Below are 144,179 nucleotides of genomic sequence, written 5' to 3' on the forward strand. Positions count from 1 at the left end.
AGGGAACCTCCTTTGTCCCACCATTCCCCTTCCCTCCCCCCCCCCCCCCCCCCGGCTTCTTCCCCCACAGGCACGCATCTCGCAAACCCTAAAGGACCCCACAAGGCTTGCACCAGGGGAGCAATGGGAAGCAGCAGCTCGTCCCAGGCTAACCCCTGAACCTGACCCCAAGGCTCCCTTTTCTCTGACTCCCCGAGAGTTAGGGCGGCCCAGCCCAGCTCCTGTTGCTTCTTCTAAGCCAAGTCCTGTCTTGTTTTATGACTCCAGCTTGAGCAAGTATTCCCTCATCGTCATCTGAGCGCGTGTTGTGAAATTTTCCTGCAGGAGGTCAAGAACCCACACACCACCGGCCGCCCGAGGCAGACCTGCCAAGGGCCAGGTCCCCTTCCTGTAACACCGTGACTGCATCCCTCCTGCCTGAACCCATGTCTTGGTGTCTGACTTACTGGCAGTCCTGATCCCCTGAGCCGGAGCTGGCTGTGTGGGGTTCCCTGTGGCGAAGGCCATTGTCTGGCTGACTCGTGAGCATAGATTGCTCTCCATTTTCCATTGCTGTGTCCTCCCTTTCCAAGTGGGCTCCGGCAGCAGCTCTCAGTGGCTGCAGGTCTGTGCTGCTTCTGCCAGGCCTCATTTATTAAGTAACTTATTTATTTTACACTCAATATCATTTTGTTTTAGTTTCAGCTCTTGACTCCATCATGCCTTCTGCCATTACCCTGGTCCACCCAGTCCAACCACAGTTGTCCGGCCCCACCTCACCGAGTCAGGTGTATCTTTTGCAGCCTTTCCATTGGCCGTGTGCCTGGTAAACCTATTTAGAGCTAAATGCTACGCGCTCCATTTAGAGTCAAAATCTAACCCCAGGTCAGTAAGGCCCCAGGAAAGAAGGCCATGGAGAGCAAGATCCCTTTGGGGACCTAGCAGTGACGGACACCGAGGACGAGGGCCCCACGGAGCACATTTATAACAGGGAGCAAGGTTGGTTCAGAAAGGAGTGAGAGAAAAGTGAGTTCACTTATAAGGGACTTGAGGTGGCCTGAGGGTCACTATAGAATTTGGGAAGGGAGGAGATTCTTATCAGGTCTGGTGGCTGTTTCTCTGAGACTCCTGGCAAAGACAGGAAATGTAAGCCTAACATGGAAAAGGCCAGAAGAAAAGCAAGGATGGATTAGCTCATTGCCATTGGCGAATGGGTTTGCAGGTTTCCATTCACCCGTGCTTGGGATTCCTGACTTGCAACTCTTCTAAGGAGCTCTTCCTATGAGCCCTGAGCAGGCCGGCCCTCCAGTGCATCCTCTCTGCCCACAGCCTGCCCAGAGAGAAACCTTTATGTATTCAGAAACCTACACAGCTCTGCAGTACAATAGGTGCCTGACTAATCTTCTTTTGGTGGGCTCTGAAAGTAGAAATCCATCTAATAAAAGAGTAATATGCAAATTGACTGTCACTCTAACAAACAAGTTGGCTGTCCCCATGTGGGCAGAGATCCTGCCCCCATGTGAACTCAAGATGGCTGCCACAAGATGGCCAGCAGGGGAGGGCAGTTTGTAGGGACCAGGCCTGCAAGGGAGGGCAGTTGTGGGTTATCAGGCCAGCAGGGAAGGGCAATTGGAGGGGCAAGGCCTGCAGGGGAGGGCAGTTAGGGGTGACCAGGCCAGCAGGGGAAGACAGGGGCAATCAGGCTGGCAGAGGAGCAGTTAGACATCAATCAGGCTGGCATGGGGTGATCAGGCTGGCAGGCAGAAGCGGTTAGGGGCAATCAGGAAGGCAGGCAGGTGAGCAGTTGGGAGCCAGCAGTCCTGGATTGTGAGAAGGACATCCCTCGAGGGGTCCCAGATTGGAGAGGGTGCAGGCTGGGCTAAGGGACCCCTCCCCCCCCACCTCCCCATGCACGAATTTCGTGCAGTGGGCCTCTAGTAACATATAAAAATAAAAATTGGAGTCCACATGGAAAACAGGAAATATTAAACAGTGCTAATATAATCTCATAGCATTTCTTTCCTCTGCTTAAGAGAAGAAATTTCTGAGGCGAGAGCTCCATCTTCGTTGCACTGAATTTTTTCAATTGCTCCTGGAAAGAACCTGCTCCACAGGAGCACTCCCATCCTCCCGGAGCTTTCCCTGGTGGTTCACCTGCACTGCTGCTCACCGTTAATGGTTGTGATCCGCCACACCACCGGCAGCTTTACGTCATTCTCCAGGGAGAACACGTAGGGGCCAGTGTCTCTCCCGCTGTCCTGCGCTCTTGCAGAGACAGCCACAGAAGGTGACGAGCTGCAGATCCTTTCCTGGGCCAGGACCGTTGTCGGGCAATTTTCGTTAAAAGCAGGCACTTCAACGTAGATGGTGCCCGTAGATGTCTTCCCTGTTTTTTCTGTAAGAACAGCATGTTAGAGTTAAAAAGATATTCTGAACAAGCAAGCTAGAAGAGTCAATATGGGGAGCGAGGGGACATATGCAATACTTTCAACAATAAAGATGAAAAATATATAAACACACAAAAATGAACCTTGTAAGTGTTTCCTGCATGAAGCCAAGTTAGTGTGTCTTCTCATAAGAGATTATATTTGTTATTCTTACAGTAAAAATGACCTACAATCTCTGTATCTTGTAAAAAGATATTTAACTTGGCTGGTATCTGATTTATAGCATTGGCTATTAATTTAATACGCTTGGGACCAAGACCTGTAAGGGGATGAACTCACTAACTACTGATGAAATCAACATAAAAATAATAGTTTTCTTCAGTGTATTCATTTCATGATCCTAGCACTGTGTGAAAGATTTTTACTTCGAAAATTTGGGCCGAAGTATTTGAAATAAGAATTGATTTATTTTTGTTATCTAAGATATAAAATACAATTGAAAAAAATTTAATATGTCAACAATCAAAAACATTAAACGAAATCTAGCAGTGGTGGGCTTGAATCTTTCTGTATTTTTCCCCTCTGTGCTTTTTGCTATTTTCTCAGATGATGTGAATTTGGTGTTTATTCTTCCATTTTAACTTTATGTTTGCTTATTGCCTTGAGCATAAGCTAACTTTATACTTGTGGACACACACATACATAGTCCATGAATAATATTTTTAAAACATTTCAGAAGATTTTATTGCTTAATGACATAAGCAATGAGGTTATGTCATTAATCTATAAATTATTTGGAACTCATTGTATGAGTAATTCATAAAGGCACCTCCCATCGGAGCTGAGCTTCCCTTGTAGGCATTCAGCATCCATCTTTATCCATCCTTCTCAAAACCGGAAATTCTGGTGGGTCTAAAAATCCCTGTCCCAACCATAAGCAAACCACAGGACGGAACACAGAATTCACTGGTGCTACAAAGGCCACTGAGATGTTGGAATGCTAGCCTTCTAACTTCAGCTGCTTCGGACCTGAGACCCAAGAACCTACAATCATTGATCTAATGTTCTATTTGTAACTAAATGCAATTGGAGGAACATTTCTCTAAATAAGAGTGAAATATTTTTCTTACCATCGATGGCTAGAACCTCTGCTATGATTGTCCTGTTACCTATGAAAGTAGAAGAATCCCGAGCCATGGTTTTGGCAAATCTGATTTCAGCCGTTTTTGAGTCAATAATTAGAAAACCACCATCATTCCGTCCGAGAGCATATCTGTTTTAAAATAGAAAAAGGTAATAGTTTCCTTTCAAATATGGAATGTTACCTACTTAATGAAAATGACCCATTTATATTTAACGTGTTTGTTTTGAATATAAGACATTGAAATATGCTTTTCTGAAAAACTGCAGAAAGTTACAAAACAGCATGGATGAACAGTATTTTATAACCCTTAAGATGTGTTCCCCTGGGTTTTTCTAATTTATGCTCTGTGCACTAACCCGTGTCCTTACTCTTTACACTACAGTAACGAGTTTTGCACGTGCTCTTGGATTTTAGGCATATGTGTCTGTCTTTGTAGACACTGTTCCGTCTTATTGCACCACAGCCTTCTGGTGAACTTCTGCTCTTTAAGACTCAATTGAAAGTTTCTGCAAACCATTGTCCTGACCTCTCTAGGCAGGCTGAAGCACTTTTATTTTAGTTTCCACTTTAACTTATATTATCTTTGCTCATAATACAATATTGTCTAATGATTCCACTACTTATCTCTCCTCCAGTTAGCAGCTCATTGAGTTGGCCACCTTTGTATATCGCTGTATTCTCGCCATGTAATAGTTTGGGTGTTACTTATTCATTTTAACACTGGGGATGGAGTCCGAAACCAGGGCATGTGCCCTGAATGGGAATTGAACCGTGACCTCGTGGTTCATAGGTTGACGCTCAACCACTGAGACACACTGGCTGGTTATAATAATTTATAGATCAATACGAAGTCAAGGAATAATAAGATGTCATTGAAGTAATCGTACCTGACATTTGAAGCAATTTTGTTAGCTTCTTCATCAAAGGCTGCATACGTTCCCAGGATATAATTGATCAACCTTTTCCTACTTATGCCTTTCTGGACAGTAAACGTCTTGGAAGCAGGGCGGAATGCAATTCCCTCTTGCACGTTTATAACTTGAACCTTGACTTGGGTTGACTGGATTCGATATTGAGAGATTACAGATCGGTGAAATTCAGCTTTGTTTTTGACAGCGATACTAAAGTGTGCATTTTGTAGTTGTTCATAATCTAGGGGCTGGAATAAATATAAAATTAGAAGAAAAGTGTCAAAGAAATACGGTTTGGCAAACCCAGAAGAGGACAAGAGAACTCTAATGGAGATTCTGATTTCTATGAATAGAAACCGATGTAGCAAAATGATTTCAGAGATCATTGTAAGGTTGATATAGAGAGACCTTTGGGATTCTTAACTCATGTAAGCTCAGTGCAAACTCACAGAGCGATACTAGCAAATGTCATTTTAGGTGACGTGGTGCAGAGGACAGAACCCACCCATGTTGTGACAGCCTGGTTTGAATCCCGGTTCTGTACTTACAATCTGTGTGACTCAGGGGACAGTATTTCATATCTCTGATCCTCAACTTCCCACTTCTGGAAGAAAAACCTGCCCTAGCCAGATTGGCTCAGTGGAAAGAACATCTGCCTGCAGACCAAAAGGTCCTGGGTTCGATCCCAGTGTAGGGCACGTACCTTCGTTGCAGGCTCCTCGGGCCTTGGCCCTGATCGGAGGCAACCAAACTGTGTGTCGATGTGTTTCTCTCATGTCATGTTTCTCTCTGTGTTTCCCCCTCTAAGGCCCGTAACACATTGCTCTAAATGGCAGCCCTGGCCACTCACAGAACAGCCGCTGGATTCATGTGCAATGGTGTCTCTTCTGATTTTAAACTTCGTAGGTGGCAAAGGCAGACTGTCTTTGTAAACGGGGCTGGCAAAGAGGCCTCGTAGAGCAGTGTGTGGGTGGCTTTTCATAGACCTATTTGCGGATGGTCTTGCATGAGAACGATTTGACCTGCTGTGGGGTTGGCCCAGACCAAGGCCTGCGGAACCCTAGCATAGCCTTCCTAGTAAATTTCATGAGGGGGATGAGATAAGGACATGCTCCTTTGGGTTACATCTGTGCATTCCTGAAAATAATTATAGGAAGAGATCTGGATTGAATTTTAACTTTGCAATGACTGCCAAACATGTTAAATGGATGCTTTGCTCACCCATTTTCCATCTTGCAGCATTAGTTATACTTGCCCATTTTCTAGAGAAACTTGCCTCTTTTCCTCTTTGACTGGCTAGTCCAATTACAATAAATTGACAGATTCAAAAACCACAATTCCATGTGTTTGTATCTCTTGCTAACTTCAATTGGAGAGGGGAAATGAGATTAAGTCAAGAAATGTGTTTTACTTGGCTTGTGCTTAAATCAAGCGTATGTGTGTGTGTTTTTTTGTGTTTTTCTACAGACAGTATATTACTTTGTAAGGAAATAAATCAACATGTTAAAAAGGCTGTCTTTAGGTAATGGGGCTATGTGTGTGTCTTTAAAAAATTTGACCTACTTTTATGTGTTTTCTAGAAAGAAGTGGCATGATTAATACGTGCATAAAGTTTACTTGTAGAAATGATAGTTTGGCTAATAGAGAATATGTTAGCCACCAAAGGGAATCAAGACCTTACCTTAACCACCTTCAGGATGCCTTCGTTAGTCCTGGCATCAGTTTGTATCTCAAACCAATTCCCCTCGTTGCCAGAGGTAAAGAAATACTCCGCCAGCCAATTGTCTGTGAACTCTTCGTCCAAATCTATTACTTGAAATCGAAGTAATTCAGAACTCAAAGAGTTTTCCTTAATACTCGCTGAATACTACGAAGGAGAGAAGCAGAATTTAAGATTCAGTGTCAGGTTCCATCGAAGGGGATTATGTTTATTCTGACTGGCCTTCATCATTAATTCTCAGATTATGTATTGCCTCCTTGCCAGTTACTGAATTCCTATATTTTGCAAAAGCTATTTTTTTTTTTAGAGAAAAGTGCGGAGAACCTAACTAGAAGCCAGCAAGCAGACACATGCTGAATTAGGGTGGCGACATATATAATAATAATAATAAAAAAAATATATATATGTAAAGATGATTCTTGAGGCGTGGAGGGTCTACCTGAGATTCCTTGAACATTGGGAAGTTGTCATTGACATCCTTCACTTTGATGCTGCTCTGACACTGGCTTGCTAACCCCTCTCCGTCTCGGTCTGCGCCGCTCACGATCAGATGATAGCTGCTCACTTGCTGCGTTTGGAGTCAGGAAAGGAAATGGATTAACTCTAGTGCCAAGGATACGAAGGACAACTACCTGCTTCCCGCGAGTGAGGAGGGCAGGCATTCCAGCTCATGCTTTCGTGGAGCACGTGCACCGTCTACGGACCATCATTGAGAGTGTGAGAGGCTCTCTAAGAGGCGAGGACAGATTTTCTCTTTTGGGAACTGCGTAGGGCAAGAAAGGACACTGGGAACAAACATGGCAGTGGTGGTGGTGGACGCTTATGTGAGGGGAGCTCACTTGCAGAGTTTTTTCCTGGTGGTCTATTCAGAAAACCATGCGCACAACAGTGATAGGGACTGTGTGGGGCAGCGTGTGGTGGTGGCCGGTGGTGGCAGGATGACGGGGAGAGAGAAGGAGAGTCTTTAGTGTTCTGGGAGTGGGGTAACAAGAAAAGGAGTCCGGAGAAGAAGTGTGCCATCTGAGAAGGCTCTTCTGAGAGACATTTTTTGCTTTTCCTCCATCGCATGAGGGATGAACCACAGTTGGCCTGCCCTTGTAGGCACACCTTCCTCACCCTGTCCGGAGCGGCCATGGTGGCCTCCGGCTGTTTGCTGGAGGATTGACTGCGCAGGTGCCAGGCACCCCCTACCCCCCACCCCACCCCCGGAATCACATTGGGGTGCAGGCAGTTTCCCTAGATTGGCCCAGTGAGTCCTGGGGACCTCTCTTCCTCTCTCTTCTCATTCTCTGCTAAGACGGAATCCCTTCCTTTCGGCTTTCTTAAACAAAGCGCTTGCTTCAGTGGCTCCCGAGGCCCCGCTTTACCTCCCGATCCAGAGAGCTGGTCAGAGTGCGGACCTCGCCGCTGTGTCTGCTCATGAGGAACATGGGGGCGCCCGCGGGCTCCTGGGAGACGATCTTGAAGGCGATTCTCGAGTTCAGGTTGTTGGGCTCATCGGCGTCCGTGGCGTTCAGGACCATCACCAGCGAGTCTGGAAGGGAGGGGTTCATTAAAGAATGCGGAGCCGTTGATGTTCTGTTCACATTATTCACGCCACTCAATTTCAAACCAATGCTTGCTTTTTAAGGTCTTGTACCTATGTTATGCTAAAAATATGACACGCCTCTGGCTCTGTCTTCATCAGCAGAACCGCGCTACCTCCCCTCCAGCCCAGCTCCCGGCAGCCGTGGCTGTGTGGGCAGAGGCTCTCTGTCTTCCCTGGATGGACTGCTCTCTGATTCTCTCTTTGCCCCGAACGATTCAAGTGAGGTGAGAGTGGCCCGTGCCCTATAACCTCAGAAAGCCCTGCCGGTGCTGCCGGCGACCTAAGGCCCTCCTTAGCTTTGTGGCTACTGGGCACTCACGTAACTTGTATGTGAGAATAAGATACTCCTGGCCTCATTACAGAGCCACACCTGGAAGCACAATGGCCGTGAGGCATTAGCTCAATTACACATATCAGCAAGAAAATTTAGGCTATCTTCATCAGTTTTTCTGGAAAACTAATGAAACTAAGAATAAATTAGCTTATAAAAATGATGTGCTATCGGGATACTTGTATTTGAAAATTAAAAAAAACAAGCAGTGGTAGGTACTGTAAAAAGACTTACTTGCAGGGCTGTTTTCTTCAATTTCGCCCATGAATATATCTTGTGAAAACACCGGAGGGTTGTCATTGATGTCTATAATTTTGACCATTAATTCAAGTGGCTTCTCTACATCTTGTCCATGGGCATTTAGCGCATGACATGTGATCTAGAAAAAAAGGGAAAATGTTCATTCTCACCCAACAAGCTTAATTTGCACACTAGCCGCCTGCGCTGGCATGGATAGAACTTTCATGCCCAGGAGAAAAGCATTTCCTCACGGAGTAGACAAAGCAGGAGAAGGGACCCGTCTGGGCAGACCCGTTGGGCTAGTTGCCCCTTTCTCCAGACTCATGCTGGCTCCTGGCAGCAAAGCTCTTGGCAGGCTGCATCTGGAGTCTGGCAGGCATGCCCCTCCTGGCATAGCCTTCAGGGGCATGACCATGAGTGGAGGCTCTTTGTCGAGAGACTAATGTTATTTGTTGGTGGATTGATTTGTGCACTGATAACTCCTCTCAGTTAACCAATACAAGAGTATCATCTTCTAGCTATGATGCCTGAGGGGACAAGGGCGCCCAATGGTGAAGACACTACTTACGTGGAAATGTGGGGTTTTCTCACGATCAACTATGGACGTTATGTTAATATCCCCAGTAGTTCTGTCAACCACAAAGATTCCCAGAGGGGGCTGATCAACTCCGATTCCAGTAATGCGGTAGGAAATTTTCTGATTTACGTGGAAATCTGAACTAATCTGCAGCAAAAAATACCAAAATGTTAAGATGATCATTACTCAGTCTTTCCCCCCCCCCCCCTTTCTCCACAGCTATAGTCTTAAGTCATCTGTCCATTTATTCACCCTTTCTGACACTGTGCTATTTACTTTTTACCTAGAAATATGACATAAATGATTGCTTCTGTTGACCGGTATGGACCAATATGCATTAATCATTTTGGCTTTAGAACATTTGCTTAGATTGTGGCCACCATGGTGATGTTAAAAGATTGAGAGAAAGTCAGAGAGGCTACTTCTGAATGCTCCCTTTCTTAACAGTTAACATTTATTTCAGTTTAAATAGGGAGAGCTGGAGAGAAAAAAGGGAAAGGTTTATATAGTAAGCATTAAAATGTATTGCTCTTTAGTCTAATTTTATAGCTTTTTGTGTGGAAAAGTCCAGAGAGATATAGAGTTAGAATAGTGTAATGAACCTGATATATTTTATCATCCAGTTCCAGTGATTAAGAATACATGGTCAATTCAGTGTTGGCTCCCAGCCATTTTTATAATTGTCTTATCCACATATTTTTTTCTGTTGGCTAGAATCTGGATCTAAATAAGGCTTATCCATTGAAATTGGTCCAAGTCTTTTAATTATTCTTTTATTACTCTACAGACCATAGTTCCTACATCTTTGTCTATTATTATTATTATGATTTCTTTTTGGTTGTAGACATCAGGTTACTTGTTCTGTGGGCTCCGTCTGCATCTTGCTAACTGGAGCTGACATATTATTTTAATTTACATAGAACCCATTTGTTCGGAAAACTCTCACTGCTCTGGTGACTTACTTGGGCAATGGGGTTCCTTTTGGAGTTGTCTTCCTCTTCTCTGCAGGGTTTTGCAAATTTCACCCATTCCCGTTTATGTCTCCTCTTGCCGTGGACCGCTGTCCCATTTCCTCCGGGCTGCCCCTTCGTCTATGGAAAAAGGGGTTCCGTTTTAGCATGAACATGTGGGACATTGTTGCTTTGGGAATTGATTATAGACACACAGGTTGAGGAGCCCCCTATGTTTCAGGATATCTAAGACTGTTAGATGTCTACATTGCTCTATCTCAGACTTGGTCAAAGAAGAAACATTAATAACTAAAAGAATTACAGAGTTTTTTGCAATGTGATTTTTAAGACAGCATTTAATCATATTTTATATTCTCTCCACATATTCTACAATCTCTTAACTATTATCTTAACAAAATAGGCCCTGTCTCATTAAAACCTGTTGGTTTAACATAAGAAGAAACAATGCCTGAGATAAATTACATTAATAACACACATTGCTGGTATTTAAGTATTATTGGATTAGTTGTTAGAATTTTCACATTTTAATTGTTAAATAATTTAAAACATTTAATATTTGTTTTCCTGAACACAGTTTTAATTTTTTTAATGGAACTATTATTTTAGTTACAAAAAGCTTTTCATACTTTACCTCTATTCTCATTTCTCCATGAACCAATAGGACCACCTGTGGATATTTAAATAAAGTAAAATTAAATGTGAATTTTTCAAATAAGTACTAACTACTTAAGATAATAATCCCAATATTTACATTCTGCTGTTCATAATATAGTTTGTTTCTATTTTTGAAAAAAAGATTTTGATTCAAAGAATAAAAATCTCAAGAAAAAGAAAATGTTCTACATATAAACCAATTCTTCCAGTTCTGTACTCTGACTGCAGAATTGTAAAGATATTCAGAGGAATCTATTGTATTTTGAAATCTCTTTTTTAACAGCTGGTATAGTAACCAGACATTCCAAATCTGGCTCTTCTGCAAATACTTCCCAGGAGATATGGAAATTGTTGCTTTGCAAACAATGGCAATCATCATTGTAATAAACTCGTCAGGTTCATGGGCGGTTATTGAAAGCCATGATCTACCCAGCTGACTGGTACCTGTATTAGTGAGGCAGTTCTGTATCAGTGAGCTACAGAGTGAGGCATTTTTTTTTTTTTTTTAGTTGTTCAAGAGTGGACATAACGAATGGAACTAGTCTGGTTTAGAGAATGGAACATAGGAGATGGGGTTAGGCTATTCCAATGGTTGGCAAACTGAGGCTCGCGAGCTACATGCAGCTCGTTGGCCCCTTGAGTGTGGCTCTTCCACAAAATACCACGGCCTGGGCGAGTCTATTTTGAAGAAGTGGCGTTAGAAGAAGTTTAAGTTTAAAAAATTTGGCTCTCAAAAGAAGTTTCAATCTTTGTGCTGTTGATATTTGGCTCTGTTGACTAATGAGTTTGCCGACCACACAAGAACTGCTAGCTGGGGCACACAGAGCTGCTCATCTCTGCCCTGCTCCATGTAAAGATTGAGCTTAATTTTCTTACTCATCTGAAATACATGACGATAAATGCGAAGGCAGGCAGGCGAGGGTCTCTACTTTCTCTAGAGCACAGGGGACCTTCAGCTCTGTCTTTTTCCATCTTCGGTTCTGCCTAGAATGCATCCCTTTCCCCCTTCCACCCTGTAAGTATTACTCACCCTTTAAGAACAATTCAAATTCTAACAATGTCCATGAAGCTGTTTTTATTGAGGCCTCCTTTTCTAAGCGTGTGCAACCCTTATTCTGAACTACTATGCAATTTAGCCCAGAATGGTTTGCCTTGATTTATTATTTCTTAATCGTTTTATGTACATTGTGGTGCTAACCCAAGAGAACTGTAAATTTGCCTGATCATTGCTTCTATGTTATTATTATTACTTGCAACCCTTACAATATCTGTTCCTCCGTTGATGTTTCACAACTATTTGTTAATCCACTGATCACGTGATCTGAAGGATATCCGGTAGGGGAAAGATTGTGCAAAATAAATAAGAAGAAAAAGTGAAAGTAATAGTAGTAGCTAAGATTGTGCAAAATAAATAAGAAGAAAAAGTGAAAGTAATAGTAGTAGCTAGTATTTATTATGGTTTCATGTCAGATGCTATGCATAGAGCTTTGTATTTATTATCTTAATACTTAGATAGCCGTCGAAATGAGCTTGTTGTTGTAATCCCTTTTTTTGTGGATGAAGAGATGGAGACACAGAGAGGGTGCACTTGGCTCCAGCTAACAGACCTCCTACAGCCAGGATTTGAACCTTTGCAGCTGACTCCAAAGTGTGTACATCACCACCACAGGGGATTCTAGCTAAGGAAGGCATAAGTAATAAATAAAAGCCATGGGTAGAGAGAAAGTTTTATCATAGTCAATTCAGATTGTCTTCTTGGCAAAGAATGAGGTTACTCCTGAAATGATACAGATTTATTTGTTTATTTGGGGAGATTATCAGAAAGAGGTAAGTCCGAGTCTGAACCAAAGGAGTAACTCTATCAGACATGGGATGCCAGGACCTTTCCATTCCACATATCTCATCGAACTCTTTATTTCCAAGGTGTGTGTCCACATGGCCACGGGAAGAACCAGTGCATACTGGGACGGCAGGCACAGCTCTGCTGCTCTTCACTGAGCGCTCTCAGGTATGATGGGGGAGAGCAGGCCAGAGCACTGTGGGAACTGCACTGCCCCGTCTCAGGGAGGAAGGCCACACACACTCCCTTTACCGGAAGACTGAGAAGAGTCATCCAGCAAATATGGACATGTTTGCACTAGCCCCACCGAGCATGGTGCTTCTAATAGTCACCAAAGTACAAGTCCTGTGTTCTTGGACCGCATAGGAAGGACAGACCCTGAACTACGGAGAATGTACGTTAGTCAATCTTTCACAGAATGAGAGTCCTTAGAGAAGTTACTTAGACTAAACCTTGACTCTTGTGCATCCTCTCTTTTAAATCAAGAGCGTTCCCTAATTCTAGGTGGTATTGTGAAACTGTGATTATTTTTGCTCTTCTAGGAATAAGGGGTAGCTAATAAGAAACACTTCTAAGTTTTGAAAATGCTCTTTAGACATTTGGAAATATAATTGTAGCCTTACATTATTTAGAATTGTGTTTTAAAAAACTTAATTATTTTAGTTACTACATCTCTGTGGCTACTTGATTATTTTAGTTAATTTGCTAATCTATTTATTGTCAACATTTAGTTACTATTTCAGTAGTTTCCTGACAACATAAACCAGCTAAGTTGTCTCTCTTGGACCTGAACTGGACATATCAGTGTGGAGAAAGCACTTCTTAGCTTGGGAGTCCCTACACTTTTCCTCCTTCCTCTTGGTTCCTGGTTATTTTGATAATTTTGATTAGGTGGTTTTTGAAACATTGACATGGCAGAAATACTTTGGTATAGCTAAGAATTAGAAATATTTTATTAACATCAAATCAAAGTATTAAATTAATAAAATATGAAATAAACTGATTTGATATCTATACCCCCCATTTGATAATTAAAATGTATGTAGTTATACTAGAGGCCTGGTGAGTGAAATTCATGTGCTTGGATCACGGAGGGTGCAAGCCAGGCAGAGGGACCCCATGATCAGGGCTGGGGAGGGATGTGGGAAGTTGGTCAGCCTGGGATGGACTGTGGGAGGGCTCCAGGGGACGGACTGTGGGAGGGTTCCAGGGCATGTCTGACCCCAGCAGCAAGCTAACCTACCAGTGGAGCATCTGTTCCCTCTTGGTCAGTGCACATCATAGTGAGTGGTTGAGCAACCTTAGCATATCATTAGCATACTATGCTTTGATTGGTTGAATGGCTGACCAGATGGCCGGACACTTAGTGTATTAGGATCACATTAGCATATTTATATATAGGATCATAAAGGTTTGTATGTATAAGGTAGATACACAATGAATACATTTTGAGGGTATTTTAATAACTGCTACTTTACTTGGTTTGGCTATCATTTCATTTGGAGTTACTTCAAGCTTTTGTGTGGGAGGGATAGACATTTGGACTATGCATTGGATTCATGGAGCTGCTCCCAGCTGGCCTGGGGCATAGCAACCTTTCTCTTCTCTAGAATGGGTATAAGAAAGGGCCTCACCCACTCCCCTCTGGGAAATTTGAAGCTGAATTAGGTAATTCAAAGAAATCATTTCAATTTTTAAACATGTTGGCATTTAATTATTTGTGGGAATAAAGTCATTGTATATATGTTGGCGATTTCACTTCTATAATTAGTCAGATGCAGTGATTATTAATGTGTCAGGCCATAGAGGTCATCAGTAATGTTTGATGAATAAATTGCATATGTAAATTCAGAAGACATGAATGATTTATCTTTCATCATCTCCTATCTATCTATCTATTCTTTTTAAAATGGAAATTTAACCCCCCTTAAAAATTCTAATAAACTCTGTATTCATCAAGTCAAATTTCTTACTTTAACAAAAATGGCATGTTTATTTCCTTGGAAATTCTTATTTAATTTTGGACCTTTAAATTTCAATAACTGAGTTTTAGAGTACACTCAATTAATTTAGAAAGTCAAACCTTGTATCATGAGAGAGATGCTAATTAAAACAAATACCTGTGGATATTCTCAGATGCTCACTTTAATTGCTGCCTAAGTTGCAGTCAAGTGTAGTAATAAAAAAAATTGGACCCTGGATCCTGAATCCCTGAGTTAAATCCCAGTCTCAGTGGACCAGCTGTATAACTTGGAAACATTACTTAATTTTTCAGTTTCCTCATCTGTAAAATAGGGACAGCATTTCTCCTCACTTCGTAGGTTTCTTGTGAGGATTCAGTGAATTCACAAGTGTAGAGCGCATAGATGAACCCTAGTCTACTAGGACTTACGTGCTTAGCACGTGTTAATCACTTGTGTCCCCAAACTTAAACAAAAAGGTATAAAAGAGCCTCTTGGATATGAAGTGCCCTCTTATCATTGCTACCCACACCAAGGCACAGAAGAACGTCCCCCTTTTTGAGCGTTAGAAAGCAACAGGAGCCAGTGCTCTGTCCAGTTGTGTAGCTCGTTCCTTGCCCAGCTGCAGGGGACCTGCTGACATTGGAGCTGAAGTGAATGCACCTCCTGGAACCGTGCCCCGCACAGCCCGGCCAGCTGCGCAGCTGCCATGCGGGACAGCGGGCTCCTTAGACAGGTTCAGTTACTCACAGTGTTCTCAGCGATAGTAACCAAGCACCTGTACCCAGGGCGCCCCCCAAAGTGGACACACACACTTTGAGCAATTGTGAAGGCAGTGTTTATTAAAATGCACTTCACTTCCCAAATCTGAGCCATCAGCTGGTACAGTGCACACCTTCTGGGGACACCCTGTGCTTCCCTTGTGAGGACTCCGCACAGCGATCCTCACCTGAGGCCCTCGGGCAACTCCTGACGGACAGGAAGAGGCTGGAGGGTGGGGGAGCTGCTGGGAACTGAGGGTTGGGTCCCAAAGGAAGAGGAGCTTCAGGGTTAGGTCAGCGGGAGTGGAGATTGACAGAAGCAACCACACCTCTCCCGCCTTCGCTCACGTCGGGCGGGGTTGCCAGCACTGCCTGGCAGGGTCATTCTGACTTCGGCTCTTAACCGGAAGAGAGGACTGGGGAAAGCTAATTTCCATACATGTATTAGCATTGGAAAGCAGATTGTCTCATCAGTCACGAGGAGAAGCGATAGCTCAAAGATTTTCCTTCTGTTAAAGATTGGGGCCATTTAGCTTACAGTTTTTTCCCAAAAGTTGACTCTGGATATTCTGTAGAGGAAGGTGGTTGGAGGTCATTTCTCTGTGTTGGACCGTATTCTCTCAGAACTTGATGTTTAAATGACTCCTCTCTGCTTTTCTCCAGCCTACCACCACTTGCTTTACACAAGGTGCTCTGGAGATATTTGTGTTTCAGACATCTCAATTAGTTTTGTGATGAGTAAACTTTATGTAATATAGAAGCATAAAATTGAAGCACTCATTGTCCAGATGGTAACAGGGGTGTTATATTTGTGGACTATAAAGCACCGAGCAATGTGCCCCTTGAAGACCAATGTTTTCAGAATGTGAAGTCTCTGAAGAAAAGCATTTTTCAATCTCAGAGGCTTTCCCCAAATGCATATTTTGCATTGTACAAATGGACCAGACAAGCGCAGGAAACTGGTAAATAGCAAGGCAGAATAGTAAGCCGCTATCAGAGTCATCTAATTACTGAAGTGTTGCAGCTGAGAGGCACTCGGTCCTAGAAAGCACTTGGCATTCTCGGAGCTCCGTCTCCCTCGCTCCGGCCCTGATGGCGGAGGCCCAGGCCGGGCTCGGTCCCTCCTGTGTGCCGGCGGCACCAGGGCTCATGAGTCAGCAGAGCAGGCGCACAGGGCTGTGCCTCGCTGCTCTCCAGGCAGCCCCGGTGTGGTCACAGGATGGGAATTAGTGCGGAACCTCAAACACGTTTCCCCACTTCCAGACCCACCCTTCCGCAACAGAATGCGCGTCCCCGGAGACAATGCTTGGGAAAACACTGCCTTTTTCCCAGCACCGCGCTGTTTCGAAACTGGGTGGCGCCCACTTCTGTGCGGGTTCCATTAGTCTTCACGGAACGTACTTTTCAGCGTGACCCTCACCTGCTCTTCCGACTCATGTCCACACTCCCCAGCGCACTGTCATGCCGGCCCAACCAGCGTGCCCGTTGTCCCCAGGCACATGTCAGGCTGCACCTGCCTTTGCTCACGTTGGTTTGACAAAGAAAGATCCCCTCCCTTGTCCGCCTGTGAAATCTCACCTGGGCCCTGGAGCCTCGTCTGCCGACCTCTCTCCTGGCGGACACTGCCTTCCACTGACTGCATCACAGGCCAGCATTGTCCAGTGGAATGCAATGAGAGCCCAGGAGACATTTTAAATGTCCTCATAGTTACATTCGAAAGGACTTGGGAAGGTAATATTAGTTTTAACATACGTCTTTTCTGATATATCCAAAATACTACCATGTCAATATGTAAGCAATATAAACATTATTAATGATGTTTTCCATTCCCCTTTTCTTTCTTTTTTTTTTTTTTTTTTTAAATTTTATTGATTTTTCACAGAGAGGAAGGGAGAGGGATAGAGAGTTAGAAACATCGATGAGAGAGAATCATCCATCAGCTGCCTCTTGCACACCCCCTACTGGGGATGTGCCCGCAACCAAGGTACATGCCCTTGACTGGAATCGAACCCGGGACCTTTCAATCCCAGGCCGACGCTCTATCCATTGAGCCAAACCGGTCCCGGCTCCCCTTTTCTTAATAAATCCTTAAAATATGCTGCATATTTTATACCTCAGGCCAGTCTCATTTCGAGTGATTAGTAGGCACCTGTGGCACAGAGCAGTTCTAGACCGCTCAGTTTAACAGTTATGTATAAAGTTATATCACTGTTTAAATAGCTTTGTGTGTGGGTTTAACATATTCTTGAGAGGAGAGAAACGTTTTAACATTTCATAGTGTATTTTAGAGGCTGTGTGTGTGTGAAGTTATAGTTTAGAGAGGCCTTATTCGGTTATTCATTCACCCATTCTTCAAACAATTGAGTGCCCACTGTAAGATAGATATTATGGGTAGACATTGGAGATAAGACAAGGAATGAAACAGCCTTCCGGAAGAGGTTCTCACAGACACCAGAAGAACAGAGGGATGAGAGAGGACATACCTCAAAGCAGGAAAGAGCTCCCTAAGCTTGTGGGGGCCCAGTTCTGTCTCCCATAGGGACTGGGCCTAAACTGACAGCCAGACATCCCCCAAGGGACCCCGGATTGCGAGAGGGTGCAGACTGGGCTGAGGGACACCTCCACTCCCCACACACGAATTTCGTGCACCAGGCCTCTAGCTCTCTACAATATTCTTAGGTCAAATAAATATATTAGATAACCAAAACAATTACAGTTCACCTCTGAACCGCATGGGAATTCTTTTCAATAAATACTGCTAATGTATTTTCTCTTCCTTATAATTTCCCATAAAAATGTGGTGTATTATATATACATGTCATATGAAATATGTGTTAATTGACTGTTTATGTTATTGGTAGGGGGAGTCAAAAGTTATACAAAGATTTTTGACTGCATGGGGTCAGTGTCCCCCTAACCCATGACCATGCTATTCAAGGGTCAACTGTAGCTACTTTGTCATAATAGAAACGACTCTCACAAAAAACATAACGCCAGTTTTCTGGAGCTGCCTCATGAGAGCCAGGGCTGGGGATCCCCTGGCTCCCACAGCAGCTGTTCTAATTTTGGACACATTTACAGTCCAGAAAGTTCCTCCTGAAATCTGTCTCCTGCCACTCTTAAAGTCCAGTGACCTCAACCTCATAGACGAAGAGGCAAGTGCAGCTGAAGCCCGGACTGGCCCAGTTTGTTATCGGTAAAGTGGAGAATTAGCATTCGGGATTTTAAAAAATTTCCACTGTGATATATTTCACTATTGTGTTGTCTTCATGTAACTGATAATATTGTGCCTCTCTCCTTCGCTGGAATCGCCCTGCCAGGACAGCTGGTCTGCTCCATCCCGGCCAGCACTTTGCTCTGCGGAGCCCAATTCCCTCTGGGTTAGAAAGAGGCCCACCCAGCGGAGATCGCCGTCTCCGATGCGTGTGATAAAATAATGCAGGTGTTGCCACCAAAGGCAGGGCCTGTTTTGCGCAGAATGACTAAGCAGACACACTGTTTTCTCAATAACCCTCGCAGCTGCTCTCGAATCAAACGTTGCTTTGATTTTAATTCAACGGTCCTTGACTGTTGGAAAAACATGTCAGGTAGCAAGACCAGGCATGATTCAGAGCATACGCTCCACAGATATGTAACCTTGGGAAACAGGCCTGCTTCTCTTTACTGTGCTGCAGCTTGTGCATCAAAAAGACGAATAAAAACATTACTTTGAAGAAAGTGACAGTGTTGTGGAAAACACATCTGAGGTCAGGGTTATTTGATCCATTAACTAAAGAAATGCTAAACGGCGACTTTCAAATTAATTTCTCACTGGCTTAGTTTAAAAATAAATTATCGATTTTTTTCAGAGAGGAAGGGAGAGGGATAGAGAGTTAGAAATACCGATGAGAGAGAAACATCGATCAGCTGCCTCCTGCACACCTCCCACTGGGGATGTGCCCGCAACCAAGGTACATGCCCTTGACCGGAATCGAACCTGGGACCCTTCAATCCGCAGGCCGGCGCTCTATCCACTGAGCCAAACCAGTTAAGGCTCCGTGGTTTAGTTTTCTATCTAAAATACACGAAACAAAACAAAACAAACCCACAGCGAATGGGAGAAAAGAGTAATCACTGCCATTGCATATTAAAACGTCACTTCAACTGTGCTCTTCTAGACTTTCTAAGAGGGATTTGCAATTTCATTTTAAAATGTTTGTTCCCACTGTGCCCTCTTAGACTTTGTAGTGGGGATTCGGCAATCAAATACGATAGTCCCTTAGAGGAGGGGGAGAAACGGGAAAGCTGCGATCATTAGGATTGTCAGGAGGAGGAGTGGGACTTACCAGTAAGATGGCGAGAGGCCCCAGGGCCCCGAAGCAGAGCCCAGCCATGGCGCGGAGTCCCTGGCGAGCCGATCCCTGGCGAGCCGAGCCGGAGTGTGCCTCAGTCTGCCCGCCTGTCCATCCGCAGGGGCTGTGCCTGCCCAGGAGCCGCCACGGCCTGTTATGCGGTCCCTCCCCACCCAGCCCGAGGATTGGTCTCCCAGAAACGCCTGAATCACTTTTCTCCAGGTGAAAACCCAGACACACCCCGATTCCTGAAGCACTGAGATCCTTTGTTGGAAGCTGAAAGCGAGGCGCAGAGGCCAAATGGGAAGGGACCAGATGAACAAGAAGTTAATCACCGTGTGGGGCGCAGAGCGAGCCCTGACTGCGCCCGGAAGAATCCAGCTGGCTCTCCGCTGGCAAACAGCACACAGTCCCCCAAAGCTGCGCTCCTCAGGCTGAGTCCGGGGAGAGACCCAACGCTGAGCAAAATGTAGGTGTGACGTAATAGTGGATCTTACTGAAAATAACCACAAATCTGAAGAAGAAACCGCCACGTACATAGCTGTTAATGCACGTTTTGAAGGAAAACAACTAGAAATAAAATTGGAGTCAGCAGTTCCATGGGGCCGTGGACATTTGCGCTTTATAAATAAAGCATTTAAAGGCAGATCTCTGACAGTGCTCCGATGGCATCTTTCCCGCTTATTTCATTTAGTGTGTAACTGTTCTAAAAGGTCAGCAGCTGGTCAGGAAGATTATATTTGAGAGCAGCCCGCTCACTGCTGTAGGTCGTGGGTTCTAAACATCTGGTCTCCAACCGAGTTCCGGACAGTGAAAGCTGCTGACACCACTTCAGGTTGCTTATAACGTTAGAATTAAACCCTCCCCCTTTTTTATCCTCACCTGAGGAGTGAGGATTTTCCCCCCTGATTTTTAGAGAGAGTGGAAGGTATAAAGAGGCAGATAAGAAAGAGAGAGAGAGAGGGAGAGAGAAACATCGATGTGAGAGAGACACATTAATTGGTTGCCTCCTGCACACACCCCAACTGGGGCGGCATTGAATCTGCAACCCAGGTACGTGCCCTTTACTGGTAGTTGAACCCGGAATGCTCCGGTGTGCAGGCTGATGTTCTAACCACTGAGCTTGCTGGCCAGGACTAAAACCACTTTTAAATATTCCAGGATATTTAAAGAAAGGTTTGGTAGAAGAAACATTCTATCTTTATAAGTATTTATGCACCAGGTTTGGGAAGCTTTTTAGTTTCAGGGGAGCCATTTGATCACAGATGATTTTAGGCAGAAAGAATTTTGTGTACCAGTTGGAAAAGAACTTCGTGTAGGCAGTCTTGTGTTATTTTTTTTGTTGTTGTTGGTTTGTTTTTCATTGTGGTAAAATGTACATAACAAAATTTACTATTTTTAGTGTACAGCTGAGTGCATTAAGTACCTTCACATTGTTGTGCAACCATCACCATCATCTGTCTCCAGAAAACTCCACTTTTGTAGAAAGGTTTTTATAAATAAAGTTTTATTGGAACACAGACATGCCATTTGTTTATATATGATGTGAATGGCTGCTTTGGTGGGGCAAGGGAAAGTTGAGCCGAGCTGAGTAGTGGGACAGAGACTGGATGGTCACACAGCCCAAAATATTTACTACCAACTTACAGGAAACGTTTGCTTTATTTATTTACTTTCAGAAAATGTTTGCCGACCCCTGCTTGACATCATATACCTTTACAGTATGTGGGACAAATCTGATGGGGATTGACTGCAGCAGAGGAATAGCTGGTAAATATTTTCAATCTGCTCTCACTTGGGAAGGAAGCTTCTGAAAGACCAGGTTTATTTTCTTTATAGAATTCCCTCTAAGTTCCATAATGCGCATCTTATGCACTTAAAAATATATATATATCTTATTGATTTTTTACAGAGAGGAAGGGAGCGGGAGAGAGAGTTAGAAACATCCATGAGAGAGAAACATCAATCAGCTGCCTCCTGCACACTCCGCACTGGGGATGTGCCCGCCACCAAGGTACATGCCCTTGACTGGAATTGAACCTGGGACCTTCAGTCCACAGGCTGACATTCTATCCACTGAGCAAAACCAGCCAGAACAACATTTTATGCATTTTTTATTTTATTTTATTAGAATCAGAAAGTGAACAACTGCTGAATCCCTTTCAGTATGGAAAGACTGAGCAGGGAAAAGTCTTCTCTGAGTGAGGAAGTGGTTTCTCCGGGGCTGGACCAGGCAGAAAAGATGAGGGATTGAAGCTGGCTGAGCATTTTTGCATTTTTAGTGACTTGTGTGTGGGTTACTTCCTGAAGTTAGTTTTTGAATTTGTTTAACAGTGGTAAGAGTTTTTGGGTTTATAAGCTTATATATTGGGTCTTTTTTCTATCACGGAGTGACAGGACACTCCTATGCATAGGTGAAGGCTGGAAGGAACCACCATCATGTAGTAGGACTTGTTTTTGTGAGTGAGTGATGGTAGGTGTAAGGGAACTCCTTTAGAGATGCAGTATGGCTTCAGCAGCAAAGGCATCTGGGAAATGATCATCTCTCTGTGACTAGTACTTACTCTGTCACTGTTTGGCTCTCTGTACCCTGGTGCTTGGCTGACTCCACAGAAAGTCAGAATGCCACCCAAAGACGCCCAGCAGGCCCAGCAGGGACACTGGTGGATGCATAGAGTGTGCTGAGTGCCTGATGCTGTTAACGGAGGAACACGTGGTTCTCTCCGGCGGTCTGCGTGGCACCCACCATGTGGTTACAGTTACCCACCTGTGAGCAGAGACCTGTCCCGGGTGGGTGTGGATTCTTCCCTGCCCACCATGCACTGCTTTGCCGTGGATGTAGGTTTCTCCTGGTAGAGTCCTTATGAACTTGAACAAGGCTGCATGTCAGTTCTTTGGAATTGATCCTGAACTTAGACTTTCGGGGCTCTCCCCCACCACATCTACTTAATTTATCTTCTCCATGAGGCCTGTGCATGTTTTCTGACTTTTTTCTGTAATGAGAATGTATTCGTTTTATAATTAAAAAGTTATTTAAAAATTAATGTGCCCTGGCCGGTGTGGCCTAGTTGGTTGGAGGGTCACCCCATGCATTGGAAGATTGCCGGTTCAGCTCCCGGTCAGGGCGCATACTTGGGCTGTGGGTTTGATACCTGTGGGGGTCACACGGGAGGCAACCAATGGATGTTTTTCTCATACTTTGATCTCTCTCTCTCTCTCTCTCTCTCTCTCTCTCTCTCTCTCTCTCTCTCTCTTTCTCTCTCTCTTCCTCTCTCCCTATCTCTAAAAAAATCAGTAGGAAACATATTCTTGGGTGAGGATCAGGGAAGAAGAGAAAAATGTAATGCACTTTCAGTTTTCCTCCATTATTTAAAATCTTGTAATTCTTCAAAGTTGTATTGTGCTAAAGACAAAAGAGATTTTAAAAATGCTAGCAGTGAATTAAGATATTCCTAGGCATAACCATACGTTGCATTGTGGACTCAATTCTAGATATGGCTTACTTTGTTCTGATTTGCCCTCTCTGATTCTTTAGTTCTTTGACAATTTTAATTACTAGGGATTCAAACTGCTAATTATCAGTTTCCTCTTTCCTTACCGGAACACGGGTTAGGTATTTTGAAATACCTCTAAGAGTTCTTGCTGGGGCACTGTATGAAGGATAGGGCACCCCTGCAGAGAACAACACCCCATTCATGGTGGGACGCAGGCTGGCTTCATCCACTGTCCCAGTCTGGGAGGACTGAGAGAGCGATGAAGGATGCCATTGTGGGCTCTCTCTCTACTTTTCTGTGAGACCTTGACAGTGCTTTAGGCCAGCACGTCCTTTTCTTTGGAGGATTGGAGCTTGGTGAGGTAATAAAGCGTTGTGGTGCTGAGGCCACTTTTACCTGTGCTAGGAAGGTCATCTGCAAAGGGCCTTCCGCACTGAGCAGTGTCTTCACTTGCTGTTTTGTTTGTCTGTGGAAGGAGAGAAAGGAGGACTTTCCAGTGGTTTCTGTTGGCTGACTAATTTATTATGCTCAGGATAATGGCTTTGGAACTCAAGCCCAACTTGAAACTGGCTCTTACTCAAGAGGCTGCAAGAAAAATGAGGATCCAACAATAATAATGATAATCATTAACAGGGAGCTTCATCGTATGTGTATATTGTGCTTTGCCTGCTGCACCGCATTGAAAGTATAGAAGTTGGACAGTAGACACAGCCATCAAAAAAAGCCAAAGGAATCTGAACCCGGGGCACGGGGGGAAGCAGGAGGAATGCCTGTCTGTCCCAGAGGTCCGTGATGTTTCTAACGCCATTATCCACAGCTGTGCTCTTCATCACGTGGGGAGTGCTGATGAGACTCGTTTCCACCAACAAGCCTTCACTGGTCTTAGCTTGCTTTGACTGGAAGCACACATTTAATATGTTTTCTATGCCAGCCATTATTACTTTTGGTACCTAACTGTTTTTGAATGTCTACACATTGCTGAGCTAAGATAGTGGTCTCACACATACGCATTAACAGAAATATACACATACCCTGCCCTGCTCAGAGCGTGTGGCCACTGCTTTCTTATTCACGGGAATGGTAACCTACATCTCTTCCATTAGGGTCATCCCTGAAGACTCAGAAACGTCAGGGACTATCCAGTTGTGCATCCGAAGGGCACAGTCTGAGGGCTGGTGACCAAGGTCCCAGAGAGGAAGGTGTGCTGCATGGTTCGCCATGCTTCTTACTTGAAAACTTGGTGTGATTTTCACCATATATGGAGTCAAGCCAAACTTCCGAATGCTAAATAGGGGTGAGTGCATATTAAAAAACCATTACTGATGCTGCGGACCAGGGCCATTGTCTTTCTGCTCTGACTTGGTTTGATTAAGCAGTTGCTTAGTTGTGGGCTGTTTTTGTAAGATAATAAACAGTGTGAAGGAGGCATTCCCAAATGCATCTCATTCAACAAAGGGTGTCTGAGCAGAGCACTCCTTTGATTCTCGTGGTTTGCTGCAGATCAAACTGACAAGGGGTCCTCGGTCAGTGGATTTAGAATTTTTTAAAGTTAACATGTGCATATATATAGGAAACTGACAAACACAAGCAAAGAACAAAGCCATCCATAATCACAAGCAGTTTACAGAATCCATCCCGTCCCTCTTTCTCTGGGAGCCAAATTTCTGATCCTTCTCAGGGAGCTTGGGCAGTGAGCTATGACTGAGCTCTTGTTCCTTTCCCGGCCCCTCTCCCTCCAGTCTACCCCTTACTCAGCAACCCCAGTCTGCTTTTCAAAGGCAGTTACCGGGCACAGAAGCAGACCTGCCTGTCCTGGCTTACAAAGAACTAGCCTCATCCATCCTGTTCCTCTCCTACCACTTCACACCCCTCCCTCCTTCCTGCCCCTTCTGTCCTTCCAAAACCCCAGGCTCCTCTTCTGCCCCAGCGCTTCACTCAGTTTCTCCCCCTCCTGCTCGCTGGCTTCTGTTCGTTAGGTGGTAGCTGACTGACCCTCTCTGAGAGGCCTTCCTACTCCCACATGCCGCACTCTCCCCTCCACCTCCCAGGCTGCTTCCCGTGGGGCTCGGTGCTGTAGGTGCTGTTCTCGGCCGATTGCTTCCGGTGCCTTTCCCGCCACTTGTCCGTGAGCTCCGTCAGCCGCCGGCCACGTCTGTCACTGAGCAGAGCAGTGAGTGACAGATCGGTGAAAATGCTGGGCAAGTGGAACTGCGGGACAAAGGCCACACATAGTTCAGGTCTTAAGAACTGTCCTGTAAGAGGCCACTGGCAATTTCTCCTCCCCGTAAGGCATAACATTTGTTATAGGTAATTCTTTTCTGCTTTTCTGAGAAAACAGTACTGTTTTCACATATATTTTTATTGGTTTTAGAGAGGAAGGGGGAGGTAGAGATAGAAACATCAATGACGAGAGAGCATCATTGATCAGCTGCCTCCTGCACGCCCCACAGTGGGGATCAAACCCCCAACCTGAGCATGTGCCCCGACTGGGATTCGAACTGTGACCTCCTGTTTCCTAAGTTGATACTCAACTACTGAGCCATACCGGCTGGGCAGGGAAAACGGTATTCTTATGAAGAAATAGATTTAAGTATTTATTAAATGCTAATAATTAGATTATAATAGCTTAAAACACAAATTGAGATCTGAGTACATCAATCTAAGGACCCAGACTCAATGCCAAATAGGGGTGAGTGCGTATTAAGAGAGGGAGCGCTCGGTCTTGGTTAGCTCCAAAGGGCCACATCCCTCTGGATGGAGCGTCATCCGGGTCTTTGCACCCTCTCAGGTGAGATGATGCACCCTCTCAGATGTGACAGCCAAAGCTCAAAGCCCAATGCTAATTCTCTGTGCTCTGTAACGTTGCCACAGTCCCTTTATTGTTACATTTCCAATCTCCACTCTGATGGTAACGGGAACATTTTATAGACGTCCTCAAGCATTTTTAGGTATCATGGGAGCCATTACTTACGTTTTTCTAGCATTCAAATTGTACCAGTGTTATTATTGGTACTTCCTGGGGAAGGAAATCTTTTCTGATAATTTTTTTGGCTTTTAAAATAACATTTATTTTTTAAAGTTAACATGTGCATATATATAGGAAACTGACAAACACAAGCAAAGAACAAAGCCATCCATAATCACAAGCAGTTTACAGTCTGACATGTCCTTCTAAGTCCTGTGTGTCTACACAACTGAGCTTCCATAATTAAGGTGGTGCATTATGTAGCATGCTTTCTCACACATCATGAACATCTACCATTTCAAAGTCCCAAAGGTATGAGTATTTTGATACCAAGAATACCCTACACCAACTCAATCTGGCAGAAAATGTAATCCTGCCTTACTTGGTGACAAAGATTTCACAAAGGACAAAAATAGCAACATACCTCTTGCTAAAAGATATTCACAAAGTTACAGTTAAAATAACTGTGTCCCCGTAATGTCCCATTACAAATGGGTCCCGCAGCAAGGGCACACGAGATATACTGCTTCTAAGAGAATTATGATGTGTACTTTAAAATATTAGCAAAGAGGCACGTTTTGACTGAAGTACTGAACAACACATTCCCAGAGCACAGCCTAAGAGATGCATGCCCATCCGGGGTCATCACCACGTGTGAATGTGAACACACACACAGACACCCCTCGCGAGAGCAAGTCCTGATGTCCGTTTCTGAGATGGTCAACAACTCCATGTCCCAGATGCCTCTTTTCTCACAATTACAACAAAAAGACATTTACAAATTGGTTAATTCCCCAGTAATTGTTTTCATTTAAGTCTCAGCCCTCCACTCCACCCATGGGAAGAATATGTGGAATGCTTCACCGCTTCTCAGGCCACTTGCCGGGCGTGGCGGCCAGGGAAGGTGTGTCCTGCTCCCTGCAGTGCTCAGAGCGGCCTTAGGAAGCAGGACTCTGAGGTCGCCGGGGCTTTGCAGAGCGGCCTCCTCGGCTCTCAGGGGGACTGCAGCGGGCAGTGCCACCCCCGGTGTGGTGAGGCGTCCGGTGTCCCTTCCTTACCACACTGGCGGGGGTAAGTTTCTCTGCCAGAGACCCAGGCGCCGCTGGCTTTTTACCTGGTGAGGATCAGATGCTAATGCTTTCATGACTAGTAAGTTCCTGCTAAGTTTGGCAAACCAGTAAAACCTGCGGGGCGCAGTGGACTGTGCATGCTACGATTGACGTCCTGACCGGGAGCTGCAAAGCCTCCTGAGAAGATTAGTGAGAGGAAACAGGCATTTCAGGTGAATTTTCTCTGCCCTTTTCAGGGCAGAGCACCTTACACATCACATGGGTCTATTTTGTGATCATAGTTAGGGAAGCACTGAGCTTTCCGCTCCTACGCATGGACATGTTTTTTCCTGCAGTTTGGACGTGTCTGGTCGGCCTGCCTTCGAATAAACACCATTATTCTGTTCCTTGTCAGGATCAGCCGTGTCCCTGGGTCGGTAATCACTCCAGCTCGTGCAGCAAACGTTCTTCAGCCGATCGGAGGATTTTCTAGGCTGTTCCCCATGAACTTTTTGAACATCGTGTCCTTTCCTTTCCTTTCCGAAGATTCCCATGGGTGTATCGGACCCACAGGTTTCTCAAAGCACAGCCTGTGCAGTGAGAGCTTCTGGCCGCTGATCCAGGCTGGCTGGGCTCCAGCACTCTCGGCTTATTTCCCGAGCCCCACCTGAGGGAGATTACGGCAGGGAGGCGGCCTCTCCGCCCTTGTTAGCTCAGCGCGCCCTGAGTCAGCGCGGGCCCATTTCTGACGGGGAGACCCGCCAGTTTTACGGATCTGCGGCCTGCTGATGGATTTGCGCAGCATGGTGATTTAATGCTGATCTTCAGCTCCTGTGAAGCGGGGACTGGCAGGTTCTCAGGACACCCTCTTACTGCTTAGACTCGGAGGTGATGCAACTTGTGTCATTTGCGCTGGCCAGCCTGCGTTTATAGGAAGCACTTATGAAATTGATCTCCAGTTACTCCAAATTTCTCCACATTGAGGGCTTTCCATTCTGGGGAGCTACGTTTTTGATAATTTATCTTTTCAGATGAAATTATTTCTATCTTCCAGTGTTTTTTTTTTTTTTTAATATATTTTATTGATGTTTTACAGAGGAAGGGAGAGGGATAGAGAGTTAGAAATACCAATGAGAGAGAAACATTGATCAGCTGCCTCCTGCACACCCCCTACCTGGGATGTGACCGTAATCAAGGCACATGCGCAATCGAACGTGGGACCTTTCAGTCTGCAGGCCAACACTATTTACTGAGCCAAACTGGTTTCAGCTCTCCTTGTATTTCTAACCCCTTGTGCTTTCCTTATGACAGCCTAAGGTTTTCCAGGTTCAAGTCAAGCATCTCTGTCCAGGAAGCAGCCTAAGCACTTCATTTTGCATCTCACCAGAAAATAGATTTTTATATCTGGTTAACTCGCCTCTGGTTGGTCTGTCTGTTTGAACACTGCTGATTAACATTCAGATTATGCAGACGTCAAGGAAGATTCTAGTGATCTGAAGTAATGGTCTTTTTAGCCTGTGAGACAAGTTCCAAAATACTGTATTTAAACTGTTCATGCTGACGGTTGCAGAAATACATTACATATTAAACAGGCAATCTCCTTCATTGATAACATCCTTCGTCAAAAACAAAGCACCTAACTTTGTTTTCCTCCTGATAGATTATTTAATATCTCTTTATGTTGTCTCCTTTAGAAAGATGGGTTCTCCCATAACCTACAGATGGTAGAGGAGATAATTTTGATACCAATGATAAGAAGTGATTGAGAAGGATAATTCAGTCAGCCACTATTTGTTCACAGGCATTTATTAAGTGTCTGAGGTGTTCCAAGCACACTTTGGGCCTAGAGATACAAAGATGAGTGAGATACAGTGGAATCTTGGATCAGGGTGTGCCCATAAGCATGCAACTGATTTAATTTACATAACTAACTGGGCATGTGAAATTGGCAAATATTTGATGAATGCCTAAAATGGTGACCAGTTTTAGAAATTCAACTTAGTCTAACGAGATGAGTATGAAAGGGGGCGATAGGTGGACGATTCTAAGACGGAAAGGGGTGGTGGTCATACCCATCAGTGATTCTGAATCCGTCCTAGCAACCAGGAGGCATGCTAACTGCTAGTTATGCACACAGCCCCATGAGTCACCAGTGGCTCCAAGTTGCAAAAGCGATTATGCAGCATTTCTTATTTTGGCCAGATTTTCCAGTTGTCAACGTGAAGGATGCTTTCTCCTTTAAGCCTTCACTGCGAGTCAGCCTGTTGTGGGGCTTAGTGGTTTCAGCCTCAGCCTTTTTCCTGTTCAGCTGCATGCTTTCCCGCCTTCGCTGAGGGCGCCGCACAAGCCCTTTGCCAGAACACGCAATGACGGGAGCACACCCCAGCCTTCAGAGGAAGGACCCTCTTTCCCCTCCCCGGAAACCCTGTCCTAAGCCAGGGGGGCAGAGGCGGCGGGAGGGAGGCACCTGGGCGGAGGCGGCAGCCCCTGACTGAGGGTTTTCCTTTCTGAGGGAGCCTGTGCTGACCTGGAGAGAGGCAGCGGGCAGGGAGCGAGCTGGAGGCCGCGGAGGGCAGGTGTCCTGTTCCCTTTGTGGCCAGAGAGCTGCTCCCTCTTTCCGGTCCTACACTTGCTTCCTCTCCGCAGAAAACAAGGCGCCCAGCGGAGAGTCTGCAGGTGGAGGCAGGAGGAAGGCTCCTTAGACTGGCTGACTACGGGATATGCCAAAGGACACCCCCTCATTTCTTAGGTGACCAGTTATTTCCCACGGATGCAGCGTACGCAGCTGGGGAGGGTGAACGGTGTTAAGGCTCCAGGTAGCATTCTGCAGGGTTGCTGGGTGATCTGTGCTTCAGGTTCCAGTCGCTGGGCAGCATCTGGGCCCTCCGCGCTGAGCAGCTCTGTGCTGCGTGAACAGACACCGCCCAGCAGGAGGAGCGACTTGTTAGCGTGTGACACCGTTTGGGGAGTTTGCACCCCACCTTATAATTGATATGAAAGTGATAACTGTATAAGCCAAACGTTCCCTCCACTGTCTAGCTCCCCCATCCTCTCCGTTCAAGGGTTCAAACAAGTCATTTGTCACAGTCACTTCTCTCCTGCCCTGTGTCAGTGTGGGTGAGAGAGGACATACAGTCCCTCAGTGAAGGGAGGCGGGTGGGGTGGAAACATGGGTTTGAAACTATGGAGATGGAGAGTAACAGGGAACAGGCAGGTACTTGACGTCCACAGATGGTGCAGGATTAGTCATAGTTTAATGTATTCTGGACGGTGTAAAAATATCACAGTTTTTTGAAATCAAGAACAAAGATAAGTACTAAGTGCCATCTCAGGATGGGATCTGCCTTATCAAGTCAGATCATGTCTTCTTGGCTGGGAATATTTCCTCCCCCAAATAAAGCACGTATTTAAATCTAAGCATATTTCTTGGTGGGTGTTTGACCCAGTTCTGTTGACCAGCCTACAGTGGTGCCTGGGAAAAGCAGTGTGGTCTGGTGGTTAGATCTTCTCATGCCTTTTTGGGGAAGAGACTTTTTGAACATTGAATGTTCAGATTGTTGAATGATAATTTGGTTCTTCCTTAGAAAATTATAGCCATTAATTTTGGCTCCAGGATTTTACTACTAGTATACATAGATCAAGGCTGACTACATTATAGATAGCAGAGCCTGTGTTGTCTTCAGGAGAAAAAACGAGCTTGTTTTATGTCCATGAAAAAATAACCGGGGACAAATTAAATCTTGATAGCTGGGAGTGTCTATCTAAATATTTCTCTACTTATTCTGGCATCATTACAAACAAATGTAAGCTTCATAATGATGTCATAAATCTATTGGATTCATGGGTTCAATCTCAGAGCGGGGAGGGAAACGGGAACTCCAGAAATTTAAAAAACCATTTTACATTCATGAGAATTGCTCTCGGGAGGGCGAGGTGTTTTCCCTGACGGTGGGACCGTCTTGTTACTAACGTGTCGCCATAGACAGATGCTTAAGCGCGTGCCAAGCCCGGGCGCCACGGTTCCAGCTCCGATGGAAGGGATGTGAGGCCGCGCGCAGGTCCTCATCATAGACACCATCACAGGGCGGGAGAGACCGTGCCCACTCCTGGGCGAATGCCCCGGGAATACCTCCACACAGGGTGCTAAATGGGAAAAGCAGGCACACACTTCTATACTCACTGGCCTCCGCTTGAAGTGGTGTGTGACGATAAGGCCTAGAGAGAGGTGTGGTGCCAGCGCGAATCTGGGTGTCTGAGCGCCGTGTGCCAGCTGCGGGTTAGCGGTGGCAGCGTCGGTGAAAGGAAAGCCAGCATGATGTGGGCAGCAGTCCTCTCTGGGGAAGGGGCCTGACTTCCGCTTCCTTCTCATGTTTCTAACATTTCCCACAACAAGTACATTACTGTGTTTCTTAAAAATTCTCACCCAAGGCTATTTTTCCATTGATTTTTAGAGGGGAAGAGAGGGGAAGAAGAGAGAAACATCGATGTGAGAGAAAGACATCGATTGGTTGCCTCTTGTACGAGCCCTAACCTGGGCCCCGGCGGGAGAGGAGCCTGCAACCGACATGCATGCCCTTGACCGGAATCGAACTCAGGCCCCTTCAGTTCGCAGGCGACGCTCTATCCACTGAGCCAAAACGGCTAGGGCAGCACCCATTAGCTTCCTACTAGGAAATAACCAATGCTGGCTGCGCTAACGAGAAATAGCTTAGAAGCTTAACACTGACCGGTTTAAAATGTTTGTTTTGATTCCTCATAAATGTAGGAAGTCTGTTATTCTTGACGTGAGAGGCTGGGTCTTCGCCTGCCTGTTCTGTTCCTTCCGATGATCACCCGGGGTTTGAGGCATCTGCTGAGTCTGGTGCTGTAGGGCTGCGGTGCCGTCTTTGGTGTAACTGGTTGTCCTTGTGTGTCATTGGCGCTGCCGCCCCACTGTAACTCGGTGTGTGACATGGGCCCTTGTTAGTCAGCGGTCCCAGGGAGTGTGACCTGCACACGAGACCCCAGTCATCCCCTCGCTGCTGTGGGCCGTTGAAACGGCTTCCTCCCTGTCTCCTTCCCAGCGCCTCCTGCCTCCTGCTGCCCCAGAGCAAGCTGCCAGCTCCCAGCTCTCCCGTGTCTCAGCGGCTCCCAGGCGGAATAGGGAGCCCCAGGAGCTCAGGCACACGTAGGCCTCTGGCTTCTGGTCTGTGCTACCTCTTCCCTCACTCTCCAGCCCTGCCAGCCACGTACTGTCTTCAGATCCAGTCTCTTCGTCCGTGTTCCCGCTTCCCTCCTTCTCCCGTTCTGTTCCATTGGCTTGGCCTGCCCTTCAGCTTCCTCATCTGCCCGTTTGCTATGGGCCCCCCAAACCCCTTCCCCCTCCCCTTTTCCCCTTCTCTGCCTCCCCGCCTCAGCCGAAGGGGCAGCTGTCCAGCTCCATGTGGAAGACACGACCTTCGGCTGGCCCTTTCTCTTCTTGCACAGCCTCTCCACTGGTCCCTTTGGGCCGTGGTCGGCAAATTGCAGCTCTGAGCCACATGCGGCTCTTTGGCCCCTTGAGTGTGTCTCTTCCACAAAACACCACGGCCTGGGCGAGTCTATTTTGAAGAAGTGGCATCAGAAGAAGTTTAAAAAATGTGGCTCTCAAAAGAAATTTCAATCGTTGTACTGCTGATATTTGGCTCTGTGGACTAATGAGTTTGCCGACCACTGGGCTAGGGTAACCCGTGTCATCCTGTGTTTTAACACTTCCTCCTGCCTGTGCTGTGCCAGCCGTGGTGGCCAGGACCCTGTCACCTCTCTCCCCCAGCACTCGGCTCCGAGCAGCCAGGGAGCCGCTCACAGCCGCTCACCGCGGCCTGGGCTCTGGGGCCAGCACAGGAGCCCGGCCGTTTGTCCCACCCGCCAGCTGCAGGGAAGGCCCAGGTGGCCCTGGAAGAGGGTGTTTGGAGAGTGATTAGCATAATGCCTGCACCGAAGATTGCATGCTTGTGTTTGTTTTTTAAATTATTCTCTCTTTACAGCCTTCCCTGGTTTCCTTGTCCCCCCGCCCAGTTAGCGCCTCCTGCTAAACGTTAAACTCACAGTGAGAACTTCCAGCGGCCAGCATGGATGCTGTCACATGTACATGCCATGGCTTCTGCACCAACACCTCACCATCACTCACCCACAGCGCGCCTCCTCCCGTACGTGTGCGTCCAGCTGGTTTCTGAACTTGAACCCAGTCATCTGCTAATCACAGAGAAACTGTGACTTTCCAACCCGAGGGCGGGCCTCTTTCTAGAAATGGACTTCAGTGCTCAGAGCTGATCTCTCTGTCAGTGGCGGTAAGAGGCGGCCCCCAGTTTCCTTCCACGTGCTTTTTCTGCACACGTTTTCTCCCCACGGGCCCCTCCCGCACACGCAGCCCGCACGCAGCTCCGCACCCTGCTGCTCACACATGCCGCCCGCCACCGCAGGCAGGGCCAGGCGGTCGCCGCCTTTCTCTTCAGCACAGATCGGAATGGTTTCGTTTCCTCCCCCTATGATTTCTGACAAGATAGGACACCCCCTAGGTTTGGGTTCATTAACTTTCTGAAGGGTCCACAGAAGCAAGGTTACTGGCAGACCCGCAATCGCAATTCTTTCTGTTGATTCGCTGTGTTTTAAATAAGCTGAAACAGAATGTAAGGAAGTTGTTTTAGCAAATCACTTTTTATCATCTGTATTTGGTATGTAGTACATGTTTATTGTAACAATCATTCATACAGTAACATTCAAGAAAAAAGTAAAAAAATTATACCATATTTAGTGGCAGTAAGGGTTGGCTTTCTGGGAATATTTTTTTCTTTCATGTAACATGTAAGTGTAATATTTAAGGTTCATTTATTTGATATTTATGGTTGTTTTGAGAAATATATTATGATGAAGAGTCAAGATCTTTTGTCTTACCATTGGAAACTCTAGTTTGCCCCCTGCTGTATGATATATTTATTACAGATCTTAAGCAAGAAATCAAAGAAATGGTTTTGAAAGGGAAAAAAAAAACACCAAAACACCCATCAACCAATGGCTGTTAGACAGAATTCTACTGGCCTAGCTCAGATCTTACCTTGTTTGAAAGCCTTCCTCAGTTCCCTAACTGTACTGACTATTCCTTCATTATGGTGACAGAAATTGGTGCCTCTGATACAGAACAGTATTAAACCCATTCTATAATTTACATTCTATAATTTACATTCACTTCATTTGTTCGTTTATAGTGAGCATTTACTAATAACATAACAATTATATTATGTTCAAGTAAATGAATTATTCTGAATTTAAATCTATGAATGAACCCATTTTCCTCTATTATATAGGTGATGCTAACGATGATATTCACCCAGAACACAGCGGGGAAGTTTTTTCCCCGAATGTGTGGTTGTGCATAGAATGCTACATGCACCAAAGAGAAAACAAAACATTTTTTTCTTATCACGTTTTATTGAGGAAACATATAAAACATCATTACATTAGTAATACATTGCATGCAGAAGCATCTAATCCAAAAAGGAGTTTTTGGAAATATTTTTTATGAAACAAGTTTATAAATACTCTGCTTCCTATAGTCTTCCTTTCCCTTCACCTGATAAAACTTTTCTAAGACAACCCATTTATCCATTTAATAATGCTATCCCTTCAAGTAAACATGCAGGGCGGGAGATAGGACCCAAACTACCTTCTGTCATACTTATTTATTTGTTACATCTCCTTTCCTGGCTCTGGATTTGTTTTTAAGCTCTAACACAAGTGCTTGTCACCTTTACCTCTTAGATACATCAGTCTCCTAACTGAAGCAGTGAAGGGGCGATCTTGCTTGTTTGGGATGATGTTTTTAAAATACGCCGATTTCCGAGGCGGGAGTCACACGAGGGAAGCTGGCGGTCTGGGAGTGATGGCAGTTCCTCCCCACAGAGAGGAGAGAAAATGAAATGGCTCTGGGTCTGCTCCCGAGGATTATATGGAGGGAGCATCCACCTTACATCGCTGCATATTGATAGATGGAGAGAAGAGAAAGCTCACAGAAAAATCTTCTCGCCCTTCTCACACGTGGTTTTTACCTAATTTGAAAACTTTAATCTGTCAGTAGTATTTTATTCATAATTTTTCGCATCTAATACTGTTTTCAGTTTTAATTCCATTATCACCTTCCGTTTAATGGTTTACTAACATGAATTGGTGCACGGGTGGGTCCGGCCTGATCAGGCCGGCTGTGGGGAGGGGCCGCAGGTGGTTGGCCGGTTGACCAGTTGGCTCCGCGCCTTGGTCTAACGCCCGTTCGAACTCCCGGTCGAGGGGACAATTTGCATATTAGCCTTCATAACAGAGGATTGTTTCACAATCTTTAGAATGACTGGCCTGTTAGAATAAAAATTAAAAAAAATAGGTCAGATACGGCCACGGGGCTGAATGTGCACAGGTACTACACGGTAGGTTTTTGGTTGTGAGAATGGCCACGACGCCATGCTCTCTGGCTGTGCTGTGGACTTCATCTAACTGCAGAGTCATGAAATGCAGCAGAATCTTGGCTGTGAATGACTGAAGGAAGGAATGGCTGTAATGACTGGCAATACGTGTAATTTGGAAGCGGTTAGAAAACATGTAAATAACCTGGCATTGTGCTGTCTTAGCCATTCTACACTTTAACCTCCCAAAGCCATTTTATTTTCTTGAGAGAGACTTTTTCCTCCAAGTAGAAAATAGCAAAGACCATGCAACAGGCCAAATGAGATCCTCCCCGTGTCCGATGAAGTTCTAGAACTAAGGTTACAGTATTACAGCGCACACCAGCCGAGCACCCGAGCGGTGGGTTCAAGTTTGTACCATAACAGGCTGGTGGTGACACGCACTGTCTCCAGTTCTAGATTCCTTTTCTGTAAAATGAGAGCAATGGGCAAGAGTGTATGTGAGATGCCCCAGATTTTACAATAGTTTTACTTATAAAGGAAGAAGCACCAAAATTATTTCCTTCCAAAGGAAAGTCCCCAGAAATAAATTTATTTCATTTACATGATCTAACGAGTCATAGTATAGTCACTACTACAGTTTACATATTTTACAGAACTAAATAAAACCACCTCACTGGAGTTTCTTTCTCTCAGGCCAGCTCTGAGCGCACTAACAGTAAGCAATCTGTACATACGTTTCACTGCTCTCCCCAGGAGAAGTAGCAGTGTGAAAGGAAAAACAGAACTGGGTAATTATCTTTGGTGGGAACTCAAACATGTATCCCCAGAGTCTTATTCTAAGTCTTGATGTGAATTAGGAGCGCCGTGAGACAGAAATCATGCCTGTCTTCTCCCCCAGGTATGCACAGAGCCGAGCCCAGCTCTCAGCACAGAGAGTTGTTGACCGTACACATGTACAGAGGCGCCTGTGGACATGATCTAGTCACCAAATAAAAACTCTGTGGCTCCGGCCAATGGTACTGACTAAACCATATTCCGTACGTTCTTCTGACATCAGCAGTGAGAGCAGGAAAACATTCTCTGTATCGGGGAAATCTACTGCTTCCCCCAAGGACTGTTTATACTGTGGTGTTTTCAGTTTTGGTTTTGCTATTCTAATTGCTATTTACAATTAATGATACAAATCAATAAAAGTGCAACAAAAATTAATCCATATTGAGTATGTATACATGTACAAATATATAGGTGCATATCTATACATATATATTGATAGCCCATTTTCAGTGATGCACTTAGCTGGCAAACTCTTTCCCCTGTTTCCATGTTATATTAAAATGCCCTAAATATTTCATATCTTGAGAAACCGTTTGGCGAGACAAATGATTTTATTTTTTTCTATTGCTAAATGCTCCATCTTCCTTTTCAGTTTCCTTTCAGAAATGTACACTTTATTCACTTTCTCAATTCAGATATTTAATAGAGATAATTCTCTAGAGACACCAATGTCTGGTGAATGCAAACAAGACTTCCTTTGCAACCTCCAAGGACGAGGGCATCTGGCCAGGTTGACAGGCCAGAGACCTCTGAGGTTCGCCTTTGGAGTGTGTGCTCTGTATTAGGCAGTATCAGAGGACACAGCACATTTCTTCAAGTGTTTTTGGCGTATTATTGAAAATCAGAAATAATTTAAAAAGGCTCATCTAACGTTCTCAGCCATATCTATCCCCCCAAAAAAGATGTGATCAAAGAATGCCATTACATTTAAAAAATTTGAATATTTGTCGACTATTAAAATGTTAAATATAGTATATTACCCATCTTTGGTGGGCATGTTGGTGATTCCAGGGGGTAAGAAATACTGACAGCGCTCACTGCTGGAAGTAATGTATGTTGCTGTAGCGTGTTACTCTGTGAACACTGACAGCGCTCACTGCTGGGAGTAATGTATGTTGCTGTAGCGTGTTACTCTGTGAACACTGAGGGCGCTCACTGCTGGGAGTGATGTATGTTAGGGTACCGTGTTACTCTGTGAACACTGAGAGCGCTCACTGCTGGGAGTGATGTATGTTAGGGTACCGTGTTACTCTGTGAACACTGAGAGCGCTCACTGCTGGGAGTGATGTATGTTAGGGTACCGTGTTACTCTGTGAACACTGAGGGCGCTCACTGCTGGGAGTGATGTATGTTAGGGTACCGTGTTACTTTGTGAACACTGAGGGCGCTCACTGCTGGGAGTGATGTATGTTAGGGTACCGTGTTACTTTGTGAACACTGAGGGCGCTCACTGCTGGGAGTGATGTATGTTAGGGTACCGTGTTACTCTGTGAACACTGAGGGCGCTCACTGCTGGGAGTAATGTATGTTGCTGTAGCGTGTCACTCTGTGTCGGGATGCCATTGGGGACGTGGAGCCAATGGTTCGGCTGATGTGGATATCCGGGGGACTCACCATCTGTGTCACCTGGATTTCCGGCCCTACCAAGATGCCGCCACTCACCACCGGCCCCGCGCAGCCGTCAGCCATGCTGCCGCCCCTGGCGTCAGGCCCGCCGGGGCCGGCCACCACGCGCTCCGTGTAGATGAGGCCCTGCGCGCCGGCCAGCTCGGCGGGCACGCAGAGGCTGCCCTGGACGTCGTAGACGGGCGCCACCACCGTCTCGGTCACCACCACGTTGGGCGCCAGCTGCGGGTCGAACACGATGGTGGTGGGCTGCACGCACGGCTCCGTGGTCGTGTAGGTCTCGGTCACCACGATGTCCCCGTGCATCGCGGGCTCCGCCATCGCCAGCTCCGCCTGGAACTCGGCCTCCGAGAGCGCCATGCCCGAGGACTCGCTCACGAAGTAGTTGGGCCCGAGCAGAGGGAGGTCCGTGCTGATGGGGATGCAGGCCTGGTGGGAGGGAAACGGCTCGATCTCGGTGTCCAGGCAGATCTCGGCCAGCGTCCTGAACTTGGGATCCAACGCTTCCATGCAGTCCTCCTCCAGGTCGTCCACAATCCAGCTGCAGCAGCCGATGGAGCCCACGGGCGAGCCCACGCCCTCGTGGTCATAGATGAGCAGGCAGTCGTTGGCCGGCCGCCCTTCGTCTTCTTCTGCGTAGGCATGCGCTTTCTGGAAGGAGGAAAAACGGAAAGTCAGGGGGCATCTGGTTTGAGACTTTATGGAATGAGCCTCGGAAAGCCCTGATTCTTGGCTGTCTTGCTAAGTGACTGGCATCGGTGAGGGAGCTCACTGTATTAACGCTGCACGGAATTAGAATAAATGTGTATTTTCTTGTTTGAATGCTGACAAGCAATCATTTCTACATTTTACTCCGAGTATGGATCAAAGACAAGGTGTTAACCGTTTGGATTTGTGGTCTTTGTTTCTGAGATCGTCAAGAAATAATAAAACGCATCAAGTCACATTCAGAGTACTCTTTAGGGAGATATTTGATCAACTTAGAATGAAAGCAAGTGTAAGGATGTGACTATCTCTAAGCCTCAGAGACTCGTACAGAGTGCCAGTGGGGTGTCATGTGGTCAGAGTGAGAAGAGCTGGGGTCTCTCTGGAGTTAGGCTAACAGGCGGAGGGCACCAGGAGGTAACCTAGTGTGGTCGTTAAATTATTGATGACAGGCCCTTTCACGGTAGGAGCCATGAGAGTGGAAGGGGTGGTGGGAGCAGAGGCCTGCCATTCTCTCCCCCTTCCTCTCACCTCTCCCCTGCCATGGCCTTGGGTGGGCCCCGTGGAATGCTATAGGGCCTGCCTGCCCAGCGCCCTCTGAATCACCTGGTATAAACTGACCCCTTCTTTGTTTTATTTGCTAAAATGTTTTTATTGGTTTTTAGATAGAGAGGAAGGGAGAGGGAAAGAGAGAAGAAACATCAATGACGAGAGAGAATAAGTGGGTGCCTCCTGCACACCTCTCACAGGGATGGAGCTTGCAACCCAGGCGTGTGCCCTCCAACCCAGACATGTGCCCTGACCTGGAATGGAACCAGTGACCTCTTCTTTCCTGGGTTGATGCTCAACCACTGAGCACACCGGCCAGCCCCCCCCCCCCCCTTTATTTTATAAGTAAGGACGCTGAAAGGCCCAGAGAGGGGCAATGGCATGCCCCAGGCTCAAGTAACTACAACTTTACATCCGGCTTCCCGGGTGCCAGGGTGGGGAGGGGGCAGAAGGGGGTGGGGTGGGGGTGGAGGTGGGGGTGGTTACCTCGGAGAAGTAGCTGTCCAGGAACGCCAGGTTCAGGCCCGTGTCCGCCTGCTCCCTCGGGGGGCCCAGTGTGGAGCTCCTCCTCCGCAGGGTGCCCCCCACCCCAGCCGCCAGGCCGGTGCCCAGCCCAGTGCCCAGCTCCACGCCCGACACACCCCCCTCCACCGTGCCGCCGGCCGCGTACGTGTTCGTGTAGATCTCTGTGGGGAGAAGGGGTTTCAGTGCTGGATTGTCGCTTTGTGTGTCCAAGGAAACCGCTGCCGGGCTGTTTGCAGGTGTCCCCCCCCCCCCCCCCCAACCAGTCGAGACGCCCTGGCATCAGCCACTGCTCCGGCTGGTGACCACTGGTGCTCAGAGCAGCTGCCCGATGGCCTCACACTGCCTGCACCAGCCAGAGCCTGCACCAGCCAGGGCCCGCACCAGCCAGGGCCCGCACCAGCCAGGGCCCGCACCAGCCAGGGCCTGCAGTGCCCCTCTGGCAAGCTCCCAGCCTCCAGGGTTTGCACCCGTGCCAGGACCTCCCAAAGCAAGGCAGCCGTGTGTTTGCCTGAGGAGCTCAAGGCCTGGCTCACCGGGTGCTGGGGACAGCTGGCCTCCAGGGGCGCTCATTCTCCCCAGCCTGACTCCACACTGAGGAGCCATTTCTGGGAGAGTCAGGGGCTGGGGGAGAGCTGGGGCTGGGAGAGATCTGGGAGCTGGTGGGAGGAATCTGGGGCTGGGAGAGAAGGGGGGCAGGGAGACAAGGGGGGCTGGGAGAGATCTGGGGGCGGGGAGAGAAGGGGGGCGGGGAGAGAAGGGGGGCGGGGAGACATCTGGGGGCATGAAGTTTACTGGCTGAATAATTTTGCAAATTTTAAAATTTTGGTGTCCACTCACCGGAGGAATCCATTCGATCCTGCGTATTGGAAGCTGTTATTGGTACACATATGTTTGACACATCCTGAAAAGAAAAAAAATATATTAAAAAAAGAATGTTTTTGTTAAATATTTAAAATGGACATCTTTCTGTTTCCGTGGGCGGTGTAAGTGCCCGGACGTGCTCGGTTTCCACGGAGACTCCTTGTGGAGTACTCACCCTGTCCTCAGGATGGGCCCCTTCTATCCTCCAGGACTGAATCACGCCTTCCCCGCCCTCGGGCACCGGCGCGAACCGGGTGCCCAGGCCCTCGGGCTGCCTCCGCCCGCAGCAGCAGAAGAGCAGCAGGAGCGGCGACACTGCGGGCGGAAGGAGGAGTCAGGGAGCTGCGCCCAGGGAGTCCTGAGTGTCCATTGTGTTTAGAACAGATGTCAGAGCACCATTCCCCCACAGACCCAGGGTGCATGTCCACCTTTATAAATGCAAACCCACCAGATCACACAGAGCAGTGGTCGGCAAACTCATTAGCCAACAGGGCCAAATATCAACAGCACAACGGCTGAAATGTCTTTGGAGAGCTGAAAACCGACTTCTGCGCATGGGCCACAGAGATTTAATCACACTGTACGTGCAGTCCCGCACGTGGTGTTTTGTGGAAGAGCCACCCTCAGGGAGCCAAAGAACTGAATGTGGCTCTTGAGCTGAGTTTTGCCGACCACTGACCCAGACTGCAGAGTTGGAACGAAGCGGGGTTAGACCATGTGTCCTGGGCCCTTCCTGGCAGATTCGGAAAGCATGGCTCGGCTCTCCTCCGAGATCCCGGAACTGGGTGGTAGCAGGTTTAGGATTCAAACCAGATGTTAGGATCCCTAGTTCCCCTAAATGCATGCACATTTACATATGTGTATTTATCCACAAATAACCATCTGTGCCTGTGTATGTATGGGTAAGCCTATCTATATGTAACTGTGTATTAACATTTGCTTAAATATGTACTAACCTCCATGGTCACGTGTGCATGTGCAGGTCCCTGGATACATGTATGTGCACACACACACCATCCTCTGTCTAAGAAAATCCTCGGCTTTTTAGGAAGTGGTTCCAGGTCACCTCCACCAGGAAGACTTGCCCGCCTTCCCCCTGGGACTTAGCTGCCGGTGCCTCTCCCTCCCGAAGCTCTCTCTGCACTTCCCACCCAAGGCTTACTTTATAGGGTTTGCACGTGTTACCATTTTCATGCCCCTCACTGATGCTAGACCTTTAGTTACCCGTATTGAACATGCACTGGCCCTCACCAGTTCCTTTGTTTAGCTCCAGGTTTTCACAAAAGTTGCCATAGATACTGAAAAGAAGTGGCCAAATGAACGCAAGCCCGGTTCCCCTCTTATTGAAAGAACTATTGTGAAGAGGGATTGAACCCAGGACTTACAGAGCAGTAGGAGCAGGCCCAGCGCTATCATGCCAATCCCCGCTGGTCCCAGGCCAACATTGGAACCCTCAATGCGGTCGCCAGGGACAAGCCCATCTATGGCACCGGTAACGGAGCTGCCATCCCCAGTGGAGACGCCTGGAGTGGCAGAGTGCAAGCACGTCTGGCTGACGTCACAGTCGCAGGCCTCGATCCTAACTGTCTGGGGCAGCTCACACTCCCGGTTGAGGCTGTCCTTCACCAGGATCGGGATTTGGTAAGCTCCCGCTGACAGCGGCTGCCCAGCCGTCAGGAGGGCCGAGGTAGCTGAAAGGGAGAAGAGGAAAGAGAAAAGAAATTAACTCACTTGCTGGTGATCGTTCCTAATACTCAGGCCGGACTTAGGACCTGATCCCTTAGTTATCAGCTCCTCTGCTTATTAGGAAGCAAAACAAAGAAACACTTACAATGAATTTTTAAGACTTTTTCCTGCTGGACTGTTATTTCCACAAAGACCACCGGGCTGCTGCTGCTGCTCACCCAGAGCAGCAATGCTTGGCCCGTAATATGAACGCAGTAGATATTTGTCCAGTGAAGGAAGAGCATTGAGCTGAAAGGGAATACTGGAAGGATTACACTTTACAGATACCCTCCCTAAGACTGTTTATCTCTTATTCACAATCGTCGCCCTTTCATTTAAAATTATTCCAATAACTATTATTTTTCTAACTCTTTGTGCTAGTATTGCCCATTGGTTTTCTATAGAAATTATTGGTTACACATTGATTGGAATTTATTTACCAACCCAAGGCATTTTAAAGATGATTAAATTTATACCTAATGCACGAATAGTAATTAATCCATGACTCGATAATAATAATTATTATTGCTTATTACTTTCAGTTAGCTATATGATACTCCATCTAGTTGTACCAAAATGTTGCCCAGGCACAAAGTAAGACGTGAATAAAGCAGTGGCATAGTGGCATGTTAGGTGAAATCTTATTCTGTTCTTCTACACCAACATTGAAACAGGACTCTGGGAATATTATATCTAGTGTCATTATATATAAACTAGAGAACTGGTGCATGGAATTCATACGCTTGCGGGGGAGGGGTTCCTCAGCTGGCTTCTGCCCTCTCGCAGTCCGGGAGCTCTTGGGGGATGCTCCTCGGGGGGAGCAGGCCTAAGCCATCAGCAGGACATCCTTAGCGCTGCCGTGGAGGTGAAGAGGCACCTGCCACCGCAGTTGCATTTGCCAGCCATGAGCCCATCTTTTGGCTGAGCAGCACTCCCCCATGAGAGTGTACTGACCATCAGATGGCAGCCCTGTGTTGAGCATCTGCCCCCTGGTGGTCAGTGCGTGTCATAGTGACCAATTGTCCTGCTGTTTGATCGATTTGCATATTAGCCTTTTATTATATAGGATAAATATACATATTACTGGCAAATCTATGCTATTATTACCAATTTCCATGTTGAACGTTCTTGTATTTTTTACTCATAGTGTTTAAGATCCGAATGCGGAAAACGTGGCTAGAAATTACTGTTTAAGAATGGACTATTGGACTTGATAGGGAAAGGGGAATTCAGAGTTGTCTTGATTTTAATAGAATTGCTTTAATACGCTTAGCTCTCTAAAAGATTACAGTAGTTTTGTGGAGACAAGCGAAAAGTTTTTATGGGGAAAACATTTCTTTCTTTGGCTAAGTCCCTAGTGGGGGCATTTCCCCAGCAGTGGTTTACGGTTTCTCCTTCCTGTGGATGGGGAAGCCTGGTGGCCTCAGAAAGGGGGCGTGTTTCCTTTCACAGATGACCTCCATCCCCCCGGCCCCCGCTGACCCCCACACCCCTGTCTCCAAAGTCTTTCATCTTTTTCCAGGTGAGTGTGAGGTTAGGGAGCCAGCTTAGCCCAAACGAGGCCTCTGGGCATTTCACTTTCTAATCGACATTTAACATTTCAGGAAAAAGAACCTAAAATATATTAAATACTATGTTGCCTGAAATTTACTCTTCATTTTAATCATTGCTTTCATTTTTATATAGCAACAACACAAACACACACACATTCTGGGATATTTATACTTTTCACACTTTGGCTGATGCATTCTTTTGTATCTAAATGCTTCACATAATTATAATTTTAATGCTGCATAGTACTACATTTTAATAAAATGTACCACAGTTTGCCTAATTATTCATCTAATATTGCACAATTGGATTTAAATTTTTATCCTTACAAATAAGTCTGAGCTCATAGCTCTTTATAAAAACAACTAGCGACCTGGTACATGATTTCACGCACCAGTGGGGTCCCTCTGCCTGGCCTGTGGGATCAGGCTGAAACCAGCTCTCTCACATTCCCAGAGGGGTTCCGGATTGTGTGAGGGTGCAGGCTAGGCCGAGGGACTCCACTGGTGCATAATCGGGGCCGGGGAGGGACAGTCCCGGGGAGGGCATGACCAGTCCTGATCGGCCGGACCCTAGCAGCAAGCTAACCTACTGGTCGGAACATCTGCCCTTGGTGGTCAGTGCACATCATAGCAACAGGTTGACTGTCCCCTGATGGTCAGTGCATATCAGTGAGTGGTTGAGCAGCCTTAGCATATCATTAGCATGTTATGCTTTGATTGGTTGAATGGCCAACCAGATGACCAAGCACTTAGCATATTAAGCTTTTATTATGTAGGATTTCTTTGACCTCATATGCTTCTAAGTGAGCAGAAAATGTGTAGATGTAAGTCTGTGGCATATTGAGTTTTAGAGACATTTAAGTGGCTTGCTGAAAATAATTTAGGATTGGGAATTGCGACATCCGGTGAGTTTGTCACGGATTCGGTTTATTTCACACTATTCAAATACTTGTGTAGCACCCTATCTATCTAAAATAATGGCTAACTGATTTTTACATACTACTATTTGTAAATACAGTATTGACAAGACATTTTTACTTTTATTTCAGTTCAGCATTTTTCCAAATAGCGTAAGTGTGCATATGAATTTGTTTCATTTAATATGAATATGGTGAGAATTATGGAAACAGAGATAGAAAATATGACATGGCCCTGGCTGGTTTGGCTCAGTGGATAGAGTGTCGGCTGCAGACCAAAGGGTCCTGGGTTTGATTCCAGTCAAGGGCACATCCCTGTGGTTTCGGGCTCAATCCCAGGAGGTGGCATGCAGGAGGCAGCCTATCGGTGATTCTCTCTCTCATCGATGCTTCTATCTCTCTCTCCCTTCCTCTCTAAAATCAATAGGAATATATTAAAAAGAAGTATGCTGTGGCTTGACTCGTTACTGGTAATTGTTTTTGCTTTTGGTCTTTAAAGTGAGCAAGTTGGCCTTCCACTTACCATTCACTGTTTTGATATCCCATAAGTTAGCTGTCCCCGGAGGCTGATCAACAACACAGAAGGAAAAGGGAGCCCCGTAGGAATGGTGGTTCACGTCTCTCGCGGATACAAGGATGGATGGAGAGGCAATGCAGATGGCGTTACGATCAGCAACAATGACTGGACAGTAGTCATTGACATCCGGGACTTCAATGCAAATGGTTCCCGTAGCCGTTTTCCCCGAGCCATCTGGAAGGGAAGCATCGTGGGTGTTGGGGTGAATGGTGTCAGGGAGAAACCCCTCCTCACACCCCCTGGGGATCCACAGCACAGAGGAGCGGTGCGAGGCCTCCAGAGATGGAGCGTGAGGGCTCCTGCCTGCACCATCACCCTGAAGCCACCTGCCTGTCACAACCTCCCAGCCTTGCTGTCTTCTTAGCTCTTTGGACAAGCTTCCTTCTAACTCAAGACTCCCTCTCGTCCTAGCCACTCTTCCTAAATGCTTCCACCTCCATCTTACTCTGCCAACTCCTCTGCATCTAATATGCAAAAGGAAGTGTCCTTCCTGGAGAAGGTTTGCTGCTATTGATTCCACCCTGCCCGCGTGACTGAGACCCCCAGACAGCTCCGAGCCTCCATTTCAGGATGCTGACTGACTCCTGGGTTGTTGAAATAACCACAACTGAAATGAAATAACAATTTGTCGATATATTTTCTTTCCATTTTGACTGTTTAATTCCACCCATTAGATGCTATTTCTCTCGGAGAAGATGCTTCAGAAAACAAATATAAAAATACTTCATTCTCCCTCCCCACTACCATCTTTGGAATAAATTCTAGGTTAGTATAGTTTATCAGAAAGGGCAAGGTGCCAGGAAATAGTAGCTGGGTTTTAGTCCATTTTTCTACTTTATGTTCTGTTACGGCGAATAAAGAACATGTTGTTTTTAACATGTGAAGGGTCTTAGCTTTATCATGTGTAAACTAGAACATTATCCTCTCGTGGGCATTTTACTGGGTCATTTTTGGAGAAGTTAATAAACTTCTGTTAAAGACGGTTTCTGTGTGCCTCCGTGGAGAGCCATCCAGCCGATCAGAGGAAAGCAGACCGGCCGGCTGTGGGCACCCTGCGGGGGTTTGTGCCGTAGTTTCTTAATTCACTGAGAGCCGTCAGATCATCCCACAGGTGGCTGTCTGTCCTGCCTGGTCCTCCGGGGCTTCCTCAGGGCCGTCGGCGGTGGGAGCCCACAGCTCAGGTACTGCTGGCAGGGCCTGCCCGTGTCGTTGGCTATGTAAAGAGCTGTGCCCGTCACCATTGAACAGGCTTATCTGAACCCCTCGGCGGGCGCTGTGCCAGGGCACCCACTCTGCTCATGAATAGCCGTGTGTGTCGTCTTTCGTCCATACATTTTTGATAGTGTTTTTCTCTTTATTCACTTGAAATGACTAATTCTTATCCTGGTTTTTGAAGACTTTCTCAGGTGATCAATGGACGAACATAGGCTGTGATCAGCACGCTGAGTCCATGCCGGAACGGCCTTTTAGAATACTGCTCATACATACGGCTGTGTTGCCCCTGTAACTGTCCCAGATGTGAAAAGCCATGCAGACCGGCGTGTATGAGTTGTAACTGCTTCGGTGTTACCATGGTTTCTTTTATAATCTTCACTGCCCATTTCTCTCTCTCGTTGGTCACTATTGTAAAGCTCAGGAATAAACTCAGGGAAACCTGCAGTGTCTGTCTGTGTTCTCTTAGGGACATACCCAGGATTCTATTTCCCTCCCTTGCCGTTACTGACCTTTGTGTTGTTTTGTTATGCAGTAGCTGGTTGCCTAGGCAGTGCTCCTGAGAATCATTAACTATTGATAAACAAATGTCTGTTGCTACCCACCAAGAGGAAGCCCAATAGATTGCCCCACGTGCAAAGCAGCTCAGGGACAAGCTCATTCAGTGCATCTGTGCTGAGGACTTCTGTTCTAGTTTGGGTCTTCTGTTTGCAATTACCTGTGCTTCTTGGTTCTTAACGTCTTACTCTGGGCAACATGACTGACAAGTGGCACTCACCCAGGCCTCTCACGTGGCTCAGCATCAGGGCCTGCGGGGGCCCTGCCTGTGGGCACTGCCTCTCCTGCAGCTCACCCCAGTGAACTTGGGCACATCTTGCTGCCCTTTAAGTAAACATTCCTAACACACCCTGCAGCTCCCAAACCGCCTCAAACGATAAGGCCCTAAACAGAACATGAATTTTCTTTATATGCTTTAATTTTTATGCTTTCCACTAGGCCTGATACAACTCTTTTTTAGAAGTAGGTAAAATAAATTATGACAAATGTAAATTGTGGTTATAGTGTACTGAATTCAATCTTGGTCCAAGGCATTTAAACTCTATAAGTCTGGCAGACACCCCTGAATGATATATTTTATTTGAGTCAACCTCCTATCAACATTAAAATAATATTCAAACTTAGTGCAAACTAATAATTTTATTAAAACATTGACTATAAATTTCTTACCATCTATAGCCAGGATCTCTGCTGTGTATTTCCCATTGGTAATATATTTTGACTTCTTATCAAATTCCCTAGAAAATTGTATCTCGCCAGTCCTTGAGTCAACTTTTAACCAGCTGCCAGCATCATGTCCTATGATATACCTGTTTTTAAGGAAATAAGTTCATTTGCTTATATGAAAGTTATTAAGTTTAATCACATCCAATGCATTAAACTTACATATGGCGTTTGCTGCTTTACAGTAATAATTGATTTGGATTATAAAATGTATCTATGTCAATAAAATTCTAATATTGAACATATTAATGCACAGAGTTTTAAAATTTCATAATTCTTACTCCTCTACTTCTTTATATAATTGTTCATAAAATGTTTAAGTCTATTTCAGGTTTGTTTATCAAATCATAGCAAAATCAAAGAAATATCCTTCAGTCATTTCACATGGATGTATCAGTTGTTCCTCAGTTTTAAGGTATATTGGTTTTCGAGCACTTTATTGTTGGCCTTTCAGAGGTTGTGGTATCATTTATTCCATCTGTGTGTATGGGTTTTTTGACTTGTAATTGATTCAAAGTGCTTGGACGAAGATCTTTTGTCTGTACCAGGCACAATTTTAAGTTCCCATGGCCCTTATCTGACATACCTTTTCCCTCTATCCCATACTGCCAGGCTTCATAATTGTTGTTGTCTATTAATTTGTTAGTTGATTAAATAATCAAAATTGTTCCAATCAATTTATAAGTCAACAGACTGTGTACTCAAAAAATATTGGGTGTAAGAAGGGAGACAAGGAAAGGATATAAAGAATATTTGTATATTTCACTATAATTATTTTCCAGACTATCTTATATAGGTCTAATTAATGTATAATATATATACCTCATGCCCCCAATTCCTACTTCTCTGTTTTCTCATTCTGACTCTCTACATTATTTTAGCTTCTTTTCTTTATAAGATCAAGTAGAAGGTTGAAATTAGCCCCAAAGTTATAGATAACACAGGTAAAAAACACACAGAAAACAAGCAGTGACTCATCTTTTATGATGTCCTATTGTTTACGATATGGCTTCGTCAGCCAGGTCCAGGGTGGGACCTCTGCCATAAAAGATCAGAGAGACTCTCAGAGTAACTGAAGGTGATTCTTTGATCTTACAACTGCTCCATGGACACAATTACTCTTACACCCAATTGGCGCCCTCACAGCCTATAAAACACTGTTAACCTTCTAAGAACATGTCAGTGCCACACGGTGTCCTATAACAGGTAAGCAGACAAAACAAGACTCCCAAAATGTTTCAAGGCCCACACACTCAAGCACACGCCCCACGAGTCCGCAGTGGACGGAACCATGCGCTGCCACTCAAACACAGCAAAGGGCCCGTGGTACCTGACGTTCGTGGCAGGATTCCCTGTGTCCAAATCCACAGCCGTGTATGTGCCAAGGACATAATTCATTAAGGAGTCCCCTCTTACTCCTTCCTGCACACTGAAAGTCATGGAGTTTGGATTAAACGTGGGTCCTTCTCTCACGTTAATGACCTGGATTCTCACAGGGGTTGAATGCATTCGGAACCGAGAGGCAACTGAGTGGTGAAATTCAGCTTGGTTTTTGACTCCGATGCCAAGATGAATATTAGGCATTTGTTCATAATCCAGCATCTGAAATGACAGAAATGAAAAACTCTGAAGCAGCAAAGGATTATTTTGACAGAATAAGAAACCATGTGAGGACACAACACATCAGCATAAAGTCCAGGCGTTATGCAATTCTGATTGTGAATTGATAAAATTTTATTTATTAGGACATGAGGTGTATTTCAGACATGTTATTCTCTTTATCTTTTAGATAATGAGGTGTATAGGTCATTTAGGCCTGTGAGTTTAAATTAGACTCATCTCTGGAATTTTGAACTTTTTATATAAAAACCCTGGAATGAAAAATGATCTTTCTTTCCAAATGAGGTATTTATGACACATAAAAAAAAAAAATTAGAATGAACGAAAGAATGTCCATAACTGATAACTGAATACATAGGCCCCTGTTTCCTATGTAGAATTCATATCTGAGCATTTCTGAAAGTATAATCAACAGATTAAAGGAGCAATATTAATATTATTTTGTTAAAATTCTAATTGAGTAGCAATTCCTCTCAAAGTTGAAGTGAATGTATACACACACACATATATATATATTTGTATTGTGTGTTAGTATTTCAATACACATTTATCAATAAATAGCAAAAGGAAAGTAGTTATTGATAGATAAATTTTTAATTTTCTTTTTGTCTTCTAAAACTACAAGTTCCTTGAGAATGGAGATAGTCTCATTCACTTTTATATCCGTAGCACATAGTAATTCTCAATAAATTGGAGTTGAGCTAAAGCATTTATAATGCCCTCACACTAAGGAAAAGGTTATAGAAAGCCTAGTCAAGAGCCTGTGACTGAGAATGGCTCGGGTAAAGGTCTTTAGTAACGCCATTCCAAATGCCAAATCTTAGGGGAATTGCACATATATTATCTGAACACACAGTTCTTCTGGCTATGAGCTAACACACATATTAAGGGGTTTCATTCCATCTTAACTAGCCTTGTCATATTATTTTGATGTTTTCAAACATATTTTCTGCTCGCTTTTAGAGACTTGGGAAGTTATGCAGGGAAAAAAAAATAGATATTTTGTCTACACAGCATCTAATACTACCTTAATCAATTTTCATGAAATTGAATCAAATAGTTTTCTTTTGCAATAAACTAAGTATGTCTTTATTTTTATTTTTTAAAATTATATTTATTTTTGAGAGAGATAGAAGCAACAATGATGAGAGAGAATCATTGATTGGCTGCCTCCTGCATGCCCCCCACTGGGGATTGAGCCCACAACCCAGGCCTGTGCCCTTGGCCGGAATGCAATCAGACCCTTCAGTTCGCAGGCTGACTCTCTATCCACTGAGCCAATCCAATTAGGGCCTAAGTATGTCTTTAAAATACTTTCGCTCTCATAGAAGACAATTATGTAAATCATAGATGGTCATTGCATAAATGGTTCTTTTTTGTGTTCATTAGAATGACAAGCGTAAAACGTAAAGATTTTTTCCATAATTTTGATGACCACCTTGTAAGTTTGTATACCACATGACTTCCATGCTAATGTTTGTGTTTCGTGGTAAAGTAGTAATGTTTTAATTGCTCCAGATAATTTAAAAAAGAATAGAGAAAGACTCAATATGTAAATGATATGTCTGCATTTCAAGAGTCTAAATGGCTTTTGAATAGACTGATAAAAGTTTCACAGGAATAGAGAAAAGAGGTGACAACATTGAATGATCACCAGGCTCATATTAAGTGTGTCATGGGTCTGTCTGTATGTATGCTCATAGCTGCAAGTTCTGTCTATGTTGTTAGTAGTAATTGTATTTTGAGAAACTAATCTCCTTTATTACATTGATGTTAGTTTGAATCTTCTTAGTTTGTAGTTTTGTTTCTAATTTGTACCTTTGGATTATATTGCAGCCCATTAAGTAAAAATGGAGAGTAGTTTGAGAAACGCTAATTTATAGGAAAAAGCCAAGCCCTGTAGGTTGGTATTAAGTTTCTCTGCATCTCCATTCCTGAATCTCGTTGCTTCTCTAGGTGGATGCTCTGCATGGCTCCACCAAGGTGCTCACATACCCTGCATGTGCATTGTATGTTCCCACCTGTATGCATGCTCACTTCTTTTCCCACCTGAGCAGACTGTTAGAAGGTCCTGCTTAACTTACTCCCTGTATGAAATACTTTCAGACAGATCTAGCACAAAAGCATGCCACCTCTGATCTCAGTCATTCTCTCATATTTCATCCATTTAGCAATTCATTATGTTTAATATGACATCTGTACTACTGTTTATTATGTTTCTTTTTATAATGTACTAGAGACCCAGTGCACGAAATTTGTGCATGGGTAGGATCCCTAGGAGCTGCTGGCTGTGGGCCAGGGCCTCCCTTCCCCTGGCCACCTGTGCCGCTGCCAGCTGGGGTGGGGTTGGCCGGGGAGAGGGGCCATGGGCAGTTGGCCAGCTGGCCCTGCCCCTGGTTGAACTCCCGATCAAAGGGACAATTTGCATATTAGGCTTTTATTATATAGGATTTTTATTGATTTCAAACAGGAAGTGAGAGGGAGAGAGAGAAACATCAATGATAAGAGAGATTCATTGATAGGTTGGCTTCCATACACCCCCCACAACCTGGGCACGTGCCCTGATTGGGAATTGAACCATGACCTCCTAGTTCAGTGGTTGGCAAATTCATTAGTCAACAGAGCCAAATATCAACAGTATAATGACTGAAATTTCTTTAGAGAGCCAAATTTTTTAAACTTAAGCTATATAGATAAGTACATTGTTACTAACTTAATTAGGGTACTCTTAAGCTGGCCTTTGCTAAAAACTCAAGGGGCCAAAGAGCCACATGTGGCTGGCGAGCTACAGTTTGCTGACCACTGTCCTAGTTCATAGTTGACACTCAACCACTGAGCGAGCTATGCTGGCTGGGCTATTTATTATGTTTTTAACTCCCATATTATTTTCTAATATGGGGGTCCTTATCTTGACTTCTCAGCTAGACATTGGACACTGTGAGAACAAAACAGCCTTCTTGTTTTTCTTGGTAATAAACAATGTGTGGCTTGGCTGGCGGTCTCCGCCTGACACAGAAAGCTCACTTAGGGTTGGTCACTGAAACAGTATTCAAGGCTGTGGGTTGCTTTTTGTAGACGGATCCTGTCTCTGAAAGTGTTTTAAAACATCTCTAAAAGAAAAAGTTGTAGATCTCATACTGTACCTTGACAACTCTCAAAATGCCTTCATTGGTTCGTGGGTCTGTTTGAATCTCGAACCAATTCCCATCATTCCCGGAGAGAATTACATATTTCGCCAGCCAGTTATCTGTGCCTTCCTCATCAAGATCAATTGCTTTTAACCGCATCAGTTCCGGATTCAAACAGTTCTCCTCAATGCTTGCTGAGTACTGAGTGACATAGACCAATTTCATAATCAGTGAATTTTCAAAAGAAAAAAGTTAGTTTCAAATTGTGAATTATCATTTAAATTACTAACAACCAACTGTCAGATATTTTTACGTCATTATTAAGTGACTTATATTCCATAAGAAATCTAAAAATAAAATGATTATAATAGATGTGATTTTCATGTGCTATATGTAAAACCAGGGCCAGACTCTATTGTTTCATTTTTATTGCTTTTAATTTTCCAAACCTACCTCCTTTTCTATAAAGGCCAGATAATAAATATATTGGACGTTGTAGGCCTGCAATTAGTGCTGTAGCTACTCATTTTTGCTGCTGCAGCATCAGAGCAGCGACAGACAACCACCGCTGTGGTCTAATAGAAAAAACATTTTTTACCAAAAGAAGCGGCAAGCCAGATCTGGCTCTGCTGATTTTGATTTTATGCTTCTTTATGCTTAAGGATGAAATTGAGAATGTTTGGGACTGTACTAGAATTGATTCAATAAATTATCGGGCATATAAAATCCATCAACATTGTTAAAGGATTCCCAGAATGATGTTAATAAATTTCTATACTTCTTCGAATGGAATATATGGAGGAGATTGGTCTACTGCTTTCACAGAGGAGATCATTATGGAATAGTGACTCAAAGGCAAATACCCTAAAGATGTCGAGGTTTATGTAGCAAAGCTGAGTACATCCATCCATGTGAAAGAACCACATCTAGTGGGAACGTAAATTAATGATTGGCTTTTATGTAAAAAGATCATAAGAGGAACAGCTTACGGAGGTTTTCTCCAAGGTGGGGAAATTATCGTTGACATCTAAGACCTGGATCCTACAGGCACACTCAGAGGACAGGCCATCTGCAGCTCCGTCTCGGTCCGAGCCCCGCACGAGGAGGCTGTACATACTGTGCTCCTTGATTAAGGTGGAAAAGAATTCTAAGACTGAGGTTTTGAGTTGAATAAAACCCAACACATTTCTGATGTCTTTGTTCCCCCATTCTTTTATAACTTTATATAATACTTTATATACTTTTTCTTCTATATAATTTTCATTTAAAATAATAGTTGGATTCTTTTTTCCTTCCCTCCTTTACACTGGACGGAGGGCATGGACACGTTATTTCATCTCCATATTCTCAAAACTGTGCGTCCTTTATTTCTTCGCATTCATTCGCGGAAGGCTTTACCTCTCTGTCCAGGAAGCTGGACATGGTGCGGACCTCGCCGGTGTACCTGTTCAGGATGAACATTGGCGCACCTGCTGGCTCCTGAGAGATGATCTTGTAGGCGATTTTAGAGTTCAGGTGGTTGTCTTCATCTGCATCGGTGGCGCTTAACTTCACCACCAGCGTGTCTGGGAATGAAGAGGGAGAGGGAGAGTGCTGGGGACTCTGTTAAAATCAGTTTGGTAAGTCAGCAGGCAAAGGAAGAAAGAATGGTCGGCCTTCCCCTGCAGGCTCTCTCTTCTAGTATCCATGACATGGACAGGGTGGGGCAAAAGTGGGTTTACATTGTTTGTATGGACAATCATACAATCTCTATATATAAAAGCCTAAGTGACTGGTCAACTGCTTGACACATCTTCTGCTTGACTGGTCAGCCGGTCGCTATGACTTGCAGTGACCACCCCGCTCAACGCAGGAGCTTTCCCCCGATGGTCAGTGCACTCCCATGGGGGAGCCCCTCAGCCGACTGGGACGAGTGGGTCCGGGATGAGTGGGGGCAGCTCCTCCACAGATCCCCACAGGTTACACGGAGGGACCCACTGGTACACGAATCCATGCACTGGGCCTCTAGTAACTAATAACTAATAATATAAGAATAAACTGTGTTTCACGTACTCACACCTATGAACCTACTTTTGCCCTACCCTGTCTTACTATAACTTTACTAACAAAAATCACAGTGACAAAAATCACAGCGGTTTGCTTCTATAAAACTCTTTACAGTTTATAAAGTCCTCGCACTCCTTAAATGCTTTGAGTTACTTGTATTTCGATCTCCTGAAGCTTCTGTCCAAGAGGAAGGGAAGTGCACGGTGCAGAGAGGAGGCTGCCTACTCACTGGCATCGCTGTTCTCCTCGATGCTGCCCGTGTACACGTTCTGGGTGAAGACCGGAGGGTTGTCATTGATGTCCATCACTTTGACTCTGAGCTCCAGGGGCCTCTCTAAGTCTTCACCCCGCGCATTCAGAGCCCGGCAGTAGATCTGTGAAAAGTTGGGAAAAGACTGTCTTTTTCCACCAAAGGAGATTAAGTCGCGTGCTTAAAAATATCTAAATAATTTTCTCAGTCAACTGAGATTGTTTTTACAGTCTAGTAATTTCAATACGGTCAAAACATCTGATCACATGCTTGTGCGGCACCTGAGGGAATTCTGAGCCATAATCTATTTTCATCCTCTTCCTAACTCCTCAAGCCCTGTGTTCAGAGGTAGGTGTTAGTCCGGGGGAAAGTATTTTTTGAAGGTATTACATGTCTCAATGAGAGCACACTGTCGTGACTTACCAGGAAGAGGGGCGTGATCTCTCTGTCCACCACGGAGGTGATGTTGATCTCCCCCGTGTGAGGGTTGATGGCGAACACCCCGTACGGCGGCCGGTCAATGCCCACCCCGGAGATGCGGTACGTGATCTTCTGGCTCACTTCGCAGTCCGAGCGGATCTGTGAGAAAGTGGCGGGGACTCAGGGCGGGCTGTGAAGTTCACCGGGTGGTGGGATGGGAAGGGAAAGGCTCTGGAGCCAGATGGGGCTCATATTGAGACCCGGCACCATGACATAGGCCCTGTGACCTTGGCAAGTACACCAATTTTGTCAAGTCCTGGCTCCTAATGGGCTAATACAGCTCACAGCCTGGGCTTGTTGTGGGGATTGTATGAGGAAACATATGTACAGCCACGCCGCTGACTGACATAGGGCACACCCATACCTGACGTAGATGTTTTTGTTCACGTCTCTGTTTTGCACATAGAGAAAGTTTAGCATAAGAACTCAGAATCTTTACTTTTTTGTAAGAAGACTGTGTTGTATTAGTATGTACCCTGCTTAGACTTGGATTTGAGATTCAATAAAAATGGTAGGTCATTTGAAAATCAGGAGAGAAGTACAGTGTTTAGAGATAATGGCAATAATTTTATAAATCAAAACCTACCATTATCACTCACCTGCCAAACAGTTTATGGCACATATTCTGCTATCTAGATTGTGTTTTCATAGGTTTACATCTATGGCTCATAAATTTAAATAAATGTAGTTTAAAGTTTGAAATCTAACCTATGTACTAAGATGAGAGCACTCAGTAAAATACTAACACTTGTTACCCAGCTACCCACAATTAAATAAAGACAGCTAGAAATGCAACTTGGATGAGCTCCACTCTAGTCCGAAGATCTTATTTATATAAACAAAAACACAGGAAATCCCTCAATTGCAAATATAAAGGAAAGAATTTACAATACCCGGGGGGGGGGGGGGGGTGTAATATAAAGCTGTAAATGTGAGTTGAATGGGAATAATAATAATAATTTAAAAGCTTTCCAAAACATTGAAAAGATCCGCGAGAGAATACTTCTCTTTTCTTGAGCTGAGACTATGTCTGTACTATCACTGCCGGTGCTTCCTGTGTTCGGTGGAGAGCTTTAAGGATGGAGTTCTGATAAACCACGGCCCGGGACTGCAACAGTGGCCCGAGGCCAAGAGCCCAGAAGGAGCTGGCGAAGCTGTTCATGTGGATCCCGCCCTTCCCGGCCAGCTCGGACCTTCTGCCTTGGCGCTCCTTCCTTACTGAGAGCCGCTCTTTGAAATGCCGCTCAGGCTCTCCAGACTCCTGCATCTGGGGAGACTGTGGGGCTGCTCAGGAGAATACCAGGGTGTGCAGACATGTCCCAGAACAGGCAGGCGAGGAGAAGCAGACATGTGTGTGCAGACATGTCCCAGAACGGGCAGGCGAGGAGAAGCAGACGTGTGTGTGCAGACATGTCCCAGAACAGGCAGGCGAGGAGAAGCAGACATGTGTGTGCAGACATGTCCCAGAGCGGGCAGGCGTGGAGAAGCAGCAGGTGGACGGACAGAGCCGGTGGAGCTGGAGGCCAAGGTCTCTCCCAGACGTGATAGTCCGGGGGCCTCGTCAGCCCAGGCAGGTGACCCCGCGCCCAGCACCAGCTCCCTCAATGCGGGCGGAGCAGTGAAGCCTGCGGCCCTGGCATGCTGAGGGCCCCTGCCCTCCATGGCCTTGGGTGGCGGATGCCCTGTGATGGTGGCGCCACTTACCCTGGCGATGGGGTTCCGCTTGGAGTTGTCCTCTCCTTCTCGACACGCCGCCGCGAACTTGATCCACTCGCGCTTCTGCCTCCTGACAGTCTGCCACTTGGTCGTGCCCTTTTCCACGTCCAGCTCCTTCACCTGGGGCGGGAGAGCACATTGCCCAGTGTCAGGACGGCTTTACCGAGGGAGGACATCTGGCTGGCACGGCGAGGCCCGCCCCGAAGAGGCCCGGGTACTGAGTTTGAGGAACAAAGTGCTGTTACCACCTGCCCCCTCCGGGTAGAGAGAGCTTGGGCACCCTCAGCGCTACTTCTTTGTGGAATCGTCCCACGGCTAGCATATGGGGCTGTGAAGCACTTTGTGAGCTGAGTGTGGAGCTGGTAACGTTATAGAGGGTAATGTGGTGTGTGTATGTAATCTTTCTTCTTTCTTCTGCCCACTGGTTAGCAGACATTGGCCCAAAGCATCCACGGAAACATTTGGTTTATGCCAAAAGGCCCTAGGAATTTGGCCCCTTCCAGAAGCATCCATGGGGGTGTCTGAGCAGATTCATCTGCCCCCCACAGGCCCGCGCCAGCGAGGCTCCCCAGGCCAGAAGGTTATTATTGGCAGGGCACCCACGACACAGTGACTGGACTAAAATACATGGCGCTATTTTATGTATCACTCCTGTAGGCCAACAGCATACATAAGAGTTAGGGGCTGATTGAACCCAGGATGTTTTCCAAGCTTGGACAGAGCCACATATCGAGGTCCAGCTGGCATGGACCACAAATGCTCAGTGATGTTGAGGGTCGGGCCACATTGTAAGGAGCTCTCGGTGTGGGCGGATGTGTCTGTGGCTCTGGGGGCAGGAGCCAATGTTTCAGCACCTTGCCCACCTCACCCTCCACGGAGCTCTCGCCAGGCTTCCTGTCTCCAGAGGTTAACAGCTTGCGGCTGTGCCAGGGGAAAGCACTCCTGGGAGGCTGGGCTGGTGAGGGCACTGACTCAAAGAGAGGAAGGATGCTTCTCTTCTGTTGGTGAGAACACCACTCGGGCTGTGTATCCAAATAGACTATTGCCGGGGAGAAGAATGTCTTAACTGAAATGATGGTGACCACCATAATCCCACGGGCACCCATATGGATTCTCAATACTGGCTATGTGTCTTCATCGCCTCTGCTTGCTGTGTGTTTTTATAGTCTTAATTGCTGTTGTTGGAGGGTTTTTAAGAGTTTACTAGTGTACTATTAAAGACTTCAGAAATGTTACTACATGCGTGAACATTTTTGTGTACATGTGTACACATGCACACACACACATATATTTTTGTAACTCTTTATATACTTGTTGAGACACAGATAATTGCATGTTTTCGCTAAGCTTCATTTAATTACCACTTTGGGGGGAGGAGCTGCTCCATTTGATGGAGCTTATACTTTCAGGAACCAAAGCATTTACATTTTCCTCTATTTTGATGTGACTTCCTAAAAGTGTTCCACCTATTGTCCATTTTGTCAACAGAGATACAGTAATTATATCTTCTTCTATTATTTGATATTATCAGAATGAAAATGTAACTGCTATAATAAAATATGTCCTCTCAGAGAAGACTGCTTTACTTTCCGAGCCCCCTCTATGGCCCTGGGCTCTGTTGCTTTATTTAGTTGTGATTACAGATCTTTTTGCTTTTGTATTTCGCCTCATGATTGACCATACATTTATGCTGATGTAATTGTCTAAAACTCCTCTTTCCATTCTAACGTGTTGCTTTGCCTTAAGTTGGGAAAAGGAAATAAGCTATTAGTAAAGTTTGAGGAGCAGGAGTTACTATGATGCTGACCTGTCACAAACCTTGCCTGAAAGCAGGGACATTTAAAATTATGGGCTGCAAATATTGCTGTTTTCAAATATTCTGATTTTTTGATATATTATGCATTACATGATTCAGTTTTTCTTTCCATTCTAAATTGAGAATGTAGTTTTAATAATTGCACCTTACCTCAACAATAAATTCACTGTTTACTTCCAGCACCACCTGTTATAGAAGACACAGCATTAGCATAAATTTGCATAGTTTAAAGGAAGTCGAGTCCTGAAATTATTGACAATATTCTCTGATTGATTAATTCATTTCTTAAATACACATTTTGCTAGTGATATGGAATAACCATGGGTAATACAAAATTAATAATACAGGTTTTTCTCCACAGAGGCTTTTAAACTTTTAAGGAAGCAAACACATAACTAAGGAAAGTTAGGATATGGGCTTCAACAGAGGCACCAAACTCACTGGATAGTTTGAGTGGAAGGAAAAGCAGAAACTCAGGTTACCCCATGGATTTCAGGAAGGCCTCAGGGGAGAGGGGTGTGGAAGGGTCTGCAGGAGGAAGCTACTTTGGTAAGAGAAATTGATGGGGGGAACTTTTTCAGCCGGAATAAAACATGAACACAGGTGTAAGGGAGCTAAGTTTCTGAGAATGTCCCAGGAATGGGAAGTAATATTGTTGGCTGGAAAGAAGAGGAAATAGTGAGGAGACACGGAATAGTGTCTAGGAATAGGAGGCTGGGAATGTCAGTTTGAAGGCAGATCATGAAGTGCTTTATGTACCAAACCAGGGAATAAAACACGGGGATTGACAATAGCACCGTTTTAAAAACACATTGTTGATATGAAGGGAGGGTGACGAGGGAAAAGTACTTGAAGTCAAGACACTTAAGGATGAGCAGTGGCTGGGTGAGACACAGGACATGAACATGGGAAAGGAGAGAAGATGGAGACTTTTCCAAGGAACCACTAGGACCTGTAGATTGTGGGTACAAGGGGAGGATGTAACTTAAGTTGGCTTATTGGGATAATGGGGGCACTTTTAATAATAACAGGGAGTTCAACAGGAGAGGGTCACTGCAGAGAGATGATGCCGAGGTTTCCATTAATTAATTAATTTAGTTAGTTAATTTTATTGCTTCTAAAATTTGGGATAGACATAAAAGATGAAGAAGTGAAAATTTATCTAAACAAGAGTGCTATTTAAAGTTGCAGGAGGTGAGGATATTCCATTAAAAAGTTTAAGAAGATCAATAAAGTAGGCAGAGAATAGACTCTTATATAGGAAATGCTTATAATTGATCAGGGGACAGAAGAAATAAGTCTAAGCAGAGAATAGAGAGGGCGAGGGACCAGGTTTGTGGGAGCAGAGCAGATTTTGTCCACACGAAAAGCTCAGAAGTGGCAGTGGCGGTGGCCGTGGTGGCTGTGGTGGTGGCTGTGGTGGAGGGTTGTAAGCAAGCCGAATTCCGAAGGAAGAGATGCAGATGGAGAAGGGGTGGCCGGGAAGAGGCAGGGTGAGTGGCACGCAGGGATAAGAAGTTGGCTGGAGAGGAACCATTTCATGGTTCATGTCTCAGAGCAAGGTCAAGGAGACTGGGAACTGAGAGGTCCTGGGAGTTTACGCAGGCAATCAGTGCCAAGTTTTGCAAGTGGCATCAGTCAGTTTGCAGGAGACAAGGGACACATTGTTGAGAAAGTGGAAATAGCAACCACACATAACATTTTCAAGTTAGGAGTTAAAGGACGTGAGAGATCTGATGCAATTTGAGGAGTTAATTAAATCAAGACTTTTTCTTAGGTTGGGGAACCATGACGAAATACACAGTCCCCAGGGAGAGGAAAGGGGTTTGCGGAGGAAGAATGGTAGGTGGGGATGAGAGAAAGGGAGGGGCAGCAGAGGCAGAAATCAAGAAGTTACAAGTGTAATCTAAGAGAGATGAGGAGTGGTTAATCACAAGTGCATGGAAGCGGGTGTGACCACACGATACAGGTAGTGCATTGTGGGGCTGTGCGCTGAACCCTGTGTGATTTTGTTAACCAGCATCATCCCAACAAACGCAATACGAAGGAAACAATAAAGTGCAAGGAGCTGAAACCGGTTTGGCTCAGTGGTAGAGCATCGGTCTGTGGACTGAAAGGTCCCGGTTCGATTCCGGTCAAGGGCATGTACGTTGGTTGCGGGCACATCCCCGGTGGGGGGTGTGCAGGAGGTGGCTGGTTGGTGTTTATCTCTCATCGACGTTTCTGGCTATCTCTCTCCCTTCCTTTCTGTAAAAAATCAATAAAATATATTTTATATAAAAAAAAATAAAGTGCAAGGAAGAGCCCTGATATGAAGAAGACAATCTCTGCCTCTGAAACAGAAGGCCGGAAGGACACCACGAAGGGGAAATCGTTGTGAGGTGGAAGAGCAGGATAATTCGTTACATAGCTTTGCAGAATTGGAGTGAGCAGGGAGGAGTATGAGGCTGCCTCTGTTTAGCAGATGTGATCTGGACCTATCCCCTCCCCTCTCTCTGAATCAGGTTCTGGTCTCAGTAGGATGAAATGTGGAAGTACTAGGTCTATGAAGAGGAAGGAAGAGTGACAGAAGAGTTTCCCCTGAGCATCAGAGCATGCGCACAGCACATCCTAGCATGGCAGGTACCAGCCAGTCACTGTGAAAGCTTGGTACCGGCCTCAGCACTCTGGGGGGGTGGGGGGGGGGAAGAGAGAGGGAATGGAGGGGGTGGGAATGGAGGGATGGATGGAAAGGTGCAGGGGAATATAGTCCACAATAGTGTGATAACTGTCTGGTGACAGACGGTTGCTAGACTCGGTGTGGTGAGCACATCACCAATGATACAAATGCTAAATCACTGAGTTGCACAATGAAATGAATCTAATATTGTATGCCAGCTACACTTCAACATAAGTAATAATTAAATGCTCCCGCCTTGAAGGAAAAAAAAGAAAGAAGAAAGAAAGTAACCACATCAAGCAGATTAGTGCTCAGCTGGAGAAAATGAAGGAAGTGCGCTGAGTTCCTCTGACCTTCTCCTGTCTCCCCTCAGAACCCGTGGGAACGGAGGGTAGCAGCATCCACCCGCTCCCGGTTCCCGCCGTCCTGCCCGGTGCTGCCCGGTGTCCTCTGGGGGGGGGGGGTGCAGTGCCGTGCCAGGGTTTGCCCACAGACAGCTGAGGTGCCTGAGGGAGCCAGTGTGGTCCATCCTGGCATTTCCCTGCCAACGGGGGTGCCAGCAGCCTGGCCCTCCACACCGGCCCCCTCCTGCAGGCCTCACTGAGAAACGGGGGGCTGAGCGCCCTGCCAGGAAGCTCCGCTTTACAGGAAACGCCCGGGGACACCGCCTTCTGAAGCTGTCCCCGTAGCTGCACGAGCTCCGTCAATCCGCTGGACCCCAGCGCAGCACACGGCTGACCGTCACCGTGGAGACTGGACGGAGGCAGAGGCTCTGCAGGCGAGGCAGCGGGCTTGGCCCAGAGAGATGCCGGGACCCAGTGGTCCAGCCCCGTGGCCTGTGGGGAGAGGGTCTCCGCCCTCCTTCCCCCCCCGGGGGTGTCTCACACAGAACTGCACTCACTGCAGGAACTGCAATATGACCTTCCTGGCCAACTAAAGTGCCCACAGAGCCAACGGGCATGTGTCTGTGCTCATCCCAGAACGTGATGGAGGCTGGGCCGGAGCACCTGCCCGAAAGGAGCACCCTCTGAAAGGGGAGGAGCGCAGACAGATGAGAGGACCTGGAGGCTGCAGAAGCTGCACGCAATTGGTGTATGTTTCTAAGTCAGATAATTTATGTCTTGAAGTGGATAAACAGCCCTCAAGTATAGATTAGCGTTATTAAAAGCAATAATAATAGTAATGTTATTATTAACAATAAAGCTCTGGGATGATGGGGAGCTCTGGACACGGGCTCCGGGTCCTGTCCGGACTGTCTGTGCCAGCTGGCTGTGGAAAGCTTTGTTTGTGCAGCGGGGCTGCTGTGTGTCCTTCCGGCGGGGCACAGAGTGAGGCCTTCGCTCGCTGTGAAGCGCCCGGTGAGACGGAGCGCAGTGGAGACGGGTCCACAGGCGTCTGCACGGCCTGTAGGGAGGGGAGAGCCCACTTCGGCGTCTCCATTCCGAGCCTCACGCTCACTCAGAAGCTCAATGCCCACGGAGGCGTTGCCGTTAGCACGTAGGTGGGAACACGACGAAGTGACTTGGCAAGAAAGGCAGATTGGAGACAGCATCCATCCATCCGCTCACTCACTCACTCACTCACTCACCCAGAAAACGTCCCTGAGAAGACTGTGTGACGGCACTGTCCCTGGTGTGCGAGGTAATTCTGGCCTGCGATGGTGGGTCTACATTCTGGGGAGAGTAAGAGCCGATATGCTATAGCCATCCGACTTTTGGCAAATTGCTGAAGCTTTTCTGGGCCTACCTTCCTTTTTTAATTCCTCCTCCTAGAGAGATGATGGTTTTATGCAGAGAGACATGCAGAGTCTAAGTCATTCCATGTGGGTATGGCAGGATTACCAGGTGCTACGGCAGTGTTAGAAGACACACTGTTCTCTGGCCTCCCGAGTGCGCTAACGTAGCAGCTGCCCGGCAGCCTGTCTCCATCTCCGTGCCGCCTTTTTGAAGTCAGTTTCCACGGCATTTGCACACCCAGTTCCTCATTAATAAGCAGTCCCCTCCTGAATAATACTTGTAAAGTCATTGAGTAAAGCAATTACCATCCTGTGGGGCTCCGGCAGACATGCCAAGGTCAGGCCTAATTACAGCGCCTTTGTCAGTAATTGAAGGGGTAGCCGGTGTGGCACTTCAGCCGGTGAGCTGTGTAATTTCGGGGGAGGAGGGAGGGCAGGCGTTTCCCAGGCTGGGGACACCGGGAGGTTTCACCGTCTCCCCCTTCCATCCCCCGTCCCAGGGCGGCTGTCCGGAGTGAGGACTCCCGCCGGGGTCCCGCCTGGGGAGGGGAGGGAGACACGCTGCAACCCACCCCCGGGCTCCCTGCTCTGTGAGGAGTCCTCCCCGGAGGCTCAGGACAGGAACGGAGTCACAGACTCTGCTCATCAGCAGGAAGTGCTCCCAGCATTTTCACGCCACGGTTCTAGAAACATGTTATTGGCGGGACTGCCGTGAAGTCCCAGGGCTGAAGTGGTAATGACACGGCGTATCTCTCTGGGCATGAAAAGCCCTGTTAGTCCGTCAGGCACTCCGCAGAGATTGGAAGGCCACACTCTTGGTCTGTCCCTTTGGTTTCAAGTATGTGTTGTCATTCCTTAGTCACAGCAGCACAGAAGCACCAGAGGGGGTTTGCTTCTGTGTAGCCTTCGGTGCGGCAAGGACAGCCGTGACGTTGTAACAAGCCGTCTTGGAACCGGTCATTTCCTGCTACCGAAGGCCCAAACCCCGCATCAGATAAGATTGTTTGTCATCAGCCTGCACTTGCCTGAGAGTAAAATAGATAAATACAAATTTCCGTTTCCCCTGGCAGACTCACAGTGCTGTAGGTGAGAACTGATCTGAGAAGTGGCGAGGTTAGTTCTAAATATGTTGGTCAGTTTTGATACCTGTTTTCGGTGTATAGTACATAACACCTACTAGTATAGGTGCAGCCACCTACCTTCTTTACTTTCCAAGAATCAGGACGTTTAATGGAAAGGTTAACACCTCATGCAGAGCATGAATGATCACCATTTGTGCACAAAACATCTCATCTGATAAACGCTACGTGGCTGTTTGTATGATCTTATCAACACGATAAAACACAGCCTCTCACAGCTATTACCTGTTCTGCCTTAGGTGATTCCTTCCTAGTAAACGCACACACTCCGGAGCTTTGCCTGAATCTTTAAGTTCTCCGTCCAAAGATGGGAGAATATTTGCGAGTCAGTCTTGAACTTCACTGAAGGGAGCCCGTGTAGAGCCTCGGAGCTTCTGTCGGGAGGAACCTTAGCGACAGGATGTCTGACCACACGTTCTCCCTTGGGAAGGAGGCCCTGAAGGACTCCTGTGATGACTGAGATGCCTCTTGTGGCTGAGAGCTGGGGTAGCTTTTATAGGTTCAGTCAGTCAGACCCTGTTTAAAGTACGCTTTGTGGTTGAGATACAGATGACAGAGCGAGAGGCCGCCACACCCTCCCGGGGAAAGCTGCAGTGATGCCAGAGAGCCTTTGATTTAGCTAATGAAGAGGGGGCCGGGCTGGAGGTCAGGAAATGAAAGACAAGCTGGAGTGCCCCTTTCCACAGCGCCCGTAAGAGGAGATTGATCCCCTGACACATGCTCGCACTTGTCCCCATCTTGACACATGCTGGAAATCTCTACGCCCTAACTGCAGAAGTTATTAGTTGATATCTTAAGAGATCTATTAGAAATACAAAAAAAGCTTAAGGCTACTACAATTACTATGAGATATGAAACAGAAATACTTTAACATCTGCGGAGGGAAATAAAGCATCAAAACACTAAAATTATAAAGGAAAATAAATGCATACGGCCAGAAAGAGATTCTACGAATCTGAAATCTAATACTCTTTCAAGATCAAGGAAACGAAAATGCACTCTTCGATTACGTAATATTGCCATAGGATATAGCTGGGGAGAAAGGAATAGGAGGCAAAATTTAGTGCCCAGAAGTTGCCTCAAAAATCTTGATGCATACAATCAGTTTTCCTTACAGGAAACACAAGCTTTATCCGAGGCAAAGCATGGCGGTACCCCATGGAAGTGCTGTGAGAGGTCTGTGCTAGTAACTCTTCATTTCCGTGAAAGATGGCATCAGATCCTTTCTGCTTCCTTTAGTAATGCCAGGAAAGGATGATCCTTGTAGCAGGGCAGTGCACTTCTATTTGTATGGTTTTAGTTTATCGTTATTTTGCCTAATGGTCTTGTTTAATAATATGTCTTCCAAGTTCAGAGAATGGGATGTCCTACCACTGTTCCTTTTAAGCACGGCTGTGCACTGCTTTTGAAGTTCATAGACATGGACTCCAGAAGAATGGTACCTGCTGGACCCACTGGATACGGTGTCTTCTCATATCCGTCTGGCTTCAGCTCTCCTCTGCCCTCTTCCCTCCAGAGCGGATGCTCAGATGTGTCCTGTATAATGCCTTCCTCACAGTAGGGTGGGAATCATTTTGCAAACTCATGTCATAGCACCACTGCCAACATTCCTGGGACACTGAGGTGCAGCAGACAGTAGGTAATTTGCCTCTATATACTTAGAAAAAAATATGCGCGGTTTTCTAATAATTCACTTCTCTTTCCACTTATTTTTCTTAACTGTTATTTTAAACAAGGAATATGTTTCATTCACCCTCTTGTCTCCAGCACCTACCACAGTCCCGAACACAAAACCAGTGGTTAATGAATAGCTATTTATCAAGTAATAGGCAAAAGAGAAATATGTGGTTTACCTTAAAAATGCAAAGAAGGAAAAAGAAGACACATTCCTGAATCATGTTAAATTGCACCAGAAATTGATAAATGTATGGATGAGGTGAAACACGCAGGAATTTCTCCCTTGCTACATACGAGAAGACACCTTGGAGACGGACAAGTGAGATTGAATTGTTGTGTCATTTGACCATCAATAGGCTTGAATCTAATCTAACCTAGCTTAATTGGTCCTTTAAATAGAATTTCCTAATTGAATTGGCAATAGTTCGGCGAGTTGGCCAACCTTCTCTTTGTTCCTCTGAGAGCTGGCAGGGCACCTGTAAGCATGTACCCAAGGAGACAGCACCCCGTGCCCTGGCACCAAGGGGCTGGAAGGAAGTAACGTACAAAACGCCACATTTACTTCAGAGAAACGGGTTATCTAACTGTTTCCTTCCTGGACTACAGAAACGCTTTAATCATCCAGAAGGGCTTCCTTGAGGGCTTGCTGTTCTCTTTTTTTCCTCATTTCTGATCAGAAAAAAATTTCACATGACGTAACCATTTCATAATTAGTTGCAATGTAGTTTTGACCTAGCTAACGCTCTCCCACCTTGAAGGACACACGCAGGGGAACAACTGTTTAAAAGAAATGGGCTGGATTCACTTCGCTTCCCTTCAAATTTAGAACCCATTTGCACCGGGGCTTTTGACAGTCATCTGTTAGAAAAATATACGCGATAAAATAGGAACATGACTTGGTTTCTGATGATAAATTTCAGATTTGTTCTAGCCTTTCATCTGAATTAGAGGATGTCCCTGATTCTGCTTAAGGCCAATGCAGCCAGATTCTCGCCCTGCTTCTCTATCGCAAGTAGCCCTCACGCCTGGAGAGACCTCTGGAATCACCACAGACACACGCCAGAGGCTGAAGCTCTTGGCCGGCAGGTGGATGGATGGGTGAAATCCCACGTAGGACGTCCAGGGGACGGAGGAGACAAGGCGTCAGGCTGCCTTTCCCTCCCAAGCCTCACATTCCACTTACCAGGAGAAGCATCAGGAGGCGAATGTTCCTGAAGAGGAGCCAATCCATGCCTTCGGGTTGCTCTGCACACAAACCCCAGCGAGATTGGAGTTCAGTCCCAGAGCCCCGCTCCTGGATTCCGCCGCAGCCAGACGTGCCCGGAGCCGCCTCTAGGAAGGCATGGGGCTGCGTGCTCTCTCTCTGGGGCAGAGCAGTGAGGGTGTTCTAGAAGGACTCCGTCTCTCCACCCCGCTCTCCGCGGCTGGTCTGGAAGGCTGGCATTGTTTGGGCTCCGGGTAAGCACATGGACACACCTTGATTCTTATTGCAATGAAACCCTTTGTTGGACACCAAAGAAAAAATCTTACAGTGTGAAGGCAAGATTTACGGGGCAGATACCCAATGAATAATAAATTACTCACAACATGAAAAATAATTAAAATGCTAGGGCCTATCATCATGCTGAATAAAATTAGTAGGCTGCCTCTTACAGCCAACATTGTAAAAGCAAAATTACACATACTGACAGCACACACACACGGCCACTACCAAACCGGCTTCAAGGGGTGCGTCTGCGCGCAGGGCCCGGTGAAGGGCACCGGCCTGAGGGTGGTGCGGGGAGGAAGACCGGGGAGTGAAGCGCTCCCTTCTTCATTGGGACCATTCCTGCTCCCCTCCCCAGGAAGTCTCTCCCGGCCCTGCTTTCTTCATTCTAAAGTTGTTCTGAAAAAGTAAAGTTAAGAAAAGTGAGGCTGACTTCATGGGTATGTTTGTTTTAGCATCTTTCCCCTGAATGTACAGTCAGACCCATCAGATATAATATAACATTAAATTGCTTTAAGGTAACCACAGTTCTTAGCCCGCCCACTCCTTGTGGCATTGCCCCTGGTAGAAAAGTACATCCATGGCAACACTGGTTAAACCCGCCTGAATATTTATTAAGAAGAGACTGACATCTGAAACCCGAGAATTTCAGGGAAAAAGACCAGAGCAGCATCTGGATATTTCTGGAAACCATTTCCCTTTTTCACTCCTCACTTCCTCTTTGTTGTGTGGGTTGAGAATAGGGTATAGTTTCCTCATGAAAAAAATATTACAGGCCCGCAGCAACCTCAATAAGCGTAAGAGGAGATGTAGTCCAATGGTCTGCCGTCATTAACATGGGTGGGTCAGAGAATTTCAAAGGGAGACTATACCTGTCTTCACTACCCCGCCATGCAATCCAGAACAAGGCGGGCTCAATTTCCAGGGGTGGAATGTCTTCCAAACAGCACTTAGTGTCCTGAGAACCTCAGCTTAACATTTTTGGAGAATAGGAAAGAGTCAAGGCAATTAGAGGGCTGGCATAGTATCTTAAAATAAGGGGAAATGAATTATATGTTGAGATATTTATGAGAGAAGGAAATTATATATAAGCAATGGGAAAAAATGAATTGTTGCAAAAAGGTAGTATTTGAATATACTATCTGACCAAGCTGAATCTTGAGTATTTGGGGATATCTGCCTAATTCAAAAATATCTCTGCCGACCTGATAGGGCTTGCACTTGGTACCATGTTTTTTTTTTTTTTTAATATATATTTTATTGATTTTACACAGAGAGAAAGTGAGAGGGATAGAGAGTTAGAAATGTCGATGAGAGAGATACATCGACCAGCTGTCTCTTGCACACCCCCCACTGGGGATATGCCCGCAACCAAGGTATATGCTCTTTGACCGGAATCGAACCTGGGTCCTTTCAGTCCACAGGCCAACACTCTATCCACTGAGCCAAACCGGTTTCGGCACATGTTTTGTTTTTTAATTGATTTTAGAGAGGAAGGGAGAGGGAGAGAGATAGAAACATCAATTGTGAGAGAATCATTAATTGATTGTCTCTTGTACTTCTCAAGCTGGGGATTGAGCCTGCAACCTGGGCATGTGCCTTGACGGGGAATTGAACTCTGACCTCCTGGTTCATAGGTCGATGCTCAACTACTGAGCCATGCCAGCCAGGCCACGTTTTAAATATATCTCTAGGTAGTTCTCTAGATTGTCTAGAATGCTAACAGACATACAATATTCATTGGATGGTTTAGCAACCCATCATTTCACTATATCCTAGAAGATAGGTCTTTAAACTGGAAAGCTATGCTTGAGTAAAGGAAGCATTAAAAAAGTTCGTAACTGTTTTATATCCAGCTGAGCTTTCCTCATTTTTCATTTTCATGAATTCTTACCCAGAGGTTTGAATGTGACAATTGTATCCACCATGGAAGCCTTTTCTTTTGCGTATCAGTCAGAACAGCATGAAACTGAGATCTCGCCTCCATCAGTAGTGCCGGTGAGCTCCGGGCTTCGGGTGTGGCGGCATTCTCCAATCGGTTCTCTGTATGTGGGAAGCACAAATGGTGCTGCTGCTTGAGACTGTTTCCAAGGCACAGGATGATGTGATGTGGTTCTCTCCTGTCCAGCAGCCAAAGGCCTTCTTATTGGCTATATTTGCATTGTGGCCTTTGCTTTTATTTTTCTGCTAGAGGCCCGGTGCACAAAATTCATGCACTCGTGGGGGGTGTCCCTCAGCCTGGCCCACGCCCTCTTGTAGGCCAGGAGCCATCAGTCGAACATCCTTAGAGCTGCTGTAGAGGCAGGAGAGGCTCCCGCCACCACCTCTGTGCTCGCCAGCCAGCCTCCTGTGGGAGTGCACTGACCATCAGGGGGCAGCTCCTGTGTTGAGCGTCTGCTCCCTGGTGGTCAGTGCACGCCATAGCAACCAGTCTTTCTGCCATTCAGTCAATTTGCATATTATCCTTTTATTATATAGGATAAATCCATTGACTTACTTTAAAAATAAGCAAGGGCTGTAAGAATTTGCACTGGGTGGGTGAGTTGGGGGGTATTCCTTGGATGACTGTGTATATTTCTATCTAGAAAGATACCACAAACAGCTATGGAGATGGTTTGGATCTTGTGGAGATTTAATGTGCAATACTGCTTAAGATTTGAATTATAGAAACACTGGAAAATACAACGTGTCTCAAATAAAAGGCTTAAAAGATACATAATTGATATCCTCTTTCTATGTGCCACCCAGTTTATCATGACTCATGCACATACAATTCTTTTTGGTATCTGCATCTAAAGGGGAAATGACAAGTTGGCAGGGAGTCTGTAGAAGTTTCGGGAATATGAGAAGATGGTAGAGAATATATAGAAGCTTCAGTGTTTCTAGTACTATGCTCTGGGCCGTCAAGCAGATGTAAGTGTGGGAGACCTTTGATTGCCCTGGGAGTCACTGCAGAGCAGCAGAGAATGGGAGAATCCAACATGGGATGCTTCAGTGGATTTGTGTCTATGAACAATAGGCCATTCAGAGCCTCAGAGGGAACTAAGGCATCTGGGAGAAGTCAGTGGCTCTAATGATGGTTTTGTTTCCATACCTTCTTCCAAGCAGGCTCAGAGACAACCTACAGTAGTGTATTATACTAACAGACATTGTACAGAAAGCTGGCCATTGTTTAGCCAGCTAATGGAAATGGTTTTTGTTTTATTTCAGTTAATGTTGAATTAGAATAGTTAAATTTTCCCGAGAGAATTAATGAAACAGGTCTAAATCCCCATGTGCTATTGTTTTTCACCAGGAGAAAATTATGTTCTTCATTTGCTGTAACAGATGGATATATTTCTCAAGGGTTTCCACCCTTGGTGTTTGCACTATGATTGGTTGGTTTCTCTTGAAATATAAAATTTTCAATCTACCTGAGTTGCTATTCATAGGATGAGTTTCAAAGGAAAAAAAAAAACAAGCAGTAGAATTAGGTATCTGATTATTTAATTCCTCCAGATTTCTCCATTTATAACCTCTAATTTCAATGGTCCCTCGAATTCAAATCTTGAGATTACCATCATGAGCAGATGCAGAGTCTGCAGTAACTGAGAAGTTGCCACTTGAAGTTCTGGCACCTCATTTATATCTACTCCTTGAGAGATTTAGTTGGATGGTCCCAAAAATAGAGTCCCCAAAGGATTTCAATTTATTGTTTTAAAAATATTTTTATTTATTTCAGAGAGGAAGGGGGAGGGAGAGAGAAATAGAAACATGAATGATGAAAGAGAATCATTGATTTGCTGCCTCCTGCATGTCCCCTACTGGGGATCAAACCCGCAACCTAGGAATGTATCCTTGACCTGGAATTGAATAGGGACCCTTCAGTCCGCAGGCTGATACTATATCTACTGAGCCAAACCTGTAAGGGCAGGGTTTCAATTAAACCCTCTTCAAGGCAAAGCTTGATCATGGTTCTGGTCTTAGATAAATAGCAACTCCTTCTGCTTCTCTTGTGGGGCTCCAGCCATCACATCCTGCTGATGTTTGGATATATCCCAGAGATTATTTAATTCCGTCTCTCCTGTGCACTTTAGAGGTAGAGCTACAGTTTATTAGTGCCGATGACAGGGAAAGTATACTGCCTCCTGCGTTATAGTCAATTAAATGCCAAGCCACTTTCTAATATTGGCCAGATATGTGAGGGCAAATAGAAAAGAATTGATGGCTAAATGTTACCTTTTCAAAAACCACACACCTATTTTATACGTTTACTAAATTATTGAGCTCAATAGCTGGCTCTGCAAGCAGAATTTTGTCCTATTACTTACGTTTCTCTATTTGCGTTTGCTACTAAACCAGCAGCATTTCATCCGCTCATGGGGAAGTTCCCGTCGACTTCCAGGGATGCTCTTGGCATTTCAGTATTGTTGTTGTGCCTCTGTGATGTGGTCTCATCCTGCTTCCAGCGTAGTGGGACATTTCCCTTCGCTACATCGTATTCATCTGAAACGTAGTAAGTGCCCCAACGCTTGTATTTTTAAAGGAATGCCATACAAGACATCGCATCCAACACGTTGCAGTGCAAATTCTTTTTTGAGAAACAAAAATGTAATCTCTACAGGCCAAATATCAATAGCATGAACATGATGTTAGGGCAAATTTTCCATCTAATTATGATGGTTTGGGACTAACGATGGGTCTTACTGAAATTCCCAAGGGCAGTTAGAGGAGAGGAAACGTTAAAAATATTTATAGACCTAGACTATGTTTGTCAGATGCAGCAGGCAGGTAGGCTCTGGAGTTGACTCAGGCAGAAGGATTCCCACTGGCATGGGCCTCGGGAGATGGACGGCAGGTAAACACAGCCTGTCTTGGCTGTGACCTGGAGCAGCTGCTGTGCAAACATGCCTGACTGCTCACCTCCAGATAATGGCGCTGAAGGTAAACAGCCTGTCTCCTCATTAAAGCCAATCTCTGTGGAGCGATAAGGGTGCCAGCGCACAGGGTTATTGAGTGGGTGTTAGAAATCCTGGAGGCTAAGTGTCAGTTCCGTGCAGAGTTCTGTTAATATCATAAGGATGCTAATTTACACCCTAAAATCATACACCTGACAGAGGTGTGTTCTCTCTGTGACTTCATGTCCTCGGTGTGGGATGCCATTCAAATGAGTGCAGAAAGAATTACCTGGCTTCTAGCTTTGTTTTTTTTTTTTTTTTTTTTTAAATATTTTTATTGATTTCAGAGAGGAAGGGAGAGGGAGAGAGAGAAAGTAACATCAATGATGAGAACCATTGATTGACTGCTTCCTGTATGCCCCACACTAGGGATCAAGTCTGCAACCCAGGCACGTGCCCTGACTGGGATTTGAACCATGACCTCCTAGGTTGACCCCCAACCATTGAGCCACACCAGCTGGGCTGTTTTAATTCAAGTGTAGACTTATTATATACTTGCTGCATACTTATGCCCCTGTGCCACTGATGTCTTTATTATTGACCAGAGGCCCGGTGCATGAATTCGTGCACGGGTGGGGTCCCTCTGGGTGTCCTGCAGCGATTGGCTGAAACCCGCAGTCCAACGCCACCTGCAGCTCCTGCCTGCTGCTCCCGCTCATCCCGGCCCGACTGTGCCTGCCACGGGCTCCTGCCTAATCAGTCCCGATCAGGAGAGGCGCGGGCTGCCACAGCAGCGCTTGCCAGCCAGAAGCTCTGTGTCTGGCGCCCTCCCAGGGGGAGTAGCCTGTGGGATTGGTCTCTTCAGCATCCCCCAAGGGATCCCAGATTGTGAGTGGGTGCAGACCAGGCGGAGGGACCACACCTGTGCACTATCGGGCCGGGGAGGGAGCCCCAGGGTGTGTCCTGCCCATCTCGCTCAGTTCCAATCGGCTGGACCTACCTGTCGGAGCATATGCCTCCTAGTGGTCAGTGTATGTCATAGCGACTAGTCGACCAGTTGGCTGTCTGCCCCCTGATGGTCAGGGCACATCACAGCAAGTGGTTGAGCATCCTTAGCATATCATTAGCATATTACGCTTTGATTGGTTTTGCGGATGTTCTGCCGTTCGGTCTATTTGCATATTACCCTTTTATTATATAGGAGGATTTATTATGTGGGATTTATAAACATTGTTGATATGTAAGAGAAATTAATCGTTGCCATATATATGGCAACCATTTCCTACTTAAAAAAATATATTTTTGCAAGTGACTCCTGCTCATGACGCCAGTGGCAGCAGTGCCACAGTGTGACGGTCACTCAGGTGTGGCCCTGGCTACCCCGCTGGCAGTGGCAGTGCCTCTGTGGCAGAGCTGCGATGTGCACAGTGCACATAGATGCTCTGAACGGGCTGGCCCGAAGCTGTTTTGGGTGAGATTCAGGAATGAGAAAGTCAAGGCAGTGCCTCTTGAAATATATTTCTTGGGTCAATTGCACCAAACATCGTATGGTCCAGTGGGCGGGAAAGGCGGGTTCTTGACCCCAGATTTGCTGAGTCAGCACCTGGGGATGGACCCTTGAATTAGTTCATTTTTAACATGCTTGCTGGGTAATTCTGAGACTGCGGACTGAAGTTTAAGAACTACTGAGGCAGGAAAATTTACCTACACCTATGGGTCCCTCAGGAAAAAGGCAACAGGTCAATGTGGACTTTTAAAGTTATATGATCAGTTTAGCTTCTCTTCATGGAAGAGGGTGTTAGCCATTTCTGCTTCTTTAAAAAAACACACCATTTTTTATTGATTTCAGAGAGGAAGAGAGAGGGAGAGATGGAAATATCAATGATGAGAGAGAATCATTGATTAACTGCTTCCTGCACGCCTCACAACCCTGGCATGTGCCCTTGATCAGAATCGAACCCAGGACCCTTCACTCCGCAGGCTGATGCTCTAACCACTGGGCAAAATCAGCTAGGGCCATTCTTGCTTCTTTTCATGTGTCACACTTTATTGATTTATAAACACTGTTCATTTGTAAAAGAAATTAATCTTGGCCATATATGTGAGAGAGAAAGAGGAAGAGAGAGAAAGAGGAAGAGAGAGAGAGAGAGAGAGAGAGAGAGAGAGAGAGAGAGAGAGGGAGAGAGAGAGAGAGAGAGAGAGAGAGAGAGAGAGAGAGAGAGAGAAGTCCTCCAGCACAAATGGGGATTGTCTTTTAAATGAGTAGGACACTAACTCCATTGTGAGAGGCGGGGAAAATGGGTGTGCGTACAGGTGGATGTGTAGGTTTCGCAGAGGAAGCTGAGTGGATTCGAGATTGATGACTTGTTTTCTCAGTAAACAATAGGATTAGATCACCAGCTTGGAATGAGAGGGGAAGAGGAGGTGTGAGGTGTGAGGACAAAGAAGGCATGGAATAGTAATGCCGTCTAATGAGAGGGGACGCCTGTCAAAGAATCAGGATTATAAAGCTGCAGTGGATATTACTCTGTGATTGAGATCCTGTGTTTAAAATGAAAAGTCACCTCCCTTGAATCAGCTGTTTAGTTGTTTGTGTGCGGACAGAGCTGGAGGGTGAGAGATTCGGGACATGTAAGTGGGACAGCAGGGCCAGGAGGCCACTGAGAGGTGACTGGAGTAGGCCTCCTGAGGCCTGATTCGATAAGGAAGGAAGCGGAGCTAACAGTCGGTGAGAAAGTGGTGGGATTCCAAAAAATCCATGGGGGTTTGGATGAAGGGGAGGAATTGCAACAGTTCCTTAATGACTTAAGCACGGGAGCTGGGAGGAGGAGGAGGAGGAGGCATCCCAGTGCTGCCATGCTGGGTTATGATAAGGAAGGGGGCGCTGAGGGGGAGTGGGGCGGATGGGGGTCTGAGGACTAACAGCTGGGTGTCAGATGCCTCACCTGTGAGGTCACTGAGGTCTGTGAACACCCTCAGTAATTGGGGAAGTCTGTGGCCAGACTTCCCTGGGCCAGCATATGAGTCTTCAGTGAAAGTGGGGACACTATTAAGATGGAGGTCAGCAAATGGCAGAATAAAGGGAGGGGGTAAGCAGGCCCCATGCGTCTGAAAGGCTGAGGCTTTGTGCAAGTGGAGGAGATCACGGTCCAGATGTGGCTGGAGAGCGAAGAGGAGAAGTGCCCCACACAGGTGAAGGGGTCGGACCTCAAACGCAAATAAAAGGAAACGCCATTCTAAAAGCAATGAAATGCTAGTGCGCACAACAATAAAACTTAGAGCAGCAAAGAAAGAAAGGAAAAGCATAAAGATGCTAAAGTACAAGCAATGTATCACTGACGTGTTCGTGTGGGGCTCACAGGCTGCGCTCTCACATGAGCAAGCAGCCTCCGGAGCGGAGCTCCCCGGGAAACATGAGCGAGAAGAGTCAATAGACAGTGAAAACAGATGTTACCGGAGTGAAACAAATTCTTCACTTATATGGGCTGAAAATAATACCTAGCTCTGATAACCTCTCATTATTCTTCTGTCCCCGGCCCCCCCCCCCCCCCCCCCCCCCCCCCCCGACAATCGGGAAAAGATAATAAAAACAGTGTTAATCATTTTATTGCCGAAAACATAACCCTTTGTAACTTACAAACCAACTTCAAAGAGCCAACAAATGACCAAGCAAGGAACTGGTACCCAAATAACTCACCAACTTTTATGTTGGAACTTGAAGGAAAGCACCTTGTTTTAAGCACTTTCAAAGATTACCATTAGAGTTTTAAAGTATTTGTAAAATAGCAAAAGAAAAATCAGTTAGACTAAGTACAGCTTGATGACGAAGTGTTTAGTAATTCTGATATAACTAAGTGGACTGTAGGCAAATAATAGATTACTGTTTTAAAAGTGTTTGACGGATAACAGGTTGATTCATTTATAGTTTTGTGCTAATATTTAGTATACTTTTGTGGATAACCTGCAACTGGGAGGCAAGTTCTGTTTCCTGGTGCTGGTGATTAGGTGGACTGGTGTATCCCATGCAACGTGAAGTAGGTCTTAGAAATACTAAAAATTCCAAAAAGGCTGGAATTTATCAACAGAACGAGAAAATGAGGCAGTACTTTTGAAAGTTTGGGGTTTCAAATGTCTTTCCCACATAGCTATGGCCGTTTTAGCCAATGGTCCACACACCTTTAACCTCCTACTAAATTGGCTGACAGTCAAATGTTGATATAAATTCGGAAATGAATTGTGTACATAATTAAAAACATCAAGTCAGAAGTGAATATGTAACTTTCGAAGCTATATAATTAAAATTCTGTCAGAACATGACTTGAGTGAAGATTATGAGACTAAGAACTTTATACATGAATATAAAACATGTTCAGGTGAAGAGCAATACATAGTCCTAAATACCGACTTTTTTCCCTTATAAATGTTTCAGGGCAAACACAGTTAGATCAAGCAACTGAAATAGAGGTTAATGATGCGTAGCAGATATATCTGGAATTCAATGTAAAATAGCTCAGGATGGTATTTTGGTTGATATTAAATAATTAAATATTTATAATGCACTAATTTTTGTTCTCAAGGATTGCCTCTTTAGAAGTCAGGTACTTTGTAAACTTTAAACGCTGTTTTGAACTATGTATACATAACATTTAAGTCATTATTTCTTCTCTTTTGTTAAGACAAATTGATCTGAGCTCCAGCTTGCGATGTGGATTTGAATGATGATTATTCCTTATAGGGTAAAGTCTACTTCTTAGGGCTATGGGACGACCTAAGTCTATGATTCAGAAGAAAGCACCTAAGGGAAGTCTAGAATTCTCCCCAAAAGGCAGCTCACTGAAAAGAACATGCCTTCAAAGTACTGTTAGAATGGGAGAGGTCCTAAAAGGCAATTTAAAACATTTAGGAATAAAAAGAATATCAATGTGTAATCCTAAAAAACAACCCCCCAAAATAAAAACAATCCAATTTGAAAGATTGAAAGATTGGTGAATAATACTGCTATTTTTTTCTTGTATTTCCCATGGTTTTATGTAACTGATGGATCTTAATATCAATAGTTATTAAAGATGGTCACTCTGGCATTTGTTAGACAACCTGAAAAACATACTTGAAGATACCAGGAGTCTCAAGAAAACACTTTTTTAATGATATGTCCTATCAAAGGAACAAGTCAACTACTTGTGATCACTCCCTTTAATTTATTAACTAATAATTGATTAATAATTATGTTTTCTTCAAACTCCTGGGTCCAAGTATACTCAAGCATATTTGAATAAATGCCCTTCGATTTTATTTCTGGAAAAACTACCCATCATTAATAGAGCCCCCAAATGCAGGAAAAACTGAAATAAAGACACCCTGTGAATGACTTTATTTACACCTCTGCGTTTGGCATGCTACAGAACATCACAATTTTACAGTCAACAGAGTTCAAATTAGACATATATTGTGGCTTTAAAAATATTGACATCATCTGCTAGAACATAGAGCAAAACAGCTATAGGTAAAATAGTTATTTCCCCAACCCCCGTTGAGAAGTGTGGGAAGTTAAGTATTCTTTGATCTGTAACACCGTGGGAAACCTGAGTGATCGGGGGTAGTAATCCTTATAAGATGTTGTCATATCCAGTTTTACTTTAATTAACTCATATTGACACTGGATTTAGAAAAGAGAAGAAAGTTCCTTTACCATGCAATGGTAAATTTACTCCTGACTAACAATGCTTTGATTCTATTTACAGACTTTTAACCAGATAATACTGTATAGCAAACACACAGAAATGTACATTATTAAAATTTGAAGCTAGAAAAATATGCCATAGGATATAATTTGGAATCTATAAATTGGAGCATCTATAAACCAAGAACATATTGACGAATCAAATCAGAAATGTGAAGTTTACACTAGTGCGAAAATTCAGTTGGCAGTGGGATAGAGTAATGAAATGGGATTGCCTAGTACAATTTCATTTGTGTTAACACAATATCATCATCTCTGTTAAAAGTTCCTAGTTGATCCCTTCAAAATAGCAGCAGAGGGCTGTTCAAAAAAGTGGTAAATTCAATTCAAACTAACAGTACAGCATTACTTGACTGAACAATTCTAACTTTCCCCAGTAAACATTTTACATGTTCTAAACACTTTTTAAGGAAGACCTTTAAAAAATTCCCCCAAAGCTTAACCATGCAGCTCAGCTTAAGTAAAACATTCTAACAGAGGAGCTGTATAGCAGAGAGCTGACTATAAATGAATAACACTTAACTGAACACACAATCTGAAAATACAGCGCAGTTCCTGCCTGCTTCCCGTGAAGGTGACCTGCCACTAGAGAGGACACCCGTGGCACGTGTTACCTGCTTCAGCCTGGGAAGCACACGTGGCAGTTTCCCGAGTGAAGTCTGAGGTGCAGCAGGAAAGGGAGGCCTGAATGTGAAACCCTGCACCCTCACCCGGAGGCGATACCCGTCACTATGGCGTCTACACTAAACACAGACTAGAAGCAGAAAAGTCTTGACATAAGAATTCTAGCTGCAGCCCCATCTCAAGATTCAGACTCAGACCAGATGGGTCAGTTGGCCCCAAATGGATCCCGCCCTGCTGCCACTCTCCTATGGAATTCCCTCCCGGGAAACATGCCCTAATCGGCGGTTTGCTGGACCTGGTGCAGCTATTAAGGTTGGAGCCCTTGGTGGCTTGTAAACTTGGCTAGGTTGCCAGATTCTTTTTTCTTTAATGGCTGACCATGGTCTGAATATGTGGTTGGATTTTTATTTATGTTATCTGTGAAATTGACAGGGTATTTGGCACAACTTTCAAACTCTTCCCACATACGTGAACACACATTGCATGTTCAGTTCTTTTTACATGTTGCAGGAAGTACATAGCAAGTCAAGAAACACCAAGAGATGTTTGCCAACTACATGTGAAGGCCAGTGCTTCTACCTGGCTGAGTGGGATTTCCCCCACATGCTGGAGAGGCACTGCAGGCCACACAGGAGCAGAGAAAGTGCTGTCCCTGATTCCTCTGGGACTAACAGAAGAAAAGCGTGTACCCATGCTAAGGAGAGTTCTTGCCCAACCACCCGCGTCCATCTCTTTCCTCCCTGTGGTCGGAGGAAACTTTGGCCCACACTGTCCTTAGCCCCTGGCTGTGCATCACAGATCCCCTTGTCAGCTTTTTGGTGGTGGGAATCGGAGCTAACTCTCAATCCCTGAGAAGGAGTGTGCTGGGACCTTGGCTACTTAGTGTACTGCACGGTACTGTACTTGGTGATTCGACTTCGGGCTGTGCTCGGGGAAGTGGATCCGAGGGTCTGGCTAAAGTGATGGTCAGAGGAGCTCCGCACATGGCCGATGGTGGCCGTCCCCGCCATGCTGCTACTCAGGCCCCCGCCTCCTCCCAGGCTGCTCAGCCCGATGCCACCACCACCCATTCCAGCTTCACTGCCAACCAGGCCACTGCCGACTGTGCCACTGCCACCAACCATCCCCGCTGAGCCACTAAATCCGGTTGCGCCAGAGCCAGAAACCACCCTCTCGGTCACAATTACATTGTGGGCATTGGAGAGCTCGGGGTGCAGACCGAAGCTGCCCATCATGCCAGAAGTTGGTCGGATTACCCTCTCTGTCACTACCACGTTGGAAGACTCTCTGGGATCAGGGATGGTGAACGTGGTGGGTAGACTTGAACCTGGTGCTATTACCCTTTCTGTCACTACCACGTTGGAAGATTCTCTGGTATCAGGGATGGTGAACGTGGTGGGTAGACTTGAACCTGGTGCTATTACCCTTTCTGTCACTATGACGTTTGACCCCTCTCTTAAGTCAGGCATCTCTAGCATTCCATGCAAATCGGCACCAGAGATTGGGCCGACCACCCTCTCTGTCACCACCACGTTAGAGGCATGCCGGTTATCATGGATGTGGACAGAGGGCTTCAGAGTGCCGGAGGTGGTGTAAGACTCGGTCACGGTGACATTACCATAGCCCAGAGGGTCAGGGATAGACATGGGATGCTGAACACCGGGCCCAGAGGGGTAGGCACTCTCAGAAATGACCGTAGTGGTGCCATAGTGTGGGGAGATGGGTGGGTGGCCGCTAGCCATGGGCTCTGTTGCCTGCTGAGGGTAAATGGGTTCAGTGCTCTCAGGCCAAGGGAGATCAAAATCTGGATATGATTCGACATTCTTCCCCAGGCTGATATCTGCCAGCTTCTTAAACTTAGGCCCTAGTGTGTCCAAGCAACTGTCATCGAAGTCTTCTCCAATGAAGCTACAGCAGCCCACAGAGCCAGCGGGGGAGCCCACCCCTTCAATGTCATATATGAGCAGACAGTCATTGGATGGGCGTCCTTCGTCTTCATCGGCATACGCATATGCTTTCTAAATTTGCAGAGGAGAGAGAAAACGAGGTCATGGATACATATCTAACAACCATAGACTTATGTCTTACTTATTTCTTACAGGGCGTTACCAAAGGAAAATAGGAAAAACAAAATTCTAACATCTACTAGAGGTGTTCTGAGAATCATGGAACTGCATGAAAGAATTTGCTTAGAAGTTACTTAAGCTGTAATTCCAATGATATATTTTGATTTTTAAAATTCATGTAGGTGGACTTTGTAATGGTGGACTTTGGACACAAAAGCACACACATACACACAAAATCACATGAATTATTTTGTAACCAAGGTTGGAGGAAGTACTTAAAAATGCTAAGTTTGAATACACAAAATTGTGCGTTTTCTTAGGGTTATTTATACAAGTGGGATTGGTAGGAGAGAGTGATTGGAGACCTGAGGGCAGGGGTCCATCTGTGAACAAGCCTCTGTGCCATGTTAAGGAGTTTAGACTTCAGGCCACAGGCAAACACAGCGGGGAGCAGTGGCTGCTTCTAAGTGGGGAGTAGCAGCCTAGGTGAGAGGCTTAGCTGTCATGTCAGCAGCGCCATAGAGCATCGCGCACAGAGGCTGGAGCCTAGCGAGGGGGGGCCTGCCCAAGCCCCACGGGAGCAGGGGAGGCTGGGGGATAGCAGAGGGTGCCAGACGGGGAGGAGGGCACGGGGCAGAGCCCTTACCTGGCAGAAGTAGCTTTCCATAAAGTCCATGTTCAGACCTTCTCTACATTCCCTCATAGAATTTCTTCTTAATGTTCCAGAATATTCCTGACAGATCTCAGGTCCTCCTGATGATTTAACTCCATCCGTTAGTTCAAATCCTGTTATCCTTTCTTCTCCTTCCATCTCTTGCATTTCTCTGCCACCATACTCATTTGTATAAACCCCTGAAAGTGAAGGCCAAGTTAAATTTCCTTTATCTAGTGTGCTGGAGAGGAAAAACCAGTGCCTTACTTTATGTATGGTTCTTCATTTAAGTATGCATTGTGAGCAAAGGAAAAAGGAAAAAAGAAAGTGATACTTAAATACAGGAACTATAAATATATTCAGTTCAAAATAATAGTAATTAATTTGGTAACTTGGCAATTATTGTTCAGTATTTGTTGGTAACTATATGTTGAACTAGAAGCAAGGGGCTGCATAGTGGTTATAAAAACCTATGCTTTACATATTTTTATTTAATTTTTTTTTCAATTACAGTTTACATTCAATATTATTTTGTATTAATTTCCGCTGATTAGATTTACAGTGCTCCCCCAGTTATTTCCAGTACCCAACTGGCACCATACATAGTTATCATGAGGACTTTGATTTTAAATTAACAAAAATTGGGAGGGGGGGAGGAGAATGACCAAATTCTGAAAGTTAAACGGTATAAGAACACCCCAACGTACTGTATTAGAAGCACGGGCCCAGAGAAGGCCCAAGAACCACGGCTTTCAGAGAGGAAGCCATGGCGACGGCGAGGGGAAAGTCTGCCTTTGAATTTGCACGTGGGTGCGGTGTGAATGGAAGCCGCACATATGCCAAGCAGGGAGCTAAAGCCATGGCCTGGCTGATGGACGAGCCGTGGACAGGGCCGTGTTGACACGGGAGGTGTCCCGTGCTTCCCTATTCTAAATGTCGTGATGCTGGGAACAGTGCGTGTGCACACGTCTGTCACTTTGGTGCTCTCACTGTGCCTTGTGGAGGTCTGTGTAAATATCTGTAGACTTAATGAGAGACTCGGTGTATGCATAAAGCCTGCTGGTTTGACAAGTCTTAGAATTGACTGGACATCAGTGAGCAGGAAGATACCAGTTTCCACTTTTGAGGTGTGGGGATGTCGGTGACGTTAACAACAACGGATGCAGGAGGAGATACGGTTTTAAACACCAGCATGTCCATCCTTTGCATAAGGTCCAGTTCTACAAGTTATAAATATTCCTGTGCGTCTTACATTTTAAATAGTCAACTTGGAAAAGCCATGATTGCAAGTTTGAGAGAGGCTGAGAGAAAAATCAGAGAATCAGTGTGTATTTACCTTCAAAAGAAGGAAAGATGGCACAACTCTTCAAAGATATGAGGTTTCTAAAAACCAGTTGTTCTTTTTGTTGGCGTCACAGTTATTCGCTTCCTGTGACATCCTCATTCTCCCCGGGTTCTGCCTGGGACCGGATGTGCTGATGGCCTCACCGTGTGCCAGGAGAAACCCCACCCGTGCACACCCCTCAGAGGAGAGCGCTACGAGACACTCACTTTCAATCTGAGAAACTGGACAAATCTTTTCAGGTCAACGTTCAGGCTGATGCTGAGAATGGATGCAGTTTTTAATTTTGTCATGATGACAGCTGACTCCAGCATGATTCTGAACCATTCGTGAATTGTGGAGGTGGAATCTCATCTCAATAAATGAGCACAGGTCTATTTTAACAGGTTGTCTTTTCATTGTAATTAGCACTTTTGGGGTGCATAGGATTTAACCCCATGCCAAAAATAGACTTGTGGTTATAATTCAGTTATTTTTTTCTACTTATAGACATCCTAATCGGGCCATTTCCCAAGTTCTCTCTGATGATTGAAGAAGATATAGGAATAACAATTACTGTGGGTTTTCCCTTTTCATTTAGTATGTGAATTAGTCATTTTAAAAGGAATAATAGAAACAACTTTAAAGACAAGTGTAATCATTGAGAAACTGAGGTATGCAAAGAGGGAACAAGATTCCTTCGGAGTCATTTGAGTTGCTAAAATAAGAGGAATGGTACCTGAAGTGTCAATGCATGGGATGCCTCCGGGCACTATCTGTGTCACAGGGATGGTGGTGATGATCTGCAAGATAAGAAACAAGGTTTTCCCATGTGTAATGACTCTTCTCTCTCTTCTCTCTCTCCTTACACATTGGGTTAGCTCTCAAATCACCTCTGAACATCGCTTAGGAAACGTTGGAAATCCATGTAAAGCAAGAACTGCCTTCAGAAAGCCTTCCCTGGTTACGTCCATCTAATTGGAGGTACCTGTGCTTTATCTTCATTGTGCCCCCCCCGTCCTCCCCCTGTCCCCCCCCCAGCCCAGCACAGACTGCCAGTGGTCACGGTCTGGTTTCATGTGCAGAAGACTGAGTTTAGGCGACTACCACAGGTCATTTCTTACAGACTGGCACTCACCCCAGTCTCAGGCCCTGGTCCTTCCACGGCCCACGGATGGATCGCCCCTTCTGAACATTCAGGAACAGGCTCGAAGCCGGCTCCTCCCCCAGGGGCGCCTCCACAGTCGCAGCAGATCAACAAGAATGGGACCACTGGGGGTGACAGGAGAGGAGTATTGGCACGTTAAAAAAAAATCTTGCTTTTTGTGACTAAATTTGAATCCCTAATATAACGCCATTTGATCCTAAAATTATTATGAAGGCTATAGAAAATGACCTGTATAATGGTGAGATGCTAAAATCAATGTGAGCTTCAGTATACTATTGTAGATTGTAACACATTTTCATTTGTTATATCAGATTCAGGCTACAAATAGTATCGTAGTATGATCACAGATTATTCTTCTCCATGCTGTCACTCATGAACATAGGGAACGAGAGAGAAAAGAAAGCTGGGAGGCCAGTCCATATGTTTGGTGTTTTGTGTTCCCTCTTCCATGTCTTTATTTTTCTCCTTCCACACATGCCCACCTTTTTATTTCAACGGTAACATCTTGTTCATGCTTTAAGAAGTTATCCTCTTTGAGGCTCTTATTTGCCCTTAAATATCTTTTCTTGAAATTACTCATGCTCAAATAGAGAACATTACGCTGCCTCACACTGCCTTTTCCGATCAATCAGAAGTTTCTAGCCCATTAATACCATAAAATGATCTTAAGTAGCAATTTGGAATGAATGGGTGGATGAAGAAAAGAATGTGTAAATTTTTTAGACAATGAGGAAGGAGGGAATGAAAAAAAAAAAAAAGGAAGAGGGCAGGGGGAATGGAGTGAGGATAGTGATGAAGGGGAGGGGAATGCTGGGCCAGCCCGGGTTCCAGAGAAGCAAGGCCACGTCTGTGCACTCCTCTTGGACCTGCCTGCCACTCCCCCCACCCCCCCACCTGGAGGACAGCATGTTGTCCCAGTGTGTTCCCAGGAATAGGTGTTAGTGAAAAGCCCACACATATGCTTCCCTGTCCATTTCAATCAATTGCTTCTCCTTGTCTTCTCTGCTCAAATAGCAATGGGACCTGCCTCTTACAGGGCAGCCCATCACATTGAGATGGAATGCGCAAAAAGTTTTTATCTTCCACTGCCGAGCAATTGGATTTTTAAAAAATCTCAGAAGTCCAGCACTAGATGTAGAAATATATTGGTAATTGAACACAATACAAATTTTAAAAAATACTTTTTATCAAAAGATCAGAAAATGTCTCCCAATTTTGGGCTGGGGAGTGGGGATGGGCTGTTAAAGTACTTACATCCTAGGACCAAGAATCCCATGATGAGCAGTCCAATGCCGGCAGGACCAAAATGCACGTTGTCTGGGAACATGGGCACGCCTAGTGGTTCTTTGTTATACTCATCTGTTCCGCCGCCTCCATCAATGCCTTCGGTGTTGACTTCACCAGGACCAGTGCCGAATTCACCGGTAGTAACCTCAGGACCCGGGCCAACCCCATTGTCGGTGATATATTTTGGAGTGGTTTCAGTTTGCCAGTCAGAACCTTCAAGATCAATATTAATTGTACCAGTACACGTTCTTTGAAGATCATCTGTAACAAGGGTCAAAATGGAAGAAATCATTCATAAATTTAGTGTAATCATTGAGGGACAATATGAAACTATTTTCTTTTTGCATCAATATTATTTTGATGTCTTTATTCCCATTCACTCAGTAACTTCCTCGGTTCTCCCTTGTTCACGACTCATTTTTAACATCCAACTGTTAGGACTGTTAGCGCTCCTGGAAAACTATCTCGTGTAGAGAAGCATAGACAGTAAACACCATGTTGTGCCTGCGTTGGCCAGTGCTGCGTTGTAAGCCCTGGGGAAGGCATTCTTAGACTGCTGGTTTTTGGTTTTATTGCACATTTCTTATGTTAGAGCTAGATTTTTTTTTTTTTTGGTGGCTTTTATTGTATTTCTTCTTCAATTATGTTTGTGCTTTTCCTTTTATGGGCTGGCAGAATGAACAGATTGGGAGCAAGTTAGTAAATCGCTTTTACAAAATTTTTTTTAGTGAGAAAGCAGCATATTCCCAAACTCACAGCCACCAAGCACTTCCAGGAGAGGGAACTGGCGCTGTTGGAGGTGGGGAAATTTTCATTTCGATAAGAAGGTGAGACCCATTTGTTTCACTAGCAGATATTCCAGTGTGCTTTCTTCTTGTCCTTAAAAGTTTAAGTAAGCTATTATGTTCCTTGACTAAACACAGGGGTAGGGAGATTTGTGATTTGTTTCAACTTAATTGCTCTACCTTAGCTATTTATTTCATCTAGTCAACCAACCAACCAACCAACCAACCAGCTAGTATTTCAAAACAGTAGACTAATTTTTTAGTGCATTTGATACAAAAGATAGTGCATCAGAATCCATCTGCTTTTCATCAGCAGGTGCCTGGGGCTGAACCAGAGCTGTAGTAATGACTGCAGAAGGGCTCAGGGTACCACTGTGATGATAAGTATGGTTTCTATCTCATTGTGGCAGTGTGTGTATTAACACCTGTCAATACCTATTATCGATATTGCTTTTGATATTTATTTTAGATAATGCTATAAGTAACATTGATGTGCATTCAGCCTTTTATATTTAGGGATTATCCTAAGGTTATTGAAACTGGGTAAAAATCAAGGAATGATTCTGTTTGGCATTGTTGTTATTATCCCAGTTACAAATATGTAAGCTCTGTTGTCAGACTTTGTCCATTGATATAACCCTAGAACCCAGTACAATGGCTGACATTTGGTTAGGATTCAATATATAGATTCTGACTAAATGAATAAAGAAGTCCCTGGAGTGCATAACAGAGACAAGTTTAAATCCAATCTATGATATCAAATTCCATGCCCTTTCATCTCAGTTATGCTGATTCTAACGTTATTGGTTTTGGTCTAATTTTTACCATTTTCATTACCTGTAATATTTACCCCCCTTTTTGATGAGAAAAGGCATGCTTTCTGTTTACCATAAGCCTAACAATGTTGTAAGCAAAGTTTCCATTTTCTCTTCATGTCTCCATTGAAGCTTGATGTTGGATGTAAAACTGGAGTAAGCTAGCAATTACTTGAGGTCATTTCAACACTGAATCATAATAAGCTTCATCTTTAAATGGAATCACATTTCTGTTTGCGATATATGTTTTAAAACTACTCTTATTTTGATTAATTGTGGAAAAACATTATAATTGGTAAAAATTCTGAATTGTTGAATGACTTTAAAGGAATGCTATTTATTATTTATTATTTTTTAAATCTGCAAAGCAAGTGGAAATAGTCAACCCATTTTTAGGATAATGGAATGAAGGAAAAAGAGGGAGAGAGAGGGAGAAAGAGCAACTGAAGTAGCAAACATTGCTTAGAAGAATTAGTCTCGAAGAGCTCTCTTCCTTTAGGGATCAGCCTAAATTAATTTTGTTGATTTTGAAAAATAATATACGCATGATACCTCCAAATTGCTTACACAAAGTTGTGCATCAACTTCCCAAAGATTATATAAAGTTAAGTTAGCTTGACTTCTGGCCTAAGTATTTGAATATAATTTTACAATACATACAATTTAAAAATTGCAATTATTTACATTAATAAGAACTAACATTTATTGAAAGTTTAAGTGCTTTACATGTAGTTACTCCTTAAATCCATATTGTCATTGTTCCATTTTGCAGGAGAAAAGACTGAGGGATTAATGGGTTAAATGACTTCTCTGAAATCTCATATCTAGTAAGTAATGGCACAAGACACCAATCCAGTCTCACTCCAGAGCTCATGGTCTTATCCACTAAATTATACTACCTTACATATCATTAAAGATTTGATTCTGTAATAGCCAGTATGATAACTTTTGTTGAAAAAAAGCATTACTTCAAAATACAGTAATTAAAATTTACATATATAAATTCTAGAAGGAAAAATGTTGAATTGATCTCTTACCATCTATAGATAGAATTGTTCCTTGGTATTTTCCATTAAGCATATTATATTGTTCCCTGGTAACTTGATTTCTCAAAGTAATAATGCCCGTTTTTGAGTCAACAGAGAGCAGGTCACCTGGATTATTTCCCATGACGTATCTGTATTTGAAAGATAATAGTATAAATTAATGTCAGCTATCTAAAAAAGCAGAGAGAGATGGAGAGAGAGAGAGAGAGAGAGAGAGAGAGAGAGAGAGAGAGAGAGAGAGAGAGAGAGGGAGAGAGAGAAAGATTTTATTTATAAAACAGGTCTCTAGTTAGTAGTTATAATCCCTGAACACAGTTTTCAGTTATTAGATACACTTTCTCCTTTTTTTCAGGGCAGTCCCAGCTATTTGAGGACATTGGGAAACAGACAAAGCTGTCATTTTAAGCAAAAAGAATGATTGAGCAGCTCTTTCCTATGGAATGACCCCTATGCCCACTTGGTTGGCAGAAAAATCCTTGGGTGCTTGCAGTCTCATTTTTACTTGGTTTGGGCAGCATGGGAGCTATCCTGGAAGACCAAGTCCTAGGACGTCCTGAGCTCATTAGCAGTTCTAAGTTATTCTCTTCCCAAAGAACTACGTCCTCATCAGCTTGGCCATCATCCCTCCCTATTTCCACTCCCCCTCTCCACACACACAATGACTGAACAGGACTTCTGAATTCCAAACTACGGAATCCTTTTCTGATGCTTCTGTCCTGTTTTCTGTTGTCTTCCTCTCCTCCTCTTTCCCTTCCATGTCTTTTTTCCTCTTTTTACATATGATGCAAGAAATATTGGTTAGCAACTCTCTGTCTCAGATGTTGTGCTAAACTCAGGGAACAGAATGTGGAGAGGACACAGGGGTGGGTGCTGGGGGCGGAGGGATGGGAGGTGACCTGCCCTAGGGGAGCCACATCTGCGGGGTGAGCGTTAACAGTGTTGGCGGGACAGTGATGAGAGCTGTAACACAGAACTCACATAGTGTGAGAAGAATAAGGAGAAAGCACTTTAAAATCTGATTTGTGAGATCTTTCCCCTGTTGTTACTCTTGGTCATGTTTAAAACATATGTGCACATATACACATATTTTTTATAATCAAGTAGAAATATTTGGATATACAGAGTTTTTAAAAAATTATGCAGCATGATTTTTCTTTAATCTAACTCATTTTTCATGCCAAAGTTATTATTGGCCAATACTAAGTGTTTATTAAAGTGAAGAAAATAACTAAATATAATTGGACTCAATCTGGGCAAATTTGCAATAGGAAAATTAGCCATAAAATTCTGGGATAGATAATCTTGAGATGTGGCAATCAGCTAATTGGTCCATAAAATATATAAACATAGGAATGTCAAAGTTTAAAGATACAATATTTTCACATTTTGCATCTTTATACTTTTACGTTTTATATGTTGCACAGGTCTTTTTTTAAATATTTTTGTAAGGTACGCACTTTAAGTAATAATTCAGTAGGTAGTACTTTTTATGATTAAATGATGGCTTCAAAATAATGAACAATATTTAAATTCATACTTAAAACTTCAAAAAAGAACATATGTACTTCATTCAATGTGTGATAAAAATTGTTGGAAAATGTGTCTCACCTAACTTTTGTTGAAGGTCCATTAGTGTCCAGGTCAGTAGCTATGAAATCTCCCAGTTTATAATTCTGTCCCATTTTACCAGTTACTACGAATGTCTTTGAACCTGGACGGAACACTGAGCCTTCGATTACATTTAACACAATCACGGAGATTGCTGTCGCTGTGAGCTTATATTGAGACATAATTGATTGATGAAATTCAGCTTTATTTCTAACACCGATACTGAGTTGCAGGTTCTGCATGGCTTCATAATCCAAGGCCTAGTAAATACAGAATGAAATAGTTTTACTACAAAAAGAAAAGAATTCTAGAAAAAAAAGAGATCCTTTGATAATAGTTATAAATGCTTTTGCCTAGAAAGATGATATTAATTAAATATAAATACATAAAATGTGTTCTTACTTTACCTTTAATACAAACACATAAAATATATATAGTGGAAAAAAAAATCCAATCTTGTATCCTTCATTGAAAATATATGACATGAGTCCTCATTGTCCACCAAATTAAAAATTTTAAAAATAGTATAGATGGTCAAATCCTTGCATTTTGTAGTGCAAGGACAGTTTATGTTATCCTGTATCATTTTGTGTTTTTCAGAAAGTAGTTCTATTTATGGGCTAGATACATTGCAGGTTCCATCATTTGACTGGTTCTACCCACAAAGAACTATTTGGAAGAATTTTACTTCTACAAATATGACTTCTTTTATTAAGCCAGGTACTAGAATGTAGCATACAAATAATAAAGAGAAATTTTTATTTTTTCAACATATTCTAGAATAAATTATTTCACCTTTTGGAAATAATCAAGTAGTCATTTCCACTAAAAAAAGATGGTGTTACTATCCATTACTCCTGCAATCTACAAACAATGCGTTATGCCAAATATATTTTCCTAAATTTTCACATAAGAGTCTTTAGATGACCATGGATTCACACATTGCACTCTTTACTTACGTACATTTTTAGTCTTTGCCCTGATGTTGGCTGTACTTGCAATTTCAAGATTGGCTATAAAATCATGTATACATATACATTACACAGAAACACACAGACTTATTACGAATAGTATATAATCATAAAAAGAATTAACATGATGTTATGTCTGGGAGAAAAATAAGAATAATTCCCATTTTACAGATAGAGGTATGGAGGACAGATAGATTAATTTTCTAAAATAATGGAGTAGTTAAGTATAAAATAGTTTATGATTTTTTCCCCAGCATGAAATCCTGGGGAGTATAGTGACAGGATATGGACTTAGTAGCTAGAAAGATGTAGGTTTGTGTGCCAGCCGTCCCAATACAGTTAAGTGAAGTTGAGTAGGTTATATACTCTCTCTGGACCTCAATGTATCTGTCTGCAACATGGGCATATAACTGATTGCAGGGATGCTGTGAGGATTAGACTGAAGTCTCTGCCCAGGGCCTCACGAAGAGAAAGCCACGGACATGGTGACACTTTACGATGACAGGAAACAAATGATCACACGTTCCCAGGAGGACAGACTGTAGGAGACTATTTCCGAGGACTATTCCGAAGGAAGGAATAGTGGAAAAAGAATTACATTTTCCTATGAAGAATCCATAATGCACACATCACATATAGTTTATGCACCACTACTGCAACTTTTTACATTGATGTTTAGAGAGATGGAGGAAGGGAGAGAGAGAAACATCGATTTGCTGTCCACTTATATAGGCCCTGACCCGGGATCAAACCTGTAACCTTGGCATACTGGGAAGACACTATAACCAACTGAGCTACCTGATCAGGAGGCTATTGAACATTTTAAAAATAGACTCGGCAAGGCTTTAGCACAGGGTGAAAGTTCCACTACCAGCTTTCTAGGAGTCTGACATTTCCCCCTTTCATGTCTCAGAAGGAGTTCTACTGCAGATGATTTGGTGGTTCGTTAATGTCAGGGAAACTCTAGGGACTTGGACCAAATCTCTAGTGTATTTATATCCATAATAAACTTTGGTCAGCAGCCTCAATGAGCTGGGAACGCAATTCTACAATTATAGTTTTTTACTGTTAATTTCATAAAAACACAAGGAGGAATAAGAACATTCGATTTCTATAGTGAATATTCTTAATGTATAATAATTGCCATGGGCACATTTTGCTTGTGAAGGCCATGTTAAATCTGACTTAAAAATATTTTTAAACATCTCAAACAAAGCCCTAAGGCATAATCATATTTTGTTGTAAGCATAAAGTTAATTTCCCATTTAAAAATTCTTTCTATTCATATGATCTGCAGGGGAGAACTGTATAAATAGAGTTTCGAGTTAAAATCCAATGCCTATTTTCATGAAATTATATGAGCAATAAACCTCGCCATGTAAAAGTTCTATATCATATTCCATTTTAAAACAGTAATTTTTTTTTAATCATTTCACCCACTCGAGTTTGTGTGATCTTAACATTTAGATTTAAGATGAACATTTGGAGAAAGACCAAGAGAACAAAATGTTTAGGATAGTTACACCATACCTTCACAATCTTCAGAGTCCCCACGTTTGTTCTTTCGTTCATTTCTATGTCAAACCAGTTCCCCTCGTTTCCAGAGATGAAGAAAATGACAGCCATCCAGTTAGCTGAAAACTCCTCATCCAAGTCAATGACTCTGATTTGGAGCAAATTGGAGTTCAGAGAGTTTTCTTCGATATTTAGTTCATACTGAAACGAGAAGCCAAAAGCTTCAGCGCACACTGCGAGGGAGAGAATGACGCTCCACTTACACTGGGCGTCCACAGTCACTCATGGCTTAGAGAGCAGGCCTGTGTGTGGAGTCTCTCTTTTCATTGTTCAAACATTTGGCCCCAGTGCATTACATACGTAAGCACAGACAAAGGACATGTGTACCCCGGCTTGTCTGTGACTAAGGAGAACATAGACATCTGTAAAGAGGATTGTCCAAACACATTTTGGCATGCGACGACCTGAGTCATTCCTTTCAGAGACAAGCACTCACCGAGGACTGCTCCAGGTATGGGATGTTGTCGTTGACATCGAGGATTTTGATGCTGCACTCGCACTCTGCGGACATGCCGTCCGCCCCGCCGTCTCGGTCTGAGCCTCTTACAGCAAGGGAATATTGGCTGTATTGCTGCACACACACACGACAGACAATATCACAGTTGGCATAGACAGTCCTTATTCTGTCTCATGCAGAGTTCTTTTAAAATGTTGGCTCATGATTTACATAAATCTGTGGTGGTGATAAAGGTACCACCGATCCTTAAAAACTCGTATCTCACATGAATCAACATGAAAGACACCACGTCGAGTCCCTCAAATGCTGCTTCCGCCTCATTGGAAAGAAGCGACATGCTTCCAAAGTCTCATTCCTTATGTTTTTGCTCAGAATTTGGAAACGTTTCTGAAGGGCAAACTGGGTCGAAACAATCAGGGGGGAAGAGTTGAAAGTTTACCAAGAACTTTGGCATGAGTCCCCTGCCTTCCATAGCCAGCCCCGATGTGCGAGAATAAAGAGGTCCAGGTTGGCATTTCTGGGGCCCAGGTGGTGGCAGGGGAATTATGGGCGTTCTAGCTCCTTGATTCTATTCAGTGGTGCTTATGTTTTCAGAAGCTTGTGAAAGCTCTGACTCCTCCAGAGACAAGCATCCTTGCTTTCTCATCTAAAACTGCAATATGATCTTAGAGGCGTCATAGTTAGAGACGTCTTGAGGTCTCGCCATGGACGCCTGGTTAAGAATATCTGGAGTTTTCCCCTTTCCTGTTTAGAGCTCTCCACTGATAAAACTCTTCAGACATGAAAGGAGTTTCATTGGGTTCTTTAAGAAAGTTCAAGAAAGAGCTAAGCAGTCAATTTCTTCTGATGGTAACTTTCTAACAAGTATAAAAAGAGAGGTAGGTCACCTAGAAACTGATGGCGTCTAGATAATTAAAGAGTGTAGGAATAATCTGATTTATCCTAACCCTCCCAGTCATCAAGTAGGAGTTTGCCATTTTTAAATAACTGTAATTATTAAAATAAAATTAAATTGAGTATTAGAAAATAACACTTTCTCATGTATATTCTTACAGTACATGTTGGTTAGCTATATTCCATTTAAAAATAATGAAAAGTTGATTTTTTTACATAAGTTATGGGACCACCTGGCATGATAGAAAGAAACCATGTCATGCTGATTCTAATTTGGTAACACTCGCTAATTGTTTTCTTACTCATAAATGAAAAGATTGATCTGGAAGTTATTTAATTTCTGTCTATCATGCTGTTCCTGCGATCCATTTCCCAGAGTAACCAGAGGGTGGTCAGCAGCTGCAGCACAGGAAGCAAACAGATTTCTGTTGTCAGATGAGCTTAGGACGCGCGGGTTAAAGAAGGAGGAACGAGTTTCCTGGTCTGTGCAAGCTTGCGGGCCTCGAGCACGTTTGCACGCACTGACTCACCACGCCAGGGGCTGGAAGAGCAAATGGCTTTTAAGTTTATTTCCCTAGAGAACCCACTTTCTTCATAAAAAGGAGCTTTTGCCTCTACTGCTATGCATATTTTTATGTACTCAGAATGCAGTTTTCTCAGTTTTAGGCACATCCTAAGTAAGATTAAATGAAAGACAAGAATATAAAATGTATGTGAGGAATCGCCATATTTTCATTGTAAAGGCATTTTTATGTCATTACCATTATGTGAAAAGGTTCTGTAACTACATTTTAAAATATAGTTTCCTTTTTTTTTTCCCCTTACTTAGGTACTCTCGCCTTTAGAGTCAGTTCCTATGAACTAGCAACCCATCCGAAGTAAAAGAAATTACCTCTCTGTCCAGAAAGTTGTTCATTGTCCGGATTTCTCCAGTGTATCTGTTGATGATGAACATGGGTGAGTCAGACGGTTCCTGGCTAATGATCTTAAAGGCGATTTTGGAGTTCAGATTATTGGGTTCATCTGCATCGGTAGCATTGAGTCTCATCACCAGCGTATCTAGAAATCAAGGAGAATGGATTGCAAGTGGACAGTTTGTATGTGTTTTTCTTACTGTTCATGTTTTGCAAGAAGAGGTTAGGCTAGTTGGTTCATATAATGTGCACTCTACCATTTTTGTTTTCTACTTCTTCGACGTATTCATACCTTCGTTCCTTTCTTTACCTTTACATTGAGAAAAAGATCAGCTTTGACCAAGAACCTAGATATTACTGGTAGTTAGAAAACAATGAAATGCTTTATTCTGCCTTTCCATTTCCTATCCTAGTATAATGATTTCTTTTTACGGCTTTTGTGGTGAAACAAAATGGTATTTCTCAGCTATACAGCACATCCTAGTGAAAGAAGGGGGAGAACCAGTATGGATGGAAGTGCATGGGATTGCCCGTCAGAGCAGTCAGCTGGGAGGCTCCATTCTCTTCCCAGGGCCCTGCCCCACCGTGTCCAGTCCTTCTGGAATGTTCCCTTAGGAATCTGCTACGGAGCCGGTATGAGCGTCACAAGAGAGAATTCCTCTCACTGCCTTGGAGCTGCTTGTTGCCTGTGACCAGCCGAAGCTGCCTTCGCAGTGGAAGGGAAACCTTTATGGAGTCTTCCCGTGCCTCTGTCTTCTGCTTGCTTCTCTAGAATTACCTCTTAGGTAGGTGGGGTGGTGCATGGACATAATTTAGCTTCTAGCAGACAGGCTGTTAAGAATGATCTGGAAGCCCATATATTCTTGTTTACTTCAGAAAGTCGACTACTTACTTGCATTAGAGTTTTCTTCTATTTGTCCTAGGAAACTAGTCATAGAAAATACTGGAGGGTTGTCGTTTATGTCCAGAACCCGCACTCGGAGCTCCAGGGGCCTCTCTAAATCCTGGCCCTGTGCGTTCAGAGCCCGGCAGTAGATCTAGAAGGAGAAAAAAAGGGATAATTACATGCTGCAACGCATACTGAGTTTTTACTTTGTTTGGACGCTCTACTAGGCACTGTGTAGCTAAAAGAAGAATAAGACTTTATTTCCTGCTGGAGTGTAAGCACAGCAGCACTTATAATCAATAAGGGTGGCACACCTGTACTCAAAATACCACTTAAGGAAAGGTAACACGATCAGTTACAAAGGATGAGCAACAATAGTATGACATCATAGGGGGTATAGTGACTGAGATCAATCTTAAAAGAGGTTTTCAAGCTGGGGATTGCAGGGTGTTTCCGGCAAAGGAATTCATTAAGGGAAGAAGCAAAGGGAAGAACATGCATTGTTTGGAATTGGGAAGAGGGGCCGTGGGGGGTTGAGGCTGTGGTAAAGGAGAGTCACGTGGGAGCTTCCAAGAAATGTAGCATTCATAAGCTAGGTGGGGGCTGTATAGGTGTTTGTGCCATTGTTACTATTACCAGACGTGTACATAAATTAATGTGTACTATTTTACCTATTTTGGCATATTTCGTTTAGAAAACCATTATGCTTTCACCAAAGCAAATAGGCTGGCATGCTGAGTTAGAGAGTTTGATGGAGAACATTGTGGGAAATAAGGCAGGAATAGAAGACTAAGGAATTAAAATAGTCTTGGGAAACAGACAAGCAATATGAGTGAAAGCAGCAAACAGATGATTACTGGAGGTATTTTTGGATATGGATTGATAGTGTTTTAATAGAAGAGGTTACAAGATCTAGACAGGTGGTCCTTTATTTTTAATAACAGTTTTATTTATTGATTTTAGAGAGATAGAGGAGGGAAGGAAGAGAGAGAGACCTGACTGGGGAAGGAAACTGAAGTCCTTGGTGTTTATCAGGATGATTCCCAGCAACTAAGCCACCCAGCCAGCGCCTATTTCCTCATTTCTAATTTTAAGTATTAACAAGTGTTCACCGTGATGGGAGCAACTCACAGGACAGCAGAAGAGACATGAAAAAACGAGTGGGTACCAGAAGGCTCTTGAGGAGCTAGGTAATTATGGGACAACGGGAACTCCCGAGATACATTGGAGAAAACAGAAAATGCATCTTGCTTTCGGAACATTTCTGAGCAGGCGGAGAGAATGAATTGTAGGAGTCTGTGGTGAAGAGCCTCAGATTTTTGTAATGAAGGTGGTCATGAGGTCAGCTGCTTAAAATAGAAATGAGGTGAAGGGTGGGGAGAGTAAGCACTTACACTTGGCCAGCTCGCAGAGGAGAGAGGAAGAGTCAGGTAAGGAGGAACTGAAGTCTTTCCAAGGCCCGATCTGTGCTCAGAGATCTTGAGCACCATGCTCACTCAGGAAGGGCTCCCTGGCACCTACAGAACCACCCCTAGGCACTGAGGGGACCAACGTTCCCAACTGAATTAAAGACAAAAAGTAAACGCTGAGCACTTTTCCTTCTAGCAAATAGAAGCCAGTGGGGCCAGATCGGAGGCTAGCATTTTTCCTCAGGCGCTCACGCGAGACACCGCTCTATCTCTCCGTCTTCCCCTGGTGTCTCTGGGGTCAAGTTGCTCATGAATTAAGAGACAACCAAAAAATGCCTATTACTGAGACTCTTGAAATCAAATCAAGTATGATCTGAGCTCAAGATAGTCTCCAAAGAATTTAGGCCTGAACATATACACTGACACGGCACCCACTTACAATGAAAAACGGGGTGACTTCTCGGTCCACTATGGATGTGATGTTAATTTCACCAGTTTTCTGATTGATAATGAAGACTCCATACGGTGGTTGATCAATTCCTACTCCAGAGATGCGATATGTAACTTGCTGGTTTGCAGCACAATCTGAATGAATCTGCAGAAAGAGCACAAGTGAAATTACAGGATGGAAAAAAAAATCTGCTATGTTTCATATGTAATAGCTGACTTTTTCAAGAGTTATTGACTGTCCTGATATCCCAGTTATCTGGGGGGAAATTCTGGAAGTAGAGAATCATTTTCCCAGATAGTGGTATGTTATAGTGCTAGTATTTTTAAGTGGTAACTGATAATGTAATATAAGACATTCAATTATATTTTTACCAAATCATAAAAAAGTAAAATAACACCCTAATATGTCTAAGTCTATGCAATCATCATTCATGAATGCATTCATTCATTCATTCATTCAGCATTTAGAGTTTGATGGTATTATTTTCAGGCTCTGTGCTGGTATCGGTCTAGAGTAGGGGACTCCTTGCCCTCTTGAGGAGCTGGTCAATGTTGTCATTATATAACTGTGATCTCCCATTTCAAATGTGAAGGTTGAGGTGGACTTAAGTGGGTAACAAAAGATACCTGACTATATAGAAAAGCTCTTGATTCTGAAATTGGAGGTAGTATTAGCAGAAAAGTAAAGAGAGCACCCCAAAGAAATGGTTGGAGAAACCAGGATTCTGTTGAAATAAAGTATTGTATGGGGAGTGTCTCAGTGTGTAGCTAAGTGGAAGTGCTATGTTTGTCTGTGGAGGGATATGTACTTGTATATGAGTGAATTGTGTTTCTGAATGTCCTTCTCTCTGTGTGTGTGTGTGTGTGTGTGTGTGTGTGTGTGTGTGTTGTGTATATAAAGACATGTAAGGGAAAGTAAAAGGATAATTTTTTTTTGTTGTTGAAAAAAAGGTACATTGTGAGTGTTCATAAACAAGCCAAAAGTAGAATTTAATTCAAACAGATTGTGAGGTAGAGAGAGCACATGTTGAAATTGTTCCTGTAAATATGATGAGCGGTAACGCACTATATTTTTAAAATCCAGAGTCTGGGACAACACATGATTGTGTATTAATTTCACCAGTAAGGCAAGTCAATGTTTAACCGTCTACATGAGCAGGCGCCTACATTTATTAATTTATCTCTTTAATGGCTTCAACTTTCATGATCTGAATGACCATTATTCTGTCTTCTCTCATGACTTCTCAGTGAGATATGTTCTTAAACCACGCAAAGGGCAGGTTCTTGGGAAACATGAACGCCACCCATTTTGGCTGTCGAGTTGCTGCGCTGGGGGTTGGCACTTACTTTGGCGATGGGGTTCCTCTTGGAGTTGTCTTCACCCTCACGGCAGGCCGCAGCGAACTTGATCCACTCGCGCTTGTGCCTCTTGATGGAGTGCCACCTGATGGTGCCATTCTTAGCGCTGGGGTCTCTGACCTTGAACGGCAGGGAAAGGAATGGCGCCGTTACCTTCTACTCGGAATCCACAGTCCTCTAGCACATGTGTCAAACACAAGGCCCGCGGGCCAAATCCAGCCCGCCAGGCCTTGCAATGTGGCCCGCACCGCGCTGTCATCACTGCACTCCGCTGTCAGTTTATGACATTGTCAGTTTATGACTGTTCAGTAAACCATTCGGCCCGCAATTTAGGCTGGATTTTAGATTTTGGCCCCTTCTCTGATTGAGTTCGACACCCCTACAAGAGTCTGTGGGAGGGAGGGGCCATTGTGATGGCAGAAAGGGTGCTTCATCAGGAAGGTTGGTAATGCTGATACTCCGTTAACTTGAGCATAACACTGACTTTACTTATGAAGGTAATTTTTTTGGGGGGGGAGGGTGAGGCACAGGGATATGTTGTTACTCCGAAAGCATTTCTTTGTTTTTAATTTGAAAAAGTAAATTTGCTATATGTTACCTGGATTCGAAATTCACTGTTAACTTCCAGCAACACCTATAAAAAATAAAATAAATACAATAGTTAATTTTTAACCAAATGCTTTACAGTTTATGTTATCAAATCACTAAAAAGTCAAATCTGCATCATTAAAAGTATTTCCTCAGTCTGGATAGCAGGGGGACCGGCTTATCTCTCAGGTCTGATAATGATCTTAAGGATTCTTTTCCTTTTGGTTTTTACTTTTCCATTTTGCTCTTCTTCTTCTTCTTTTTTTTTTTTTTTTTTTTTTTAGTTACTTTTATTTTTAACATTAAAAAAAAATATTCTATCCTATGCAGATACTTGCAATCATATGAGCTAGGACAGTTGAAGCGATAAGCCAGTGGGATTGAGGGTTGGAAACTTGGGTTCTCTTAGTCAATCCTATGCCTGAAGAAATGGAGATATTCAACAATAAGTTATGATACTAAAAGTTTTGACTACAGTGTTAGCATCTGAGTGGTCACAGGTGGAAACAGGAAAAAAGGTTTTGGGGGAAGAAAGAATACGAAGCAGAAAGAACCCAGAGAGCTTCCAAAACATTTGCTTCCTCACAGTCCAATTCTAAATGGATGCTTTTCTATTATTCTTGAAAATCTTAAGATGGTGAGTTTTGTACTTGCTTAGAAATCTTTCTATATACACACAGGGAATATGCTAAGTAACTGCTCAGGAGGAGCACAGAGGGCGGGAGGGGCCTGTGTGCTGCCCCAGCCCCAGGGGCCATGGGGAGGCCGGGCTGGAGTCCGGAGGAGACACCACACAGGAGCGCCTGCCTCCACCCCAGGGGCACAGCGCGGCTGGCACTGCGCGGCTCAGGTGTGGGTCCCGGCCCCCGCATCGCGTGCTGGGCCTCTAGTGAGACCATACAGTTCTAAAGTAAAAGCAACTCGTGTTCTCTGTGTAAAAAGTGAGCTCATGCTGGGTGTTTACTGTTCGCCGGGACAGCAGAGGCTGCGAGCCCTCCTTCCATGGCCGGAGAGGGTTCTGGGCGCACAGCGGGGCGGGCGGCCTCATCGCCGTCCTCTGTGCCAGTGAGCGAGTCAGGCAGAGGCTGCAGGCCCGGCTCGGGCTGGCGGATCTTTGCGAATGGTTTGTCCAGATAAAACCGGGCAATTTAACTTACTTTTCTCTAAACACCGAAGGCATGTCTAAAAACACAAACACTTACGTAATATACGTAATATATCAACATACTTAAGTCCTTGTAAACATCTGCCTAAAACTTAGGTGTGAATTTGAAGGCTAGTTTGCATTTATTAAGTTTTAAATTGCGCTTAGAATTAGTAAATACAGCTTGAATCTTTAGTTCGTACTTCTGCCTAAATAGGGCATTTTTAATTCTTCCTTGCACTCTTGTTAGACTTGCAAAGTGTGAAAACTGTTACTGCAAACAGGCTTTATCTGTGTTACTAATGAAATAAAATTATGGTTTGCATTTTAAAAAATACTGATACATAATAGTAATCTCAAAATATAGTAAATTACTTTTTATAGTGAATTTTAATTTCACCATTAAATAAAAAATATAATTTTTTTGTTTAAATTTTTTAAAATAATCATAATTGATAATTCAAGAAACTTTATATTATGGTTAACATGAGTAATTTAAAATGATAATATTTTTATTATAGGAGTTACCGTACATACTCATGGAATATATTTAATGTTAATAATGATCATTATCACCATTGTAATTCCCTAAATGATAACTAAATACTAGACAACATGTTTAAAGAAACCCATGCATTGCATCTTCACAAGTACACGTGGTCAATACTATAATAATCTTCACTTTACAGCTGAGGAAACCGAGGTTTCCATATTAATTTATGGCTAAATACAATCTAATACAATTCAGTCTAAATTTGTGCTTAGATGTGGTATTTATAATTAAGTGCAAGATAGCCTATTTCACATAAATAAAATATAATATACTATAGATGACTGCCATTGCAATTTTGATAATTAAAAAAAATCCTGATTTTAATCTCATATTATTCTTGTGATTAGGAATCTAATCTCATATTACATACAATAATAACAACAATAATAATAGTGATACTGGTGTGTGTGTGTGTGTGTGTGTGCGCGCGCGCGTGCGTGTGTGTAAGAAAAGTAAATGGCCCACGTGGTTTGGAGAAGGAACTGAAATGGCACTGTAGAATCTGACTTGGGCGTGGGGATGAGCCCATGTTAATGCAGCTGTGCGCTCCTTGCTACCTCGAACTCATGAGCACTTGGTCCTCTCGTTTGTGGGTGCTGGGTGGGGGTGTGGGGCACCTTATTTGCCTGCCATTTCTTCATAGCTGCCTATTGAGTGTGCACCTGTTATCTGTCTGGCACTTCCTCCCCCATGAAGTGTCGGTGCCGCTGTTTGCCTTGGAGAGCTGGCCAGATGACTAACCTTCCGACTTGAAGAAGCTGGGTCATTATTTTTCCCACGAGATGCAGCTTAGGCAGAAGACCAAGCAGGTTTCACTGTGCAGGCAGGCTCTTAATTAGATTAGTAATTAAAAACTGCTAGGTCTGCTTAAAAATATGTTGTGTGGACATAACCATATTGCCTTTTGCTCAGTCTAAAGTAATCTCTGAAACATAGTCCCTCTTTGACTTTGGAAGGCAAAATAAAGAGATAAAAAGAGCATTTGGTACGGTCAGAAAACTTTCAATGTGCTTCCTAAATTCTCATTCATAAAATGACAGGAGTTGCCTGGATTATATACAGTTATCTTTCTAATTCTAACACCAACTCCCTGTGTGCAATAGGAAAATATTCAGGTTTCTTGGTCCTGGGAAATGGATGATAAAATTGTGAATTTAAAGATCACTGACAGCAGTTGATGGGAGGCAGCCATTATAGGCCAGGAGCAGTTGAGTTTCTGTATCAAATCAGCTCAGAGATGAGGAGCAGCAGTGGCGGTGGGAAGAGACTGGGAAAGATCAAAGGAGAGACACTGCTTGATTGAAATCCGCGGGGGTGGAGAAAAGGTGGGATGTGGGCGTGAAGAGAGGGATGAGTCAGCTGGAAACCTGGAGATCAGGAGCAAGGCAGAAGCAGGATCTGGCAGGTTAGAACAAACCCAGATGCTAGAGATATGCCCAGGGAAGATGTTCAGCTACTGAAATATGTGTCAGCACCATGAACAATAGTTCTGGCCTGATACTCAGATTTGAGAGACACCTGCTCACGTGAGATGGTTTCAATTGTGGGAGAATTTGAGATCCCTAAAGTAGAGAATACAGCAAAGCAATAGCCCATGGCTGAGGGTGAAACCAGGGGAATTCCCATATTTACATGACTGGGAACAATGACAATAAACAAGAAACAGCAAACGAGGTAGAAAAGAAGTGGCCAATGAAATAGGAGGAAACTCTAATGCAATGCCATGGTTACCAAAGGAAGGGAGAACTGAAAGACATAGAGTGTGTACATGTGTCCGATGATATAAAAAAGGTGAACAGAGTGAATCCTGAGAAAATCCTCAGGTTTTCTGTGACCTTCAGGAGAAAGCCTTCAGTTGGGTGGAACAAGCTCTCCCTGACTGACAAGATAGAGAAGAGAACATAAAGGTGCCACTTTTTTGGGAGAGATTTGGTGGTGTGAGGAAATAGAAGCAGTAGCAGAATTAGGCGGTGTCCCAGGAGATGTTTGGGGAGAGGGAGATGCGGATTTTTGAAGGCTGAGAAAGGGAGAGGAGGAGATTGTGGGTTGCAGCAGGAAAGGTTGAGAAAGCATTGCATGGAGGTATTGTGATGGCCAGGAGGGGGTCGGCAGAAAGGAAGGGCTCTAGAGACAGGCTGGGGAAGAGTGGAGAGATGGAGATTAAAAAGGAGAGGGAAATTGAAGGACATCATACTGGATGGTCCAGACCCTGTCCCTCCAGTAAGGTGAGACCATTTTTCGGGTAATTGGGGGAGTGGTTTGGGTTCTGAATTTGGGAATACATTCTGGGAAGGCTGCGAAGGAGATTTATTAGAGATAAATACAGGGCTGTCAAGCTAACTGAGCACATCTCAGCTCTCTTGCCCACTGGATATGAGCATTGGGGTAAGTCACTCAGCCATTCTGTGCCTCAGCTTTCTCATTTGCATGTGAGACTAAAGCCTTTTTTTAATCCCAAAATTCTAAGAGCAATAAAGAAGTCACTTGAAGTGAATCCTCAGTGACTCTTCCCTTCATCTCTAATTTAGAAGCCAATCCACATACAAATAAAACAACCAAACACACACACACACACACTCCACCACCACCACCACCACCAACGACCACAGAATACAAAATTGATGCTAATTTTAATGATTCTCTAATTATACCCATTTTAATACTGAATTTTACATTTCTTTGTATATAACAAATTGGCCTTGAAAGTAGTAATTTATAATTTTTTCAAGGTAAACCTCTTCCATTTCATACTTGTGAGTTGGTCTTCCAGTTACTTGGCAGTTTTTATTAAGCATCAAGTTCTAATGTATTTAACTCTTATCGCCGCCACAACAATGAACTTGTGACTTATAACAATTTGCTTCTGTTAAAAAAAAGTCCTCTCTTGTCTTTTGTACTTGCACGAAAGCTACTGGTCGGGCGTTGACTTCTGAGTAGGTTGAATTATTTTATTTGTTCACTGGTTCATTTTCTTGTCTGACAAATAAATATTGAATGTGTATTATGTGGATCCAAGGCTGCAATAAGACCTTATGGTAAGTAAGCCTTAGATGAAATGTAAAATAAATGCAATAACACACCTTTGAAAAAGTGCTAGGGAACCTCACCATGATCATTTCCATGTTTAATACCTGGACATGTTTTTGGAGTGTGTGAGGGAAGGGAAATAGAAACTGTCCCCAAATTCCCTTCCGATGCCTCCACGCTGTGAGATCAGACACCCCTGGTGCCCTCTGGCATGGGAGCAAAGCCAGTGAGCCAGAAGCTGCCTGCCCCGCTCGCAGCCAGGGAGCGTTAGGAGCAGCAGCCGCCATCATGGGTGGGATGTGGCTTCACGGTGGACAGGGATGAAGCATGCAGCTCTGCTCCCACAGGCCAGTTGTGGGCAGGATCAGCAGCCCCTGGCATTTAAACCACTTGACCCTGTCGGAGGCCACGAGAAGAACTGGCATGCCCAGCAAAGTCAGCGGGGGCGGTGTGCCCAGCCTTCTGGAAGGGAGCTCCCCATGGCCCAGCGTGGCCATCCAGCTGCCAGCCCAGCGGCACCGGTCCCACCCACCACCCAGGCAGTGCCTCCAGGACAGGGGACCGTCCCCCCTGGGAATGCGCAGGGCAGACAGCTGCCAGAGAGCAGGGGATGGACAGCAGGCTGCTCTGCTGGACTCAGGAGCCAGTAGAATGGCCTCTCCCGCCCCTGAGGGGCCCAGCCTTCAGATCCAAGGCAGCATTGTTGGGCTTCTCTGTTGCCCAACCCAGGCATGGCGACATGTTCACTGGGTGGCAACGAAAGCCAATTAAATGGTGAGACATGTGCCCGCCCCTTTGCCTAAGGCGAAGGGAGTTCTGGTCCCGAATGTGTCTCTTCAGTTGAGAGCGCCGGGTAAATGGCAATGGTCTTGTTCAATCCAGTTTGTAAATGTTACTAAACAGGCGAGCAGAAACACCTCTTCATGTTCTAGAAAAAAGTTTATTGAAATGCTAATATCTGTGATATGTGCTCAAGAAGGCGTAAGGACGCCCCTGTTTGCGTGTGTTCTGGCCAGTCTGAGAGTGTGCCAGCTCCCCCCTGTGCTCGCACCAGGGAGCAGTTTTGGGGATTGAAGGTGTCCAGTCACACAAGCTGATGGACTGTGTAAGAAAGCGTATGCAAGGGTGGGCAAAAGTAGGCTTACAGCTGTGATACAAATAAATAATACAATAATGAATAAATAACAATTCAAGAATAAACTGTTTCCCATACAACTGCAAACCTACTTTTGCCCACCCCTCTATTATTTTTTGTGTATTTTCTCGTGAGTTCTGAGAAATACTCAGATAAATGCCCACTTAATCCTAAATACCTTCCGCTAAGTTGAAAGAGTGGACTTAGTTTATCAGGCGGTTGCAGGGTTTTTTTTTTTTTTAGATGAACTATTAACCATGGAAAGAGAAGAAGCTAGGCCAGAGGTCGGCAAACTCATCAGCCAACAGAGCCAAATATCCACAGCACAACAGCTGAAATTTCTTTGGAGAGCCACATTTTTCAAATTTAAACTTCTAATGCCTTCTTCAAAATAGACTCGCCCAGGCCGTGGTATTTTGTGGAAGAGCCACACTCAAGGGGCCAAAGAGCCGCATGTGGCTCGCGAGCCGCAGTTTGCCGACCACAGAGCGAGGCTAATGTGACGTGCCCGAGAAACAGGATCGTTCTTGGCATAAAGAATGGCTTATTTGCGTTCGTTGCTGCAGAAGTTGGCCTTTATAGGAAAAGACACGAAAGTGCATTGATTGGAGCCGGCAAAGCTACAAGTAATGTTTAGAAATCACTGGGACTATAAACACTCTCCTGGTTCCGGTTGCTTCCCCACAGTGACAATGCATACCTCATACCGTGGCCACAACCGTCCTAAGAGACTTCTTACACTGGTGCACGGGTAACACTGCTCTCTGGCCTAGAATACTCCTCCACACACTGACATTATGGAAACGGAGAGGAAAGAAAAATAAACGCAGAGCCAATAACATTTATTTGGCTCGCCATGCTATAACAGGTGTAAGCTCTTGTCTGTCCCAGAGACTGGCTACAGAATGGCGTCACCCTGCAGCAATGTTGGTCGCTGTCAGAGCAGGCTCTTCATCGTCACTCTCCAGAGCTCACCGCTAACTCACAAGGCCTGTCCCTTCCGTGCACTGAGCAGACGGCACGGCATGCTGGCAAACATGGCTGTCAGCTCTCACGTGGACTCGCATTAAAGACACCACAGTCCACATGTCTTAGGCCTTTCAGAACGTCCAACTGGGCTCCCTTCACAGGCTCTCACTTATCAATGTGGAAGACTTTATAGAATTTCTTTCCTTCCTTCCTTCCTTCGTTCCTTCGTTCCTTCCTTCCTTCCTTCCTTCCTTCCTTCCTTCCTCCCTCCCTCCATCCCTCCCTCCTTCCCTCCCTCCCTCCTCCCTTCCCTCCCTCTCTCCTCCTTCCTTTATTCCCTCCCTCTTTCCTTTCCTCCTCCCTCCCCTGCTACCTTCCTCCTCCTTCCTCCTTCCTTCCCTTTTTCCCTTCCTCCCTCTCTCCCTTCTTCCTTTTGTAAGAGCAAACATTCACAGCGAGGCCAGCAGACAGGTGAGGGAAGCATTGGCTATGGTGGTGATTAATTTTCAGAAAGAGTATTTCAAAGCAAACACAGATGGCATAACTCCAAAGAACATTTATCTGAATTATCTGGTGAAACCAGTAGCAAAAAGGAATTGTAATTTTTGCAAACCTCAGAAAGCAAAGCGTTTTATAAAAGTGTTATAATAATGTAAAAGTGAAGCATTTTAATTCACCATAGAATAAGTACTTTGAAACATAATTTTTATAAGGCATATGAGAAACTTTGTTGATTTGAAAGTAAAATATGGCAAAAACCAAACAGATAGATGAATAAACAAATAATCCACACAAAAGAAAACTATCAAGACTCAACAAATAAAATACAAACGACCAGAAGCCTCTCGAGGGAGAGAAGGGTCAGTAAGGACACATTTGGATAAAATGATACATGACCCTGCGGAATGACTAATTGGAAAGGGACTGTTTAAAGAAACTTTATAGGATGTAATTAATTAAAAATAATCATAAAATAATGAAATAACATATCTCACAGATTCAATGAAAGCTACTCAATGAATAAACCTTGAATCAACTATAACTATCATAGGACTTACTTAATAGACCAAATTGCTATGAAATGAAAAATAAAGTATTTTATCATTTCACAATGTACAGATGCTCCTCTGTTCAAATGACATACTGCGTAATGCTCAGCAATCCCTGACACGACCCATGCTGTGACACCACCTGACCCTGAAGATCATTCAAACGTCCATGGAAGAGAGCTCATGCTTAAAGGGCAACTTGACATAAAATCATAGAAAAAAAATGGCAGCTTGTACTAACGCTCCCAGCTTACTGATGCTCACTGACAATGAAACCCACGGATGGTGACAGACCTTAATTAATAAACTGAGCTAAAACTAACCAGCATACTTTGAACCAAAGATCTAACTTGTTATTATGAAACCCAGCAATCCAGTTTGAAAATTTAGCAAGTGGAGACAAATATGAACCACAGCACCACACGCATCCTGCCAAATTGGATCGTGATGTAAGCGGCACTTGCTCTTACTGTTAGACTGCGATTCAAAAATGCTGGACTTCGGTGAAATTGAGGCAACGCATTAGCACTGTGCTGAGGGTTGTCTTTAACAGGAGAAAACTAATAACGTGTAAGTTATTAGTGATAAAACATTTCATTCCATTTGTCTGGTCATCAATGTACAGCTTGTGTATCATAGTCATTAGTGATTTTCCATGAGCAAGAACTAGTATGGTAGTAATTATTCTTATTTCTTAATTATAGCCCTACCGTCCCCTGCTATGTCATTTCTAAATCTCCCATAATGTCATTTTTTTAAGTAAAAAGACTGTTTTAACAAATTCAGAGTGAAGCAGTGTGGAGTCTCGATATTAGAGATACGGATGCCAGCCACGTACACAGCCGATGAGGCTAACTGGATAGAGGCCGGTCACAGACAGCTATGATCTGAATGTATACGGATCCCATTTTTATGTTGTAAAAATTATAGTGAATCTACCGGCAAAGATGCCCAAAGAACGAAGAAAATGTTTACGTTAGAAACCGGGACACGCCTGCGCTGTGGCGTTGGAAGCTCAGCTGGGAGGGACCCTGAGCAGCACAGGGCCCTGAGGGAGAGGGGCCTCCCCAGCCGGTGTGTCTCAGAGCCACAGCAGTGGCTGCATGGCAGAGGTGACAGATGATGACTGACACTGTCGCCTTACTGTGCTCTCCAGGCTTCAATTAAAGAGAGAAACACTGTCTGAAAATCTGGCCCATAAAGTCACCTTGTCATTAACACGCTTTTGACCGGTTTAGGCTAGAAATAACACGGACTGGCACTCTCCGAAAAGTGCGCACCGGTCCGCAGCGTGAACCATCGCGCAGGGTTTGGGGCAGAAGCCACTCACCAGAAGGGTGACCAGCGCCACCGCAGTCCCGAGGTGCCAGCCCATCGCCGCTCTTACATCCAGGCCGGAGCCTGCCGGTTCTCTCCGCTTCCTTCCTCCCGCTGGGCCTGGCTGAGGGAAATCGCTGCTCAGTAGGTGTTCTTACATGCAGGCTGTGAGGTGTTTCTGCCTTTGCTGCGAGAAGGGCCGCAGGTACGTATAACCAGTCTGGATCCCCACCCTAAAACTTGGGCTGGTCTCTCTAAAATGCTTGACAAGATCATCATCGCTCGCAGGGAGAAGCTGCGGGACACACCCTCCTCCCAGCTGCTCAGGGAGGACAGGGACTGCTCGCTCCTCCCTGCAGGGTGTCTGTCTGAGGCTGGCACCGAGCAGGCAGAGGCAGGAGGGATTACAGCACTGGCAGGGGCTTCCACCCTCAGCTCTACCCACAGGCTGCGGACTCCCTCCCTCCGCACCAGAAAGGCAGTGTGCTCTGGATGTAAGCGCCCATTCCTCAGAGGGACCGTGTGGCCCCTGCTCCTGGCCAGACCCACAGGCGCAGCAGAAAACCTTGAACTTCCCCTTTCCGTGGATGCTGGGGAGAGTCAGTCACTTTCAAAGTTCTCTGTGGGGCAAACAGTGTGCCCACATGGAGAGTGAGAGTTACTGAAAGCATTAGTTCCCACAAGCACAACCGTGTTACTTACAATTACCAGGTCCTCTGCCCGCAAGCGGCCAGCCTACGTCCAGGGCAACCTCTGCTTTCTCTCTGAACGACTATCTTCTCTCCCCAACACGTTTTCTCTCTTTCAAGTGGTGCCTTTTTCAAGCAGGGTAAAAAACAGTAAACTCTCAGGGTCAGAGGAAGATAAAGCAATAAACCCTCTCATTAAAGTTGTGTTGGTAACTTTTTAAGTGAGGATCAGTGTCTGACCTGCCAGTGGGAGCGCAGAAAGCTGCTCATCAGGTGAGGTGGGTGAGAAGTCAGCGCGGTTCCCAAGCTCAGAGCCAAGGACCAGGGGAGCGAGCCAATTAGAACATGGGGAGCGCACTGCAGAGCAGCTGCCCACACATGCAAATGGGGACCCAGCAGCCTGCGGTTTGTGGAAATAAATAGCAACTCTCACAAGGCAGCGCTTGACAGCATTTCTGGGAGATGCACTCTGCACCCCTCAATGTCCAGGATGCATATTGTGAGCGGCAGAAGGCGATGCGATTTGAAGAGGCAGTTTGGGACAGAAGAGTGATTGGACTGGATAAAAGTTGGTGATGATCAGAGGATGCTAGAAATGTTCTCGAAAGGAGGGATAGTTGAGCTTCTACAGAACACGGTCATTCCACTCAAGGCTATAAAGTTTCAATTATAGAAGATAAATAAATCCCAACAGAAATGGCTGCTGTCACGGAGCGAGCAGAAGGCTTGGCTCTGCTCCAGGCTATAATTGTAGAAGATAAATAAATTGTAGAAGATAAATAAAGCCAGATACCAGGGCCTCCACTTGGGTCACCGGGGTGTGTGGCTGGCCTGCAAACCATCACAGGCCCCTTGCCCAGGCTGCCCCATGCCCCAAGGGCAAACCAGCTGGCCCCCACCCATGCACCAGGCCTCTATCCTATCTAATAAAAGAGTAATATGCAGATTGACTATCACTCCAACACACAAGATGGCTGCCCCCATGTGGTCAAAGATGGCTGCCTCCATGTGGACACAAGATGGCCACCACAAGATGACACAAGATGGCCACCACAAGGGGAGGGCAGTTGGGAGGGACCAGGCCTGCAAGGGCAGTTAGGGGTGACCAGGCCTGAAGGGAAGGGCAGTTAGGGGTGACTAGACCTGCAGGGGAGGACAGTTAGGGGCAAACAGATTGGGCAGGGGATCAGTTAAGCATCAATCAGGCTGGCAGGGGAGTGGTTAGGGGCAATCAGGAAGGTAGGCAGGCGAGCAGTTGGGAGTCAGCAGTCCTGGATTGTGAGAGGGATGTCCAACTGCCCGGTGGGATGGGGCCTAAACAGGCAGTTGGACATCCCTCGACGGGTCCCAGATTGGAGAGGGTGCAGGCTGGACTGAGAGACACCTTTCCTCCCCGCCCCCCCCCATGCACGAATTTCATGTGCCGGGCCTCCTCTCAGGAGGGGTCTGCAGGGGCTGCTGGCATAAGTAATAAAATAAAAGGAAATAGGCCAGATTTCCTATTAGTTGAGAAAGACAGAAGGTGGCTGTCAAGATATAAAAAAATTAAAAAAGAAAAAAGAAAGTGTGTGTCCAACAATGACCTGTCCGAGCAAATATTAGCAGGAAGACTGTACGCCCAGGAACAGACAGCAATTAGGGGTGACTGGGCTGGCAGGAGAGGGCAGTGGGGGATGACCAGGCTGCAGGAGAGGACAGGGGTGACCAGGCCTGGAGGGGAGGGAAATTGGGGGCCACCAGGCTGGTTGGGGAGGGCAGTTAGGGGTGACCAGACTGGCATGGAAGGGCAGTAAGGGACAATCAGGCCGGCAGGGGAGCAGTAAGGCATTGATCAGACTGTCAGGAGAGTGGTTAGGGGTGATCAGGCTGGCAGGCAGAAGCAGTTAGGGGCAATCAGGAAGGCAGGCAGGCAGGCAAACGTTTGGGAGCCAGCAGTCCTGGATTGTGAGAGGGAAGTCTGACTGCCCTTGAGGGGTCCCAGATTGGAGAGAGTGTAGGCTGGGCTGAAGGACACCTGCCCCCTCTCTTCCACGCCCCATGTACAAATGTTGTGCACCGGGCCTCTAGTTAACAATTATGAAATCTAAATGACAATATATGGTTTTCTCTTTTTTTATATTTGAAAAAATTCATAATAAAAATAAGAATAATGGACTAAAGTACTGGTTGGCAAATTATAGCCATAGGCTAACTCTGGCTCATGGCCTGTTTTTTTGTTGTGTTAATGTTTTTTTTAACACAACCATGCTCATTTGCTACTGTGTTATCATGGGCGTGTCCCAGGGCCACAGCAGAACTAAGACGTCATGCCAGAGAGCATGTGGCCTGCACAGCTGAAAATAATGACTTCTCTGACCCTGAACACAAGTTTGCTGACCCCTGGACTGGATGAATAGATTATAACTTGTCATACAAAATATGACTCATTTATAAATTAATTTATTTTAGGAGAACTGATAAGATTAACCAAAAGAGTGTGAACAGGAATCATGATGACTGAAAGTAACCACTCAAACTGAAAGCAGCTAATCACCGAGGAAAAGATACATTTTCATAACCAAATTGTATTTTTAGCTTTGCATTTTCAGAGAGACTTTGTTTAATTGTCTAGAATAAGCTGCAGCCTAACTCTTCTTCCTTTCACACCAGATTCCAAGAAAACCTTCATTTCTTTCTCCAGTCATTTCTCAGAAGAAGAGTTCAACCATGTCTCCTCTTGGAGTAGTTTTCTCTACATCGAAAGAACATTCCTGAGTGGGAAGAATCTCAAAAGGGTTTGAGGATATCGGAGTCTATCTTAATACTCAATTACTTTATGATAATATACAAGTAATGAGAAAGACGAACTTATTATTGTCTGTTTTTAAAAAAATTATTCTAATTGAATATCCCTTGCATGCTCATGACTGTGATTGATGCTGTGGAACAATCAAAATACTGCTGAACTCTGCCCTTACTGATTTCACACTGTAGCTGCGAACGCTCTGAGAAGGAAGTAGCACTGTTCCCTGTGGAAGGCTCCCCTGTGCGTTTGCAAGTGCAAGTGCTTCCTTTTACTTATAACAAGCGATCATCAGCTCAGCTCTACACGTTTTCTCTCTGGCCTACTGTCTGCCTGGCCTGTGCTGGGGACTGGTGAGAAAGATGCATGCGCCATGGTGCAGTGGCTGCAGGTTCGCTGAGGGAGAGAAGCAGGCTTTCCCCAGCGTGCCAGATGGAGGCATGCAGAGGGCTCTGGGCCCGCAGCCAGCTGTTGGTGACGTCAGATGGATCTTATGTGGCAAATCCGTGAATAAGGTCATTTTGGTCGATGTCATTTCCTGAATGTTGATGAGATGCTGTAGGAACTTAACTCTTGCTCGTATCCATCAGCCTACGGTAAACTTGATTTTATGACAAGTCATCTCACTTAAAGTCGCAGGACCTATCCATGATGCTAAGTGAGAACTTACTGCGCGGTTAAACGTTACATGAGGGAACTGATCTCTAAATGCTGGGTTTCTCCTTTCCTTTGTTGCTGCCCTCAATGGACACGTGTTGTCCTTTCACATTTAAACCTTTTTTTGTCTCAACTTGGCCTTCCAGTCTCGGTTTCTGCCGCTGTAGCTCTTCTCCTGCTCCTCCTCCCGTGGCGCTGCTGGGCCACATCCTGAGTGACCCCTCACGCTCCCCTCTGGATTTGTTCGTATTCATTGTCCAGAAGGGTATTTCGGAACCATCGCTTCCTTACATCACACCTCTTCTCCGGTAAACCATAGTAAGTCCTCATTTCCTTGCAGGTCAAAATATCCTCACCTGGCGACTCCTCCTGTGGTTTGCCATAGCTGGTGGAAGCAAACCACATCACATCCACCGTCCTAAGGTTTTCCACCATTTCCTTTCATTTCTGAAGTGCCTGATTTTGGTGGTGAAAATACCAGTATGTTTTAGGGTAAGGTATTGATCGATAGAGTTTTTCCTTTAAGGGTTGTGTATACAGTTGATGAGCAGATAAAACGTTTCCTGCATCATTTTCAGAAGCTGTTGTTGACAGCGGTTTTAAAAATTCAATTCCACCCTGTTAGGGATTGTGCTAGTTGACAGGAGAGAGAAAAATCGGTAACAGAAGTTTCTCTTTACAAAGACTACACTCATGATTGGATCTCAGAGAGGTGAGGAGTCTGTTCTCTGTGACAAGGCTTACTGAGGCAGGGCTGCAGGAAAGGCCTCTGTGTCTGATGGTCCTGCTAAAGGAAAGCCATATCCACGCTGAGGACACTGGAGAAGCCTTCATGGAAGAGGTGGATATTGACATTTCCAGGATGACTACATTCTCAACAAGTGAAAATGCAGATGGAAAAGAAGGCAGAAAGCAATATAAAAATTACGGCCAGTAAGGAGTCAGATGGGACCTAAGTGTCCGGTTTGAGAGACGTGGCGGTGCCCAGGAGTTAGCACACTTGGAGGAGGACGGTGGATGCGCTACTGAGGACAGGGGATGACGGTCTATGGCAGGCAGTGACCACTGTGGGCTGTAGAGCAAGGTGCTGGCCGAGTCAACATCGTGTTTGAAGAACTTGTCCTGGAACCTTTGTGGTGAATGGATAGAGAACAGACAATAGACAGGGGGAGATGAATTTGGAGACCAATTGAAATTGTCTCTAGGAATATAAGGTGGTTTAAGGTTAGAAAATTCAATATAATATTTAACCAATATAATAACTAAAATAAAAAATTTCAATGGGTGTTTTTAAAAGCTTGATATAATTTATCATCTATTTTTAAATGAAAGAATAAAATATTAGGGATAAAATGGTCACTAACTAGATTGAAATGATGCATCCTAGCCCGGGCCTGTGTGGCTGAACTGGTTGAATGTTGTCCCATTCCCGGTCGGGGCATATGCCCAGGTTGAGGGCTCAGTCCCCTGCTCGCTGCAGGGGGCTGATGGATGTTTCTCTTTCTCTCTCTCCCTTCCCCTTCCTCTCTCTCTCCAAATACAAACAAACAAAATCACACAAAAAACAAAACCACACAGTGATGTGTCATTAATACCGTTGTGATTAACCCAGTTGTGAACAGCCGGAACGGAGCAAAGGCGAGGCCAGATGTGGGAGGCATGTATAATACTTGCAGCAGCTTCGCCAGGAAGCTAAGGCCTCCTCCTCCGCAGGGAGCCACAGTCTCTTCCCTGCAGATCGCTGGGGGAGGGACTGGACAGAGAGAAGAACAGACTCGTGGCCGGTACAGGTGGGGTGGCTGCAGGTACTTGTCTGTCAGTCACAATGGGAGCAGGTCAGTGGCCAGAGGAGGGGTCCACGCCCAGCGCTGGGAGACTTGAAATGTTTAATCACCGGAGCAAAGGAGCTGTTCTCTTGCGCTCGGGTGCTCCTGGGCTCTTGTTGCGGGGTGCTCTGCTGGCTTCACCCACATGACTCACAGCAGGTGCACCCACAGGTGGATGATGGACTGCACCCAGCCCGATGCTGCCCCAGACCCCGCTCCACCGGGGGAGGAAAATCGGGGTGCTGGCTCTGCTTCTGACCCCCTGGTCGCCCAGCTGCACGCCTTCCAGGACTGGATTAAGGGGAAGGGGCTTTGGAACAAAGCCTGTGATTCCACACAAATTAAAATCGCTCATCCTCCCGTGCAAGTCTCAGAAAATGCTTTTTCTCGAGGTATTGTAAGGACCCCACCCCAAACACCCAGTGGGGAGAGGGTTACCCCTCAGCCACAATAACAATACGAAAATCTGCCATTATGCTTAGTGTGAAATGGTAAATATTTTTATTAAAATCAAGAAAAAGATCCCACTATTATATTGCTTAATATTTTCTAGAAGTATAACCAAACATAAATATTGGAAGATATTTAAAATTATGAGTATCAGCCAAAACCGGTTTGGCTCAGTGGATAGAGCGTCGGTCTGCGGACTGAAAGGTCCCAGGTTCGATTCCGGTCAAGGGCATGTACATTGGTTGCGGGCACATCCCCAGTTGGGGGTGTGCAGGAGGCAGCTGGTTGATGATTCTCTCTCATCGATTTTTCTAACTATCTATCCCTCTCCCTTCCCCTCTGTGAAAAATCAATAAAATATATATATATAAAAATTATAAGTATCACAGATCATAAATTTTTCTACATGGGAATTTCAAAAGAGCCAATTAAAAAATATAGCAAATGTCATAAAAAGTTATTAATGTGGCTGAGTATCTAATTAATAAAAATATTCAGTAATTATTAGGGGGTATAGTGAAAGAAATATAAGAAAATAGTTTACAGTAGTAACTATTAACGTAGACTACTTCATAATGCAGCAGAGAAGAAAGGTGTAGAACCTACAAGATGAAACTTTTAAGCTTTCCCAATGGACATAAAGAAGACATAAATAAAAATATGTACCTTAACTTTGTACAGAAAGACATGATACGATAAAGAACCCTCCCCCAATTATTTTTTGAAACTTGACAAAATAATTTTATAGTCCTAAGGAATAACAAATAATCAAGACTAGAAATTAAAATTATAATACATGAAAAAATATAATAATGAGTGAAATAAAACCTGACAAGGTTTAAACTGAATGCTATAGTAATAAACACAATAATGATTTAAAGGATCAGTGAAATAGGTTAAGGATTCATGTATGATTAAGAAAAGATCTCTAGTGTGAAATATCAGTGGATTTTCAGATCACTGAGAAAAATGTACATAATTCAAAAGATGATGCTGAGCAAGTGGCTAGACATTTAGAACAAGTTAACATACTCCTTATACCAGTAGGAAATCAGAGGGAGAAAAGATTTAAATGTAAAGGAAGCTTGTCATAGAAGAAAAGAGATGAGTGAAAATTTAAATATCTTGAAATTGAGAATGTCTACCTCAATCCAGAACCTATAAAGGATTGATGATTTTTAGAAGAACGACAATCAAAGCATGTACATGAACAAGCATAACCAAAGGAGGGGAAATAAAAATAAAAATGTATATACGAGGAAGTTCTTCACATTATTGTTGTAAGAGTGAAAAAAATGCTAATAAAGCAAATGTCTATCAGAGCAAAATTTGTTAAATAGATTAAAGTATATTTGTGTAGTGAAATAAAAAAATGAGACCGATCCTAAATACCTATATGGAAAATAGAACAAGGTAAAGTGAGTTTAAAGCTTAGATGTAGAGCAGTGTGCACACACTCTTGTATAAAAAAGTTATTTTGTGTACACACATTTTTATATATGCATGGACATTTTCTGAAATTATTTACAAAAACCTGTTTATAGGGAAAGAAATGGGATGCTTAATTTTGTATTCTTCTCATTGATTTCTCTATTTTATCATTAGCAGGCCTGTATTATGTAACAGAAGTAAAACTATACTAAACTTCATCATTGACCTTTGAGAAAGGAGTTATGTGAAGTGTCCATCTGAAGGTAGGTAGGGGGACGTCATTAGAGTTACATGTGTGACAGCTGTCTGTGGTAGGTGACAATGAAGCTGCCTAGGGGAGGCCATCCTGTAGAGGGCAGGACATGGAGATACCCGGAGGGACAACGAGAACGTTTACGCCTGTTTGGTCAAGGGGGAGAAAAGGGAGCAGGACACACAGACAGAAAATGCCCTTCCACGAAGCGGCAGAACCAGTTCGGGCCAATGTGGTGGAAACCGAAGGAAGGATGCTGAGACGCACAGCTCCCGGACAGGCCCGAAGACGGGAGGAAGCAGGAGCACATTGTCCTGCCTTCTCCCATTGTCCAGCGCTCACTCCCACCCTCCTGTCTCTCTGCGCATTTCTCCTCTAGCACCCACTCCGCGTGGGCGTGATCCCGCACCCGCATGCCGCTTTCGTGTCCCTGTTGGAATGTAAATGTTGGAAGTGGGACAGGTCCCCGGGGCTGAGGGTGTGTCCAGAGAAACTGCAGTTTTATGAGAGTTTGAGCTGTACCCTGGATGTTATGTTCAAGCTTCTTGAGAAGTTAAAAACTCCTTAAAATTGGGAAGCATGTCCCCTTCCCTGTGCTTCCTGCCATTGCTTGGGACCCCATGCGCCCGATACATGTTTTAAGTGGAATTGAAGTAAAGGCCCATTTCCCAGACATTCTGCCACCTTAGCTCTCACAGCATGTTCCTAGTCTCCATGAAACTCTTTCATCGCAACTTTTGAAACATAATTAGTATTCGTTGCATTCATTCATTCATCTCTTGATCTCAAACAGTGTTCCCCACCCCCCTATTTTATTTAACAATGAGGATTTCAAGAATAAATCTGTGGTTGCCATCCGTGAGCATGCCTATCTTTTGGCAATTATAACCGAGTTACAACAAGAAACCTGGCAACGTGTTTTCTCCACTTGTTTCTGGTCCTTGAGAGGGCTTTCCAGCTCAAGCAACTGCAGACATCATCACAATCCCTGATACCATCAGCGAGGTGCCGTGAAACGCTGATGACTAAGCCCTGGAAACGCACAGCCAAGCAGTCGAGCTTGTATGTTATGAGTCACAGAAGTGTGGCCTCAGAGCCAGTGAGAAGAACACCCAGGAAATCTGCATCGACTCCAAGGTATTGATTAAGAAGTGAGTCTGAGAGAAACGCCCAGTTCTATCAGGAACCTCGTGTCAGTATTCTATCATCAACTTTTATTTCACACTAATCTTATCAAGGAGCAACCTCAGGAACTTAATAAAAGTACATTCTGAGCGATTAAATTTGATGATAAATACTTTGCGCAATTAAAAAACAATGGAAAACTATTCAGAAACGAAGTGTTCTGAAATGTCAATTTTTAGGCCTTAGTTACCTTTACCAAAGCCACATTTTTATTAGCATGTGTAGGCCAGGAAACCGTATTATTAGTAAGTGCCAAAAGTGGATTGGATGTAATACAGTTTGAGAACCTCTGCCATAGAAATTTAGCTACTTTATCCCTAAATCGTCTTGTGCCTGTATCTCAACTGCTAAAAAAGAGTAGAGACACACTGAGCCTGAGAGCATTGTTATTTACTTAAACCATTACTGCCAGTTTCTGGCATTTAGAGCATATTCAGCACCCTGAATATTTCTGTAATTACTAGACATTGCTTGGCCTAGAGCAGTGGTTCTCAACCTTTTTAATGCTGCGGCCCTTTAATACAATTCCTCATGTTGTGGTGACCCCCAACCATAACATTATTTTCATTGCTACTTTATAACTGTAATTTTGATACTGTTATGAATCATAATGTAAATATCTGTGGTTTTTTTTTTTTTTACGATGGTCTTAGGGGACCCTGCTAGCGGTTCTCAACCTGAGGGTCACGTAAGACCATCAGAAAACACAGATATTTACATTATAATTCTGCTTTGTGGTCTTGGTTGAATCAATCGTTATTCATGAGCTTCCGTTTTCTCACTTGAAAAATGGAGATAATGGTATCTGTTTAATAAGCAAGGGCTTATGGGAATTAAATAAAGGCATGGGAAGTCACGGTGAGCTTGTGGCTATTCAGTTGTTTAACAGAAGCAAAATGAAGCCCTCGAAGAGAAGTGCGAGAGAGACACGGGAGGCAGCCTGTGAGTGGCCTCGGAGCCAGCAGGAGTCATTGGAGCTGATGATAAGAGTTGTCCAAGACTGGTTTTCACTTGATTAGAGTCACCTCAGGAGTTCCTCGCTCTCTCCTCGAGCAATCTCAGCTCAGGCTCGCTCGCTAAGGATCCTGAAGACGGCAGGGACAGTGCTCTGAGAAGGTGAGAGCTTGGAAGGGACACAGATGGTGCTGACCTCCTGGCCAGCAGGAAGGGGTGCGGGCTCTGTGGGGGCGGCCAGGAGTGGGGGGAGTTCCAGCCACTGGCATGGACGCCTCAGTACATATGGCTGCGCACACCTTGGTCTGGGGTTGAAGATGTGAGGCTCAATGCGGTAGGCCTGCTGGTAACGAACACCGTGTTTCTTAAATAGGCAGGGAAAATGAATTAAGATGTTATGTGAGTTAAATGTCAGAACTTCTCTAAGAGAAATCTGTAAGAGAAATCTGCACAGACTCTCTAGGAGAAAACACCGATCTCCTTTAAAGAGTGAGAAGAATCTTCATAGGAAAGTGAGCGTTCGGGATGGACCTCGGTGGGCCTCGGGGACGCCTGTGGATGGACAGGATGCGGGGAGGGAAGTGCATCGCCCTCGAGGGAACGGGTTGTGACCAAGTCACAAGGAGCCCACGCGTGGGGAGGGGAAAGAGACAGCGTGGCAGGCTGCCGCCCCTGCCTTATTGCACCGGGAGCCGACAGGCGGCCTTCCTTTCCTGCCCAGGCCTCCCAGGGATGCTGTGTGGAGACCGTGGTCTCTTCCCGCCCCCATTCCCCCATTCCTGTATCAGGACACACCTCGCAGGTGGCCTCGCAGCCATCGCTGGCTCGCTCCCAGCGGCCCACGTCAGACTCACTTCCTGTGGAGGCCAAGTGCTCCTTCCTGCTGCTTGTTCAGCAGGTGGTCCGTGCTACTCGGCAGCCAGGCGTCTTAGGATGCCCGCACAGGCTGCTTCTCCCAGCACACATGGAGAAGGAAGCTCCGGGTGGGAAAGTTTTATTTGTAAAACCAGAACCCCAAACCACTTTCTGAAATGCTAGGTATTCCTCTCCAAACATTTGTGTGTTTAACAATTTATTATTGTGGCTTATCTGTTGCGTATCTTCTTGCCAGAGGATCTAGGCGTGTGTGTGTGTGTGTGTGTGTGTGTGTGTGTGTGTTGGTGCATATGTATGTGTTTGGTGCGGGTGTCTTTGCTGTAAGTTCCTCACCATATACTGAACATTGTCCTTCTCCCATCACCTTTTGTCTGTCCTCAGGACATACGGGTTTGGGGAAAGTCCCATGGGCTAGATATCCCCTGATGAAATCACATGACTCTCCCTATTATTCTAGAAATTTAGGCTTTTGGGCATAGGATGAGACTTTGCCCACACACCTGCTTAGGCATGGAGGCCTGCCAGGACTCTTAATGAAAAGCAGTTTGACCTTTCACAGCCACTTCCTCTTTAAAGAGAGCATTTCCCAGAAGCCTCTTTGCTATGAGGCAGGTGGTCAAATAGGGCCACACCTACAGCATCATCTGATCCAAATGTCAGTGGGAAGTTCTCCTGGTTCCCCAATGCCCCCTCCTCCACCCACACTCAACTCCCAACAAACACTCACTTGTTGTAAGAATGTCCATCAACTAGTGAAACAAAACAATTCCATCAGTGGAGTAATTTAAGAAAGTGGTGAGTAGTTTTATAGAAACATGGTAGTTACTGAAATTCAATAATTTATTTATTCATTCAATAAATGTGGATTAAGTTCTTCTATGTGTCAGGTGCTATGCTAGGCAGTAGAGATCTAAGATATCCACAAGGAAGTTGTAATTCAGAGAGTGTGATGCTTTTGTAGAGAAAGTGACAGTATCACATTCTTTTTCCTTTAAGTCAGAGGAGCCCAACCTATAAGCTAGGAACGTATTGCAAGGAGCCTGTCATAGCTTACATTATCCGTCAGTGTCTGTGGACTAAACAGCTGATGGACCCAAAAGTACCTGCTCTCCATTTGCTATTTAAAAATATATTTTATTGACTTTTCACAGAGAGGAAGAGAGAGAGCTAGAAACATCAATGAGAGAATCATCAATCAGCTGCCTCCTGCACATCCCCCACTGGGGATGTGCCTGCAACCAAGGTACATGCCCTTGACCGGAATCGAACCTGGGACCTTTCAGTCTGCAGGCTGATGCTCCATCCACTGAGCCAAACCAGTTTTGGCTCCATTTGTTATTTAGAGTAAACAAGTAGTAGAGCCTCCAAAAACTTATTCAAATTTTTAAATGTTTATAAAATATTTCAAATATTTATAAAAAGTCTCCTATTTGTGAAACACACTAAAATTAATTCATTTTCATTTTAGTCATTGTGCATTGAGTATTTTCTTGACAGATATTAATTAGCAGTATTACAATCCAATGAAGCTTTTATATAAATGCAAAATATATAAATTTTTAAAAGGGAAATCTTATACTTCTAGAAAAAATATTTTTATTGATTACAGACAGGAAGGGAGAGAGACAGAAACACCAGTGATGAGAGAGAATCATTGCTCAGTTGCCTCCTGCATGCCCCACACCAGGGATTGAGTATTCAACTAGGGCATGCGCCCTGACCTGGAGACCAACTCTGACCTCCTGGTTCATAGGTTGACGCTCAACCATTGAGCAGCAGGAGCTGCGCAGAATCTTATACTTAAAAAATAGAAAACCCTTGAGAACCATTTAAACTGTTGTAATGAATTAGCCTAGGTTAGTTATTTTAAAACAAATAATGAGTAACTCATTAATGTTGCTTTTTTTTCAGCCAGAGGAAATTTTTAAAGAGTATTTCAGAATTTAATATTATTATTTAATTTATTCCACTAGTATTTATTGATGGCTTAAAACTAGATGCAGTTCCTAACATAGAATATTGCATAAAACCTGACAAATATTGGTAAGATCAATCATTTAACAAGATAGATAGATACATCAATTTCTCTGCAGCGAACCTCCATTTCTCATGAATTTTTACATAAAGTTATTAATGTTTTGAATAAAAGTTAATAATAGTGTCTTCAAGTATGAATGCAGGAAAAATGGGTTACAGCAACACTCTTCAATTACAAAAATAGGGAAGAAACTTATATTTCCTATTGTTTGCTACTTGACCCAATGCTTGAATTACCCTCTGGTATCATGTGTGTGATGCAATTGTTAAAAACTTTTAAATTTCCAAACTTCAAAATTAATAAGTGCATTGAAATAGTTCCTAAGAGTATTGTTTTATATTCCCAACTAGTAATAGAATATAAGTACTGAAAATGGAAACCAAATATAAAATAAGAGATTATGGTAGTGTGATTACCTGCCATTTGTATTTTACTGCAGACCAAGAGATTTTTGAAATGTAATGAAAGTACTTGTAAACTTTCTTAATTCTGATATTTAAAGTATAGTTAAATGAAACATCTAAATTTTAAGCATATGTTATAAAATTAATCATTCGCCTTCTTTTGAGACTTATTTAAAATATTTTTATTGATTTTTAGAGAGAGAAGAAGGAACTGGGAGAGAGAGGAAGATTGATGTGAGCATGAAATATCAACTGGCTGCCTCCTGCACACCCCCTACCAGGGGACAAGCCTGTAATCTGGGCATGTGCCTGGACCACTGGCATGGGACGACACCCAACCAACTGAGCCACATCAGCCAGGGCAAACATCTTTTTAAGGATATATTCATTTATTTAATTGCCCTTGAATTTCAGGAAGTTGTAGCTCTTAAAACTAAAGATTATCAGTGGTTGCTGGAAGATAAGTGGGTGCTTCAGTGGCCTGGGTTGTGTCTAGAACTAGCCACTGTTTGGCTGCCATGAACCAATGCTTAGCGGTGACGTACCCATCTTCTCAACCTAACTGCTTGAATACTAAGCTAAGCGCCCGTTACTTACTGGGTGCGAATAGCACCTCAACGTGGCATTTGCAGAATCTAGCCGGGCAGTCACCTTCCCGAACTCTAACGAGTGATAAGTTGTGATGTTGATACTAAAGTTCCCTGGACCCCACCTGAGAGCAGCAGTGGGTCAAAGGATGACGAATAGTCACCCAATTCTCTCAGTGGGGTCAGGATTTAATTTAGACGGTAAGCCCTTGATTTAAAAGTGATTTTGAAATTGGAGGCACCCCTAGAAGCTGAATGGACTTTCTTTTACTGCTTAACTACCCACATTCCCTTCGAGATCCTTCCCTGATTTTTTCCGTGACATCAAGGTCACCTCGCAGTCAGCCTGTGGTATGTGCACCTGGTGAATGGGAATCGAACTTGTGGGACTCCGTCAGGAGGGACTTCCCCGCTGTCCCAAGTCCGCTGCTGTCTTATTATTACCACACCACCTGCCACACTTGCTTTATACCGATATTACTATTATTTTGCTAAATTAATAGGTCTAGTAAATGTATGTTCTCAGCAAGAACTTGTTAGACTCGTTCTATTTTTTCTGAGTAGGTAGGTGTGACTCAGAAAAACTTCACAACGTCTGCGGTTTCTCTGTAGCAGCTTAAATTACTCAACAGAACTTTAATTTTGAAGACCAAACATTTCAAATGCTTCAAGCACATGGAAAGATAAGAAGATAGGCTTTTTTTTTTCTATTTAAAAATTGGTGACATTGGCTGAGTTTTTCTTGGCAATATTCAATGCAAGTCGTCTTTGATTTTGTAAAGCCTTCCGATCTTGAGTAAGGTTATCGCAGGCCTGGGTCTCAGTGCCCCCTTCCACCAGGAGGGATGCTCTGGCCGGTGATGGGAGGCTCCTTCTCCTTCTAACGGCTTGTGATTCTAGGAAATAGATGCTTTTGTACTAAGGACGTGTTATAAATTAAGGAGGATTGTGTTAAGTACAGCTGCAGGGTTAGTTCTTCTCTTAATGTCTAATTCCCGGATGGTTTTCTGTGGTAAATTTTTCCACCCTATGTAATTGCAAGTTGTCATTTATGATACCCCGATCTTACCATGTGGTGTGTAGTCAATAAAGCAGAACAGTCGCATGCCAGGGTTGGGAAGGATCCTGGTGATTGTCTAGTGCTTCCTCTCCACAAGAAGCCCAGGGCCTGAGCTGGCTGAGGACCTAGCCAAGGTCAGTTTGGGTCTTCTTAGTCTCTCAATGTGAGATTTCATCAATGTAGCCATTCTCATTTTAAAAATTATTAAGAAAAAATACCATTCAGATATAAGATTGAAATCACTGCAGCCTAACACAGCGATTTTCAACCTTTCCCATGACATGGAGCGCACATTAACTCATTACTAAAATTCTGTGGCACACCAAAAAAGATGTTTTTTTGCTCACCTGACAAAAACAAGCAGGTCTGATTGTGATTCATTCGCATGGACAGCTGTTGTGATGTTGCCGTTGTCATTGTGCTATTGGACACTCTCAGGGAAAGGAGGTCAGGGCCCTGACTGAGTGGTCAGGTACTGCGTGCTTTACCTGCCTCTTGCAGCACAGCGGCTGAAAATCGCCAACCTAACGTGACAATCAGGCTGGTAGGTGAAGATATTACCCAGGGGACGGAAAGGAGTTATATTATCTTCACAATCACAGAAAGAACGGAAACGTCAGCCAATAATTGAAATATACGACGCAAATATTGCTTATGCTTTTCTAAGTGAAAGAAGAGATTTCTTTGGTGGCGGTGCTTCTGATTTCTGATGCCTGGGGTTTCAAGGTTCCTGCATATGGGCACATGGTTAAGGTTTTGTAGAGGTGTGATTTCTTCATTGTTATTCAATAGACAGTGATGGCATTCACATACATATTTTCCCCTTTTCTTTAAATGACTACTAGAATGGTACACTAGGAAATTACTAATAATAGGAATATGTACTATTAAATTACTTTTTATTCCATTCATACCAATCTGTCCTGAGATCTAGGTATGTAATTTATTAAGAGTGTTTATGTTTAACTAGAAATATTATACTAATTCTTAACATCAATTTATTGCGTTTAGAAAGCCACTTACAAATTGGGAAAAATGTGTCTGTCAAATGTATTCACTGTGAATTGCATCTTGCAGGTATAAGATTATAAAGTAAGTGGATGCAACCAGAATCACATGGATAATAACCTATGAAAACACTTAAGTTACACTTAAATAAAAGTATACTGCGTTTTGTGAACATAAAGCTGTGCAGTAATATAGTTATATGTGTCTAACCGCCGGACAGAGCCATAGTCCCGTAACACGTCAGCCTGGGTTCAGGCCCTGGCTCGGCCATTGCCTCTCCCTGTGCCCCTGGGAGATTAGTTTGCCTCATGGTAAGATAGGGCTAACGCCAGCCCCTGCCTCACCGTGTTAAGGGAATTACCTGACTTAATGTTTGGGCCAGCTCAGGGCAAGTGCTGAAGAAGCATTAGCTGTTCTATGTCACTGGGACACAGGAGAAAGAACACACATGTACAGTATATATTTCCAGTTTTTCTTAAATGTGTGGTTGAATTCACCAGAGTCAGTTCTGTGCAGGATTTAGTTGGTGTGTTCTGTCCTTTCCTCTGGGTATCATATTAGTTTATATTTTCTGCAGCTTGTATGTGTGTGCACTAGGTCAGGGTAAAAAATCTACTTCTTGTGATGGGGCGGCGGGGGGGGGGGGGGGAGGGGGAGGCGAGAGATAAAAATATGACAGGGGCTGTCCCTGAAGCCGGCTCCTCCTCAGCTGAAAGTGTCTCCTCATCCCTCCCACCCACCCACCCTTCCCAGCGAACAATGACCAGTAGAACTGGCTCTGGGCTGGGAGGGAGGGAGATGATGGTGTAAGTGGCTTGGGAGCCAGGTGGTGCTGATGCCTCCAGGTGCAGACAGGGCGGGACAGAGGGTGGGTGGTGGTGGGTGGGGAGGCCTGGCGGGTGGAGCTGGAGGCGGAGGAGCTCAGGGCAGGCAGCGACTTGTGCTCAGCCTCTGGGCTGGGCTGTGTGGGGTGGAGAGGCTCCGCTGAGATTAGGCTGGTTGGTCCCTGGAGGGAGGGATTGGTCCCTGAGGGAGGGATGCCAGAGCAGGGAGGCAAGCCTGTCAGGCTCCACACTTGCTGGCAGGAGGTGCCACCCACCGGGGAGGCCAGCACTGCTGCCAGCTGGGTGGGGAGGGAGGGACTGAGGGGCAGGGGTGGGGTGATAGAAGTGGGGGAGGAGACAAGAAAAGGTTGGAGCGGGTTGAATAAGAATCGGGACACCTAGACTCCTCTGACTCACGGTGATGCGGTAGGCAGGGCTCCGGAGCCAATTTAGAGCTGATGGGACAATGGAGCTCCCAGGGCTGCTGCTCTCAGGCATGCACCCGGTGGGTGGCGCAGGGGTGAGGAGGCGCCAGGTCAGCCTCTGCCTCTGCTGCTGATGAGGAGCTTTGTCTGGCTGTGAAGTTCACGGTGAGCAGGAAGCATGAGGGTCACGTGTGGTTTTCTGGGAGACCCGCTTGAGGAATCACAGCCCAGTTTCCAAAGCCCCTTCCACAGAAGAAGACGGGGAACTGGGGTGTCAGTAGAGCTGGAAACACAGCCGTTGTCCAGCATTTCCTTCCTTGTGGCAGCCGCTCCAGTCTGGGGCAGGCTAGTCACAGTCACCGGCCACTGGGTGTGTGGCCCACACAGCAGGCAAATGCGGGGAGCAGAGCGAGAGAGCCCTCCAGTCAGGAGCCAAGCGCAGCAGGCCAAGAGAAACCAAGAGCCCAAGCGCCCATGAGGGAGAATTCCTTTGTTTAGGGGCTTAAATGTCCCCAACAGCGGCCACACCCATGCTGGTCAGCGACTGCTCCCAGGTGTGACTGACAGCCAAGCACCTCCAAGTACCTGCAGTATTTCGCCTTTCCTTACTCCTCTCCTGCTTTAAGTAGGTTAATTACTGCATTTACCCCATTAGATCAGTCATTTAAAGGTGTGAACTAGTTTGATGGAAATCAAATGTGTTCTGCAGGTCAGTAAATATCACACATGTATGGGCTATGATGAGGAGTTTGCGAGATGGCCGGCAATGACAGTGCTCTCGATGCAAACAACCTCAGGTCCCCACGTAACAGAGTTAGTGACAAGAGTGACAGAGAGGATTTTAATCCTTAGTAAGCAGGGAGCTGCCATACAGGCCCAATATGCATGCTTCCATTCCAAAAGGTGTCATTTCTGTAAACTAATGAAAAAAATGAAGATTATTACTAGCTAGAAGAGTATAGTTCTTTTTTCCATTTCATTTTTAAAAATATATTTTTATTGATTTGAGAGAGAGAGAGAGAGAGAGAGAGAAACAGAGAGAGAAACATCAATGATGAGAGAGAATTATCGTGGGCTGCCTCCTGCATGCACCCCCACTGGGGATCCAACCTGAAACCCAGCCATGTGCCTTTAACTGGAATTGAACCCAGGACCCTTCAGTCTGCAGGCTGACACTCTCGCCACTGAGCCAAACCAGCTGGGCTCCACTTCATTTTTTAAATTAAATTTGTTGGGGTGACCTTGGTTAATAAAATTATATAGGTTTCAAACATACAAGTCTATAATACGTCATTTGCATATTGTATTGTATATTTAGAACTCAAAGTCAAATCTCGGTCTATCATCAGATGTTTGGCCTCCTTCAGCCTTTCCTGCACTCCTTTAGCCTTTTCCCGCCCCTTCCCTCTGGAATCTCCCATACTATTGTCTGTGACTACGAGTTCCTGATTTTTGTCTTGCTTGCTCATTTTTTTGTTTTCAGTTTTATAGCCACACCGGAGGCCCGATGCACAAAATTTGTGCAAGAGCAGGCCTTCCTTCTCCAGCTGCCAGCACCCGCTTCCCTCTGGCACCCGGGACCCGGGCTTCCCTCCCCAGTGGGGGGCGTGCAGAAGGCAGCCGATTGATGTTTCTCTCTCATCATTGATGTTTCTCTCTCTCTCTCCCTCTCCCTTCCTCTTTGAAGTCAGTAAAAATATGTTTACAAAAGGGAAGCTCCTGCAGGCAGGGCTGTGGCCGCTCCCAGGGTAACTCACGGCATGCTCAGAGCTGGAAGGCACTCACACGGGGAGTGCATGCCGGGCCCCACCTTGTGGAAGCGCACCTGCGCCGCTGGCTTATACGAAAGCCCTCATCAGTGCCTGCTTTTTTAACAAGTATATTTTATTGATTTTTTACAGAGAGGAGGAGAGAGGGATGGAGAGCTAGAAACGTCCATGAGAGAGAAACATCGACCAGCTGCCTCTTGCACACCCCCTACCAGGGATGTGCCTGCAACCAAGGTGCATGCCCTTGACCGGAATCGAACCTGGGACCCTTCAGTCCACAGACCGATGCTCTATCCCACATGTGTCAAACACAAGGCCCGCGGGCCAAATCCAGCCCGCCAGGCCTTGCAATGTGGCCCGCACCGCGCTGTCATCACTGCACTCCGCTGTCAGTTTATGACATTGTCAGTTTATGACTGTTCAGTAAACCATTCGGCCCGCGATTTAGGCTGGATTTTAGATTTTGGCCCCTTCTCTGATTGAGTTTGACACCCCTACTCTATCCACTGAGCCAAACCAGTTTCGGCAGTACCTGCTTTTGCTAAGCCATGAAATCCCAAGAAGATCTTTGCTTAAAAAAAAATAAATAAAAGTCGATAATCACATGGAGTGCGTGTTTTGCAGCGGAGTCACAGAAGCGGTGGGCCCCGGAGCAGCGAGCGGCCCACCCAGCGCCTCCCGGGAGCCGCGGCAGCATCTCCGCATCGAGCACCATCGTCTGCGGCCCGTGTGTGTGAGTACCTGCGCTTCCTTCCTGTTCTCTGTGCATCCGAGGTCCAGCAGAGCTGAGAGCGCCACGGGTGTTAGGCTGAGGGTAATTTGGGTGTAGTTGGGCATTGATCACGGGAATGAAATGAAGATGCTGTGTGGTGTGGATTTTGGGGTCAGGGGACCCTCCAAAGCTGTCCATACAACTTAATGGCAATTGCCTTTTTGTTTACCGTCTTTTCTGGCGTATAAGACGACCCCTAATTTTACAGTTAAAACATAGGTTTAGGCCTATATTCGCTGTATAAGACTACCCCCCACTTCCGAGGCAACATCAGTTCTTTTTTTAATAGACCGCCTCTCTGACTCTGGCCAATCTGAGCAGGCTTTTTACTAGAACACAGTGTACATGTTCTGTACCCGAAGCTACACTGTGTAGGTTTAAACAAAGTTAAACCTATGTTTTAACTGTAAAATTAGGGGTTGTCTTATACGCCGGAAAACATGGTATGCCATTTGGGCTGTGCCCGGTTTCACAGGGACCCTGTGCTTGGGGGTACTGGAGAAGCCATGCATGGAAAATGCTCTGATTGTGTCCTGGACTCAGTGTGACACTGGGGAAAGGAAAGAAAGAAAAGAGCAGAGCTGGGTGGGCACTCAGGCGCTGAGAATGCAGTCATGGAGCACCACTTACAGAGTCTTGAATTGGGGGTATTAGATTTACGAATCTCTTTAAAATATTTTACTATGAAAGGACATTAAACTGGAGAAGAAAAGAGAACGTGGCTCAGGAAAATGGAAAGACTTACCTGCTGTTCAAAATGCTCCCGAAGTTCATTCACGAGCAGGGCGTGGGCGGGAGACCTGGCCACGAGCAAGCTTGCACTATCGGATCCTGTACAAAGTAAAGCAGAAACCTACCCGGGTGATTGAGATCTGGGCGGAGCCGAAAGAAGGCTAAAGAGGCTGGTTTTCTTAGCCAGCTGGGGTTATAAAACGTGGGGAATTCCAAAAAAATAAGGGTCAGGCACATTCTTTTACTTTTCCAAAATTAGTTGGCAAATTTATAACTATGTCATGTTGCATATTTATGCGCCTCCTCCAAGCTGTGAAAGGGCACCAAATGACATGGCTATTGGACGTTTTTATGTCTTGTCTTGCATCAGAATAACCTCATCCTGAGAGACATTCATTTTCTGCATCAAAAATTAATCTTAGGACCTTTCAAGACAGATGTTCTCAGATCTCTGTCTGTATTCCTACATCCACGCCCGGTGCCAGCTTCCTGTAGGGTTTCTGACAGCGGCATTCGTCTCAAACCCTGCCCCTGGACTCCTGCTGTGGTGACCTGTGTGGCAAGGCCCGCCCATGTGGTCACCACCGCCATTTCAGGAAGCGCCCCAGCCCTCCGAGGAGCCCGTTGCCCGCCTCCGCTCGGACCCACGCCCGCGATGCCTGGTTCTCCTCCCCATGGCCTGGGAGAGGGGGGAGCTGGACGTTTGTGTGTGTGTGTGTGTGTGCATGGAGAGGACAGGGAGGCTGAAACCTCCCGCACCTGCTCGTTCTTCTCTGAAACCCTCCACATCGTCTGCTAAATGACCAGCTCAGCTCATGGGCATTTCCTTCTTCTTATTTACGCAACCAGTCTGTGCTGCTCCCCGAAGGCAAAGCGAGGCCTGGTGAAGAGACCGTGGGCCAGGCCCTCCGGAGGGCGCCGGCACTTCCCCCAGGCCCAGCGGGCAGCACTGGTCCAGGACTGCTCTGTGCAGCGGTGAGGGACTAGCCATGCACGGCCAGATTTTTTTAAAAAGCAGGGCACTGTTGTTTGCCTTCAGGAAAGGAAGCGCGAACTCAGCCACATGCTCATCTAAACAGCATAAAAGATGGTAACCTCAAAAGAGAGTGTTATTTTGGAAGGCTATAGATGAAAGATAAAATAATTGGGCTGAGGAAGAATTGCAAATTTGCTTTTTTATTGTTTAAAGTATTACAAATAGTAGTTCATATGTCTCCTCCCCCCCCCCCCCCCATTGACCTTTCTCCAGCCTCTTCTACCCCTACCCTCCCTCTGGAACATGCCCTCACCCCCCACCCCCAGTGTCTTGTGTCCATTGGTCATGCTTATATGGGTGCATACAAGTCCTTCAGTTGATCTCTTACCACCCTCTCTCCCCCTGCCAACCCTCCCCAGCTTCCCACTGTAGTTTGACAGTCTATTCGATGCATCTCTGCTTCTGTATCTATTTTTGTTCATCAGTTTATAATGTTTTTTATTATTCATAAATGAATGAAATCATGTAGTATTTTTCTTTCATTGACTGGCTTATTTCACTTAGCATAATGCTCTCCAGATCCATCCATGCTATTGTAAATGGTAAGAATTTCTTTTTTACCGTAGTGTAGTATTCCATTGTGTAGATGTGCCATTGTTTTCTAATACACTCGTCTGCTGATGGGCACTTAGGCTGTTTCCAAATCTTAGCTATTGTAAGTTGTGCTCGCTGTGAACATAGGGGTGCATATGTCCTTTCTGATTGGTATTCCTGTTTTCTTGGGATATATTCCTAGAAGTGGGATTACGGGAGTTCCATTTTTAGTTTTCTGAGGAAACGCCATACTGTCCTCCATAGTGGCTGCACCAGTCTGCATTTCCACCAGCAGTGCACTAGTGTTCCCTTTTCTCCGCATCCTCGCCAGCACTTGTTGTTTGTTGGTTTGTTGATGGCAGCCATTCTGACAGGTGTGAGGTGGTCATTGTCATTTTGATTTGCATCTCTCAGATGATCTGTGACTTTGAGCATGTTTTCATATGTCTCTTGGCATTCTGAGTGTCCTCTTTCGAAAATTGTCTAGTTAGGTCCTTTGCCCATTTTTTGATTGGATTTCTTATCTTCCTTTTGTTAAGTTGAAAGAATTTCCTGTAAATGTTGGAGATTAAACCCTTATTGCAGATAACATTGGAAAAATATGTTCTCCCATGCAGTGGGCTTTCTTGTTGTTTTGCTGATGGTTACAAATTTGCTTTTTATGAAAACTCTCATTCAGGAAAAAACAACACATGTCAGCTGGGATTTTACAAACTTGGTAATAAAGATTGTAAATTTCAGAATGGGATTTCTTAATAAAAAGCAACAGCAGGATCTCGTATTCTGTGTGAATACTACTTCGCTGGCTTAATCTGCACACAGATCTCATTGAAAAGAACGCACGCCGAGCGAAAACTGCTTACCCAGTGACGCTGCTCAGGGCGGAGTTCCTCCCTGACTGTTTGGTGGGTGGGGAGGTGACCTCCCGGGCGGGGAGTGGAGAGCAGCCACATGAACACCCATGTGAAGAGAGTCACTCTGAATCAGCTGGCCACAGGAACAATCTGGGATTTATTAATCTGTCCTGATTGAAATCACTTAAAATATGGATTAGGCAGTGCTCGACAAACTCATTAGTCAACAGAGCCAAATACCAACAGCACAACGATTGAAATTTCTTTGGAGAGTCAAATTTTTTAAACTTAAACTTCTTCTAATGCTACTTCTTCAAAATAGACTCGCCCAGGCCGTGGTATTTTGTGGAAGAGCCACACTCCAGGGGCCAAAGAGCCACATGTGGCTTGAGAGCCGCAGTTTGCCGACCACTGGATTAGGGAGTAAGCAAGTGAGCAGGGAGGAGACTACATCAGAGACAACTCAGTGTTTAAGGGTTCTGAGGTGATAAGGATGGATAGACCAAAATGAATATGAACAGAAATATTATTGGTGGGCACTATCATAACTTTTCTTACTAATCATTGTTTTTTAAGTGAGGGATTATTTGTATTATTATTTCTAATGAATTTGGGCTTGTGAAAGCATAGATAAAATTTTCAAATATTAGATGTTCTCAACACAAATTTTATATTTTTTAGTAGAGACTTGTTTCAGTTTTTCACTTAGACTGTGCACATCAAGTTAACCACATGACATAGTTTTCTTTCAGAAGTCAAAAATAACTTGCATTTGAAAACATAATTTTCTTTGCCAACTTTTATAGTTAAAGGTTTTACTGGAAACATTAAATTATGTACTATTCTGTTTAAAAATACAATATTTGCTTGATAGCTGGGACCAACAGAAATTGTTATAAACAGTTGCCTACAAAGTGCATGGGATATTTGTTTGCAACATTATGAATCAGAGGTCAAATTCTACTCATTGAGCTCTTTGGTACAACTACAGGTAGTTTTGGGAGGGAGAAAAGGCACAACTAACCCATCGCTTTTTAATTCACCAATGCAGTTAGTGAGGAGTGTTCCCACGTCACAATTCTTTAAAGCCTTAGAGTACTGTTCTAACTAACAACATCAAAGACCAATGCTGAAAAGTTGATCCAGTTATTGTGTAATTCAAAGAGCAATTTTTCCTGTAATAACAATTGCTTGCTTTGATCCTGAAAATGTGCTGTATAGAAAACAAAACCTCATGGGATTTTGTCTTCTTGAGAAAAGTTTGACTGGCTCAATATTCATATTCAGAATTTTGTATCTGTTCACACTATCTGGAGCAGAGCAATAGTTAGACTTTCAGAATGTGTTTATGGTGCTATAGAATCATCGCCAGCAGAAAAGACACAGTGTTCTGTACTTGGAGTGTACGGGGCAGATAAGAAGCAGTGGCTTTAAAGTCCCGATTGGAGGCTCCTGAGCCATTGGAAGTCAGTATTGACTTGAGATAAGGAGACCCGTGTTCTTGTGCTGAACACATGACACATCACCGGAATCATCGGAGTTTCATTTTTCTCCTGGTGACTATGGAGAGAGTCACCAGCCAACACCCACTGCTCTAACAGGGATGTTTTGTTTACAATAGTCATAACTGAGGAGGATTTTGAACTTGGAATATAGTGCAAATGCAAAATCTTTAAGTTAAATTAACATTCTGCAATTTAACATATAGAATTTTTAACCTTAATATTTAAATATAATCTGGCTAGTTTTTCCCTTCAATTTTCCAGGAACTACCAAATGAGTAAAGAGTAAAGTTCATCTTTTATTGGAAAGAAAACATAATACTAAAGGCATAGACCTTTTAAAGGCATAGAACCAATATATATTGGTTCTAGGGCTTAACACACTTTAGACTTGAAATATGTACAGATTATGTACAAATTATGCCTCAGTAAACTTAAAAAATATGTGGATCCCTTAGACTGGCAGACAGCAGGTTAGAAATAACATAAATATTGACATACAGTTCTCAGTAAAACAAACAAAATGGCTCTGAAGCATATAAAAGGAATTTTATCTCACTGAATTCATGTAACTCATTATATAACTTTGTTGTTAATTAGAAATTTTAAATATAGCATACATAGAGTAAAATAAAAGAACTTTAAACATGACTTCATGCATCGCTAATGGAACAGCCCCACTCACTGCCATTCAGATCCAGAGACCAAGGCATTTCCACGTGCCTTCTACAAACCAGCCCCTTCAACTGCACAGAAGCTTTTCTGCTTTTGGATATTACATAAGTAAAATAGAAGAATATGCACTCTTTTGTGTCTAGCTTATTTCACTTATCATATTTGTTAGACTTACCTGGTTAGTAAACAATATAGGAATAAACTTTCCAAATTCATAAACCCTCAATCTCAACAACTGGATCATGACAAATTTATCTGACCGGTATCTATGCATATGTTAGTGATGATTTTGAAAAGGTATTTAATCTGCATTGTAATCACAAAATCTGAAAACATATCTATAGAAAACATATTCAATATTCAGTGGTTCCTACATAGAGGGGAATATTATGGAGCCATTTGAAAGAATGAACACATTCTTATTTAAATTTATATATGACTGCATACATGTAAATTGTCTCTGGAATAGTAAAATAGTTTGTTGCTTCTAGTTAAGGAAGATGGGTGGTGAGGAAGCTGTATTTTTATTTTGTTAAATTTAAATCATTTTTTATTTTCAATTATATATAGTTGACATACAATATTTATTATATTAGTTTCAGGTGTACACCCCAGTGAATAGACATTATGTAACTTACTAAGTGATCATCCTGATAAATATTTGATGCTACACATAGTTATGAGGGTGTTTTTTGCTGTATTCCCAGGACTATTCTGGAACAACCATGCTGTACTTCTTAATCCTTTCACCTTTTCACCCATCCCCCCATCAAACCCCTTCCATCTGGCAACTGTCAAAACGTTCTCTTTATCTGCAAGACTGTTCTGTTCTGCTTGTTCATTTATTTATTTTTTAAAGATGCAATTGCTGATAGATATATATTCATTGCCATTATAGTGTTCATCTTTTTTATCTTTTTATTTTTTCTTAAAGAAGGCCCTTTAACATGTCATGCCATCCTGGCTTGGAGGTGGTGGACTCCTTTAGCTTTTTCCTGTCTGTGAAGCTCTGTGTCTGTCCTTAGATTCTAAACAATCGCTTTGCTGGGGAGAGTCATCTTGTCCGTAGGTAGGTCCTTGCTCTTCATCCCTTTGAATAGTTCTGGCCGCTGCCTCTGGCCGCTCAGTTTCTGTTGGGACATTGGCTGACAGTCCTATGGGCGCTCCCTTGTTGGAGGGCAGCAGTTTTCAGCGGGCGTTCCAGGGCACACGGTGGGCTCAGCCGTGTTTAAAGCATGCCGTTCCTGCCCATCCACTCAGGGCTCTGGCGTCTGGCCCTTCGGTTGTCGAATAAAACAATGGCAGCAGCACAGCAACAGCCATTTGCTGCGAATGAGTCAAAATGACGCCTGCTTTTTGTGCAGTTTACAGAAGCTCTATTTGGTGTCGCACCATAGAACTTTAGTAATTAGCTTGTGTGTGTGTCCTGAGATGAAAGGGTTGGAAATTGCTGCTCTAATGGAAAAGCTGCCACTGAATGGAGGCCCTGGAGGCCACACCTCGGGTGTGACCAACCTGACCCTCCCCGTGGGCCCAGGAGGGGAGGGCGGTCCCTCAGTGAGCCTGCCTGCCTCTCCGGTCCTTGTTCACGTTGGCCAAGTGCTGTCTGTGCACCTTTATTTGTCAGGAGCATCAGGAAACAAGTCAGTGTGTCCCCAGAGCAGAGAGGCTGGCATTTCCCATTTAACTAACACAATCATCAATTCCTGCTGTGAACTCGGTGTGTTATTGAGAGACGTTAGCTGAGCACAGACATTAGCGTGATGCTGTCCGCAGGGCCTTGGTAGTAAATCCCATGGATTATAGTGTCACAATGCGATTCGTGTCCTGTCTCTTTCCGTGACAATTAGATGATGTATTTGTTGTCCTTTCATGCTGGATGTGAATGTGTTCCACTCCTCTTGAGAGCAAGGCGGACTCTGCACAACGTCACTGATACTCCCTTTGTCTCAGGTGCGGAACCTTCTCCCGGGCAGAGGGTCTGACCAGCCCTTCTCTCATCCATGGCAAAGCTGTGCTGCTTCTTCCTCTATGTTACTTTGCAAAAAATGTTTCCTCCCTACTACTTCCATCAACAAGAATTTTTTATTTGGCCTGTAGAACATTCTCATATTCATTCTCTCTCTCTCTCTCTCTCTCTCTCTCTCTCTCTCTCTCTCTCTCTCTCTCTCTCTCTCTCTCTCTCTCTCTCTCTCTCTTTCTCTTTTTCTCATCTCTTTTTTTTTCTTCTGGTCTGTGTTCTTTAATTTTCCTCCAAAGCTACTGTTAATTACTTATTTGAATGCTTTCATTGTTTCTTCTATCTCAACTTTCATTTCTCTCTTACTTCTTTCAAGTTTCCCATACTACGATTATGCCTATTTGCTCCTTCTTATACTTCTGTCTTTAAAAAAAAATTTTTTTTAATTGAATTCAGAGAGGAAAGAAGAGGGAGAGAGAGATAGAAACACCAATGATGAGAGAGAATCATTGGTTGGCTGCCTCTTGCACGCTCACTATCTGGGGATGGAGCCCACAACCCGGCATGTGTCCTTGACTGGAATCGAACCTGGGACCCTTCAGATGGCAGGCTGATGCTCTATCCAGTGATCAAAACCAGCTAGGGTCTTATACTTTGGTCTTGTATTATATAATTCACGCTTAAGTGAACCCATTTCCATTTAAAACTAACTTTTTCTTAAAACTCCTCTTCCTCAAATCCTACTAAGCAAAGTATAGGAGGTCTGTCTTGCAAAGATGCCTGTATTGATATAACTATATTTGTGAGCACAGACTCTATTTTAAGTGGGAAACTTCTGGAAATCACAGCATCATGATGATGACGTTTGCATTGTTTTGCACTTAATCGTGGTTTGTATTGTTACTGGCCATTGAATCAGAAAATGGAATACTAATTCATAAAAGCAAGCAGCTTGCTGACAGAGGCGAGGACAGACTTGCTTAGGATGCTGCCACCTTCAGGAATTTCAGCTCATGTTCCTCTGTGCCTGTGATTTGGGGAATGCATGTTTAAGGGTCATTAAAAATTCTCTGTTCTTAAGCGATGATTGACCCACTAACAGAGAGTTGAATAGTACTGTTCTTATTGAAAAATTATGTTTTGGAAAGCATTTCAATGGGACAGGTTACTCCAGTAAAGAAAAGAATATCATTTTATTTAAAAGACATGATGTGAATTTTATGTATTTTTAGTAGTATCCCTGACTTAGCAAAATACATACATCACTATCAGAACTGTCTAAACAAATCATGACTAAGTATAATAACTAAATAACTCAATAATATTTATGCTTGAAAGGCATGGAATGATAAAGCAATTTCCTTATACTTTCTTATAACTATAATTATGTGGTTATTTTTTTTTAAATATATTTTATTGATTTTGTACAGAGAAGAAGGGAGGGAGATAGAGAGTTAGAAACATCGATGAGAGAGAGTCATCGACCAGCTGCCTCTTGCACACCCCCTACTGGGGATATGCCCGCAACCAAGGTACATGCCCTTGACCGGAATCGAACCCGGGTCCCTTCAGTCCCCAAGCCGACGCTCTATCCATTGAGCCAAACCGGTCTCGGCAATTATGTGGTTATTAATATAGATACACTTCATTAATTCCACATGATGTACTGAAGAAAATTTGCTTTTATTTTTAAAATCAGTCTTCACTCAATTTTGAGTTTCAGTGTTACTGATTACTTTGAAGTTTGGTCATCGTCATAGCTCATTATAAATGTGAATCTGCCAGAGCCAAGGAGTTACAGAATTCTTTGATTGACAATAAACCCCTCAAGTTTCCTTCATTCTCATCATGCCCTGAAAACTAAAATCACAAATTACAAATAAAAGCATTTCTTTAATCATGTTTGTATATAAAATAACATGTATATTACATTTCTGTGAAAGTTACATTCTTCTAAAACACACATGCCCACAATGAGAAATTAGCTTATTAGATTATTTTTATTAGAAGGTACAAATGTTTATTTTAACCACTAAAAATTACACAGTGATAGGTAAGGCTAGTAATTTCTTTGCCACCCACCTCTGAACTTCCTCTACCGCTCTTACAAATACTTACAGTGCCTCCTGTACAATGGTATTTAGAAACATGTACTTACACACAGATACACGCACATAAACATGCACTCATGCACATACACACGCACATATACATTTTATTTTGGTTTTAATTGTACAAAAATGTGATCATAATCTATACACATATTACTTAAATTTTGATTTTATCACTTAACAACATATCAATGACACCTACTCCAATTAAAAACTGCATAATATTTCATATACAGAAGGACTCTTCTTTATTCAGTCATTCCTGTTTTTTTTAATTTTTAAATCATACAGTAAAATTGATTTTGGGTATGTACAGTTTATGGATTTTGAGGTTACAGATTTGGGTGTGTACAGTTTATGGATTTTGAGGTTGCAGGACAATTTTATCACCCTCAGTGCTCCCTCATGCTGCCCTTTTATACTCACTTACATCCTCCATCCCTCACTTCTAGAAACCACTGAGCTGGTCTCCATACTTACAGGTCAGTGTTTCTGAGAATGTCACGTCCATGCAACCATATAACATGTAGTGCTGGAGGCTGGCTTCTCCCAGTCAGCATGATGCCTTTGAACTCATCCGAAATGTAGGATGTAGCAATAGTTTTTTCCTTTTCATTTCATCAATAATTTGTTCCTTTGGTATGGATGTACCAAAGTTTATTTACCCATTCAGAAGTTAATGGAGTTCTGGGTTATGAATACAGATGCTATAAACATCCAGATATAGTTTACTTTGTGTGAGGGAAGATAAGTTTTTATTTCTATACTAGAGCCCTGGTGCATGAAATTCATTGGTGGAGGGTAGGGAGGGAACGGTTCCTCAGCCCGGCCTGCACCCTCTCACAATTTGGGGCTTCTCGGGGAATGTACGATAGCTGGTTTAGACCCAGTCCCTAAATCTGGTATGCTGGCTCCTAACTGCTTGCCTGCCTGATCGCCCCTAGCCCCTCTGCCTGCCTGCCTTATTGACCCTAACTGCATGCCTTCCTGCCTAATCGCCCCTAATCACTTCTGCCTCGGCCCCTACTGCCACAGCTTCATCGGGAAGGACGTCTAGAATGACATTGGGAAGGTCATTCGGCTGTCCAGTCTAATTAGCATATTTCGCTTTTATTATTATAGGTAGTTAATACCCAGGAGTGGGTATTAACTACCTATAATAACTAACTGCAGGGTCAAATGGTATGACTAAATTTGAAGAAGCATCCAGATTTTTCCAGAGAGGCGGTGCCGTTTTTGCATTCTCTATTTACTCCTGCACTCAGGCAGCGATCAAACAGGAAATGGAGAACACTGATTAAAGGCAGGAAAACAGCAAAAGGGGGTCAGACATGGGAATGAGCTCTGGGTGTGAATCTTGGTTTCTTTCCTTACTTGTTTAAGCCTTGACCTCTCAGCTATAAATCAGGGAAAATAATGGCGGTTTCACTTTGTGTGGAGATTAAATGAGATAAGGAATGTGAAGTCTAATACTGTGTCTGGCACATGGAAATCGCAGAACAAATGTGTCTACAAGTATCTTCTACATTCATTCCCTTAGTTGCAGAAAATCGAATTATTGATATCTGGCAGCCTTGTTTTGTACATAGTCTACAACCAACCTTTAAACTTGACTTACCTTGATTCCATTTATTCAAGGCTTGCCTTATTTTATTTGACCAGCTATCCTTAGTGAGTGTTAATGCTTTCTAAAGGCACAGAACAGTGCGTACATGCACATGCGAACACACACACACACACACACACACACACACACACACAAGTTGCAGAGGTAGGTGTTTTGTTAAGACAATTTCAATGTTTCCATTTAATTCTTTATTCATAAGAGAATCTTCTTTTTTATAAGCAGAGAATGGGAACACAGTTCCATTCCTAGTTGATCACACTCTATAAAATACTTTACAACTTGATTTTTAAAAATTATCTTCACATAAAAATAAGGATATATGTATGTAGCAAAATGATGATCATATGAACTTAATGTCTTTTATGTATTGCCTAGTAATTTCTTTTAAACAGTGTCTTGATTGTTTACTAGGTGTAAAGATATTTTAGGTGTTTTTCAACATATTCATCTTGTTTGCTTAGGGGTTATCTTTGTGTGTGTTCCTGGGTCTATATTTGTTTAAGAATATGTTCATTCCAGCAAATAATTTCCTCCTAAATCAACCATAAGGTTATGCAAAAGGTATAGTCAGATACAATGATTTTTATATAGTGATGTTATAGCCCTTGGCACACTAAATTCCTTAGTGGTTAGAGACATGTTTTTCCTGATACCTTTAGAGCTTTATATACATAATTATGCCACCTGTGAAGAAAGGTCATTTTTATCTCCTTTCGCCAATCTGCAGGCCTAATGTCAAAACCATTGTATTGATCAAAAGAAGCCAGACACCAAAGCGCATAGACTTTATAATTTCATTTGTCGGATGCATGTAGAACACAGGCAAAACTAATTTATGGTTATAGAAATCAGAAAAGCAGTTGCCTCTGGGACAGGGAGGGTTAGTGATTGGAAAGGGCATGGAGGCATTTTCTAGAATCATAGACAGGTTCCACTGCTTGGTCTGGATGTTGGCTACGTGTTGAGTGCAGACATATGTCAGAATCAGTGAGCTGTACAACTAGGAGTTGTGCATCCTCTCCTATGTAAACTGCCCTTCAACACAAAACCACATGCCCGTTTTGGTAGTGGCTGAAGTCAGAGCCTTCCACACAATTGTATTTGGCTCAGGACTCTGTCCTTGACTGACTGGGACTAACAATCTGAAATGTAAGCCACAAAACTCCCTGCAGGCTGTCCCAGTCAAAGATTTTCATCAAGAATTTAGATAAAGACCCAGGAACCAGCCAGAGAAGGAGCGATGATCATCCCCACTGGCCTAGCAGGGGCTGGGCCCTTGTAACTTTAACCGTGTCCAACATAAAGGAGATAATGAGACTGAAAGAGGCAATTAACCCTTTGAAATTTTAGAACTCATTATATTGAGGTACCCAGTACATTTACACACACACACACACACACACATACACACACACGGTTACTTCTTTTTGCTAACATGTGAATAGGTTATTTACTATAAAAGTGTAAGGTGTTATGCAGGTGGTTGCTATATCCATTTGTAAGTAAGCTAAGATGGAAACAGTCTATATCACATGTGTTTAAAATAGAAAACATGTGTATGCAGTTGAATAAAATGGGCACATTCTTTTCCCAGGCAAAGGTAAGCATGTCAAACCAGTAAAACGGGGGATTACTTTAGTTGAACATTAAGTTGGATGTAAGGGACCATTAGCCGCTGATAAGGTAGGAATGTGGCCTGGTTTTCCCAGAAAAGCGATTTGCTCTGTAAACAGCGGCTGTGATGAGGCCTGGAAAACAGAGGCCTGGGCTAACCACAATGCCAGGCACCGTTTGCTTCTAGCATCTCCTATTTCTGTTTTATTTATGTACATGTTTCCAAAAGTGCTGGTTTAAGACTAGTTAGACAGATTGTCTTTTAAAAAGTGTGAAGAAGGGGTTTTACAGTTCATGTGCAATCATTCATTAGCTACATATACACAAACTAAGAAGAACCACAAATGACCCCACAGACACACCATGGTGGGGGGTAGGGGGCGGGGGGAACATGCCTCCCTCCCTCCAGGCCTTAGGCATTCAGCCATCCCTTCCACAGGTCGTTCTCAATTGTCTCAGAGATTCTTATTGAAACCCAAGAGCCTCCGAACCCTAGGGAATGCACAGATGTCTTGGAAATCCCCCTTCTTGTCCGGGGGCTCTCTTGAAGGTTATGGGCCACTGTAGGTCTCCTGGGCCTTAGCCTCTGCAGAGCCCATTGAACTGGGGGCTGAGGGGCAGGCGTCGGGCGGGGCAGGAATCTTTAGAACCTTTGGGATGGGGAGGAGATATGGGCCTGCTGTGTCCTGTCAAGAATTTGGGACTTCCGGGGTTCAGGAAATATGCTCAAAACATGTCTGAGGGCCAAGGTGTATACTGGAGGATATATGGGGAGAATCCTTATTTATCCTAAAAACTCCCAGAAAGTTAGGGGTATGGTTCAGAGGACCCAGTAACCAGGCCAGAGAAAAGAGTTAAATGTAGGTGTCTCAGCTTCTGGCCCCTACTCATTAAAAAAAAAAAAAAAAAAAAAAAAAAAAAAAAAAAAAAATCAATATGCTTTAGAATGTCAAAGAATACAGCCAAGTATTTATGAGAAAATTTAGCAATCTCATGCCCAACCCCTACCCATCGCTGGTTCTGGCTTACCAGAAGCAACCCACTTTCAATTCTGCTTCTTCTGGGACTTCTTTCCGATTTTTAAATGTACTTTTCAATTAAAAAATTGAGAGCTAATCTACTAAATTCCTTCCAGGGAAGAAAGACTACCATTTAGCTGTTTTTAAAACCAACAAATGGGATTTTACATTTGTCACACAGACATTTCTCTTTCAATTCAGCAATCCCATAATTCTTGGTAAATGTTATTCTGATGTTCACACAGAGCCACATTGCACACTATGCTCACATCTTCATTTATGTAATTTCCATCTCCCTTGGAGTTAGTTAGCAGTTGTCTTGTTGCTTAGATTTCTATGAATTCTTTATTAAGTCTTCCCCAATAAGTCCACAGACCTCTAACACTTTGGTAATCTTCCACTCAGGCTTTATATTTGTCTATTTGTTAGTTTGGTTGACTTCGCCTTTGTTTTGTCTCTCAGCTCCAAGATAGTCAGGCTGTTCTTACCAGATTAGTTTTAGGACACCCCATCTCTCTCCTTCAGATTCTCTGCTCCCTTTTTCTATGTTGAATCTTTTGTTTCCGAGACCGTGACTTCTGCTTATTTGATTTATTCCTTTGCTTTGAGAGAGCAGCTCCTGAGAAAGAGTGCATTGGATGTAATGTTTTTGAGACTTGACATATATGAAAATGTTTTTGTCTTATTTTCACCTTTAATTGTCTGACTAGATATAGAATTATAAATTAGAATTTTATTTCCATTTGAATTTTAAACATATTGTAACATTATCTTCTGGCTTCTAAGACTAAGGTTGGAAATTTTGTAATTTAATGAGGTTCTGTTCAAAATGTTATTTAATGAGATTCTGATAAAAGAATATGTATTTGGTGTTCAGTCTGTAATATTTAACCTTCTTTATTATGCCACATTGGTTTCTGGTTCCTAAAATATTTTCTGTCTGCTCAAGCATTCTTATTTACTTTTAAAGGACAAGAGGCAAAGCTTCCAGTGAGGTATAACATGAATAATAATTTTTTGAAAATGAAAACAAGTTTTGATAGAGGAGTCTTAGTACAGTTGGAAAAAAAAATAGGTCAAGAGTTCTGGGAAATAGCCCTGATTGGTTTGGCTCAGTGGATAGAGCATCGGCCTGCAGGCTGAAGGGTCCTGGGTTCGATTTCAGTCAAGGGCACAAGCCTTGGTTGCAAACTCAATCCCCAGCCCTGGCTGATTGGGAGGCAACCAATCAATGTGTCCCTCTCATATCAGCAATAAAAGCCTAATATGCTAAGTGTCCAGTCCACTGTTCAACCAATCAAAGCATAATATGTTAATGATATGATAAGGCCACTCAACTGCTCACTATGACATGCATGAACTACCAGGGGGCAGATGTTCTGACCAGTAGGCTAGCTTGTTGCTGGGGTCCGGCTGATCGGGACTGAGTGAAACGAGCTGGACACACCCTGCAACCATCCCACAGTCCCTCCCCAGCTGGACAACCTCCCGTATCCCTCCCCGGCCCCAGTCATGCACCGATGGGATCCTTGGGCCTGATCTGTGCCCTCTCGCAATCCAGAACCCCTTGGGACATGTTGGAGAGCTCATTTCGGCCCAATTCTGCCGGCCAGGCCGAGTGACCCCACTGGTGCACAAATCTGTGCACTGGGCTGCTAGTATATATATATATATATATATATATATATATATATATATATATATATATATATATAATGAGAGAGAGAAGAGAAATAAAAATAATTCAAAAATTCCAAACTAATTTAATTTAGATGCTTATATTCTTATTTACATCAAAATATTTACCTTTCTTGCCACTCTGTATTACCAATAGCAGTGACAGAGTTTCTGGACAAATTAATAATAAGGGTGATTTATAGTTCTTAAGTTATGTCTCTGTCTTGCTATTCCACTGCCTTTCTTGGGCTCTGACGTTAGCCTGGGGCATAAGGAGGGCTGGGAAGAAGGCAACAGCACCCCCTGTGTCTGGAGGTCACTAACTCCAGAAGCCTTAGCTGGGAAAGGGGAGGCTTGTCTGGGGGTCAGTATGAAGAAGTGACCCTCCGATTTACTTTAATAAACTCTCCTCCTTGACATTTTGACTTCTAATTATGACTTAAAGGTAAGCTCACGGGCACTGCCCCACTTCTAGAGGCAGGTCAAGATTATAGCCAATGAACACATTTTAAAGCAGTGGTGGGAGAGGAGACCCAAAACCAGGGCTATATTTTGATTGAATCACAAAACAAACAAACAAAACCTTTTCTTCATTTTCCTGTACACGGTCCTTGGAGTCACTTTAAGGGGATGAACTAAAATCATCTATAATAATAATAATAATAAAAGGGTAATACGCAAATTAGACCGGACGTCATTCTGGACATCCTTCCGGACAAAGCCAGGGCTGG

At 44.3% G+C, this 144,179-nt stretch overlaps 3 protein-coding genes across 3 annotated transcripts in view; 1 reads left to right on the forward strand and 2 right to left on the reverse strand.

Annotated features, from left to right (window-relative positions):
• The window catches only part of DSG3 (desmoglein 3), a 26,881-nt gene extending 7,087 nt beyond the window's left edge, over positions 1-19,794 (reverse strand). Inside the window, exons 1-11 of the mRNA XM_084887536.1 lie at positions 19,390-19,794; positions 10,480-10,515; positions 9,840-9,968; positions 8,869-9,024; positions 8,295-8,439; positions 7,509-7,675; positions 6,581-6,709; positions 6,103-6,288; positions 4,398-4,669; positions 3,497-3,639; positions 2,150-2,374 (exon numbers count right to left, since the gene is read on the reverse strand). Coding sequence (XP_084743662.1) covers positions 2,150-2,374; positions 3,497-3,639; positions 4,398-4,669; positions 6,103-6,288; positions 6,581-6,709; positions 7,509-7,675; positions 8,295-8,439; positions 8,869-9,024; positions 9,840-9,968; positions 10,480-10,515; positions 19,390-19,437 — 1,636 coding nt within the window. The 5' untranslated portion in view covers positions 19,438-19,794. The remainder of the gene's footprint in view (positions 1-2,149; positions 2,375-3,496; positions 3,640-4,397; positions 4,670-6,102; positions 6,289-6,580; positions 6,710-7,508; positions 7,676-8,294; positions 8,440-8,868; positions 9,025-9,839; positions 9,969-10,479; positions 10,516-19,389) is intronic.
• The window catches only part of B4GALT6 (beta-1,4-galactosyltransferase 6), a 142,889-nt gene extending 117,559 nt beyond the window's left edge, over positions 1-25,330 (forward strand). Inside the window, exon 10 of the transcript XR_014795311.1 lies at positions 25,305-25,330. The gene's annotated coding sequence lies outside the window, so the exon portion shown is untranslated. The remainder of the gene's footprint in view (positions 1-25,304) is intronic.
• Positions 25,331-37,654: 12,324 nt separating this feature from the next.
• On the reverse strand, positions 37,655-108,901 carry DSG4 (desmoglein 4; the record flags this gene model as incomplete). Its single annotated transcript, XM_084889071.1, has 33 exons — positions 108,820-108,901; positions 108,131-108,241; positions 98,934-98,969; positions 98,324-98,455; positions 96,966-97,121; positions 95,124-95,268; positions 94,210-94,376; positions 92,403-92,537; positions 91,922-92,107; positions 89,421-89,680; positions 87,804-87,943; positions 85,134-85,427; positions 83,850-83,983; positions 83,451-83,514; positions 81,385-81,590; positions 79,552-80,690; positions 69,413-69,474; positions 67,129-67,190; positions 58,886-58,921; positions 56,908-57,039; positions 55,147-55,302; positions 54,703-54,847; positions 53,826-53,992; positions 53,417-53,551; positions 52,443-52,628; positions 49,010-49,281; positions 47,626-47,765; positions 45,133-45,360; positions 41,800-42,105; positions 40,590-40,729; positions 40,391-40,454; positions 39,515-39,714; positions 37,655-38,425 (listed from the first exon to the last, which is right to left on the reverse strand). The coding sequence occupies exons 2-33, from the start codon at positions 108,173-108,175 to the stop codon at positions 37,655-37,657; spliced, it is 6,441 nt and encodes a 2,146-aa protein (XP_084745197.1). The 5' UTR covers positions 108,176-108,241; positions 108,820-108,901.
• Between the last annotated feature and the right edge of the window lie 35,278 nt (positions 108,902-144,179).

This window comes from Pipistrellus hanaki (assembly GCF_964339955.1).
Source record: "Pipistrellus hanaki genome assembly, chromosome: 6".
NCBI classification, from domain to species: Eukaryota; Metazoa; Chordata; class Mammalia; order Chiroptera; family Vespertilionidae; genus Pipistrellus; species Pipistrellus hanaki.